General features: G+C 38.2%; 1 protein-coding gene and 2 non-coding genes across 4 annotated transcripts; 2 read left to right on the top strand and 1 right to left on the bottom strand.

The window, feature by feature from the left end:
- Window positions 1-29421: 29421 nt before the first annotated feature.
- On the top strand, window positions 29422-69029 carry GXYLT1 (glucoside xylosyltransferase 1). 2 transcript variants are annotated; one of them, XM_049783828.1, is made up of 9 exons: window positions 29422-29642; window positions 31321-31329; window positions 45591-45683; window positions 50839-51010; window positions 54117-54242; window positions 61708-61959; window positions 63903-64026; window positions 64299-64471; window positions 68277-69029. In XM_049783828.1, exons 1-9 carry the CDS (start codon window positions 29422-29424, stop codon window positions 68433-68435), a joined length of 1329 nt encoding a protein of 442 aa, XP_049639785.1. In that variant the 3' UTR covers window positions 68436-69029. The 2 variants fall into 2 exon arrangements, with proteins under 2 accessions (XP_049639785.1, XP_049639786.1); XM_049783829.1 differs by lacking the exon at window positions 45591-45683.
- A 38311-nt stretch (window positions 69030-107340) lies between these two features.
- On the bottom strand, window positions 107341-107444 carry LOC126023594 (U6 spliceosomal RNA). The gene has a single exon (XR_007500707.1). It is a non-coding gene; the product is annotated as a U6 spliceosomal RNA (small nuclear RNA).
- A 3687-nt stretch (window positions 107445-111131) lies between these two features.
- Window positions 111132-111238, top strand: LOC126023558 (U6 spliceosomal RNA). Its single transcript, XR_007500673.1, has one exon. It is a non-coding gene; the product is annotated as a U6 spliceosomal RNA (small nuclear RNA).
- The last annotated feature ends 32941 nt before the right edge of the window (window positions 111239-144179 follow it).

The raw sequence follows: 144179 nt of genomic DNA, 5'->3' as shown, positions 1-144179 counted from the left end.
ATTTGCATCTCACCAATGATTAATGATGTGGAGTATTTTTTCATGTTCGTTTTGGCCATCTGTATTTCTTCATTTAGGAAGTATCCATCTCTGATTACTCTTTGAATTTGTTTTATCTGCAATTACATTTGGTTTACTTAGTTTCTTTCTCTCTTTGTTAGTCTCACTAATATTTTATTGATCTTGTTTCTTTTTTCAAAGAATGGCCTTTTTTTTTTTTTTTTTTTGGTCATTCATACCCAGTGGTGCTCAGGTGTTACTCCTGACCCTGCTTGCTTTCAGCTTATTTAGTTCATCATTTTCCAATTTTTAAAGTTGTGCTAGTAAATTATTGAACAGGCCCTTTCTTCCTTCTTGATGAATGCTTGCAAAACTATGAATTCTCTTAACACAACTTCTGCTGTGTCCCCCAAATCTTGATAGTTTGTGTCCTCATTTTGTTTCAGGAATCTTTTTCATTTCCTCTGATTTCCTCTGTGACTCACTGGTTGGTTCAATAATGTGCTGCTTAATGTTCATTAGTTATTTCTGTTTCTATTTGTAATTCACTTCTATTTTCAGTTCATCCTGGTCTGAGAATATAGTTGATACAGTGTCTACCCTCTTGATTTTATGGAAGTATTTTTGTGGCCCAGCATATTTTCTTTTCTTTTCTTTTTTTTTTTTTTTTTTTGGTTTTTTGGCCACACCCGTTTGATGCTCAGGGGCTACTCCTGGCTAAGCGCTTAGAAATTGCCCCTGGTAAAGAGAAAAGAAAAAAGAAAAAGAAATTGCCCCTAGCTTGGGGGGATCGAACTGCGGTCCTTCCTTGGCTAGTGCTTGCAAGGCAGACACCTCTAGCACCACCTCGCCAGCCCCCCAGCATATTTTATATCTAGAAGAATGTTTCGTGTACACTGGAGAAGAAAGATTGGCTTTTTACCGTGAAAAACCTTTATGCTTAAAAAAAAAAGGCTATTTACTAAGCCTCTTCCATTTCTTCCTTCAATACCTTGTTGACTTTAAGTCTTGTTGTATCAAAAGGTTAAAGAGGGGCCAGAGAGATAGCATGGAGATAGGGTGTTTGCCTTGCATGCAGGATGGTGGTTTGAATCCCAGCATCCCATATGGTCCCCCAAGCCTGCCAGGAGTGATTTCTGAGCGTAGAGCCTGAGTGCTGCTGCTGGGTGTGACCCAAAAATCAAAAAACATAAAATAAAATAAAAAATAAGATGGTGAAAGAGTGCTATTAAAGTCTCCGTCTACTACTGTGTTGCTGTTGATGTCTTTAAGTCTATTAGCAGTTGTCTTTAGTATTTTGCTGGCCCTTCTTTGATTGAGTGTTTATATATTTAGGAGTGTGAGGTTCCGCCCCTCCATGTGTGTGTGTGTGTGTGTGTGTGTGTGTGTGTGTGTGTGTGTGTGTGTGTGTGTGTGTGTGTGTGTCATTAAGAACTGACTTTTTCTGTCTCAAACTTTTTGAACCTAAAGTTGTCTGATAGTATGGCCACCCCAGCCTTTTAAGGGATTTATTTGCATCAAGAATTATCTTCCAGAGGCCGGAGAGATAGCCCAGCAGTAGGGCTTTTACCTTGCATGTGGCTGACCCAGGATGGACCTGGATTTGATTCTGATGGTCCCCTGAGTGCTGCCAGGCATGGCCCAAAACACCCCCCCCCAAAAAAAAAAAGGAATTATTTTCCAACCTTTGACTTTGAGTCTGTTTGCTTTGCATATTTAGATGTTTCTTGCAGGTAAAAGAACATTGAATTCAATTTTACAATCCATTTTGCCACTCTGTATCTCAGTGTATTAAGTTTACTGACAGATTTTTGTCATGGGATTGTGCTTTCATTTTGTCAAAGTTTGATGTATTGTGGGTTCTGCCTTGCCTTAAAGTATCCCATTCAGGATTTTACTTTATTTACATTTTTTAAAATGTTACCATATTTTCTGGTGTATAAGACAACTTTTTAACTCATTAAAAAACTTCTTAAAAGTCGGAGGTCATCTTATACACTGGTATAGGGCATGCTTAAACTTACTCCAGCTTTAGGGATGAGTGATCCGCCCCCCCCCCCCTTACTTCTGCATCCCACCCAGCTGCCAAGCATTATCAGTCAGCCCTCTGCTAGCACACAGAGGAGTTGAGTTACCGAGCACTGCATCCCATCCAGCCGCCAGGTATCATCGCTGGTATGGCTTTCTGGTGCTCAGTCTTCGGCTTGTCCTGATTCATCTTTCAGAGCACACAGTGGAGCTGAGTTACTGAGCGCCACATCTCATCCAGCCACTGGGTATGTGGCTTTCTGCTGTTCAATCCTCTGTTCAGCTTTTATGGAACACAGGAGGTGCTTTGTCTCCCTCTAGCTGTCCTATTAATCACTGAACCCCAGCCAGCTGCTCTTGGAGGAGCTCCCTCTCCCTGCTCTCAATGTTTACATGTTTGATGACAACCTTATGTTTATGTGTCAGTTTTTTAGCTAAGTACATGCATGGCATAAGCATTTGAATTAAACTTCCACATTGAAGTAAAATCTTATGTTTTTTAATTTCCATTTGGTGTGCATTAAAAGAGAAGTAGTCTTATATAGCAAACATAGCCCTTTTCTTGGTTTTTGGGCCACACCCGGCAGCACTTATGGGTTACTCTTGGCTCTCTGCTCAGAAATCACTCCTGGTAGGCACACGGGACCATACGGGATGCTAGGATTTGAACCACCATTGGTCCTGGGTCAGTGCTTGCAAGGCAAACACCCTATCACTGTGCTATCTCTCAGGTTCCCCCAAACCCTATATTTTAACAGGATAAGTAGGGGTTTTCTTATACGTCCAGTCGTCTTCTATGCCAATAATTATGGTATTTATTTTTATTGATTGAGATTCTGTGGTTTGTAGTACTATTGATAGTTTTTTTAAATAAAATATTTAAGCACCACGATTACAAGCATGATCTTAGTTTGGTTTCAGTCATAAACAGAACACACACTCTTCACCAGTGCAACATTCCCACCACCAATGCTCTCCTCCCTCCTTCATGTTTTTTGTTGTTGTTTTGTTTTTGGGCTACACCCAGTGACACTCCTGGTTCTGCATTCAGAAATTGCCCCTGGCTCGAGGGACCATATGGAAACCAGTCCATCCTGGGACACCAGTGTGCAAGGAAAGCGCCCTATTGCTGTGCCATCACTCCAGCCCCCAGTTATTTTTTTAAACTTGCTTTTTGAGTCTGTCACTTTTTTTTTCTTTTTTTGGTTTTTCGGGCCACACCTGTTTGATGCTCAGGGGTTACTCCTGGCTAAGCGCTCAGAAATTGCCCCTGGCTTGGGGGGACCATATAGGGTGCCAGGGGATTGAACCGCGGTCCTTCCTTGGCTAGCACTTGCAAGGCAGACACCTTACCTCTAGCGCCACCTCACTAGCCCCTTTTGGTTTTTTTTTTGGGGGGGGCCACACTTGGTGGCGCTCAGGGGTTACTCCTGGCTATCTGCTCAGAAATAGCTCCTGGCAGGCTCGGGGGACCATATGGGATGCCGGGATTCGAACCAGCCACCTTAAGTCCTGGATCAGATGATTACAAGGCAAACACCGCTGTGCTATCTCTCTGGCCCCAAGTCTGTCACATTTCTGAGCTGCTGCTGTTAATGTAGCTGTGTATCCTTCCTTCAAACCTGACTGAGAGTCGTGCTGGGTGAAGTATCCTCATTTGGTGATTTGTTCACTAAATTCCACTGCTGCCTTTGTGCCTAAAGCATGACCTGTGAAAAATCTGCTATAAATCCTTTCTTTTACTAAATTACTTTATACACCATGGTTACAAGGTTGTTCATAACACAGTTGAGCTTTTATTTTTCACAGTTACAAAGTTGTTCATGATTGAGTTTGTCATTAAGAGTACAACACCCTTCACAAGTGCACATTTCTTACCACCAATGTCCCCAGTTTCCCTCCTGCCCACCTCCACCTCTTCCCTGTCAGCCTGTATGGCCAACATTTTTCTTTTTCTCATTTTGCAGTATTATTACTGAAAGGGTATCATGCATATATCTTATCTCCTTTCAGCATCCAGTTCTTGCCTAGAGTGATCATTTCAGTCTATCATTGCTATAGTGGTCCCCCTCTCTGCCCTAACTGTACTCCCCTGATATTTGTAGCAAGCTTCCTACAATGGATTGGTCCTCCTGGTTCTTGTCAAGATTATCTATAGGGGCCGGCGTGGTGGCGCTAGAGGTAAGGTGTCTGCCTTGCCAGCGCTAGCCTAGGATGGACGGTGGTTCGATCCCCCGGCGTCCTACATGGTCCCCCAAGCCAGGCGCGATTTCTGAGCACGTAGCCAGGAGTATCCCCTGAGTGTCACCGAGTGTGCCCCCCCAAAAAAACAAAAAAATGATTATCTGTATAATGTAATAATAATATCTGGATATTATTACTATTTTTATTCCAAAAATGAGTGTGATCATTCTATGTTTATCCTCCTCTGACTAATTTTGCTTATCATAATACTCTCAATATCCATGTTTAAGCAAATGTTTAACTTAATTTTTTGTAACAGCTGCATAGATTCCATTGTGTAGATGTACCACCGTTTATTCATCTACTTGTTTGTTCTCAGGCATTTGGGTTGTTTGAAGTTTCTGACTTGTGAGTAGTGCTGCAATGGACACGGAAACACAGAGGACTTTTCTGCATTTTGTTGTTGTGTTCCTAGGATATAGTCCTATGAGTGTTATTGCTGGATCATATAGAAGTTCTTTTTTATATTTTTTGAAGAATATCCATATTGTTTTCCAAAAAGGTTGGGCCAATCTACATTCTCACTAGAAGTGAATGAAATTCCCTTCCTCTCTGCATTCATGCCAGTATTAGTTCTTGTTCTTTGTGATATGTGTCAGTATCTTTGGTGTGAAATGGTATCTTATGGTTTTGTTTTACATCTCCTTGATGATTAATGATGTGGGACATTTTTGTTTGTTTTTGGGCCACCCCTGGCAGTGCTCAGGGGTTATTTCTGGCAGACTTGGAATACTATGTGACATGCCACGGTTCGAGCCCAGGTTGGCCATATGCAAGTCAAGCACCCTCCCCTCCATGTGCTTTTATTTTAGCCCCCATGATGTGAAGCACCCCATATGGCTCCTTGAGCCCATCAAGACTGAATTCTGAGCATAGAGCTAGGAGTAAGCCCTGATCACAGTAGGGGTGTGGCTCCCAAACCAAAAATATACAAACGAAAAGGAAGATTCTTGAAGGATAAAATAATGGAAGCAATTTGTTTTCTATACTTGGCTATGCTGGGGGCTTATTTCTGGCTCTGTGCTCAAGGACCACTGATGGTGTTCAGGAGACCATATGCAGGATCAGCTACTTGCAAGGCAAGCACTTTATCCTCTGTACTATAACTGTACCTCTGAGCTATTTTTTGGGGGGGGGGGTCACACCCATTGGTGCTCCAGTGTTACTCCTGGCTCTGCTCTCAGAAGTCACTCCTGGCAAGCTCAGGGGACCATATGGGATGCTGGGATTTGAACCAGGGTCCATCCTCTGTTAGCCACATGCAAGGCAAATGCCTTACCACTGTGCTATCACTCTGATCCATCTCAGAACATTTTTAAAAGCAACCATGTGATTTATGATAAGGCCAGAGAGATGATCTTTTGTTTAAAAGTTTTTGGTCCTTAATAAAGTAGAGAAAGTTTCAATGCCTGTTTCCAGTTCAGAATTTAACCTTTTCTTTTTTTGGGGGGGTGCACACTTGGCAGCCTCAGGGGTTACTCCTGGCTCTGCACTCAAAAATCATTCCTGGGAGGCTCAGGGGACCATACGGGATGCTGGGAATCAAACCTGGGTCAACTGTGTGCAATGCAAATTCCCTACCCTCACTTAAGAAGAATTTTTTTCAAATTTTATTAAAAACTGTAAAAGGGGGCCAGAGCGATAACACAGTGGTAGGGTGTTTGCTTTGCATGTGGCTGACCCAGTACGGACCCAAGTTCGATCCCCAGCATCTCATGATCCCCGAAACCTACCAAAAGCGATTTCTGAATGCAGGGCCAGGAGTAGTAGCCTCTGAGCACCGCCAGTTGTGGCCGAAAAACGACAAATGTAAAAGGAAAAACTACACGTACAGCAATGAAATATAATTTTATATCAGAGTTCATATTGAATAGTAATTAACCATTTTTCAATTTTCTACTAGCGACTTAAAAATTATGATGGTATCAGAATTGTGTGTGTATGCATGTAGTGTTAGGGTTCAAACCCAGGCACTTCACAATGTGAAGTACACTCACTTCCTGAAATTAACAGATTTTACATTTTCAGTTTTTGGAAATCCAGATCGAGTGGCTTCTCTCTCTCTCTCTCTCTCTCTGTGTGTGTGTGTGTGTGTGTTTCACTTTTTGGTTAAAGGCCATCTAGGTGGCATTTTCCCATCTGCAGATTGTTTGCCTCATGAAAACCATAGAAAGCATCATAACAGTTGGGGCTAGTGGTAACCTGCACATTTTTTCACATCTTTTTTTCATATCTTTCTTATTTCACAGGCTCTATCATGACAATCCCAGCTGCATGTATGTAAGATGGCTTCATATCTATCTTCTGTTCAATTCTCTCAATGATCTGAAAATTCTCTGAAATGATCTACCATCTTCTGGGGAGTTGTCTGCACATTGGTAAGGACGTAAGTCCCATAGAGTAGAGTACTTCAGCATTATTCCTATCCTATCCTGTTCCACAGTTCCTCTTGCTTCTAGGACAAGTATTTTACTTATCTCTCACACTCTCTTCCTTTTCCCCCCCTTTTTTAGAACTGTGGTTTGCACTATTGTTAATGAAGGGGTATCTTGTATATTACTTTATCCACTTTCAACACCCAGTTGTTGTTCAGTGATCAGTTCCAACTATCATGCTACAATGGACCAGTCACTATAACTGCATTCAACACTCTTTGTGGGAAGCTTCCTACCACAGACTGGTCCTCCTGACCCCCATCTCTATTGTCTCTTGATATTATTACCATATGATCGTTTATTTTTCTTAGATCTCACAAATGAAGGAAATAATTCTACATCTATCTCTTTCCAAGGTCTAACTCATTTCACTGAGCATACTGCTCTTATATTCATCCATGAGTTAGCAAACTTCATGACTTCATTTTTTCTAATAGCTGCATAATATTCCTTGGTGTAGATATACCACTGTAAATTTACTCATCTGTTCTCAGACAACTTGCATTGTGTCCTGTTTCTGGCTACTGTAAATAGTGCTGTGATGAACACAGGAATACAAAATGGTTTTCTGTATTATGTTTTTGGACTCCTACATAAATCTGTAGGAGAGAAATTGCTGAATCATAAGCTCATTTATAGTTTCTTTTTCGGGGATGGGGTCACATCGGCAGCACACAGGGGTTACTCCTTGCTTTGTGCTGACATTGCTCCTGGCAGGCTCAGGACCATATGGAATGCCAGGAATTGAACTGAGGTCTGTCCGAGGTTGGCTGCATACAAGGCAGATGCCCTACTGCTGTGCTATCACTCTGGCTCCAATTTATAGTTTTTTGAGGAATATCCATACTGTTTTCCAAAAAGACTGGTGGACTATTCTGCATTCGACTAACAGTGAATAAGAGTCTCTTTCTCCTCATATCAGTGCCAGCACTGGTTAAAATTGTTCTTGTAATATGTGCTAGTCTCTGTGATCTGAAATGCTACCTCATTATTTTGATTTACATCTTCCTGATAATTAGTAATGTGGAGCATTTTTTCATGTGCCTCTTGGCAATCTGTATATCCTTTTCAGGAAATGTCTGTTCATTTCTTCTCCCCAATTCTGGATGGGGATAGATATTTTTCCTTGCCAGGCTCTATCAGTACCTATATAACTTAGATATCAACCTCTTATCAGATGGGTATTGGGTACATAGTTTCTTCCAATCCATGGTCCAAAGGTGACAATTACCTTTTTTGGGGGGGAGTCACACTCAGTGATGCTAAAGGGTTACCCGTGGCTATGCACTCAGAAATCGCTCCTGGCTTGGGGGACCATGTGAGATGCCTTTGATCAAATCCAGGTTCATCCTGGATTAGCCATGTGCAAAGCAAACATGCTACCACTGCGCTATTGTGCTGGCCCTGACAATTACCTTTGAGGTGCAGAAGCTTCTCAGTTAAATGTAATCCCATTCATTTATCTCTGCTTCCACTTGCTTGGCCAGTGGTGTTTCGTCTTGAAGGTATCTTTAATATCAACATCATGGAGTGTTTTGCCTACACTTTCCTCTATGCATCTTAAGATTTCAGTTCTTGTATCAAAAGTTTTTGATCCATTTTTTTTGGTATTTTTTTGGGGCCACAACCTGGTGGCGCTCATTGGTTACTCTTGGCTATCTGCTCAGAAATAGCTCCTGGCATGCAGGGGGGACCATATGGGACACCGGGATTCGAACCAACCACCTTTGGTCCTGGATTGGTTGCTTGCAAGGTAAACGTCACTGAGCCATCTCTCAGGGCCCCCATTTTGCTTCAACCTTTGTGCATGGTGTTAAGCATATGAGTTCATTTTTTTTTTTTTTTGCATATAGTTGACTAGTTTTACCAACACCACTTGTTTAAGAGGCTTTCCTTGCTCGACTCTGTGTTTTTTTTTCCCTTTTATCAAAAATTAGTTGATTGTATGTTTGGAGGGGTCAGTGTAGAATACTCAAATTCATTTCATTAAGCTGAGGGTCTGCGTTTATTCCAAAAACTATACTGTTTTAGTCCTGCGTGGGATCTGAATTCAGGTTAAAACCAGGTTATGGGGTTATTTTTACCCTTATATGTACCAGTAAGCATCATATGGTATTATTACTTTTTGCATAGGCATAATAAAATGGGGAAATCTTAAATATATATGAAAAAGCTTATATCTAATACAGATAAGAACTCAAGAATTTTATAGTGCAGGGACACTTTTCACCCTGAACATTTGTCAAGGGAAATTGACTTAACCTCAGTTTATTGGACATTGACTGTTCAAACCCAAGCCTTGGATCCATCCTTGGAATCAGCACAGTTCTTTGCATCAGCAACAGGAATCAAACTTGCCCCAGGGGAAGCCTTAATACTGCTGTGGCACCAACTTGCTCCCATGTAGGTTCATGTGACACCCTGACGACAATGAGGAAACAGCAACAACTTGGCCTAAGAGCAGGTTTCTCTGCCTTGCCACCTAACAGCAAGATGAAATCTAAAGATGCTCCGTGAAACCCATTCAACATAGGATCTGTGCAAAAACCAAGATCTCTAACTGTTGTCTGTGACAACTGTGATGGTGACTACTGTGACTGAATAGGAATAGAACTTTTCCTGGGATCATGAAGAAAGATAGTCCTTGGAGTTAAATAATTAGTATGCCCAGAGCCTGTAGCTGACCTTATGTCAGTATGCTTCATGGGTAGAGACACCTTATTTTTTTAGGCCAAGGGTATTTCCTTTCTAATTTCTCCATTTGCTCGCCTGTGCAAAAACAAAACCTGCCATGCCCACACCCTCTTTCTTTTTAAGTGGTTGTTGTTTATTTTTGTCAAAAATTGCACATTGAATATAAAAGTGGAAATGGAGATAATTGCAGAGGACACAAACACAGTAAAACAAAAGGCAGGAGTTTTAGTATCTTGTAGAAGCTGTATTTACCTAACATAATCCCATAGCTAATTGACCAATTAATTGTACGATAACTGCAGGGATGAGACAGTTCTTCCCATTTCTATGTGTATATCTTTGTTATTTTTGGATTTTTAAAATCTAATATTTCTTTGACAGACCAATTAACACTTTGAGTTTCTGCATTTTGATTCTCCTATAATTTTTATTAAATAATTTGTTCTACATTATTATTTCAGAGCTATACATAATACATTATTTCAATAGACCATGTAAATGTAATTTCAGTGTGAGGTTCCAGACGGCAGAAACTTCAACCTCATTATTCACTTTGCATCCCCCAAAGTAGATGAATATATGATGCTCAGATAGCTTATGAAAAAACAAAAATAAAATTTGAAAAGCCATAAAATAAAAATAACAAGTGGATAATATAATTGCTTAAAGCACAAAGCTGTAGAACAAGTTTCCTGAACAGATTTTTATATATATACGTATATAATTTTTATTTTGACCATATTGTCTTACATGTCTTTCACAGTAATAGTTTAGGTACATATTAACATTGAATCAGGAGAATTACCATCACCAAATTTGTCCTCCCTCCACCCCCATTCCCATCCTGCATCCCATATCCCCTACTCTCATTCCCCCTGGCTGATAGAATAAGTGGTCCCCTGTGTATCTAGCTTACTACTTAGTGGTCATACATCTATTTGGTCCTGGTACCCTCACTTATTTCCCCCTCTATTTGAGAGGCAGAACTAGATAGTTCGAGTTATGTGATTTTGTTTGAAGAAAAGAAAAGCAATAAAATGGGCTAAAAATCAAATAAGCCGAAAATGGGCAGAGTCCTTCTAGAGGCTCTCAACCTCAGTTTGAGAGAGGAAAGGAAAAAAGAAATTGAAACACCACAACAATACAAAAAGAAATATCAAATAAAATGTCCAGTGAGCACTACAGCAATAAAGACAAGCACCACATAATAGTCGTGGTCCTGAAATAAAAATATGCCAGAGTGCAAAAAGAAAAAAAAAGATAAGATAAAATAAAATAAAATTAGAGACATCAACTTCAATATCTACACCAAAACAAAGAAGTCAAAAATAAATGAATAGGGGCTGGTGAGGTGGTGCTAGAGGTAAGGTGTCTGCCTTGCAAGTGCTAGCCAAGGAAGGACTGCGGTTCAATCCCCCGGCATCCCATATGGTCCCCCCAAGCTAGGGGCCATTTCTGAGCACTTAGCCAGGAGTAACCCCTGAGCATCAAATGAGTGTGGCCCAAAAAAAGACCCAAAAAATAGATAAATAAAAGATTATTCTGTCCTTTTTTTTTTTTTTCTGCATAGGCACAGTAAATATTGGGGATATTAGAGGGAATTCCCTTGGCCTAAGAGATACAGGGTTTCTCCACCCTTGAAGTATACTGTCATGGGATTAATTATAGACTTCTTGCATGTTCATTTACTCTCTCCTCAGTGCTTTTTGGTGTATGGAAGACTTCTGCTTCATCATGTGTGATAAAATCAGACCTCTGTGTCTAGAGATCTTGGTGTCTGCACAGGTCAAGGAATGGAGCTTATGATGAAGTCTTTGTTTGTGGTTCTAAAAGTTCTGTTCCTTCAGTGTCGTTTAAATCTGTCTTCTGTAGTCGGTGATCTTGGTCATTGCACTGATCCTAGGATGGAGCCTGGGATAGAGTCTTTCGTTATTTTTCTAGAAGACCTGTTCAGTTGCTATTGTCTCAGTCAGACCTCTGGAATTAGAGATCTCGTTTGTTGTACAGATTGTAGACCAAAACCTACGGTAGGGCTTTTTTATTGGTCCCAGGATACGTACTGTCCAGTCATGGTTGTAACAGCCAGTCATCTGTAGATAGCGATCTTGGCTTTTGCACAGATCAAAGGATGACAAGTCTTCTGATTTTGTCTTACTGTTGGCTGGTGAGGTAGAACAACCTGCTCTTAGATCAAGTTGTTCCCATTTCCACACCCTCTTTTCTATTTTATTTAGATCTGCTAGATAAATTTACATCTGCTATCTTTTTTCATAGAACATTGAGACATGAATCAGTTTGTTTTGCCTCATATTTCTACATTTTTCTACAAACTGAGAAAAGAAAAAATAAAGTGGATGAGGCCCAGGGGTCAAGTGGTCTCAGGTGCGTGGTTAGGAAAAAAAATGGTCAGAACTAAATATCCAAGCCAAAGTTAATGACAATAAAATCAAGAGACCCACAGTATAACAATCTAAACATAAATTGGACCTGTTATATTGATAGACTAGGGGGCTAAGTGTGGAGGTATGGAATGCATGCTGGGAACTTTGGTGGAAGGAAGTCAACATTGGTGATGGGTATGACCCTAATTCACTGTCACTATATGTCTAAAATACAACTATGAAGGGCTTATAATTCACAATGGTCTCAATAAAAATGAAAAAATTAAAAAAAAAAGTCTGGAGCAATAGCGCAGCAGTAGAAGCGTTTACCTTGCACATGGCTGACCCAGGATGGACCTCAATTTGATCCCCAGCGTTCCATATGGTCCCCCCACCCAAGCCAGAAGCTATTTCTGAGCACATAGCCAGGAATAACCCGAGTGTCACTGGGTGTGGCCCAAAAACCAACCCCTCCCCCCCCAAAAAACCCCCAACCCACTATGCTGTTTTAATGACTACTACTTTATAGTACAGTTTTTTTTTTTTTTTTTTGGTTTCTGGGCCACACCCGGTAACGCTCAGGGGTTACTCCTGGCTATGTGCTCAGAAGTTGCTCCTGGCTTGGGGGACCATATGGGACACCAGGGGATCGAACCGCGGTCCGTCCAAGGCTAGCGCAGGCAAGGCAGGCACCTTACCTTTAGCGCCACCGCCCGGCCCCTATAGTACAGTTTTAAGTTGGGAAAAGTGACTCCTCTTGTGTTGTCTTTCCAAGTGTTTTTTTCCCTAACATATTCATGGATGTTTATTATTCCAAATGAATTTCAAGAGTTTTTGATCCACTTCTTTGAAAAATGTCATGGGTATCCTTATAGGTATTTCATTAAATCTTTACAATGCTTTGGGATGTATGTGATTTTAAATATGTTAATACACCCAAATCCATGAGCAGGCTGTAAGTCTCTATTTCCTTGCGTCTTCTTTTATTTCTTGAAGCAGTGATTTCTTTCTTTTTTTTTTTTTTTTTTTTTTTTGGTTTTTGGGCCACACCCGGCGGTGCTCAGGGGTTACTCCTGGCTGTCTGCTCAGAAATAGCTACTGGCAGGCACGGGGGACCATATGGGACACCGGGATTCGAACCAACCACCTTTGGTCCTGGATCGGCTGCTTGCAAGGCAAATGCCGCTGTGCTATCTCTCCGGGCCCAGTGATTTCTTTTATTTTTTTAAATATGTATTAGATCCTTCACTTCTTTAGTTAAAGTGACTCCAAAGTATTTGTTTCTGTGGCACTAATGTAAATGGAATTGTTTTTTAATATCTATTTCATGTGTCATTATTTGTGTATAAGAATGTTATTGATTTTTGCATGTTAATTTTGTAGATTGCCACTTTGCTATATGAATATGCTGTTTTTATTAGCTTTTTGATATTGTCCTTAGGGTTTTCTAAGTATAGCATTATGTCATATGCAAACAGTCAGAGTTTGACTTCTTCCTTTCCTATTTGTATGCCCTTGGTATCTATTTTCTTGCCTAATTGCTATGACAAATACTTCAGCACTATCTTGAATAGGAGTTGAGAGAGGGGGCAGCCTTGTCTTGTGTCAGATAATAGAGGAAATGATTTTAGTTTATCTCCATTGAGTTTAATAGTTGCCATTGGTTTGTGGTAAATGGCCTTGACTATATTGAGAAAAGTTCCTACATTCCCATCATACTGAGATTTTTTTATCATGAATCAGTGTTAGACCTTGTCAAAGGCTTTTAAATTGACTTCTAAATAGGGATGAAGTATTTAAAAAATTGGAGTTATTGCACAGCAGGAAACATGACCACGGGTTCAGGAATTCTAAGCACCACTGCTGAAACTGCAGCTTTTACAGAGCACCGTTTTTGCCTGCCAGGCCTTCTAGAAGTATGAGACAGTTGGAAGAAGGTGCCTCCACTCATAAAAAAAAAAAATCTGGTGAAGTCAGCCCCAATACAGCATGCCTGGGATTTTGGTGAGATTTATATCTCTGCAGAGATCTATAGATGAATGGTGAAGCAGGGCCATCAGCAAAGTGGTGGTTGTGAATGATGAGTGCAGCTGCTGTGGCTTCAGCAGGATGGAGATTTGGTCCAACTCTCTATTTTTATTTGGTTCTCTTTTAGATGGCTGCTTTTGGGTCTCCAGATTATGGGTGAATGCTTCTAAAGCTCTAGGAGTTTCTCTGCATTGATGGGATCCCCTATATTGTTTAAGCTGTTTCTCTTGAAATCTGGTTCTGTTTGGTGTCCCTGTTTTCCACAGCATGTGAATTCTTTTGTTAGTACCTTATTTTTAAAGATCTGTGGGGCTCTGATTTGAATTTAGTTGCCTGAGATCTGACATCAATTTCTTAACATAGTATTCACTGTAAGGCTATAGTATTTAAAGATGTTGGTGAAGCACTTAACCTAAGTCGAAGTCATGATGACTTTAGGCATCTCTTGGTTACATCTCACCATTTTATAGGAGGCAGCACATTCTTAAATGCCCTCCAAATTTCTTGGGCCAGTCTACCTTTATGGTTTCCTTAATACATCAAGAATGTCCAGGTTTGGCTGAAGTATTGGTATGAAGGTTATGTCTGATGAGCCAGAAAGTGGTTTTAGACTTATCATTTGTAGTAGGAGGAAGTCTCTCCCAAAAGACTCCATAACTTTTCTTGAAGCTGAGAACAATTAAAGCCCAAGTCAAGTCATATGGCAAGTGTTCAGAGTGGAGGGTCCCCTGTAACCAAAAATTAGTAAGTTCTCATCCCTAATGGACTCTTTCATCTATGTTTACTTCTACATACCTTATGGTTCTGGTATCAAGGTCTTTAATCCATTTGTATTGGACCATAGGGGCTGGAGAAATAGCACAGCAGTAGGGCATTTGCCTTGCATGCAGCTGACCCAGGATGACCTTGGTTTGATCCCTGGCATCCCATATAGCATTTCTGAGTGCATAGCCAGGAGTAACCCCTGAGCATCACCAGGTGTGACCAAAACCCAATAAAAACTAAAACTAAAACAAACCAAAAAAGAAAACCCCAAAATCATTTGTATTTGACCTTTGTGCATGGTGTTAGAGATCCAAGTTTTCTTTTTTGCATGTGGCTGACCAGTTGTCTCAACACCACTTGTTGAAGAAGTTTTCCTTGATTCATTTTGCATTCCTTGCCCCTTTATCAAAGATTAATTGATTGTATGTCTGGGGGACATTCTCTGAATACTTGTTTATTTCATTAAACTGAGGATATGTCTTTATTCCAATACCATGTTGTTTTAATAACAATTGTTTTGTAGTACAATTTATTTTTTTTTTTTTGTGGTTTTTGGGTCACACCCGGCAGTGCTCAGGGGTTATTCCTGGCTCCAGGCTCAGAAATTGCTCCTGGCAGGCAAGGGGGACCATATGGGACGCCGGGATTCGAACCGATGACCTCCTGCATGAAAGGCAAACGCCTTACCTCCATGCTATCTCTCTGGCCCCTGTAGTACAATTTAAAGTTGGGAAAAGTGATGACTCTTTTTTTCTCTAAGGGTTGCTTTTGTTATTAATGGGTGTTTATTGTTTCAAATGAATTTCAGGAGTGTTTGATCCACTTTTTAAAAGGATGTCATGGGTATCCTTAGAGCAGTGTTTTCAACCTTTTTGTGGGCAAAAGCACAATTTTTTCATGAAAAGAAAATCACGAGGCACAAGATCATTAGAAAATGTTTACATATACACAATGGAATACTATGCAGCCATCAGGAAAGATGAAGTCATGAAATTTTCCTATACATGGATGTACATGGAATCTATTATGCTGAATGAAATAAGTCAGAGGGAGAGAGAGAGAGAGAGAGAGAGAGAGAGAGAGAGAGAGAGAGAGAGAGAGAGAGAGAGAGAGAGAGAGAGAGAGAGAGAAAGACGCAGAATAGTCTCACTCATCTATGGGTTTTAAGAAAAATGAAATAGATTTTTGGAATAATTCTCAGAGACAAAAGAGATGGGGGCTGAAAGGTACAGCTCATGATATGAAGCTCACCACAAACAGTGATGAGTGCAGTTAGAGAAATAACTACTTTGAGAACTATCCTAAGAATGTGAACGAATGAGGGAAGTAGAAATCTTGTCTCGAGTACTGGTGTGGGTGAGGTGTGGAGGAGGGAGATTTGGGACATTGGTGGTGGGAATGTTGCACTGGTGAAGGGGGGTGCTCTTTACATGACTGAAATCATACAACTACAATCATATTTGTAATCACAGTTTTTAAATAAAGATAATTTAAAAAAAGAAAATGTTAGAAAATTAATTCTGTGCCTATATTGACTATATATAAAGTAATTCTCTTGATTAGGAATTAAATAATCACAAAGAAATAAAATTTTCTTTTTTTTGGGGGGGGGTCACACCTGGTGGTGCTCAGGAGTTACTCCTGGCTGTCTGCTCAGAAATAGCTCCTGGCAGGCACAGGGGACCATATGGGACACCGGGATTTGAACCAACCACCTTTGGTCCTGGATCGGCTGCTTGCAAGGCAAATGCCGCTGTGCTATCTCTCCGGGCCCAGGAAATAATTTTATAATTACTTTATCATGAAATAATAAAGTATTTTACAATGTTATGAATGAAACTGGAATTTTTCCCATGGCACATCAGACAATATCTCATGGCACACTAGTGTGCTTTGGCATAGTGGTTGAAAAACACTGCCTTAGAGGAATTGCATTTAATCTGTATAATGCTTTGGGGGAGTATTGCCATTTTAATGATGTTAATCCTGCCAATTCTTGAGCAAGGTATGTGTCTCCATTTCACTATGTTCTATTTCTTTCTCTCTCACTCTCTCTCTCTCTCTTTTTTTTTTTTTGGTTTTTGGGCCACACCCAGTGGTGCTCAGGGGTTATTCCTGGCTGTCTGCTCAGAAATAGCTCCTGGCAGGCACGGGGGACCATATGGGACACCGGGATTTGAACCAACCACCTTTGATCCTGGATCGGCTGCTTGCAAGGCAAATGCCGCTGTGCTATCTCTCCTGGCCCTATGTTCTATTTCTTGAAGCAGTGTTTTGTAGTTTTCTTTGTTGAGGTCTTCCACTATTATTGTGTTTCTATTGATGTCTTCTTTCATATTTGCCAGTAATTGTTTTAAATATTTTGCTGGTCCCTCATTGGGTGTGTATATGTTTAGAGGAGTATTATTCCTTCCTCTTGTATATATTCCTTGATTATTACAAAATGTCCATCTTTGTCCTTTATAACTTTTTAAGTCTAAAGTTTGTGTCATCAGATATTAATATGGCTATTCCAGCATCTTTAAGGGTGTTGTTTGCTTGGATGATTGTCTCCAACCTTTGATTTTGAGTCTATTTGTTTTGAATATTGAGATGTGTTTCTTGTAGGCAGAAGAATGTTCAATTCAGCCTTTAATCCGTTTTGCCATTCTGCAGCTTTTAATTGGTGAATTTAGTCCATAGAGGTTGAGAGTGATCATTGTCATGTGATTTAGTGTCATCTTGTGTAGGAGTTTGGTGTGTCTTTTGGTCTGTCTTGTCTTAAAGTAGACATTTCAGTTTTTCTCTTAAGGCTGGTTTTGAAATCTTTAAAGTTTCTGAGCTGTTGTTTATCCGTGAAGCTATTTATACTTCCTACAATCCTGAAAGTGCGTCTGGCTAGGTGCAGTATTCTAGGCGAAGCATTCATTTCATTGAGTATTGTCACTACACTGCACCACTACCCTCTGACCTTAAATGCTTCATTGAGTTTCTGACCTTGAGTTTCATTCTTAGCAAGATTCCTGTTTACGTTTTTTTTTTTTTTAAATTGTGATTGGCTTGTTGAGGTTTTCTACTTCTTTGGGGGGGGTGGTGTTTGACACCTGATGGTGCTCAGGGGTTACTCCTGGCTCTGCATTCAGAAATCATTCCTGGCTGGCTTGGAGGACCATATACGATGCCAGGATTCAAACCACCATCAGTCCTGGGTCAGTTGCAAATGCCCTACTGCTGTGCTATCTTTGGGCCCCCTGGTTTCCTTCTACTTCCTTCAGCTTTGGGAAATTACATGTCTCTAATAATCTATTCATTTCTTCTAGGCCCTACAGCTTAAGAGCATAAAGTTGTACATAGTAACTTTTCATTGTATTTTGAATTTCTGAAGGACCATTGTATCTTCTCCCTTTTTATCTGATCCAATTTCTTTTCTTTTTTCCTTGTAAATATAGATAAAATTGATCTATTCTGTCTATATTTTGAAGAACTATCTTTAATTTCTACTATTCCCCTTGTCCTACTACTTTTTGTGTTTATATGTTCCTTCTCCATATATTTGGAATGTCTGTATAGGATTTTGATTTGGGCTTTTTCTTCTTTCTTAATGTAGCTTGAATTGCTATAAATTTTCCCCTCAGTAGAGCTTTTGCTATATCCCCTAGATTCTGATAGCTTGTATCTTCATTGTTAATAGTTTCAAGGATCTTTTTTTTTCCTTCCTTTATTTTTTTCTTTGATGTAATTTTTTTTTGTAATCTTATGATCAGCCACCAAGTGTTCAAAATGTTATCTATATTCTTTTTGTGGTTAGCTTCTAGTTTCATTGACAGCATGGTATTGGAAAGTACCTGTATGATTTTCATATTTGTAAATTTCATGTCAGTTTGAATTAAGCCCTATGGTCTATCATGGTGAACATTCCATGTGCAGTAGAGAAAGATGCATATTGATTTTGGGGGGATAAAAAAAACCCTTTATGGGGCCGGGTAGGTGGCGCTGGAGGTAAGGTGTCTGCCTTGCAAGCGCTAGCCAAGGAAGGACCTCGGTTCGATCCCCCGGCGTCCCATATGGTCCCCCCAAGCCAGGGGCGATTTCTGAGCACATAGCCAGGAGTAACCCCTGAGCGTCAAACGGGTGTGGCCCAAAAACCAAAAAAAAAAAAAAAACCCTTTATATGTACAACAATCTCAGTTCTTTTTGCTCCTCATTTAGTGCATTTATAATAATAGATGTTCCATCTAATATTTCTAATGATTAAAGTGGAGCTTTTAGTTAACAGGTGATTTATGAACTTTAATGACCCTCATTTATTGCATAAGTGTTATTCATAACTAGTATTCATTGATTCCTTAACCAGTAGGTAGGGTCCATCACTTCTCTAATTACTTTATGTTGAAGGCTGATCTGATATAAGTATAGCTGTCCAGCTTTTTGTTGGTGTTCCATTGGCTTGTATGACTGCTTTCCAACCTTGTTCCTCTGGACTTAGTTCATTTTATTTGTTTCTAGGTGCATTTATGGGTGTCTGGTGGCCAGAAAATGGATGCATTTTCTTTCTTAATCTCTTTGGCTACTCTTTGGCTTTTTAGGGCAAGTTTAGTCCATTGACATTGAGAGATTATTTTTTATAAGTGGTTGTTCTCATTTTTGCAAATGTTTTTGCAATCAAGTTTTGTTGTGGTGTATTTTTTTTTATAGGCAGCCTTTCAATAATTCTTGCAGTATTCGTTTATTTGTAACAGACATTGCCAGCTCTTGTTTGTCTGAAAACATTTTTGTTCCTCCTTCAAGAAATCACTCCTGGGGGCTGGCAAGGTGGCGCTAGAGGTAAGGTGTCTGCCTTGCAAGCGCTAGCCAAGGAAGGACCAAGGTTCGAACCCATGGCGTCTCATATGGTCCCCCCAAGCCAGGGGCAATTTCTGAGTGCTTAGCCAGGAGTAACCCCTGAGCATCAAATGGGTGTGGCCCAAAAACCAAAAAAAAAAAAAAAAAAAAAAAGAAAAGAAAATAAATCACTCCTGGCAGGCATGGGGGCCATATGGGATGTTGGGATTTGAACCACTGTCAGTCCTGAGTTGGCTGCTTGCAAGGCAAACATTCTGCCGCTGTGCTATCTCTCCGGCCCTAGAAAACTCCACTTCTTGGCATATACCATGAGGGCCCAGAAACAAAAAGGTGAAAAGACATTGCACCCCTATGTTCCTTGCAGCATTATCCACAACATCCAAGGTCTGGAAACAATCCAAGTGTCCCCAGAATAGATAGAATAAAGCAACTATGGTAGAAATACAGAATGAAATATAATGTGGTCATAAGAGTTAATATCATACAATTTGCTTAAGGGACCTGGAGATTATACTGAGAGAAGTTAAAGGGAAACAGCCCAACAAAGAATTAGCTCTCTCAGCTCTACCAATTCTAAGAGGTTGTAGATATTGAATTCTGTCCTCAATACCTTCATCATAACTAGGAGTAATTACATATTCATCCATATGGCTATTATATGAGTTATAAAAAAGCAAAACAATAGAATAACGGATGCCCAAAGACAGTGGAAACAACACGAGGAACATGAGGGAACTACTAGGAAATTGGTTGTGGCTTGCTACTATATTCATTAATGCCTTCATTTGTATGGACACTGATAGACTGGATTAGTTCTATTTAGAACTAGTTGAAATTTTCTTACAAAAATTGTTTTTTATTGCCATTACATGGAGTTTTATTTCCATTTTCATTTCATAGTGTTGATTTGAGGTCCTCTGGAGGCTGTAAGTTTTATTTGAGTTAGATGATTCTCCAGGACTTCTCTTTCTGTTACAGCTGATGAATTCCTCTGTTTTCCCATTGTTATTAATAAATTATGGATGCTGCAAGTTGAACTTCAGATTCCCAGTTATCTTATATTTGATCTAATTCATTATTTTTCAGTAACGGGTTATAATTTATAATGTGAATGTTAATATAACAATTTATGTACTCAGTGTAGGAGCAAGTAGGGCATTTGCTTTGCACATGGCTGACCCAAATTACATTCCCAGCATCCCTTTGGTCCTCCAAGTCTGCCAAGGAGCAATATCTGAGTGCAGAGGCATGAGTAACCCATGAGGTGTGGCCCCAATAACCAAAAAACCAATTTAGTTGCTTTTAAAATACTATATCAGTCATCATATGAGAGACATTCCAATTACTCCTATTATATAGCAGTGTTATTATGGAGGTATTGAGGACAGAAATCAGAGGCTAAAAGCTCTTAAGAGTTGATAGGGTTAAAGGGGCAGAGTTGTGTGGATACATCATTGTCCACGTGGTTTTAGGTATGAAAACAAGGCAGCAGGAGTTTCACTGGTCCACAGGATACAGGGAGAGGTCAAAACACATGAGTCAATAGGGTGGAAGGAGATTTGAAGCCTTTTATAACTCCTAGATGTGAAAGTGTGTCAGCATTGTGGGTCCATAAGGGAGTGTCCTGGGGTTGAGAGCTTGACAACAGGGTATTCCCTTGATCCACAAGCTTGAAAGAAGTATCTATTATCAAATTGTTTTAAATTCTCTTAAAAATGTAAAATTAGGAATATCAGTGCTTGTCACAGGTCAGGTTGAATGTTTCAAATCCCATTCCCCCTATCCAGGGAGGACAGGAGAAGCTAGTCCAGTAGTAATTCCCTGCAATGAATAATCCACACAGATATGGAGGTTTTAGTAGGTAAGAAAACTCACACTGCAAGCTGTTCACTCACAAGTCAGTTGCTCCACTACGTGAACCCACAAGCCCAGATGGCAGCTCACTCCTATTTTTTTTTTTTTTTTTTGGTTTTTGGGCCACACCCGGCGGTGCTCAGAATTAGCTCCTGGCAGGCACGGGGGACCATATGGGACACCGGGATTCGAACCAACCACCTTTGGTCCTGGATCGGCTGCTTGGATGCTTTGCTATCTCTCCGGCCCGGCAGCTCACTCCTAAACTCTCTTGCCTCCTATTTATTGAGATCCAACAAAGCCCCTCCCTGGGGGAGGGGAAAAAGCCAGATGAAAGGCAATGGGAAAACAAGACCAATGGAAAATGATTAAGACAGAAGTGGGAACTATTTCAAAGGCCTCTATTTACCTCACAAGTCCTGGAGAGATAGAACAGTGTGTAGGGCACTTACCTTGCACGTGGCCTACCAAGGTTTGATCCCAATACCACAAAAATATGAGAAGGGAGAAAGGGTTTCTCTTCAGGAGAGAACATGGGCTTTTCCAGAGGGGAGAGAGCCAAGAATACACATCTTGAGTTGAGATGTAGGCTCATTCCCAAGGTGGAGAATACACAAATATTTTGTCTTTTACAAAACTTGTTTTATAGGGTTCCCCCAAAACTAGTCCTTCCTGAGAAGGTAAGAGTATGTTGTGAGGGTGTGTGTTGTCAAGAGGGGATTTAGACTCGCATGGATTTTATATTAGACTATTTGGTTTCTCTTTGAATCTCCTTTTCTGAAGTGATTCATTTCTTGCATCACCAAAGGAGTGCTTGCTTACATGCCTTTGGGCTACTTTAGAGCTAGGAACAAAAGACTAAAAATCATATCTTGGTTTGTAGTGCTTCCCAAAAAGCTGAATGTGGGTGGATTGCAGATGTCAGGAATGCAAACCCACCTTCCAGCAACAGCTTTAGTTTTGGCACGAAGACTATATTTAATTTATGCTTAATGAATGTTTTCATTCTACCTACTCATTTTTTGGTTTGTTTTCAACCACACTTGGCGGTGCACAGGGTTTACTCCTGGCTCTGTGGTCAGGAGTTATTCCTAATGGTGTTTATGAGATGGCAAGAATTAAATCTTATTGGACCCAAGAGAGGCAAATGCCCTACCCTTGTACTATTGTTCAGTTCCTCTATTTAAATACCTTGATAGCATACTGATTTTCAGTTTTTTATCTGGTCAGGCAAAGAATGTAATCTTTATAGGGGAAGGAAGTATAGCTTGTTTATTATCGCACAGTCCAAAAGGCAGCACATTTATTTTAAAGAAGGGATTTCAAATGGCTATATTATTATATTTATCCACTTTCAAATGCAATTCAAACACTTTCAAAGCAGAATTTTTCTTAATGAGATACGTGCTTATAAACACACATTAAGCCTTTCCCCACCCATTTCAGTACTGTGGCTTTTTTTTTTAACTTTATTTATACACCAGGGTTGTTGGTTTTCTTTTTCAAGATACAGAGATGTTCATGATTAAATTTCAGTCATACAATGTACAACACCCTTCAGGAGTGCACATTTCTGCCACCACTGTCCCCAGTTTTCTTCCTGACCTCCCCCCCTTGCCTCCCTCAAGGTCAGAATTTTCCCCCCTCACTTCCTTTCTCCTCCCACTTTCCCTCATTTTTTCTCATGTTCTTTCCCCCCTTTTAGACACTGTGGTTTGCAATACTGTCACTGAAGAGGTACTGTGCCTATCACTTTATCTCCTTTCAGCACCCAGTTCTTGTCCAGTGTGATCATTTCCAACTATCGTCATAGTGGTCTCTTCTGCCCTGGCTGTACTCCTCTGATATTTATGGCAAGCTGCCTACCACGGACTGGTCCTCCTCATCTCTTTTGTCTCTGTATATTATTGTAATGCTAGCTTTATTTTAAATACCCCCAAAATGAATGCATTCATTCTATGTCTGTCTTGTCCCCCCTCACTCATTTCATTCAGCATAATACTCTCCCTATCCATCCACAAATAAACAAATTTCATGGCTTTATTTTTTTCCTGCATAGTATTCCATTATATAGATGTACCACTGTTTCTTTATTCATTCATATGTTCTTGAGCACTCAAGTTGTTTCCATATTCTAATTATTGTGAATAGTGCTGTAATGAACATAAGGTCACAGAGGGCTTTTGTACAATGTGACTTTGGGCTTCTAGGGTATATCACTAGTGGAGGTACTGCTGGGTCATATGGAACTTCAATTTCAATTTTTTATAAAGAAAATCCATATTGTTTTCCAAAAAGGCTGGACAGTCTACATTCCCATCAGCAGCGAACGAGAGTCTCATTTGCCTTTCATCTGCACTAGTACTGGGTGTATTTATTCTTTATGATGTGTACCAATCACTGTGGTGTGAGATGGTTCCTATTGTTGTTTTAATTTGCCTCTCCTTGATTATTAATGATATGGAACATTTTTTTTTCAAGTGTCTTTTGACCATCTCTATTCCTTTTTTTTTTTTTTTGGTTTTGGTTTTTAGACCACACTCGGTGACTCTCAGGGGCTACTCCTGGCTATGTACTCAGAAATCACTCCTGGCTTGGGGGGACCATATGGGACACCGGAGGATCAAACTTTTGGTCATTCCTAGGCTAGCACGGGCAAGGCAGACACCTTACCGTTGCGCCACCGCTCTGGCCCCCGATTTTTTTCCTTGAGAAAATGACTTCTTCTATTTTTGATGGGGTTAGATTTTTCTTGCTAATCTCTACCACTGCCTTGTATATCTTAGATATTAATCTGTTATCATGTGGGTATTGGGTGAATAGTTTATTCCATTCTGTGAGGAGTCTTTGTATCCTAGTCACCATTTCCTTTGAGGTGCAAAGCTACTTAGCTTAATGTAGTCCTATTTGTTTATCTTTGCTTTCAGTTGCTGACCAGTGGTGTCTCAACCTTGAAGGTGCTTTTAGCTTCAATGTCATGGAGGATTCAGCCTATGTATTCCTCTATGTACTTTATTGTTTCAGAACTGATATAAAATTTTTAATCAATATTGATTTGAATTTTATGCATAGTTTTAAAGAGGTCTAAGTTCACTCTTTTGCATGTTGCTTGCCAGTTATTCCAATACTGAAGAGGCTTTCCTTGATACAATTGGTATATCTTGCCTCTTTATTATAAATTCATTTATATGTCTGGCAAGAGGTCTGTCTCAGAAAACTCAAGAATATTCTACTGATCTGAGGGTCTGTCTTTATTCCAGTACTATGCTATTTTAGTGATTGCTGTTCTATTATACAATTTGAAGTTGGGGGATGCTACCCCCTAAGATTGTTCTAGCTATTCATGGTGGTTTATTGCTTTATATGAATTTCAGGAGTATATTCCTTTGGAAAATGTCCTAAGTTTCCTTATAAGTATTGCCTTAAGATGGTACAATGCGGGCCCGGAGAGATAGCACAGCGGCGTTTGCCTTGCAAGCAGCCGATCCAGGACCAAAGGTGGTTGGTTCAAATCTCGGTGTCCCATATGGTCCCCCGTGCCTGCCAGGAGCTATGTCTGAGCAGACAGCCAGGAGTAACCCCTGAGCAACGCCGGGTGTGGCCCAAAAAACCAAAAAAAAAAAAAAAAAAAAGATGGTACAATGCTTTGGGAAGTATTGCCATTCTATTTTATTAATTTTTGGATATTTTTGTTTGTTTTTGTTTTGGGGTCACACCCGGCAGTGCTCAGGAGTTACTTCTGGCTCTATGCTCAGAAATTGCTCCTGGCAGACTCAGGGGACCATATGGGATGCCGGGATTCAAACCACTGACCTTTTGTATGCAAGGCAAAAAACGCCTTACCTCCACGCTATCTCTCCGGCTTCTATTTTATTAATTTTTAAATTAATTATTTGGTTTTGGTCCATACCTGGTAATGCTCAGGGATTACTTCCCAGTGCAGTGCTGCACTCAGGAATAACTCCTGGCAGGTTTGGGGGAACCACATGCGATGCCGGGGATTGAACCTGCAATGGTACAGCCAAATAGCTTATCCACTTTGCTATTGCTCTGGCCTGGAAATACTGCCATTTAAATTATGCTAATCGTCCCAACACATTAGCAGTTTATGTGTTTCCATTTCCTTGTGTCTACTTTAATTTCTTGAAGCAGTGTTTTGTAGTTTTGTTAAATAGTTCTTTCACCTTATTAGTTAAGTTGACTTCAAGGAACTATTTTCTGAGGAACAATTGTAAATGAGATTTTTTTAATTCCTTATTCTTTTTTTTTCATTTGTTTGTGTATAGAAACATCATGGATTTTTGTGTATTAAATTTTCCACCAGGGGCCGGAGAGATAGCATGAAGGTGGGGCATTTGCCTTTCATGCAGAAGGTCATTGGTTTGAAGCCCGGTGTCCCATATGGTCCCCCGAGCCTGCCAGGGATGATTTCTGAGTGTGGAGCCAGGAGTAACCCCTGAGGGCTGCCAGGTGTGACCCAAAAACCAAAAAAAAAAAAATTTTTTTTTTCGCCATCCACTTTTCTATATTTTACTGTACGATTGGTTCTAGAAGCTTCTTGATAGTCATTAGGATTTTCTAAATATAGTTTCATGTATTCTGCAAACAGTGAGTATTTGACATTTTCCTTTCCTATCTGTATGTCTTTGAGAGAGCCTTAGGGTTTTCTAAATATAGTTTCATGTCATCTACAAACAGTAAGATCTTGACTTATTCCTTTCCTATCTGATGCCCTTGATGTCTTTCTCTTGCCTAATCACTAGGGCAAGAACTTCCAGCACTATGCTGAAAAGAGGTGAGAGAGGGAAGCCTTGTCTTGTACCAGATTTTAGAGGAAAGGCTTTTAGTTTATTTCCATTGAGAATAATATTTGCCATTGGCTTGTGGTAGACTATATTGAGAAAAATTCCTTCCATTCCCACCTTGATGAGTTTTTCTTTTTTTAATCAAGAATGGGTACTGGACCTTATCGAACACTATCTCTGCACCTACTGATATGTTCATATCATTCTTATTTTTCTTTTTGTTCTGTATGCCTTTGATATTTTTTTCTTGCCTAATTGCTATGGCAAGTACTTCCAGTACTATGCTGAATAGGAGTGGTGAGAAGGTGCAAGCTTGTCTTGTTCCAGTTCTTAGAGGAAAGGCTTTTAGGTTTATTTGTGTAATGTTTGCCATACTTGTGGTAAAAACTTGACTATAGTGAGGTATGGTCCTTCAAATCCCATCTTCTTGAGAGTTGTTGTCACAAATACATGCTGGACAGTGTTATATGTTTTCTCTGCATCTATTGCTATGATATGATTTTTATGTTGGTTATTTTCTTTTAATGATATGGTGTATCATATTGACTTACACATGTTAAATCATCTTTGCATCTCTGGTCATGGTCATGGTGTATAACTTTCTTGAAGAGCTACTGGATTCTATTTGCTGGTATTTTGCTGAGGATCTTTCCATCTGTGTTAAGGATACTGGCCTGTGGAAGTGAGGCTGATGAAGTCAGATCCCAATCAAGTAGAGGGCTTACAAATACAAAAACCACCCATGAGCCAATTCTAGCCAATTCATGTTAGCCAATTTTAACAATTCCTTTTAAATAGGAAGGGATATTTATAATGTATTCAGTCAATCAGGTTAGGAAGAAAACAGGAAAAATAGAAAATCAGGATAAGTGCTCGTTTAAAGGAAAAACATACTTTGTTTAAATTGTTAAAATGGTTAAATCAACAAATTTAAATTTGTTTGTATACTTTGTTTAAAGGGAAAACAGGATGTGGGCTCTATCTAAGAAGAAAGAGGATGTTTGTTCTGTCTAGGGAGAAAAACAGTATGTTTGTTCTGTTAGGCTTTATGAGTTTCTGCTTTATGCGTTTCTGTTTTATGTGTTTCTGTTTGCTAACCACTAAAATTTGAGATGGGCTAGATAAGACTGTCTTTTCCATATATACTATTGTTTTCTGCAATAGGCAGGATCCCAGAATCAGTAGTACCAGAGTTGCCAACAGCATGGGTACGTAGAACCATTATCCCTAGAGAAGAGCTTTTTGCAAAGTGATAAATGTGACTGTTATTTTGCATAGGCACAGTAAAAGCTGTGGAAATGAAAAGAAAAATCTTTTAACCTAGATAAGAGCAGGGTGGCCTTCCCCAGGAACCATTTGGTCATACATTCCAACTGCAGGCTTCCATAAGTTTGCCTAGCCCCAGAGGGTCCTTCTTTTCAGTCTAGGGGAAATAAAAGTCTCTTTTCTCTCTCTGTCATTGGCAGGCACTACACTAGTGTCCTCCCTTGCTGCTGGCTCTTACTGGCTTCCTCTCCCCTTTGCAGTAGAAATACTTGCTATAGTAGCCAGTGCCCAGGTTTGCATGCTCCAAGCTGTAGGCTGAGGTTTGGTGCTAGGTTCCTCCAGGACAGACACAGAGGTGTTGGGTAGGGCAAGGGGCAAAGGGGTGGGGCTTACTAGTCCACTCAGGCCCAGATCACTTTCACCACCCCCCAGCTCACTCACAAAGCTGAGTGCCCCTAGCAGTAGATCTGAGGGGCCAATGGGGTCCTCAGAGGGGGCTGAGGTCCTAGAGAAGGTGTTGGCATGGCGTGCAGTACCCTGCATACTTGGTGTCCAGTTGAAGAGCAGACTCTGCCCATCATAGTGGGCGAATCAGCCGGGTTCATGCACCTGTGGGAAACTGTGCTTTGCCTCCTCAGCTGGCAGCTCCAACAGTGCCAAGGTATCAGTGAAGAGCCTGGTGGGGATGGCTGAAGGCCATTTGGCCTCTTTGTGACTGTGGGCCCGGGCCTAGGGCTGGTGGATGAAGGGGGCTGGGCCTCCCTAGCATAGCTGCCACTGCTATGAACTCATAGCTAGGAGTAATGTCACTGGGTGTGGCCCATTACCCCCCCCCCCAAAAAAAAAAGATTTTAAGATCAGCTATGTCAAGATATTTCTTCACATCAGCATGCAGAACTGTTCCTTTTATTTTTGGGTGCACACACTTAAGATATCTATCCTAAATGTTTGTTATCACAACATTGAACTTGTGTTTATTCATGTATCTACTGTCCAATCTTACTTCTCAATCAGACAGATATACCCAATGTACACACATAGCATTGATCCTTGATATTCAGAAAAATGAACAAATGGAACAAATGAACAAAATGGAAGTTATTTATGGCAGTGGAAGTATGAAAAACTGTGAGGGAGTTCTTTTGGGTACTATTTGCATATACTGGGGCATGCAAATAGGAAGACAAAAAATCAGAACTTAGCCTGAGAAGCGCAGTCTTCTTTAAATACCTTGATATGCTTATTTGACATTATGAGGCAATTATATATGATATGTAAATATATTATGTATGACATATAATTTAATGTATGTAAATATATATTATATATTAATGGCTCTTGTACAGACAATATTAAAGAAACTGGGATGGGGGCCAAGCAGAGGAAGCAAGGCACTGAAAAGTCTCTTAACACAACAGGCATCTTGTGGCACTTTATGCACAATTTTCTTTGTTTTTTTTTTTTTTTTTTTTTTGGGGGGGGGGGTCCACACCTGGCAGCACTCAGGGGTTGCTCAGAAATCGCTCCTGGGATGCCGGGATTCGAACCACTGCCATTCTGCCTGCAAGGCAAACGCTTTACCTCCATGCTATCTCTCCGGCCCCTTTATACGCAATTTGATCATGACCCCCTTAACCGTCATTTTACCTTCCTTTAGTCACGAAGAAACATGCTCGAAGTATTCAGATTGCTCAAACATCCACCCACCAACGGCTTGGAAGAAAACCATACCATGAAGGCTCGAAGTCCCCAAGCCTCAGCTGCTCAGTTCAGAGCTGCAAAGCCCTGGGCCTGGGCGCTGCTGCTCCGTGAGCGGATACCACTCACCTGGGCATCACGAATGGCGGCGGGTTACGATCCACGTGCCCGGCGCCGGCGGGTGCGCAGTGCGCAGGCGCCGCGTGCCCTCGAGCCCCGCCCTCGGCGTTGGGGGCGTGGCTTGGCTCGGGAGGAGGCGGCGGGGAGGGAGGGGGAGCGGAAGTGGGAGGCGGGCCTCGTCGCGCTTGCGCTTGCGCGGTGGAGCCGGGACGCGCTCGCCCGGGCGGGCTGGGCTGGACGTCGCGTCGCGTCGCGTCGCGGCCGGTGGGACGCATCGGGGCGATGCGGCTGTACCTGCGCGTCGTGCTGCTGTGTGTGGCCTGCGGCTTCGGCTCGCTGCTCTACGCCTTCAGCCAGCTCGGCGTGGCCTCGGAGGAAGGAGGCGGCGGCGGCGGCGGGAAGCCGCAGGCCGCAGAGGCTTCCTGGCTGGTGGGCGGCCGGCGAGGCGCTGCGGGCGTGGGGGAGTCTGCGGGCCTCGCGGCGCCTCGGGGCCGGCCGGGCAGGTACGGGGCCCCCGCGGGGGGCTCGGGAGGGCCAAGGCGGGAAGGGCCTGGCGGGGGTGGGGGGCGGCTGGGGGGGTCTAAGCCGGCCGCGTCTCTGCCCCTCCCGCGTCCTCTGGCTTGGCTGCTGCTCTCTTCTCTTCCCTTGATGCTTGACATTCTACAGCCCAGCTCTGCTGCTTTTACCATCCCCACCACCCTGGGCTTTGGTGTATTTTCTTTTTCTTTTTTTTTTTTTTTTAAGGATTTATTGGATTATTTTTACTTGTTTTCTTATTTCATTTCATTACTTTTCTTTCTTTCTTTATTCCTTGAATCATTTTATGTATTCACTGCATCTTATTGTATTCTCTTTCCTTTATTATGGGTTTGATCTTCTTTGTGTCATTATCCTACTTATTCCTTTTAGCTTCTTCTTTTTTTTTTTTTTACCTATTTAATCTGATTCGTTATTTTTTTGTGTTTCGTATCTTATTTTTCCATTTTTTTATCTCATTCCGTGTATGGAATTCGTTTGCTTTTGGCACTCACTCCAGTGTTTCTGATAGTGTTAGAGCAATAGGTAAAATGCAGAGGTAACCCAAGTTCAGTAATCCGATTAGATAAATACACAGCGTATTTTCCAGTGAAATATTATTCTGGTATAAAAATGAATATTTGTTCATATAAATTCTTTGGTTAAGCGCCACGGTTGCAAACATGATTGTAGTTGGGTTTCAGTCATAAACAGAACACGCCCTTCACCAGTGTAACATTCCCACCACCAATGCCCACTATTTAATCTGTTATTTCATTATTTATTTGTTTTACTTATTAATTTTCTTATTGATTTATTTATTTAATTATTTAATTATTTTATATTATTTATTTGCTTTATTATTTTATTTTATATTTTTAGGCTAACATTTTTATATTCCACCTTTTCCTCCTCCCACTGAATCAATGTATTTTGTCATAAAACAATGCAGTACAATAAAGAAATGTAAGGACAAATTAGAGAAGAAAATATATACAAATGGAAATAGTATAAAATTTGTAAACAAAACTGAATATCATTGAGTATTCACTAATTTTTACAAATTACAGTTTTCACATGGAGATTCCTATCAGTGAGTCAAAAAAAGGATATTAGTTTAAGATTCTAATTGCCAATAAATATTATATTTTATTGTGTTATTTTATCTTATGTATTTTCTTTCCTGGTCCGTACCTTATTCTACCTTGCACTTTTGAAGCAGTTAGAAACTTTGAACTTCACTAATTCCATATCCCCTTGGCTTAATTAAGGATCGTTGGTAGTCAGAGGCACCCCCCCTTACCATTTTGTGTTCTTGCAAAATGCTAGTAAATAATAAAATAATTAATTGGTCATTAACTAATTAATCAAGGAATTTAATTCTCTTGTGTCATTGGAATTCAAGTAGAGTTGCTTAAAGTGTCAGACTGGCAACTCTATTGCTTCTCGAATAGAGTCTCTATGCTTTTCTTGTATTAAAGCTTACTATTTTATTATCATTATTATTAGTCGGGTAATTAAATGCCAACAGAGCAATTATGAGGAGGAGGCTGACTATTTCTCTTTGGAGAATAAGCTGTCTATTCTCGAAGAAGTTAAGAAATAGGAGCAGTATGGAACATGCTCATCACCTTTGCCAGTTAGGATTGTTTGAAGAAAGCAAAGTAGTGACAGGTGAAGTTACACAAGTTACTGCCAGAATTGGAATCCAGATGAGATGATTTAAATGAAAGGAAGGAAAAAAAGCAGTGCATTATGAATGCTTAACAAAATCTGAGTGTTTTCACTATCTTGAGAATTGGGCACACGGATTTGTAGGCACTCTTAAGACCATTGGGGAAATGCAGCTTTGATAAGGAAAAGGGGAGGGATGGGGGGAGTTGGGAATGTAGGTAAAATGTCAGCTGTTTAATAAATCCTTACATGAGTCATTGCCAAAATGTGAAATGAACATTTAAAAGGGGAACTGCATGGAAAAGCCACATTTTTTTTTTAACCTTATGATTTGGTTACAGTAGGAGAATTGCTCAGATTAGACCATAAAAGAACTAATTGGACCATAAAAGAACTAGTTTGTCCAGAACTCTCCTGAAAGAGCCAGGCTAATTAAAAACTCTATCGCCCATTATATTACTGTGATGAACTTAAAATTATGGAAGAGATTATTATTTTTGGAAGAGATTATTTTTATTCAATAGAATTAGAAAGAATTTTTTTTTAGAATTTTTTAATTAAATTGTAGAATTTTTTTCAGTTATATAGGGTAACATCACTTTTAGTGTTTTGTCTAAGATGTTTTTTTAATATATTTAAGCACCATGATAACAAACATGATTGTAGTTGGGTTTCAGTCATAAAAAGAACTCCCCCCTTCACCAAGATATTTTGCTTTTTGAGATTTTTTTTTTGTTTGTTTTTTTGGGCCACACTTGTTTGATGCTCAGGGATGACTCCTGGCTAAGTGCTCAGAAATTGCCCCTGGCTTGGGGGACCATATGGGATGCCGGGGCATCGAACCGCGGTCCTTCCTTGGCTAGCACTTGCAAGGCAGACACCTTACCTCTAGTGCCACCTCACCAGCCCCAGTTTTTTGAGAAGTTGTATTTTCTTGGTCAGCTAACTTTAGCAAAGCTACTTCCTTTGATTTACTTTAAACACATCTGTTTTTCAGTATATTGTAGTCATTTTAGAAGTGTTAAGATGGTATCTAAAGATGAGTCAGTTGGGCCAATTAAAAAGTTTGTGTATTACAAGTCTAACAGGTCTTGGCCTGAATGATAGCACAGGGGTAAGGCCAGGAGTAAGGCCTTTTTGCCTTACACTTGGCCAACATAAAAGGGACCCTGGTTCAAATCCTGCCATCCCATACAGTCCCCTGAGCTTGCCAGGAGCGACTTCTGAACGCAGAACCAGGAGTAAACCCTGAGCGCTGCTGGGTGTGACCCAAAAACAAAAAAACAAGCGGACAAACAACAACAAAAAAAATACAGGTCTTATGAGTAACATTTAACTTAATTAAATTTTATTTATCATCTAATTGTACTTCATTAATTTTCTCTTTTTTTTTTTTTTTTTGGTTTTTGGGCCACACCCGGTAACGCTCAGGGGTTACTCCTGGCTATGCGCTCAGAAGTCGCTCCTGGCTTGGGGGACCATATGGGACGCCGGGGGATCGAACCGCGGTCCGTCCAAGGCTAGCGCAAGCAAGGCAGGCACCTTACCTCTTGCGCCACCTCCCGGCCCCAATTTTCTCTTTTTTGAGTGTGGGTTTCCCTGGCCTATGTTGTCATTTTAGGCTGTGCTGTTAAACCATGACCACGTCTCTGCTTCAGTTATTTTTAGTAATCAGACTTTTTAGTTGTCAGTGACTAAAATCTATTCATAATGATTTTTAGTAAAGGACCATATAGATGTCTCAGTGGTGTGCTGAGTCCTTATATTGTACTCGAGCACCACATTACGACCCGCAATCCAAACATCATTTGGTTTTAGCCTTTAAGGCCCCTGTACGTCCCCAGCACGCTAGAATCCAAAGAGCCAAAGCTTTAGTATTGAGCTGTCATTTGCCCAAGTATTTGGTGGCCCCTGCTTCTCTTGAGTATTGCTTGGGAATCCCCCAATTCCTCCCCAACACACACAACACACACACAACACACACACACACACACGACTTGAACAAATTCTGAATGTTTTTAACACACACACACACACGCACGACTTGAACAAATTCTGAATGAAGAATGCCTGGGACTTTTCAAGGATATCAAGGATAGGGATTTCTCTTCCAGTGTGTGCAGGTTTTGTTCATAGAGTCTTTCTGTTGTGTTGCTTCCTCTGATCTCTCATAGAACATTCTTGGGAAAAGCTTTTGTGGACTTGGCATACTTTGCTTGTTTATCCTTAGACCAGTGTTTCTTGGAATTGGGCTTTGTTTTCCATGCTTCTATATCACTTACCCTTTTATAAGGAGGATACAATAAAAATGACGTTAACATCATTTAAAGAACATCTTTCTTTTTTCTTTTTGTTTTTTGGGCCACACCTGGCAACGCTCAGGGCTTACCCCTGGCTATCTGCTCAGAAATCGCTCCTGGCTGGCACGGGGGACCATATGGGAAGCCGGGATTTGATCCAACCACCTTACCTCCTGGGTCAGCTGCTTGCAAGGCAAATGTCACTGTGCTATCTCCCCGGCCCCTAAAGAACTTCTTTCAAGAAGAGAGTTGACTCAAAGGAAGGGAGAGCAAGTAGTCTTGCTGATTACCTACTAAGACTCTTAAGCTGTTCAGTATGAAAACAGTTCAGGATAGTGAGTTATTAGGCAGTAGTTTTTTTCTGTAGAAGGAACATACCATTATTTTAGCTAACTATTGTGATAAAATTGCCATACTTATTAATAGTGATTATCAGGTTTTGTCATGTTGTGACTCTATAGCAGTTCATAGAAGCAAATAATCAAGAAACAACTCAAGGGGCCAGAATGATAGTATAGTGGGTAAGGTGCTTGACTTGCACATGGCTGACCTAAATAGTCATAGGGACTCCTGGTCGCTCTTCATGAGTGATACCAAGAGTAAGCTCTGAGTGGCCCCATAACAAAAACAAACAAACAAACAAACATAAGAAACAATTCAACTAGTGGAGACACTTGTCTTTAGAGACAGTTGATTTTGTTCATATTATCTGTTAGATTCTTTTTTTCTTTTCTCATGTTCCCACTCCTCTTTTATCTTTCCTGCCACATCTGGCATTATTCAGGGGTTGTTCCTGGCTCAGTGCTCCATGTGGTGCTGGAGGAATTAAATCCAGGCCTTTAACCAAAACTGGTTGGAAGGATACTGTTGTTTTGATGTTTTAGAAGAACTTAAGGTGTATTGATGGTTTGGTAGTAAGACCTTTAAAGTTTGATGAATTCACCAGTGAACTCATTTGTACCTGGGCTTTTGTTAGTAAGGAGATTTTTTTTTTTTTTTTTTTTTTGTGGTTTTTGGGTCACACCCGGCAGTGCTCAGGGGTTATTCCTGGCTCCAGGCTCAGAAATTGCTCCTGGCAGGCACGGGGGACCATATGGGATGCTGGGATTTGAACCGATGACCTCCTGCATGAAAGGCAAACGTCTTACCTCCATGCTATCTCTCCAGCCCCAGGAGATTTTATTTTATTTTTATTTTTATAAAGAAAATGCATTACATAGTTGACTTTTTTTTTTTTTTTTTTTTTTTGGTTATTTTGGGGCCAAACCCAGTACGCTCAGGAGTCACTCCTGGCTATAGGCTCAGAAATTGTTCCTGGCTTAGGGGACCATATGGGACGCTGGGGGATTGAACCACGGTCCATTGTAGGCTAGCTCTGGCAAGGCAGACAGATGCCTTACCGCTCCGTGTTACTGCTTCGGCCCTAGTAAGGAGATTTTAAATTACTTTTTCTGTTTCCTAATTTAAGATTGGTATGTACAAGTTTTCTGCTTTCTTTTGATTCAATCTTGGGAATTAAGAATTTATTTTTTTTAATGTAGGTTCTCTATTTTAATGATATTATAGTTGCTCATTTGTGTTTCTAAAAATATCATTTTGTACAATCTTTTGTGTTTGTGATGTATTATTTTTATTTATCACCTTACATTCCTGAATTGATGTATTTTGAATTTTTTTTTGGGGGGGGGTCACACCCGGCAGTGCTCAAGGATTACTCCTGGCTTCATGCTCAGAAATTGCTCCTGGGAGGCTCAGGGAACCATATGGGATGCCGGGATTCGAACCACCGACCTTTTGCATGAAAGGCAAATGCCTTACCTCCATGCTATCTCCCCGGCCCTGTATTTTGAATTTTTCTTTTGCTTTCATTGTGGGTCTAGGTAAGGGTTTGATTTTCTTTTTTATTTCTAATTTTTAATTTGATTAAAGAACTGGTTTATAAAGTTATCTGCTGCGGACTAGCTCTTGAGGCCCGGTTGCGTTAGAGAACTTCTTTGTATTCTCTCGAGGAGAGTGGATTCATGGATGGCAAAACATGAAGAAATTAGAGGCCACGCAATATTTGTGGAGAAACAGCGCGCTCTAATTTAATGTCTGGGGCAGGTATACATGAGGCAAATTGCCAGTTAGATACTTTATAGCACACAGAAGCATTAACATTAGCCTTGTTTGATATATATATAACAATTCACCTTGCTAAGGGGATAAGCAGTAAGAGTCCTGAGTTATAAGGGAGGTTTTAGTTTTAAAATCCTGCCCAGCTAGTTTCAGATGCAAAATTTTGGGGTGTAGCAAGGAGCTAAATTTCTCTGTCAGGTTTTCTATTTCTGCAGGAAGTCTCTTTTTGTTTATAAGGACTAGTTGAAAGAGACTGGCTATATCTAAAGAAATGCAGCTTTTACATCTGGCAAAAAGTTTTGACAGCCCTGTGCTACATCCTGACCAAGCCTTTTCGATATAAATTCAGAGTTTACAGAGAGAAGAAAATTGTAAGTGTCTAATTTGGTGCTGGAATTCTCCAGGTAAAGAGAAATTTAATCCAGGCTATTTAATCCAGCAGAAGGAAGAATCAATTATAGGCCAATTATATGTGAAGGAAGCATAACGTCAGTACCATAACATGAATCTCAAAAATAATTTCTAAAGGAATAAATTAGTAATTCACACAGGGGAGGGCCGTCCCAGCAGGCATACTGGTGAAATTTGAAACCTCTATCATGCTAAGAATATGACATTCTGGGCGGGAGAGATAGCCTGGAGGTAGGGCATTGCCTTACATTCTGAAGGACGTCAATTCGAATCCAGGCATCCCATATGGTCCCCCGAGCCTGCCAGGGGAGATTTCTGACCACAGAGCCAGAAGTAACCCTTGAGCCCTGCTGGGTGTGGCCCAAAAACCAAAAAAAAAAAAAAAAAAATTATATGACATTCTAGCGGGCCTTCTGTCCGTCTTCCTCATAGAAATACAGAAATTCCTATCAGTGGTGCAACAATTATTGATAGTTGAGTTTTAGACATATAATATTTCAACAACAATTCTACGACTACTGTCATCTCTCATCACTAGTGCTCCCATCCTCCTTCATCCCTCATCCCCAGGCAACACTCCCATTTCCTCTCTGTCACCTGCCACATTGATGGTTTGGTGGTTTCAGCGTAAATCTCATCTTTTCAGTGTTATTGAGTCTGTGCTTTAGGGGGAAACCACTCTTCTACATCTCCAATATAACTAAATCCCAGACTACTTCCCTTTCTCATCTGTTTCCTACCTGCCTTGATTTTTTTTCTTCTCAGTCCTCTTTCCTAGGTCTGGGGTCAAGAGTGATCTAGATTTGACTATGTTTCTTTATCGTTATTCTATATCCAATAGATGAGTGTGATCATCCTGTGATAATCTTTTTTGGGGGGCTTACTTTAGTCAGCGGTATCTTCTAATTCCGACCAGGTTGCAGCAGATTGCATGATTTCATGATTTCTTGCCGCTGCATAGTATTCCATTGTGTATATAACCACATCTTCATAATCCACTCATCTGTTGTTGGACAGCTAAGTTGATTCCATATATAGTTACTGTACTAAGGGTACTACTGAATAATGTGTGCATATGTCCTTTTCAATGAATATTTTTAGGTCCCTGTAATAGATTTCTGCCATCAGTGGATGAAAGTTCCTTTCCACCACATCCTTCCTAACAGAGATTGAAGCTTCTATTTTTGACATGTGCCATTCTCCTTGTGAGAAATTTCATTGTTGTCTTGATTTGAATTTCCCTACTGATAAGTTTTTTCCTTGTGCCTCTTGGCAATCGAAGTCACCCTCTGAGAAGTGTCTCTTTATTTCCTCTCCTTAGTTTTTTTTTTTTTTTGTAGGGTTTTTGAAATTTTTTTTTGATCTTTTTAGTACTTTATATATCCTGGATGTCAAGTCTTTATCAGAAATGTCAATGAGAGTGAATATTCATCATGGGCAGATGCTGAACCATTTCAATTAGCAGTTCAACAGACTCTTAAAATAGACTAAAGTTGTGACAATTTTTAATTCTGTTTTATTTTTTTGTCTGTGTTGCCCTGTTCTTTCTTGTGACCATATTTGCTTACCCTTACCTAGACTCAATGACCTAAACTTTTATCCAGGGGACATGACCACTTTGGGCTTTTTGTTAGGGGGATGACAAGGCTCCTTTTTCTTACTGCTTTATTATCTGGTTGATCTATCCAGTGATGAGATTGGGATAGTATTGTCTCCTACTGATATTGTGGTTGCCTAAATATAAAATTAGTTTATTTTTGACCATACCCAGAGGCACTCAGGGGTACTTCTGGATCTACACTTAGAAACCACTCCTGGCAGGCTGGAAGGATCATATAGGATGTGGAGGATGGGTGCTTGTGGGTCTGCCACAGGCAAATTTAATATCCTATTTGCTGTGCCATTGCTCTGGCCCTCATAAATGTGCCTTTTTGGACTACTAGCCATTTATACACTTTGCTGTCCTTTCATTTGGTGCATTTATAATATGTGTGTCAAGTTCTCTTGGTCTTTTGAAACTTTAACCAGTTCGTAGTATTCCTCCATATCTCTTACTGTTTTTTTGAATGGTCTTTGGTTTAATACAAATATGGTGACTCCTGATTTTCTAGTGTGCTGTTTGATAGCTTGTGTGGTTTTATTCCATTTTTTCACTCTGAGTGTATGTTTGTAGTGTGACTTCAAGTCTGTTTTTTGTAAGCAGAAGAACGCTAAATTTTGTATTCTGATTCATTCCGTTTCTGTGCTTGTTGATAAGGCCAGTCAGCTCTTTGACATTGAGTGATATTGAGTCAATATAATAAAATGCTTAAAAATTATTTTTTGAATCATGGGATATATTGTTAAAAAGTTTTTAGTGGTTGAATTTCAGTCATACAATGTTCCAATATTCATTCCTTCATCAATGTTCATTTCCCACAACCAAATTCATATTTTCCCCCCAATTCCTCCCCCTGCATTCTAGGTATATGGCAGACACTTCTCCCTTTCTCATTCTTTCTGTCTCTCTGATCCTCCTTCCCTCCTCCCTTCCCTTTTTTCCTTTAAGGCAGTCTGATTTACAGTATTGTTACTGAAATAATATAATGCATTATCACTTTATCTTCTTTCAGTTGTTCAGAGTGATCATTTCCAATCATCTTGTCACAGATTCTTTGTCTCTACCTGCACTTTTGTCTTTGCTCATTTCTATGATCTTCGAGTATATAAATCTCATACTGTGTTTTTTTCTTTCTTTTTTTTGTTTTTTGGGTCACACCTGGCAGTGCTCAGAGGTTACTTCTGGCTCTGTGCTCAGAAATCGCTCCTGGCAGCAGGCTGGGGGATCATATAGGATGCTGGGATTCGAACCACCGACCTTCTGCATGAAAGGCAAACACCTTACCTCCATGCTATCTCTCCATCCCCTGTGTTATTTTTTTATATTCCACAAATTAGTGCTATAAATCTGTCTTATCTCTCCCCGACTCATTGCATGATACTCACTCATGACTCATCTGCATGGTACTCTTCATGTCTATTCATGTATAAGTAAATTGCAGGATTTCATTTTCCTAACAGTTGTGTAGATGTACCATTATTTCTTCTTTATTTTTTTGTTTTTGGGTCACACCCTGCTGCAAGCAGCTTCTGTCTTGCAGCACCTGTGCAATTTTGGTGAATCCACTTCAGGGAGAGTGGGTTGCCCTAACCAGTGTACAGAGAAATATGAAATAAATGAAAGCACACACAGAGAATGTGGGGTCAACATGTTTCTGGCACGAGTGCCACAAGTTTATTTCCCAAAAGAGGGGTTTTTTAGGGGTTAGCCAGTCACAGGTGAAGAATAATCACAATCACAAAGCAATGTACAACAGTAACAATACCTAAGCTATGGGTGTGCCTGCAAAAACTCCAAGTTCAAAGGAGGAGAAGGTCACAACCCAAGGCAACTCTTTGCAAGCTTACTTCAAATACAAAATCAGGATTAGGAGGAAGTAGGAAATATCTAGAAACTTGATCTTCCTGAGCTGGACTCTATTGTTTTAGGGGTCAAGTAAAGGAAAGAGCCAATAGCCCAGGGGTCTGCTCTCTGGCTTGCCCTTGATTACCAAAAACTGCAGCCACAAGGACATATTTGAAAAAGAGAAAAAACATTGTCTTTGCGTTTAGGGCTAAATATTATCCAGAAAAGGGGTTCTCTTAGTAATCTTTGGTGCTGGAATTCCTGAGCCAAATTATATGATAGTGGCCACAATTTTGTCTGAAATTTACAAAGGAGAGAAACCAAATAATGACCAAAAATGTAATGCCAAGCATCTCTTCGGAAATTCCTCAACCATCCACGCAGGGGAAAAAGGCGTCCACAGAGGGCCTTTTGAGGAACCCCGTGGGGGTAATTTCAGTTCTCCCCACCAGGAAAATCTGAGGATACATCTGGTGGGCTGAGTTCCCCTAAAAGTTTATGTATTCGTGGCAACACCTGGCAGCACTCAGGGGTTACTCCTGGCTCTGTGCTCAGAAATCGCTCCTGGCAGGCTCGGGGGACATATGGGATGCTGGGATTCGAACCACCGACTTTCTGCATGAAAACCTTACCTCCATGCTATCTCTCCGGCCCCTGTGTTGTTTTTTTTTATATCCCACAAATTAGTGCTATAAATCTGTCTTATCTCTCCCCGACTCATTGCATGATACTCATGACTCATCTACATGGTACTCTTCATGTCTATTCATGTATAAGTAAATTTCAACATTTTCTTTTTTTTTTTTTTTTCTGGCCGCACCCGTTTGATGCTCAGGGGTTACTCCTGGCTAAGCGCTCAGAAATTGCCCCTGGATTGGGGGAACCATATGGGATTCCGAGGGGATCGAACCGTGGTCCACAGTTGTTCTTCCTGCTTCAGGTTAACACTCCTTTTTCTCTGTTCACATTCTTGTTTGGGCATACTCAATTCTGTTCAGTTTTTTAGTGAGAATGCTTGCCCACGGCCAGTACCTCTGCAAGTCAACAGACTATTTTTCTCCTGGCTGTATTCTTATCTGGGCACACTTAGCTCATTTCAGTTCAAAATGGTGCTTTTTTATTCCAAAATGCTGCCCAGAGTTCACAGCTATGACTGCTGCAGGTCAGCAGTCTTTTATTTTTTTCTCCTAACCATGCTCTTGTACATCTTTGTGAATCTTGTTAGTGGCTTCATGGTTTTGCTTATTTTTCTAAAGAAATATCTCTTGAGTTCATTGATCATTTGTTTCTTGGATTTCAATTCCTCAATTTCTGCTCTCAGAAACTATTATTTTCAAACTATTTCTTTCTCTTGCTCCTTTTTTTTTTTTTGGGGGGGGTCACACCCAGCAGCGCTCAGGGGTTAGTTACTCTTGGCTCCACGCTCAGAAATCGCTCCTGGCAGGCTCAGGGGACCATATGGTATGCCGGGATTCGAACCACCATCCTTTTGCATGCAAGGTGCAAACGCCTTACCTCCATGCTATCTCTCCAGCCCCTCTTGCTCCTTTTGTTCATCATTTTCAGTTTCTTTTTTTTTTTTTTTTGGTTTTTGGGCCACACCCTGTGACGCTCAGGGGTTACTCCTGGCTATGCGCTCAGAAGTTGCTCCTGGCTTCTTGGGGGACCATATGGGACGCCGGGGGATCGAACCGCGGTCCGTCCTAGGCTAGCGCAGGCAAGGCAGGCACCTTACCTCCAGCGCCACCGCCCGGCCCCCATTTTCAGTTTCTTAAGTGCTGAAATCAAATTATTTATTTATGTAGTTCTTTTTTTGCTTCCTGATCTATGCTTGAAGAGCTATGAACTTTCCTCATCACTGCTTTCACTTTTGTCCCATAAGTTCTTGTCGCTCATATCCTCATTCTCATTTCTATAATTCTTGTGAGTTCCACTTTGACCCACTTGTTACTTAGTAACGAGCTTCTTTTTTTCTAGTTTGCATTTTTTATTTCTTTTTTAAAAAATTAAATAATTTATTTAATTGAACTACCATGAGATACACAGTTATAGAGTTGTTCATGACTGAGTTTTAGTTATACATTGTCCCACACCCATCCTCTTGCCTTTGTGGATATGCTTTTTTTTGCACCAATATGTAGTTTTTTTTGGGGGGGGTAGTGTCCCATGAATAGTAGAGGAGATTTGTATTAAATATTAATTATAAAGCCCTAGATGGTGGTGGATGGTGAAGTCTTTCTCAGCTGAAAAGAGCCAAGATTAACCACAAGACCTCGACTCCACACACCATCATCGAGGTCTTCTAGAGTCCAGAATTCAAGTCCAAGTCCGAGCGCCAATATGTTGTATTAAATATTAATTATAAAGTCCTAGATGGTGGTGGATGGTGGAGCCTTTCTCAGCCCAGCGCCTGTAGTCCCTACAGTGGGTCTGTAGGTATCTGGGTGATGGCGAAAAATGATCCACAGCAGTCAGATTTCAGGAGACATGCAGTTTTATTAATAAGGCCCTAACCGCCATGTGCATATCTTACATGACTTCTAAGATAACCAGCCTCTCTGCACCCAACCTCTCTCCTCCCTTCCTGCTGAGTCTTCTTCCTGCTGCTTCTCTCTCACCCCTCTCCAGGCCACTTTAATTAGCAACCACAGACCCCTTCCATCTGTGGGCTGGTCTGACCACCAGGGAAGAATAGCATTTGGCCTTGGGGAGGGGTAACAGAGAATGTGTTTTAGGCTTTGGGGTTGGGGATGAAAAGCTCTATTATCTACTATGTGCCTCTCTTACTTTTTCTTTCTGAGATTTAGATTAGTTGGTTCATTGAAGAGTCTGGTTGAGGTGTCCTACTGTTGTGCTGCTCTCATTGGTTTCCTTTAAGTCTATTAGCAGTTTTAAGTATTGTTCTGGTTCCTCAGTAGTGTATATATATTTAGTGTGGATTATTCATGTTGTACATGTCACGTGGTCATTAAGAAATAACCTTTGCTATCTTTTACAAGTTTTTTTTTGGGGGGGGGCCCCACACCCGGTGGAACTCGGGATACTCCTGGCTTTGCACCTAGAAATCACTCCTGGCACTCTGGGGACCATATGTGATACCTGGGATCGAACCTGGGTCTGTCAGGGTCGGCAGTGTGCAAGGCAAACAGCCTGCTGCTGTGCTCACTCTCTGGCCCCTTTTACAAGCTTTTTGAGCTTGAAGTCTATGTCATTGGATTTTAGTATGGCCGCCCTGGCTTCTTTGAGATGATTGTATGCTTGAAGAATTGTTTTCAAACATTTTATTTGAATCTAAGTTTGCTCTTATTGTTCATTTGTGTTTCTTGCTGTCAGCAGAATATTGGGTTTGATTTTCTAATATATCCTACTACTGTATCTCTCTCTCTCTCTCTTTCTCTCTCTCTCTCCCTCTCCTCTTTCTGTCTCCTCTTTCTCTCCTCTCTCTTGATTTTGCCTGGTGGCGCTCAGGGGTTATTCTTGGCTCTGTGCTCAGAAATTGCCCCAGGAAGGCTTGGGGGACCATATGGGTTGCTGGGATCGAACCCAGGTTGGCTGCATGCAAGGCAAATGCCCTACTGCTGTGCTATCTCTCCAGGCCCCACACTCAATGGTAATCTCTGTCTAGTAGCTTCTCATTTCATAGCCATGCCACTGCTGCCCATGTGGCAAATTGTGTGGCCCTTCTGCAAGCCCTGGTGCTCAAGTCTGTGTTTTGCAAGCTTGGCTGTGCAAATGGGCCTGCACCCTTATCCAAGGCTCCACGCCCTGCTGCTGGCCCATTTCAGGGAGCTAACTCCTGGCTCTGACAATCCAGTTCCCAGTCCCCATTGTCACTGCTGGCTGTATGGTAGGTGGTAGCCTGCTTCTCTCTGCCCTGCTGCTGTTGCTGTATGGCCAAATCACGGGGCACACCTGCCTTTCTTAGCAGTGCCTTTTTTTGCACTCCTTCAGTGCAAATGTCCCCATCCAGTAAGCTCAGTCATTGCCCTGTTCCACAGTTTGTAGTTGGGTTGCAGGAGCAAGCCAGGGCATCGCTCAGTGCCAGGCTCCTGTCCCCAGAACATTGCCATGTATTGACTTCAGCACTGCCACTGTTGTTTGAGACTGCCATCACTGCCATATCTCCCCACTCCCCTGAGCAATCTCTATATTCTAGATCTAGAGAGAAAATCTAGAAAATCTGCTAGATTTTCAGACTGGTGCTAGAACCAGGTACTTTTAACCAGCTACTGCTTTGTCTCTAGGAGTCCGGTTGCCCGTTGCTGCGCTCGGGGTTTGGGGGGATTTCATGCTCGGGATCGCTTGTAGACAGCATCTTTTAGTCTCCAGGCTCCTCCATGCTGTGGCTGTGCTCAGGAATTATTCCTGGCCCTGCACTCAGGCTCGGGGAGCTGACCACATGGAATGCCGGGAGATTGAACCCAGGTCTGCCGCTTGCAAGGCAAATGCCCTACCCATTGTACTATTGCTCCAGCTCTTGCTTTTTTTTTAAAGCCTCCAATCTTCAATCTTTGAAGAAAACCCACACTTGATTCCTAACTTAAATTTGTATGATATAATACAATTGAAGTGGTAGTGAAATTCTGCCATATTATTTCTCATTCTATTAAATTACCAATTACCTTGTTTTGAAGATTGGCTTAAAGATTCTAGCCTCTTTTATCATGCCCCTCTATGATTTGTTGCCTTGTATTTTCTCTACACGAAGAGTAACTCGTTGTTTCATTAAAATAGTTTCTTGTTGTTTTGTTTTCCTTTTTTTTTTTTTTTTTTTGGTTTGCTTGTTTTTGGCTCACACCAGGAGGCACTCAGGGGCTACTCCTGCCTCTGCACTCAGAAATCGAGGGCCTGGAGAGATAGCACAGCAGTGTTTGCCTTGCAAGCAGCCGATCCAGGATCAAAGGTGGTTGGTTCGAATCCCGGTGTCCCATATGGTCCCCTGTGCCTGCCAGGAGCTATTTCTGAGCCGACAGCCAGGAGTAACCCCTGAGCAACGCCGGGTGTGACCCAAAAACCAAAAAAAAAAAAAAGAAAAAAAGAAATCGAACCTGGCAGGCACAGGGGACCATATGGTTTGCCAGGATCCTAACCACCATCCATCCTGGGTCAGCAGCTTGCAAGGCAAATGCCCTACAGCTGTGCTATCTCTCCAGCCCCTAAAATGGGTTTTATTGTAGGGGAATAGGCTTCTTCTGTATAGGCAAAATTTCTTATTCCCATTTGGTTTGCATCATTTGAAGAGGGCACTTTAATGTGTCAAGAGATTTCTTGATTTGTGCATCTGTTTTTTTAGATTCGTTCCTAGGAGTCACACCTGACCCTTCTTAGGGATCACTTCTGGTGGTACTCACGGTATTTTTCATGATTCCCTGGGGATCATAAACTGGTGCCAGGGATTGAACAGGGCATCCATATGTAAGAAAATTGCCAAAATTCCTGAATTATTTTTCTGGTCCTTCCTAAAGATTTTAAACTTCAGTTTAAAACAATGGTACCTTTGGGAGAGGGGCAGAGAGATAGTAAAATGACTAAGTTAAGCATGTAGCCAGCCTGGATTCAATTCTTGGTACCCCATATGTCACTTGAGCCCACCAGGAGTGACTCCAGAGTGTCCTGAGCACCTCTGGGGTTGGCCCTAAAACCAACTCAGTACCATTATTTAGAATCAGGGTCTTGCTCAGTGATGGGGTGTTTGTTTTGCATATGTGAGACTCTGGGTTTGATTCTTGCACTCACGCACATGTATACACTCGCACGCGCACACACACACATCTCCCAGACCCCATTATTTTTATAGGTAACATAATTATAGCCCCCTAAGTAAGATAAAATTAGTTCTTTTCAGAAATCTTCAAGTGATCGCAGTTTGAATGTGCAAAGCTTCATTTGCATTTTTGTTGCTGTAAAATAGAAAAATAAATTATGTTCTTAAGTAAATTTCTTGTTCTGAACCAAAAAACTCATATAGGACTCTTTCTTACTGTTAGGTGTAAGGATTTCTCTCAGTGTTACTGGAATTCATATTGGATGCTGCCCTCTGATGTTTGTGGAATGAACTGCTTTTGGGAAGCGGCTTTTAGGTAGGCACTTAATATTTTATTGGTAGCTAGATCAGTGTAGGTAAGAGTAGATAGTAGATAATGTGTTTTTGACTATATTAGGATGCAGAAATGTTTCTTTTTTTTGCAGTTTGATATTATACAAATGGATAACTTATTTTCTACTTGGAATTACTATTTTTTCCTATGTTGTAGTAGTTACCACTAATTTTTAGTGTTGCATGTAATTTTTCAATGCTATTAAGATAAAAATATTAAAACCAGGAGAATTTTTAAAATAATATTTTTATTCAAGCACCATGATTACAAACATGATTGTAGTCACGAAAAGAATACCCCTCTTCACCAGTGCAACCTTCCCGCCACAATGCCCCTATCTCCATCCTCCCCCACCCCTGCCTGTATTTGAGACAGGCATTCCACTTCTCTCACTTATTAACATTGTCATGGTAGTTGTTAGTGCAGTTATTTCTCTAACTGCACTTACTACTTCATATTGTGGGCCGATCCTTACAGCTCTCATCTCTATTGTCTCTGGGCATTATTGCAATAATGTCTCTTATTCTTAAAACGTATAGATGAATGAAACCATTCTGTATCCTATCTCTCTCCCTCTAATTTCACTCAGCATAATAAAAACTAGGAGAATTTATGATATAACTTTTAAATTAAAGGTAATAATAGAGAGTTAAATACAAAAGACCGGTGTTTTCTAACATTACAGACATATATACACTTGTCTAGCTTAACATTTGATATACTGGAAAAAATGTGGTTGGGTAGTTAGAGAAACTGTCAAAAATTAATTTGGTTATTAATAGACTGAATGTTGGGGAGAGAATGATAAGGATCAGTATTCTGTCACAAGGCAAATGACATGACTTATTTTTTGAAGTTTAAAGTTACTGAATAATAAGGCTGGAGACAAACAGGATTTAAAGCACATCACCGGGATTGATCTTTGAACACAGAGTTAGAATAAGCTCTAAGCAACTCCCAATGTGGTCCAAAAAATAAAACAAAAAGATAAAGAGGAAGAAGTAAAATCACGAATGGCAAACGATTTTTTTCCTTCTCTGGATAATGACGACACTGGATTGATTAGACCTTTCAATAGGGTCTGTTCCTATTTATACTTTATTAAAACAAATGCTATCAGTAGGAAAGCAGAGTAGTTTTTTGAGATAGTAGCAGGGTTGTATAAGGTAGTAACTTGAACTGCCTTCCCAAAAAATAGTTTTTTTGAGTTGTCCGTTTTACCTGTATCTTTTATTTTTATTAATTTCAGGTTTTTTAAACTTTATTTATTGATTAGTTCATTGATTGATTGATTGATTTCTGGGCAACACCCAGCATCACTCTGGGGTCACTTCTACCTCTGCCCTCAGAAATTGCCCTTGCAGGCTGGGCATCTAACCAAATCACTCCTGGGTTGGCCGTATGCAAGGCAAATGCTCTACTGCTGTACTATCTCCCTAGCCTCTCAGTGTTAATTCTCCGTACTCCATTCCCCAGACAGTGTTAGCTTCTAAAACCAGAATCTGAGTTGCATCGATATTGTATCATCCTTCTTGATCCTTCTTGAGACTTTTAGTTTCTGACAATTTTCATGCTGATCAACTTGAGAATGTAGTTTAGAGTGAAAAGTACAGCTGTAATGATGGGAGGAACAGGTGAGTACATTAGATAGGATCATCCTAAAACCTCAAGAATGACTTCATGATTATTAGAAAATATCAGGAATTTGTATTTTTAATCTGCATTCTCAACACATTGTACATTCCATGAACCAATAAGATAGAAACAGTTGAAGTCAAATATTTTAATTCTTTTTAGTTGTTATGGAAAAGATTTAGGGGATTAAAAATGATGTCAGTTCAGTTAGGAAGTACTCAGACTTTAAGAAACAAACCTTATTTTGGGTGGAAAGGGGTTTCCAAGCTTTGCTCAGGAGGCCTAGGGACCCATTGGCAATTCTTCTCCAATGGAACCTTTGGTTCATTGCGAGCATCCAGGGATATATAGATGTTCAAGGCATTGTGGTGTTGGGACTACCCTGGGCCACACTGATGGTGTTGGGGGCTTCCAGACCACACTTGGAAGGTTGGGGACCTTCAGGGTCTCACCAAATGATGCTTGGGGGAAGTACTTAGTGCCAGGAATCAAACCTTGGTAAGGTGCATGCCAGCTATGCTCCTTAACTGTTGTACTATCTCCTATCCCTCCCCCAAGTGAACCTTTATTATAACAAATTTACTCTTCAGCTTGTTTATAATTTGGAGAATTTGAGCTTCGCATCTTTCTTTTTTTGTAAAAGTTTGCTAACGAATATATAGGTAAACATTTTGCTATTTATAGCTTTTTACTTCTGGAATTTGGGTAGACCTATAAATGTATACTATAATTTATATGAACTAGACCTTTAACCTCCTAGAGTACTATAGTACTCCAGAGTGTACCCTAGGGAATTAGGAAAGCTGGTATTTGCCCCCACTCTAATCCTGGAGCCTCTCTTGATAAGTCCTTTTAGTTTAACTTTTCTAACTCATTATTTTTCTAAATCTCTAGGGTATTTCTCTTGGATAGATGCACAGTGTTATGAACACTGCTTGCTACAGTCTGAATTAGAGATTAAAAAGTTATACTTTTTTGTTATATTCTTTACATGTAACAGTATATTGCTGTTTTCTTTCTAATGTTGCATAAAAGCTGTTAAACTTAGTTTATCATTTAGATTTTAGGATTTCTTTATTATGACTTTATTTCTACATGGAAACAAGGCAGAATACCATACTGTTGCCATTCTCATTCTCCATTTCATATTTTACTTCCTCATTTTATTGGTTAGGCCACAGTAGCAATCTATCTGCCAACCTAATAAAGCGTCTTAGAAGTTCTTCTCTACCACCCACTTTAGGCCTCACATTTTATCTGGCACCACTTAACCCTTTTTCTTTCCCATTAAGACTGTCTCGGCATTTTGAATTTTGAGAGAAAAGTCTCCCATATGTTATTGTAAATTTAGTATTCAGCATCTGTCTAGTTGCTATCTTGAACTGGAAACTTTCCCAATGTGAAATTATTTCCTTAATTGTTCTTTAATTAGAAACTCTTCGGAGGGTTTATTTTCTCCCAATTATTTTGTTATACAGTGTATATAACAAATTAAAAAGGAAAATCACCCACAATCTATCACAATAGCTGTCATTGGTTATGTGCATATGCATTTAAGAAAATGTTCCTGCATCTGTTGTATTGTCCAGTTGACTGCATTCAGAATTATGACAGATTTTTCACATCTGTCTTTTCTGTTTTTGAAACAGAAACCAAGTGCAAAATTTCTTTAATGGTTACTTTCAACTGTTTTTTTTCTTCAAGCATTCTTTTCTCACTTTTTTTTCCCACAAAATACTAATTTAATTCCATATGACAATGCAAAGTAAAAGCCTTTACACCTGCTATGAATGTAAGTACCTACCATCAAACTTAACAATTTTGTTAAGGATATCTTTTACATCTGATCTCTGAATTGTCTGGCCTCTGATCATTCTTCTTTTGCCCATTGGACATTAACAACTACGACTTTCAGCCTTTCTAGACTGCGCTATTTGATTTCTCTGCTCCTACATACTAATGCTGTTTTGGACTGTTCTTTAACTCCCCTACTCCTTGATATTTGCAGATTAATCTCCTTAATTGATATTTCCAATCTACAGGTTTATTATTTTTTTTGTGGGTCACACCCGGCAGCGCCCAGGGGTTACTCCTGGCTCTATGCTCAGAAATCACCCCTGGCAGGCTCGGGAGACCATATGGGATGCCGGGATTTGAACCACCATCCTTCCGCATGCAAGGCAAATGCTTTACCTCCATGCTATCTCTCTGGCCCCCAGTATTTCCCTTCTTAAGTCAAGAATAAAAGTACTTCCAATTGTATCTGAAGCTACTACCACTTTCCTTCATTCCAGTATACCTAAGGTTGGGGTGGGGGAGAAGTATCCCCCTCTTTGCGAAAGAGTGATCTAGAATGTGTGTGTGTGTGTGTGTGTGTGTGTAAATATCTGTCAAACTTAATTTAAATTCTGTTAAAATGTTCAGAGGCTTAATAATAAAGTACTTAAGTTTGACTTAAGTATTTGAATATATTTATATAGGTGTGGTTTTTTTTTTTTTTTTTTTTTTTTGGTGTTTGGGCCACACCCAGTGACGCTCAAGGGTTTACTCCTGGTTATGCGCTCAGAAATGGCTCCTGGCTTGGGGGCCAATATGGAACGCCCAGGGATCGAACTGCAATCTGTTTTAGGCTAGCTAGCTTGCACAAGGCAGACGCCTTGTGGCTTGTGCCACTGCTCTGGCCCCTATTTATATAGTTTTTTTCTGTTTGATATTATTTATAGTGAGTTTCTATTTTCTGATCTCCTACAGTTGACATGCTAGTCTAAAATTTCTATTAGAAAACAGTTTTAGGAGTCGTAGAGATAGCACATTGATGTTTGTCTTGCAAGCAGCCGACCCAGGACCTAAGGGGGTTGGTTCGAATCCCGGTGTCCCATATGGTCCCCTGTGCCTGCCAGGAGCTATTTCTGAGCAGATAGCCAGGAGTAACCCCTGAGCGCTGCTTGGTTTGGCCCAAAAACAAAAACAAAAAAGAAAAGAAAAAAGAAAAGAAAACAGTTTTAGGGTTTATTCTTGGCTCTGCATTCGGGAATTACTTCTAGTGGTCCTCGGGGAACCATACGGATGCTGAATATCTTTCCTAGCTCAGCTGAGTGCAAAGTGTCCTATTCACTGTCCTATCTGTCCAGCCCTACAGATAAAGCATTTTAAAATATAAGTATAGCTGGGGCCAGAGAGATAGCATGGAGATAGGGTGTTTGCCTTGCATATAGAAGATGATGGTTCGAATCCCGGCTTATCCCTTATGGCCCCAAGAGCCTGCCAGGAGCAATTTCTGAGCGTAGAGCCAGGAGTAGCCCCTGAGCACTGCCAGGTGTGACCCAAAACCAAAAAAAAAAAAAAAATGTAACTATAGCTATAGTAACTTTGAATGGCAAATTTAAGATAAATGATGAAGCATTTATTCTTGTTATTTTAAATGTCAGTAATGACATTAGCATGTAAGCATGTTACCCTTTACTGAAACTGTTAGAAAAATGCAGTTTTGTTTTATTATCAGGTACGGTTTGAAAATACAGCCTATTGAGAGAATTCACCTAGCTGTAGTAGCCTGTGGTGAAAGACTGGAAGAAACTCTAACCATGTTGAAGTCAGCTCTTATATTCAGCCTCAGGCCTCTGCAGTTCCATATTTTTGCTGAGGATCAGCTACATGATAGTTTCAAAAAAGTGGTGAGTACAAAACTTAAAGTCAGGACTGCATAGTTTAATATATCATATTTTATAGATCGCTATTTTGTTTTCTTACTGATTAAACATGTATGTTCTGGGGATGGAGAGATAGTACGGAAGGTATGGCACTTACCTTAGATGTGGCTGACCCAGTTGGATACCCAGCATTGCATATGGTTCGCCAACTACCAGCAGGCATTATTCCTGAGCACAGAGCTTTTATTTTATTCACTGTATTTCAGGTTATTTTGATTGAGAAGTTCTATATTTTAATTGTGTTTACCCATCCATGGTTTGGGACTATATCAATCAGTATGTACAAACGTTTTTCCTTTTGGGGAATCAGAGAGATATTACAGATGTAAGGTGCTTGACTTGCATGTGGTTTGATCCTTAGCACCTCTTGTGATCGGTCTCATGAGACCATCTTGGAGTGATCCTGGAGCAGAGAGCCTGGTGTAAGCCCTGAACACTGCTGGGAATAAATCAAAAGTAAAATTTTTGTTTGTTTGTTTGTTTTTGGGTCACACCTGGTGACGCTGAGGGTTACTCCTGGCTTTGTGCTCAGAAATTACTCCTGGGAGGCTTGGGGACCATACTGGATGCCAGGAATCAAACCATCATCTGTCCTGGGTCAGCCACATGTAAGACAAATGCTTACTGCTGTCCTATCTCTCTGGTCCCACAAAAGTAAAATTTTTTTCTTTATGGCGCAACAGAATTTGCCTGTTTGGTGGTGGGATTGACAATGTGGAAATATATGCGTAATATAAGGGAGCTCTTTATTTTGGCTTTCTTTTAACTGCACTCAATTAGGCTATAATGTCAGAAAACTAACAAGAGGCTTTAAAAAGATAGATGTTTATTTCTTTCACACATAAAAATAGGCAGTCTTGGCAGTATGTTGCATCTCCAACATAGCTCCTTTAATATAACGTTGCACCTCATGGCCAAACAAGGAAACTGAAGACAGGGCCCTATGTATTCCAATCAACAAAAGGGGGAGGAATAAAAAATATATTTCTGCACTCAGAAATCGCTCCTGGCAAGCTTGGGAGACTATATGGAATGCCGAGAATCAAACCCAGGTCCATCTTGGGATGACTGTGTGCAAGGCAAATGCACTATCGCTGTGCTATCTCTCCAGCCCAAGCGAAGCAAATAATTTTATTGAAGGAAGTTTACTTAGTGAAGAATGAGACGATAGATAAATATTGAAGAGAAGCACACAGGTTTCTCCGGAATAAAAAAAGGCAAAATGACTTTATACAAATACACAATTTTGTTATTGTATATTTTTGTAGGTTATATACAATTTCTGCAAATTGTCTGACCTGGAGTTACCTGTACATGAAAACATTCTGGGTATTGTATTCCTCTCATGACCTTTAGATTCTCCTGTAGCTTCTCCTTTTCTGAGGGAGTCTGTCCAGTTTCTGCATCAGGATGTTGCTTCAGTGTCTGTAGTGTTGACTATTATGGTTTTAATATACATACTTACTTTATCGCCACCAAAGTATCTAAGACACTCCTAGGACACACTAAGGCACTTAGTGTCACTTCTGATCTTCTTTTTCATGCTTTCTTCCCATCCAATACTTCATAATCTCATTTCTGCAAACAGGTGTCAAGGGTTTGTCATCATTTAATAATCAGTTCCCTTAGAAGGCATTACGGTTTTTTTGAAAATTGCTTGTGGTTGAGGATATAGCTAAAACTGAAGAGAACTTATTTGCAGCCTGGCACCACTACTGGTATGGTCTCAACAATTCTAACATCAATAATAAAATAAAGCAGAATAAAAGTAATTTGAATAGTTATAATTTAAAAAGAGAATAGGGCCAGGACTGTAGTTAATGGTAAAGTATATGCTTGTATGTATGAAATATAGGTTCAATTCCCACCACTGGAAAAAAAAAACACAAAACTTAAATATTTGAATTTCATAAACTATTCAGTCTTTTTTTTTTTTTTTTTTTTTTTTTTGGTTTTTGGTTTTTGGGTCACACCCAGCAACACTCAGGGCTTTCTCCTGCCAAGCTCGGGGGGCCATATAGGATGCCAGGATTCAAACTACCGTCCTTCTGCATGTGAGGCAAGTGCCTTACCTCCATACTATCTCTCCGGCCCCAACTATTCAGTCTTTCATGCCATAGATTGCTTCTGCCTTTTAAAAAATTAGCTCAGCTGTTCTATTGAAGCAATATGATAGAAAAGGCAGTAAACTGAATTTTCAGCAATTGAGTATCTTGAAATATATTTAGGATAGTAAAGATTAAATACATTATCAATTTTGGATCTATTTTGATTGATATAGTGATTTTGAAAATTGGTACAGGGACCAGGAGAGAGGGGGGGACGGGGAGGGAGGGGGGAGGGGAGTGGGAGTGGGGAGAAGAGGAGAGGGGAGAGGGGAGAGAGGAGAGAGGAGAGAAGAGAGAAGAGAGTTAGTTAGTTGTGTGTTTGTGTGCAGGTGGTATGACTTACACCTGGCTCTGTACTCAGGCTTTATTCCTTGTGGGGCTTGGTGGACCAAATGTGGAAGCAGGAATCTAAGTGGTGTTGACTGACAATTAATAGTGCATTAACCCCTGTACTCTTTTTTTGTTTGTTTTTGGGCCACACCCAGTGGCACTCAGGTTATTCCTGCCTGCACTTAGAAATAACTCCTGGTAGGCTTGGGGGACCCTATTGGATATCAGGGGTCAAACTTGGGTTGGCTGCATGCAAGGCAAATACTTGATCTGTTGTGCTTCATTCTGGCCTCGATACTATTTTTAAAATTGGTTTCATATTGATGTGACAATGTACATAAATATTTTCTATTTAAATGATGGTAATGAAATCAGTATTTAATCTTTCTGGAATTTTTCTAGTTTGTGTTTTATTCTTATAACTTGCACTGTATCTCAGGACTTAATGGTGAGTTTGAATGAAAGCAGATGGTAAAAAAGAATTTGCTGACTGTTTTTAGTTGTAATTATAGTCAACATTCATGCATACTTCCTTAATTTTTATCTTTTGTGCAGTATAATTATATTTATACAGAGGAAATTAAAATAAAGCAATTCTAAACTGAGTTCCTATTTCTTAAAATGTTTTTCAGCTTGACAGTTGGTCATTTCTACAAATATTTAATTATTCATTATACCCCATAACATTTCCAAGTGAGAATGCAGCAGAATGGAAAAAACTCTTTAAACCATGTGCTTCCCAGAGATTGTTCTTGCCGGTAAGTTTTATTTCTCAGTGTTTTTGTGTCCTTTTGTTTTGAACATTAAAAAATGATTTATCATAGAACACATAAAAGCTTTCATAAAAATTTGTTGAACTGAGAAAATAGAAGTAACTTTTCTTGAAATGCTGTAAAGATATCTAGGAGATGTAGTTTTGTTTCCAGACTACTACAATAAAGTATTACAGTACAGTGAATCATGCAAAGATTTTGGTTTCTCAGTGCTCATAACGTTATAATTATCCTGTAATACTGTTACTGTTAAACTGATTTTCAACCACCAGTCTGCAAACATACATGCCTTTCAATACATTGTGTTACTCCTGCATTACGGAGTGGGACAGCACTGTTCTGACGAGGAGTCTAAATGGTTATTTCTATAAACCTTGTGAGTTTTTATTTTGGTGGGGGCCTAGTAGGGTCATACATATTAATATTCTGGAGCTACACCTGGCTCTGGGCTTGGGCAACAGTAGGTTTGGGATACCTGGTTCAGGGATTCAAACCAGGGTCAGGTTGTAACCACTTGTTAGGAAAGCACCTTAATCTTTAATTACCTCTCTGGCCTTCTATATGTATTGTTTTGCCAGTAGATAGCTCACCTGTCCACTATATGTCCTTGTCATATCCCATGTACCTTTTTTTTTAAATATATTTTTTATTTAAACACCTTGATTACGTACATGATTGTGTTGTTTGGGTTACAGTCATGTAAAGAACACTACCCATCACCAGTGCAACATTCCCATCACCAATGTCCCAAGTCTCCCTCCTCCCCACCCAACCCCCGCCTGTACTCTAAACAGGCTTTCTATTTCCTTCATACATTCTCATTATTAGGATAGTTCGAAATGTAGTTATTTCTCTAACTAAACTCATCCCTGTTTGTGGTGAACTTCTGAGGTGAGCTGTAACTTCCATCCCTTCTCTCTTCTGTGTCTGAAAATTATTATTGCAAGAATGTCTTTCATTTTTCTTAAAACCCATAGATGAGTGAGACCATTCTGCGTTTTTCTCTCTCTCTCTCTGACTTATTTCACTCAGCATAATAGATTCCATGTAGTACCTTTTTTTAAATATCTTTATTTAAGCATCATGATTACAAACATGTTTGTAGTTGGGTTTCAGTCATAAAAAGAATACCCTTCACCAGTGCAATCCCATGTACCTTTAAATGTACAGGTTTTAAAATTCTCTGTGCATATTGTTTGCTAATAATTCATTTTTATATATTGGAAATTAAGTTATTGTTTTTTGTAAAATATGAAACACTACCAAATGAGGACAAAAATATGAAATAGAAAAAGTTTTTAAAAATGTAAAATTTGATTAAAGAACAATGATTTACAAAAGTAATTGATAGTTTAAGTTTTAGGCATATAATATTGCAACAACAGTCTCAATACTTGTGTTAACTACCGTCACCAATAAAACCATACTCCATCATTCTCTCCTGTAGCCCCCTGCCTGCTATGAAAGTTTTATAGTTGTTGCTTAGATCTCATATTTTCAGTGTTGTTGAGTCTGTATTTTGAACGTATCCTACTCTCCCACATCACCAATGTAACCTAAGTCCTGACTCTTGTTCCTCCTTTACTTCCCTTTCTCATCTTCTTACCAATCTTGGTTATTTTTTTTCTCTCAGTCCTTTTCCTCCCTAGGTTCTAGAGTCAAAGGTGGTTTAGTGATCACCACTTTACTACATTACGTTTCCTCATCCATTTATTCTGTATACCACAGGTGAGTGACATCATTCTGTGTTTGTCTGTCTTCTGGCTAAGTGCTATCTTCCAATTCCAATCAGGTTGCCACATATTGCATGATTGCATCTTTCCTTACAACTATATATTATTTCATTATATAAATATATACACACATATCTGTATATTCATACACACACAAACCACACCTTCATGTTTTACTTATCTTTCATTCGATGTTTATGTTGATTTTAAATATTTAGCTATTTACAATACATATGTCCTTACAGTGAATGTTTTTCTGTCCTGAGTATAGATACCCAAATTACTTGGTTATATGACAGCTCAATTCTGAGCTTTTGAGATCTTTCCATATAATTTTTATAGGCGTTTGACCAGTAAACATTCCCACTAAGTGAATGAGAGTTACTTTTTTCACCACATCCCTTTCATCACAGATTATTCCCAGTATTTTTTCAAGTCTTCACTTTATTACTAAGTGATATCAAATATTAATGGAATTGATTTACTTTTCAATATTACTGTGAAATCATGTCCTCGAAAAGGAATCCTGAATATATACACACTAAAAAGAACATAGAGTCATCTAATATCTTCATGAGCCTGAAGACTTCCTTAGTTCTCAACTTCAACCCTTCAACTTCATTTGAGCTACTTAATTCCTTGAGCCCCATTGTTCTTTCAGTTTTGTGGGTGTTAATAGTGGAATTTTAGATCCCCAGTTATTTGAAAAATAATATATTAAATTGTTTGTACCACATGGTGCTTAATAACACATCTGTGTATCAGGTTATATCCATGCCATAAAGAATTATTTGAGTATGCCAAAAGAAATGCCAACTAGTTAGTTTAGTTGTATTAACTGACTTTTGAGGCCATTTACTGTCTGGGAAGTTTTATGTCCCCCTGCCTCTAAATAAAACATTTACTTAATGCTTTTTATGTAATGTTTTATCATGGGTGCATGAGCATCCTCACAGTTTTGGGTTTTGAAGGAAGGTGCATGTCCGTTCTGGCCAAGTTCTAACCAAGGAGTGTGCTAGTATGGTACCATAGATAGAACTGGATTTCTCCGTGTGCCTGGGACATGGTAATTTTTTTTTTTAATAAGATTGTTCACTTTGGTTTACAGTACTGTTATAGGGAGGGTTGATCTATAAAAAATTTATCATCTATCTGCACCTCATCCTGTTCCCTGTAGATAGGGAACCATAGACATTGCTTCCTCATTATGCCTATGGACAGACTCATCAGATGGCATGTTTCCTACTCAAAGCCATTTCTCATATTCTGTGATTTCATTGTCTTTGGATATTCGTTATTTTACCCCTGTGTCACACAAAATGAGATACAAAATTAAAAAAGCAACAATAAAATTAAAACAAATTTGCTAAGACTCAAAAAGTTTTAAACTTTACAAGGAAAAACAAGTCAATTGAAAGTAGTTATATTAATAAATGAGTGCTTCAAATATAGAAGAGAAAAGGATAAAGAAATATTTTGATACTTAAGAATGTGACAAACCCAGGGCCGGGCGGTGGCGCTGGAGGTAAGGTGCCTGCCTTGCCTGCGCTAGCCTAGGACGGACCGCGGTTCCATCCCCCGGCGTCCCATATGGTCCCCCAAGAAGCCAGGAGCAACTTCTGAGCGCATAGCCAGGAGTAACCCCTGAGCGTCACAGGGTGTGGCCCAAAAACCAAAAAAAAAGAATGTGACAAACCCAAGACAGACTGGAATCTTTGTTAAGCTTCTTTGTTAAACTTCTATGTTTAGAAGTACTTCAAGTTTGTTTCTACTGTAACATTTTGCTGTATGGCTACTGCCAAGGTCCATGTGTGGAATATATTCTGAAATTCTAATTGATTGTTTGCAACCTTCCAAAAACATTGCATTTAAATATTATATCCATTCATTTAAATATTGTATTATATCAACCATTGGCTATTTTTGAAGAAAATACAAATAAAACAGACAAGTCAAAAAGAAAAAGATAATAAATGATTATCTCCTTTAGGCATAATATTTTGTTGCTCTTGAATATCTAAAATATGAAAGGAAAATAGTTCTCTTGGTGAGAGATTAGTGAAAATTTGCTTCTCATGCCTCACAAAAAGGGGTTTTATCACTTGAATAACACCACTCAAAGAAAGATCATGAATTAAGATGGCATTAATGTTAAAGAGGTGATTACAAATCAAGATAAGTTTGATGAGTCAACAGTATGACTAAACCATACTGTTCTTTTTTACAAGGTGAGTATAGTGAAGATGAAGGCTTTAGGGAAGAATTTCTTCGTTGCATTGGCAGATCTTAGACTGCGGTAGATGTCTTAGAGTATATACAGTGCTGTATACATGGTTCTGCCTCCATGACTGGAGATTACTCAGGTGCAAAAAAGAAAACTGTGTTATTCAGAATTTTGTTCACTCACTGGGGGCATCTAGTATCTAAGAAGCTGCCTACTAAACTCAACACAGATGATAGTGTAATGAAGATCATAAATGAAATTGTCAGGGCTGTGGACTCAGTCAGAGTATGGACTGACATCAGTATCTCAGATCTTCATGTAGAAGTGGGGTATTTATTTAGAGGAAGTTTTCTTTCATGCCTTTTAAAACTTGGGTAAAACGTTTCTGCAAGAGAACAACTGCCTTTGTTGGGTGAGGAATGGATATCTACGCTTGTGTATATCGCAGATTTATTTAACTTTCTGAATGAACTTAGGGAATTTTCACATATTTCTACTCTGCCAAATAAATATCTGTATTAAGAACGAATCTGACTTTTTGGACAGAGAGTGAGAGATTAAAGGGCTGGAGCATATACTTTACATACTGGAGACCAAGGTTTGGTTCCTGACATGGTGCCTGAGGAACAGAGGAGTCACCCTGGAACATAGAAGTGGGATATCCCAAGACCACTACCAGTGTGTCTCCAAAACCAAAAATAAGAAAAAGGAAACTGGCTCTTTGGGGTAGTTTCATAAAAAAAAAGAAAAAATACAGAAATATATTACTTTTCTAAGAATTTTTGTTTGCTGTTGATATCAGTCTCTGATGGCCATATTCAGATAAGTCAATATTTTATTTGCTCAAAACTTCAATCATTTACCCTGAAAGTGAAATGTGAAGTTCTGTAAGTGTAACTTCTGGATTCATAATTCCTTCATGTAAGAGCACTCAATTCTCATGAAGAAGAAAACCTGATTGAATTGTGTTGAGTCATTCTGGTACCCAAACATAAACCACAAGCACTGCTTCAGTTTTGGCTATTCTTAAATGATATTTTAATTGTTGAGTACCTATTTGTGTGTATAAAGGCTTTATCTGCCCTATGGTAATAAAAATTAAAGAAACCAAGTGGATATCCATATAACTCTTTGTAGTTCTGAGAGAAATGGATGTTTATGTAGTCCTAAAACATTACTGAAACTTTATTAGATACAGCAAAACAGTAGCCAGATTTTGTTGTTACTCGAATAAGATAGTACTTTCTCAAGAGTTCAATACTTTAGCAGTTTTGTTTACTGCTCAGTTTAGTTTAAATAACTAAAATATCTTATAATACAAGTATAAATTAAATATAATAGTTGATAATAAATACATAAAATACTATTATAAATGATAGTTTTTAACTTAGTTAAATGTGGTATGGAGTTAGAATTTGATGTTGAGAAAATACCCATAAATTTGATGTATGATTAGCGCAAGTCTTTTGGATTATTCCTGGTTATTCTCCATGGCCTTCCCACTTTGGTTTATGATGGCTATTTCTTTTTGTTTGTTTGTTTGTTTTGTTTTGGGGCCATAATCAGAGATGCTCAGGATCACTCCTGGCTATGCGCACAGAAATTGCTCCTGGCTTGGGGAACCATATGGAATGCCAGAGGATCGAACTGTAGTTCCTCCTAGGCTAGCATGGGAAGTCAGATGCCTTACCATTTGCACCACCACTCTGGCCCCTGAAGGCTACTTCTTCATGGTTGTTGGGGACATGCGGGGCCAGGACCTCATAAATATCAAGCAAGAGATCTACTACTGAATTATATTTTCAGCCTTCAAAAAGTTCTAATTTGGGCCCGGAGAGATAGCACATTGATGTTTGCCTTGCAAGCAGCCAACCCAGGACCAAAGGTGGTTGGTTCGAATCCCGGTGTCCCATATGTTCCCCTGTGCCTGCCAGGAGCTACTTCTGAGCAGACAGCCAGGAATAACCCCTGAGCAACGCCGGGTGTGACCCAAAAATAAAAAAAAAAAGAAATTAATAAAAAAATTATAATTTGATTAAAAAAAAGCATTATCTGCAAAATGCTATAAAGTGCGAACTACATTCCATTTTGCACATACTTTGCAGTACATTATATGCAAAGTGCAATAGAGGCCTCTAGGCCATCTTTATGGAGTAAGAAGAGATTTTGATATCTTTTCATTGGAGCCAGGTCTGCTGCCAGCAGAAAAGCATGGGCAATAACAGTTTTTATTTGTGAATTACATATTAAATAGCCACTTTAAAATAAGTCAGTTTTTATAACTTATATTTAACAGACATTTAATTCAAAGCATGTGAGTTTTTTAGGGGGCCATACCCAACAATGCTCAGGGGTTACTCCTGACTCTACACTCAGAAATCACTTCTAATAGGCTTAGGACCATATCAGATGTGGGGATTGAACCCAGGCTCATCCTGGGTTGTCCGCATGTAAGGCGTTTGCCTTACAACACTGTGCTATCGCTCCAACCCCAAATTTAGAATTTTTTGCAATATCTTCCTAATCTGTTAATGAGATAGTAAATTGTAAACATATGATATTGCAGAATCTTGATATTAAAAATATTTACCCTCTCTTCCCCATGAAAAGATATGCCCTTTCTTATTAGTCTTGGGAACAAGTGAACTTTCTCTATTCAGGCACTGTATTATATAACAGTCAGTTTTATTTTGCCAGCCTGGTATTAAAACACTTGAATATGTTTATGTGGAATGAGGATTCTGAATGGGAGGAGATGGGGGATTGTAGCTGGACAGTAAGGTGATGGTATGTCTAATTGCAAAGGGAAATAACTTTGGAAAGGATCAAGCCATTAATCATGAGTTTTAGAATGTACTGGGGCAGGGTAATTAAAATTGCAGGAGTCAAATTTGAATATTTGTAGTAGGCAGAAATAAAAAAGTAACACCATGTAATTTCCTATAAAGGGTTAAATGTCGCAGAGTTAACATCTCTTAGAAAGGAACATAGCTTTTTTTTGTCCAAGAAAGGCCTTGTAAGTGTATATTTGAAAAAGGCTTTCATACTTATTTTTGTGGATAGCACAGAAGAAGCATGGACTCTATAGGTAGATGACTTGGGTTAGCTATACCATTTACTTGTCCAGAACAAAAGGATGTAAAAGAACCAGCCATTATTGTTATGAACTGATGGAAAAGTTGAAAAGATACTAATTTATATTGGTTAATTTCTGTGCTTATCTCAAGAAATTAAAAATCGAAATAATCGATGAAAATAATGCTTTTTATTTCAGTTGATTGTTTTGGGCTTCTTTTCTTAATAGTTAATATAAAAACTAGAATCTATATACATCGTTGTAAAAATAGACCATTTAGAAAAAATTATTTTTGAAGATATGTAGATTATAAATTAGCTTCTTATCTCTTATCTTTATTTTTATAATTAAATTTTCTTATAGTTTATATTAAATATATTGGATTGTAGTTGAAGGTGTAAATCTCTCTCCTCATAGTTAATCCTGAAAGAAGTTGATTCACTATTGTATGTGGACACTGATATCCTTTTTTTACGACCTGTTGATGATATTTGGTCTTTACTAAAGAAGTTTAATTCTACACAAATTGCTGCAATGGCCCCAGAACACGAAGAGCCTCGAATAGGATGGTATAATCGCTTTGCCAGGCATCCATACTATGGTAAAACTGGAGTAAACTCTGGAGTTATGTTGATGAATATGACTAGAATGAGGAAAAAATATTTTAAGGTAAGACTGATAAATGTAATTAGTTGAAATGTTTATTTCAATGTTAAATGTTAAATGTTCAGATTCTTTCCACATATCTTGTATAATAGAAGCATGGTGTTTTTTTAAATATTTTTTTTTAATTTAAAGAAAATGCATCACATGGTTGATGTAACTGATCATAATACATTTGATATTTAGAATAACTTTAAGAGTTGCAGTAGCCTGAATGTCTTGAACATCTTTGGCTCCAGAGTATAGTGAAGAGAAGGAAAGAAACTGAGTGGTGGAGGAGAAATACAAATATGAAAAGATGGGGGCCAGGGATCATGCGGTCTCAAGTGAATTGGTGAAGATTAAAAAAGGACAGAATTAAATATCCAAGCCAAAGACAAGAACAATAAAATCAAGAGACCCAAACTAACAATCTAAACTTAAAATGAGCCCGTTATATTGGCAGGCTGGAGAGTAGGGGGGTGGTATGGGATGCACTTGGGGAATGTTGGAAGAATTTTGACACTGGTGGTAGGATTGGCCCTGATTTATTGTATGTCTGAAACCCAACCACAAAAGAGTTTGTAATCACAATGTTTTCAATAAAATAAAACTTTAAAAATGAATACAAATGTATTATGGCACTTTGCAGAGTATAGCTATAAAATATAGACATAACTGATGAATTTCTAAATCTTTCCTCTAAAATTATCAAGCATGGCATGTATTTTTTTTACTTAATGTTAAATGATCTAACTATAATGCTGATTTTGTTTGTTTGTTTGTTTGTTTTTGGGCCACACCCAGTGACTCATTACTCCTGGCTATGTGCTCAGAAATCACTCCTGGCTTGGAGGCCCATATGGAATGCCGGAGGATTGAACAGCGATCCGTCCTAGGCTATGTGGGCAAGGCAGATGCCTTACTGCTTGCACCACTGCTCCAGTCCCTGTAATGCTATTTTTATTTATTTATTTATTTATTGGTTTTTGGGTCACACCTGGCAGCACTCAGGGGTTACTCCTGGCTCTGTACTCAGAAATCACCCTTGGCAGCATGGGGGATCATATGGGATGCCGGGATTCGAACCACCATCCATCTGCATGCAAGGCAAATGCCCTATCTCCATGCTATCTCTCCGGTCCTGTCATGCTATTTTTTGCTTTTTAGTTTTTGGTTTTTGGATCACATCTGGCAGCACTTAGGGGTTACTCCTGGCTCTGCGCTAAGAAATAGCTCCTGGCAGGCTCGGGGGGACCATATGGGATGCCGGGAATTGAACCACCAACCTTCTGCATGAAAGGCAAACACCTTACCTCCATGCTATCTCTCCGGCCCCATGTAATGCTAATTTTTTTTGTCTTTGAGGCCACATCCACTTGATACTCAGGAGTTACTCCTGGCTAAGCGCTCAGAAATCGTCCCTGGCTTGGGGCGACCATATGGGACGCCGGGAGATCGAACCACGGTCGTTCCTTGGCTAGCGCTTGATATGCAGGCACCTTACTTCTAGCGCCACCTCGCCGGCCCTGGAATGCTAATTTTTAAGGATTTTTTAGACTCATCAGTCTAATGATGAGTGATCATGACAACAGTAATAACTAATACTGAGTATATCATGTGCTAAATACCTTTTCAAATACTTTTAGTTATTTAGTTTTCTACTAATAGGCATAATCCTCAGCAACTCTTACTTAGACTCAAATACTATTTGTACACATTTTAGATGACAGTAAAATTGCATTTGAAGGTGATGTCACAGTGATAGTACTTAGTAAGTATACAGAAATCTTCATTCCTAATAGTGTGATGTAGTTAAAAGTTTTACTTGTTACTTGGTTTTGTAACATAGATAGTTTACCTTTCTCTGTATTGAGTTTTGAGATTGGTATGTGAAGAATGAAGTAATAATTTTACGCTCACATTTCTAGTATGGAAGCTAAATTTATTCAAAACATATTTACCCACAGAATGATATGATGACTGTACGACTGAAATGGGGAGATATACTTATGCCTTTGCTTAGAAAATACAAACTCAATATCACGTGGGGTGATCAAGATCTGTTGAATATCATATTTTCTCATAATCCAGGTAAAGATTTATGTATTTTATTTTTTATTATGTTCACTTTTAAAAGAAAATTCATATATGATATTGAATAAAAATATAAAGTATTTGATTTTTATTTGATTACTGCTTTTTATTTTAAGAGTAAAACTTAAAAAGTTTAATTGGAAGAAATTTTTGCAAAATGGGAAACAGAAGTTACCAAAAATATCCTGTTCTTTCTAGCTTTTAACTCAAAATTTTTCTAAAAGTTAATTTTGTAGAACTTGTATTTCATTGATTTTCTGTCTTTACAGAGAGCCTTTATGTTTTTTCATGCCAATGGAATTATCGACCCGATCATTGCATATATGGAAGTAATTGCCTAGAAGCAGAACAAGAAGGAATTTTTATCCTTCATGGAAACAGAGGTGTTTACCATGATGATAAACAGCCAGCATTTAGAGCTATTTATGAGGCACTGAGAAATGTAAGCACTTTTTTGGGGGGGTTGGGAGAGGTTGCTACATCTAGCACTCTTAGGAATTGCTCCTGGTTCTGCCCTTGGGGGGTCACTCCTGTGGGCAACTACCTTATTCACTATATACTACCTTAGTTTTTCATATCTTTCCTGGTCCTGAAATTAGAGCTATGGCTTCTATTAGTGGACTCTTGGTACAGGACATATTTATTGCTACAAGGGGGAATTTGCATCTGAGCTGTTTATATGAGTGACCTGGGAAAAGAAACACACACTGAATTACTTGCTCATTTTCACTTTCATTCCTGTTTCCTAATACTATATTTCAGGAACATCTGTTTTCATCTCACCTCTAAGTGGTGATGCAGGAAAACCTGCCCTGAAAACAACCTGTTGCTATTTCCAAGTCCTCAGGGTATCATATGTACCCAGTCTGGAGCAAGTTGGTTCCAGGATAGCATTAGGGAAACCTGCCCTGAAAACATTTGGTTGCTATTTCCAAGTCCTCAGGGCGAACAAGTTCGACACAAAGAACCAAAATTTTAAACTGTGAGAGTCAGAGAGCTGCACCACACAGTGACCTGCCAAAACAGACAAACACTCGCACAAAAGCATATAATTTTTAACAATAATCTATTAAACACATAGTGCATTTTGCCATTTTGAGTGAGGGTCAAAATCCTGCAGTGATGGTGAGGGTGTGCTGCGTCCTCTACACTTAGAACTAACGGCAAGATGTGACACAACATGTGACACACGGGTCATCCCCCCCCTCGCTGGCCCGTGCAGTTGTTTCCGAGGGATGGGAGACGGGATGACGCAGCCTGGGGCGGGACTACGCGCTCAAGAGATCTCTCCTCAGAGGTCCCTCCTCAGAAGCAGCTAACAAAATCCAAACTTGGCAAAGAGCCACAGTATACAAAATAATAATAAGAGGCAAAGAGCCATATTCATTTTGGCCGGGAGCCGCATGCGGTTCGAGAGCCGTGTGTTCGCCACCCCTGCCTCAGGGTATCTCATATACCCAGTCTGGAGCAAGTCAGTGCCAGGATAGCGTTAGGGCCTTCCCTGGTAGAAGTTGGTTTTCTGGTGCTAGTGAAAAAAACTGTGTTGGTTCCAAAGATAGTATTCAAGGTTTCCTGGTGGATGGCCAATGTCCAATCAACTGAAGTTGATGTCTAGTGACTGTGGCAGATGTTCAGGGTGAAAGGGACCACTGAAGTATAAAACTTATATGAGTTTATATCCGTATTAGATAAGAACTTTTTATACATAAAGTTTCCCCATTTTAATGTGTACATGCCAAAAGGAACAATGCCATAGGATACTACTGATGTTTATGGGAATAAAATTAACAAGCTAAATAATCCTGTAGCCTGGTTTTAACATGAACTCAGAACCCAAGAGAAACTTGTCTACTAGAATATTCTACTAAACAAATCCAAAAAGGGATGGGAGAAATAACATCTGCGTAAGAAAATGCACAATAAGAATTATACCTATTAAGGAAAGACATCTACGGAAATATATGAAGAAATAAAAATATCCCCTTTAAGTCTTTGAAATAGTCTGGGGAACGGGGATAAATCCAGAGCACAGCTTCAGCCTGAGAAGCTGAATATTGTGGATTCAGTTCACAGCAGTCATGGATCAGAAAATGTTCTTGAGCTGAGGGTTTCTCAAAAGCCAAATTCAGTAGTGAGCAATCTTGTAGATTCAGTTCACAGCAGTAATGGATCAGAAAATGTTCTTGTTTGTTTGTTTGTTTTTGGGTTTTTGAGTTACACCCGCCAGCACTTAGGGGTTACTCCTGGCTCTATGCTCAGAAATCACTCCCAGCAGGCTCGGGGACCTTATGGGATGCCAGGATTTGAACCACCAATCTTCTGCATGCAAGGCAAACACCTTGCCTCCATGCTATCTCTCCGGTCCCAGAAAATGTTCTTGAGCTGAGGGTTTCTCAGAAGCCAAATTCAGTAGTGAGCTAGAGTCCACAGCAGGGAGTTGGGAGAAAATGGGCTGCCGAGAGCAAATCAGTAGCAGTGGCAGTGGCAGCTTCTTCCCTGGTCGAGGCAAGGCGGGTTGCTTTTGGAGCTAGTTGGAGTGAGGGGAACTTTCTAGTGCCTGAGGAGTTAAGTACTGAGGGTATATAAAGGGTTTACATAGGGATAAATAACTGATCAGGATGAGAGAGTTAAAGGATAGAAAAGGATTTGTGAAATGGCAAGCAGGGGAAGGGAAAAAGGAAGTTTCTATATAACAGTGAAAGACTATATACAACGTAGACATTATGTACATTAGACAGACATAGGTGTAGGAAACACATAGACAGTGAAGATTGATCCATAGGTTACAGTTGAAAAACTGACCCAGGTGGAACGGGTCAGAATGCTCAAAAATATAAAGCCAGCAAGTCAGATGGAAAGTTTTTCATTTCCTATGCAAATCATTGGTAAATGCAAACTTTACTAAAAAAAGGCTTCCTGGATTACATTGTGCATGGAGCATTCTTAAAACAATCATAATTTTCAAGTCTAGAATACCTAGCGTATGGTAATGAGCACTGTAAGAGGAGTCTAACAGGTCTTGTGTATCCAGGGTTTTTTTTTGAAAGCAAACTGAGATGGGCATTATGATATAATAGTAAACTGACTTGAATTGAAAATAAATTTCAATAACAGAAATGAGCACTGTAGCAAGAGTCAGTGGCATGCAGTTGCCTGTTTCAATGCTATCTGTGAACATAAACTTTAGATTTTATTAGGCATAATCAAGTGGAAAATGAATAGATGAGAATATTCATCAAGAATCCTAATAATGAGCACAGTATTTTAAGTCTAATATTATATAGCTGTGAAACTAGGGCAACCAACTTATATCTCCAAGAACACTGATAAAAAAAGATGAAAGAGTTATTATAGACGTTAATATTAAGACACTAAAACATTCTTTTGTTTTAGTGAACACTGTAGTGGGACTCTTACCTTCCAGATGCATTCTGCATCTGTTTCTGTGGATAAAAGCATAAAAACATTATTACAGACACCTATAAAAAGCAGTTGATTGGACACTTGCTCAATTTAAACAACTATATCCATTGCTGCAGGTCTCTTTGAAGTGTAGAGGAGAATATATAAGCTGCTGTGTTTCTCTGTTCCACTCATTTTTTTTCTCTTCTTGCTATATATTCTGGGGTCAATGGTGTTTGAGACTGCTAGTTTGTTTTAAGGCTCTCTTACAATCCCTTCTATTGTATGGAGTTGTTAGGCAACTCATCTTCCAGCTCACTGATTCTGTCCTCAGCTGCTTTTACTCTGCTGGTGACCTTCTAGTGAGTTTTTCATTTCATCAAGTTTTTCAACCCTGTTATTTCAGTTTGAAGTTTTTTCATTTCTACTTTCATGATTCTATCTCTGCACTACATATGGTATCCCCATGCCTCAAGAGGAGTGATCCTCAGACAGAAAGCTAGAAGTAAACTCAAGAGCAGGTTCAGGTGTGACTCCAAAACGAATATGAGTAAAATAGTTTTTAAAATGTTATTTGTGGGACTGTAGTGATAGGATAGGTGAGATGGCACTTGTCTTGACTGGTTAAACAATAGTAATTCCTGTGTACAAAGCCATCATTAAAACTTGAACACTGCAAGGTGTGGCCTCAAAACACTCACGAAACAAATATTTGTTGAATATATAGTTACTTATACCTACTGTGAAACTTTATTGGAGATTGTTGATATAAAATGACTGAAAAAGTTGTTTGGAATTAGTAAGTTTATCTGTATGTATCACTGTGTTTTGCTTTCTTTCTCTAGTGCTCTTTGGAAGATGACAACGTCAGTTCTTTATTACAACCTTTAGAATTGGAACTACAAAAGACAGTGCATACATACTGTGGAAAAATTTACAAAATATTTCTCAAGCAGTTTACAAAAAGCATAAAAGAACATTACAGACCACCGAAGGAAAGGTGATTCGTGGTGCCTGCTAAATCAAGTGAAATTAAAGCAAATTTTCAGGATGTGTGTGAAGAAACATTCTTGACAGACATGTTTAGGAAGAAATTTTTCATTTTCAATTTTTTTCCCTAAAAATGTTAAATGAGCCATATTCATTCAATGATGAATCTTAGTTTTTGACCTCCTCCCCCAAAGGACATTTTATTATCCCTGTTATTTTATGTTACTTGATATCTTTTTAGCATTGAAAATGTTATTGAATGGTTGTAGCTTACAGACATTGGTTGACTTTCAGTCTCAAATGTGTAAGCACATTAGAATAGTGGAAACAGTAGATGTCAAAAGTGTACCTCACATACAGCTGAAATCCTCATTCTATGAATACAGCAATAATGTCAGCACTAACCTCACTTTAAATGCGTGAGAAAAGTTTACAGGAGCAGAAAAGTTTCTGTTTCTAAACGAAATGTGATGTATTTGGTATAACCATAGACAATCTATATGTGCCTTTATATATTTCATCTCTGTTCATGTCGGTTTTTTGTGACAATCGTGTTAAAGTTATTTTTTTAGGTAAGTAAGCTGCATGTTTAACATTGCAAAATATATAAGAAAGAGGAAAACTGAAAAGTTAGGGGTTCTAGTTTCTTTGTGGGTGTTTTTGAAATTTATGTTTTTTTTTTGTGTATGTTATATGCCATTCCATATTGTTAGATATTTTGCCATCTTTTTTTCACGTTAAGTGAAAAATTTTAGCTTTACTGGGCGTTCTGGAAGCAAAAAATATGCTGATAATAAAGTGAAAGCTTAATCTATATGATGAAAATTTGATGGGTCAAAACACATAAGTTATATATTGTTCCTGTAATAGCAATTTTAGTTACAGGGGAGCAGGAAAAACACACATTTAAATTTTAAGTTTTCTACCTCAAAATAAAGTTTGATATTTTTGAAGACTAAATACTTTATAAGGATACTTGCCTTATATGTAAGTTAGACAGCAATCATGAATGATTTAGGTTAAGATAGTTACATCTGACCATAGAAAGTTAATAATGAATGCATATTTTTCTATTTGGAGCATCACTTCACACATTTAATCAATATTGAGTATAAGAAAGATATTGGTTTTTTGGGGGACGGGGTTGGTCCATCTCTGTTGGTGCCCCGTTACTCCTGGCTCTGGGCTCAGAAATCGCTCCTGGCAGGCTTGTGGGACCATATGGGATACCTGGGATTGAACCCAGGACTGTCCCAGGTCAGCTGCGTGCAAGGCAAATGTCCTACTGCTGTGCCATCACTCTGGCCCTGATATTGGTTCTTTTAATGTTCTTAATAACTAATAGAATTAATACTTTGAATATGTTCTGTTCCAGGACACAGAAGATTTACAGCATCTCATTTTATTGGGTAGTTAATGTATCTTCTTTTTTTGTTTGATTTTTGGGCCACACTCATTGACTCAGGGTTTATACTCATGGCTATGCTCAGAAATTGCTCCTGGCTCAGGGGACCACATGGAATGCTGGGGATTGAACCCAGGTCTGTCCTGAGTCAGCTGCCTGCATGACAAATGCCCTACCACTGTGTTATCACTCTGGCCCTCTTCTGTTTTTGATACGTTAATACTAAATAAAAAAGGAATAATCGTGAAGAAAAATATTTCATATAAAAATTTGTGTTAAGAAGATACATTGCTTGCAAAGACATGAAATATATAGAAAGATGATTTTTGTAGATGTCTCCCATCTTTTGCAGTTCAATCAGGACAAAGAGGAAGGTGTAAAAAAGGCTCAATAGATGTTACTCTCCAGAGCCAAGCACTCTTAGGTGACCTTGAAGATTATTATGTACTTCCTTGGCCGAATGCCTTGACACATTTGTAAAGAATTGTTGGAATTGAGCTTGCATAGAGGGAGCTTAGAGTTCTATAGTTTTGAAGTTAGGAGGGTTTATTTTATAAGATCATTTCTCACCTGAGATCTGTTTTATAAGGGAGTTTCATGAGAATAGATTCCTGGGTTCTACCCATTGGAGACTAGTATACAATGTTTGGGAAAGGATTTGTAAAATTAACGAAGAGATCTAGAAATTATACAAAAGTTGATAAAACAGTACAGTGGTTTTTGTAATCTAGATTATTTATTAACATTGTACCTTAATCATTTACCTCTTTCCTATCTGAAATATCTTTTTTTTTTTTTTTTTTTTTTTTGGTTTATGGGCCACACCCAGTAACGCTCAGGGGTTACTCCTGGCTATGCGCTCAGAAGTTGCTCCTGGCTTGGGGGACCATATGGGACACCGGGGGATCGAAACGTGGTCCGTCTAAGGCTAGCGCAGGCAAGGCAGGCACCTTACCTTTAGGCCACCGCCTGGCCCCCTATCTGAAATATCTTGAGGTGAACCACAGACATTATGATTTCATTGCTTTTGAACATTCTTTTCATTATATCACCTAATACCAAGTTATTAAGGAAATCACTATGATTATCTTCAATATCAGAATTAGGGTACAGAATAATTCATATGAATTGTTATAAGTGTCTCAGGGGTCAACTAGTTTAAACATTACTGGATATTTTTTGCCACGTGAGTCTCGAGTTAGCATACCACAATTTTGGAAGGTTATAAAAAGGATTTTGAAATACTCTAATAATGGGGCTATTTATAAGCTGTGAAATTTTTATTGTAAATTCCTTACATTTAATTTCTTTAGAATTTCAAGCTCATCTTTTTTAATGTAGCTAATTAGTAGTATGAAGTCATAGTTTAGTTGGTACACTAGCAACATGTATTTTGGTACATGTGTATTTTTTTTTAACATGGTCTCAAACTTCGCATTGTGAAAGATTAGTTGGAAGGACTCATTTTAGATTATTCCTACCTAACCTAATTTGATTTTTGGCCTTATATAGGGTAGGACAAAAATTCTTTTAGGGACTGCTTTTATTTTTTTTAATAATTTTTATTGTGACTTCTAATGTGAATTACAAATCTTTCACAGTAATATTTTAGGTACATAATGACATTGAATCAGGGGCATTCCCACCACCAGTGTTGTCCTCCCTCCACCCCTGTTCCTAGCATGCATCCCATATAGGGACTGCTTTTTACTTAAACTTTAGGATACTGTAAAAGAGTAGTAATAAGGGACCAGTGCGGTATCATAGGTGGTAAGATGTTTGCCATGCACAGGCTCACCTAGGATGGACCGCAGTTCAATCCCTCAGTGTCCCATATGGTCCCCCAAGTCAGGAGCGATTTCTGAGCACACAGCCAGGAATAACCCCTGAGCGTCACTGGGTGTGGTGTGGCCCCTCCAAAAAAGAGTTGTAATGATGCTAAAATTTTTTTGAATATAATAAATCTTGATAAGTTAAACTTTCTTAAAATTTCTCAATAAATGCAGTTACATTTTAGGATAATTTATAGAATATTACATTTAAATAAAGAACATTGCATTTTATTTCCTTTGTAAATTAAATTTTTTTTAAAGCACTGTTTTTACGAAGTGAAAGTTGAGTTTTAGAAACACAACATCTCAACACCAGTCTTACCATTAGTGTCAACATCTCCACCAATGTTTCAGAGTCCATCCCTCTCCTTGCAGACTATCTTAGCGGACACCTTTTTAATTTTGGTTGCTAAAATTTGGGTCTTATGATTCCAGGGTTGTTGACTTTAAGGTATGAATATTAAGTTCTGTCCTTTCTGAGGATCATCTGTGTACCTGAATCCCTTTATCTCTGTCCGTTATTTCATATCTGTCTTTCTTCTTTCCTTCTTACTATACCCCGAAACCAAAAGTTTTCTAGGCAAACCCCATTTACATCATTGCATGAAACTATTTCTGTGCAGTGGATCTTAGATAAAATATTTACCATTGTAAATGTTTTTTTATGAAACAGTATTTGTGCAGTTTATATGTGCACTATTAATGTTTGCATATATGCGTTAGGACAATTCCTAATGTTAGAACCTTCTCTGGGCTATCGTATTACCAAAATAGGATGGCTTAAACTATAATCAGGGCTGTTCTTTTTATTTATTTATTTTTTGGTTTTGGGCTATCCCTGGTGGTGCTCAGGGTTTACTCCTGTTTTGTGCTTAGAAATTACTCCTGGCAGGCTCTGGACCATATAGGATTCCAGGGAACAAACCTGGGCCGGCTGCAAAAGGTAAAAGCTTTACCTATTGTACTATCACTTTGTCTCCTGTTTTATTTTTAATGAATTGACCATCTTTAAAAATCTTGGGTACTGGGGCCGGAGAGATAGCACAGTGGCGTTTGCCTTGCAAGCAGCCGATCCAGGACCTAAGGTGATTGGTTCGAATCCCGGTGTCCCATATGGTCCCCTGTGCCTGCCAGGAGCGACTTCTGAGCATAGAGCCAGGAGTAACCCCTGAGCACCACTGGGTGTGGCCCCAAAACAAAACAAAACAAAAAAATCTTGGGTACCAGAGAGATAGTACAGTGGATAAGGCAGGAACTTCTCTTACAGCTGGCCTAAATTTGGCCCCCCAAGCACTACCAGATGTGTCTCCCCAAACAAACACTTGGAAGAACTTTAGAAAGCATATTGTCATTACATCTTAAGTAAATGCATACTTTTTTCCCTGTTAGGAGTATCTGTGAATATTGTCTGAAACAATATTGCATTACTCTTTTAATCTTGCCTTTAGTCAAGTGTTACTGTGGTCACAAAAAAACAAAAACAAAAACAAAAACAAAAGAAACAGGTTGGACTACATACACAGCTTTGTTTTAACTGCCAGTCAACAAGTGTAAAATGGCTGAAAACTACTGTTCTGCCACCTAGACTCTAAGAGCCATTTTATGGACAATTATGCAAAACATTGCAAATCTGCTGATTGAAAAAGAATGAAGAACTCAGAACAAGATAATTTTTATTTTTTGACTAAGGATATTATTTTATCTTCTCTGTGCCTTAGAATTATAGGCAATCTACATGCTTTCCAACTTCACAAGAAGATATGACTCAGAAAAGATAATGAATTTGAAAGCACTCTGTGTAGCTTTTTGCTGTTGTCCAAACCAGCATTATTGTTGAAATTGTAGTTTGCCTTGTTTCTTGTACATATTCAGTTCTCTTTGGCTGAATGTTTTCTCACATGTATTAGGACATGTATTATTACCTCCAATATAAATTTAATTGTGTAAGGAAGAGGTGCTTCTCTTGGGCAGGAATGTACCCAGAAATTGGACCCAGGCTTCCTACATGTAAAGCAGATGCTTTACCACTGATCTATATCCCTGGTCAGTAGGAATGAGTTTTTAAGAGAGAAAAGGCAGAGAAGGATATTAATGAATGATATAAAGAATGAAGAGAGAGGAAGTGAGTAAGATGAGGGGAAAGAATGAGAAAAGCAAATGGCAGAAAAAGATGGAATGAGTGAGAAAATCATGAAATGGAGACGGAGAGAAATGGTATGGAAGTAGCCACTTGATTGTCTTCTACCTGTGCTGGCCTTTCTCTAGTTGGTTGAGTCTGAGAGTCTACAGAAGGAAAAGTGTTGTGTTTCATGGCAGAAGGAATAAGGTTGCCCTTTGAAAAATTTATGATGCTAGTCATTCTGAGAAACTTAAAAAAAAATCCATATCACAGTTTATAAGATAAGAACTGGAAATATGAGGAAAGTTATCTTCCATTTTAGCATCATCCTTTTAACTACTTCAGATTTTGATTAAGCAAGATTTACCACATAGATTCACAAAACAAATTAGGGTGAGGGGAGGCTTTCACATTACCTGTTAAAGGGCTCTGAGATTGTTATAGCAATTTTCCCACATGATGTTGGTAGTATACCAGATTTTAAACTCCACTCTTCTGGTTTTTTTTGACAGTTTTAAAGTGTACTTACCTTCCTTGATTCTCAGTAGACATATTGTCAGTGAACTATTATGAATTGATTTAAGAGAGAAAAAAAGGAGGAAACGGCTTCAAAGATAATGCTCACTGTCTTCTAAATTTAATGTTTATATTGTAAGTAGTAAATATCTTAATAGAAAACACTACTGAAGTGTTTTTAGAAAAAAGACCACTAACCATTATTTTAGATGTCTTTTTATTCCATAGAGTAGGAATTTAAGAATTGCAGTCTGCCAAGTATAGGGTCAGATTAATCCATTTGTTAAATATAATTTCAGGTATTTTAAGTTTTCCATAGTACATTTTAATATTCAATAAATCTAAATAGATCAATGATTATAGCATCAATAGTATAGCATTTATTTTATTATTATTATTAATTTTTTTTTTTTTGGTTTTGGGGCTCTCAGACTTCTGGCTCTGTGCTCAGAAATCACTCTTGGCAGGCTCAGGGGACCATATGGGATGCTGGATTGAACCTGGGTTTGTCCTGGGTCATCTGCATGCAAGGCAAGTGCCCTACCACTGTGCTATCGCCCTGGCCCACAATTTACCTTTCTATACATTGCCATAATGACCTTTTTTTTCCTTTTGCCTAATATCTAGCAAAACTAAGTTCTGATATTTGTTTCCTTTCCTCCCTATGTCCCTATGTCCTTTAAATTACATGGTATGTGTACTGCTATGAACCAAAACTTTGACCTTTTGGTATCTGTTATTTAATAACTCATTTGATATAAAATGAGATTTAAAAAATGAAGTTATGTAACTTAAGACTTAAGAGGTGACAAGAATGTTTTTAAAGTTAAAGCTGTGCTAATTTAATTGATTGTAAATTGTAGTATGAAAAGAACATGATTAGAATATTGGACTGGGGAATTCAAAAGCATTTCATTGTAAAGTTGAGCTTAAATTTAGATGAAAGTAGATACTTTTCTTTCACTCTGTAAATAATTCCAAATGTCTAACTAATTGGATGCTTTAGAATTTTTTAGAAACTCAATCATCAAGCAAAAAACCCTGTTTTGCTTTTAAAAATTTGTGTCATATGTTGTAAACACTAATTTTTAAGCTCTGTGACCTAACATTTTAATACCATACTTATAAACTGATGTGGACCAAAAAAAATGGGGGAGGCGGAGCAGTGGTGCAAGTGGTAGGGCATTTGCCTTTTATATGTTAACCTAGGACAGACTGCTGTTCCCCCCCCACCCCCCGCGCGTCCGTTATGGTCCCCCAAACCAGGAGTGATTTCTGAGCGCACAGCCAGAAAAACTCCTGAGTGTCACTGGGTGTGGCCCCTAAAAAAAAACAACAAAAAACCTGATGTGGAGTCATTATATATTTAGTTTGACTTTAAAGCATACGCACATACTTATCATAGCAATATTTTGTAAACGTTGTGAATGTAGCAATGTACTTTTTAATTTAGAATCTGTGGGGGCTACTAGACTTTATAGTGTATGTGGCAGACCTGGGTTTGATCCTTAGCACTCCAATAGTTATCTCCAAGCACTACCAGCTGAGGCCCAAAAACATACAAACCAATAAAGAAGATAGACTACAATAGTAAATACCTTTCTTTAACTTTTGTATAAAGTCTTGTCAGAATATACTGGAATGTACGAGAAGAATTCAGAACTTGTAACTATGGAATGTAATCCAAAATATGGTGAAAAACACCTGCATGTCATCAGTATTTGAAAATAGGCCCATGGACTCAGATGGTGGATCTTTGAAGGAAATGCTGGTTTGCATCTGTTCTTGAAATCAGAAACTGGAAAAACTGGCAATTACTTGTGTTTCATAAAAATTTTGCATAGTATTTTGCATAGAAATGGTTTAAAAGTTGTAGGAAAGTACCTTGGTATGTAACATATCAGGAATGCTACCCTTAAACAGCTTTTTAACTTTAAAATACTAAAGTTTTATGATATGGTTATCTTTGAGTATTTTTTGTATTTTGACATTTATTAAAAATTGTTGATATATTTTATAGATTCAGATATTAACTGAGAATAGTGGAAATTTGTTTTATTCTGTTTTGAGACATTAAATGTATCTTTTTCTCTAGACAGTGTTATTGTTGCTAAATAAATGTTTAGTTCTTAAAATGATGTGTCTGAATTTTAATAATTAGAAATATATTTGGAGATTAGGATCAACTTGGGCAGAGCCCATGCCCTGGGGTGTGGCTTCTTGAGCGTGAACCTGAGGGTTCAGAATCAAGAACATTTTGTTCTGAACCATGAGGGACCTACTCAGCCTGAATAAATTGGAATCATGGCATGTGCTCTCCAAGCCCCATTTCCCCCCCCCCCCATAGGTTTGAGGCCTTGCCCAATAATGTAACTTCCTGAGTATCTGAAGGTTTGGGGCTGACCTGTTGCATAGGGACCCTATATACCCATAAACGGAACTCATGGCATGCCCACCTATAAGGTAAACTAGGCTTCTTTTGGCTTCCCTAGTGGGTACGGGCCACACCATAATCTCCCTCCTTTGTGAAACTTCTCTAGAGACTTTCCTGGCAGTGGGGAAGATTCTGACAGTGACAGCAAATAATTTTTTTAATTATTTTATTTTATTTATTATTATTATTATTCTTTTTGGCCACACCCGGCGGTGCTCAGGGGTTACTCCTGGCTATCTGCTCAGAAATAGCTCCTGGCAGGCACGGAGGACCATATGGGACACCGGGATTCGAAACAACAACCTTTGGTCCTGGATCGGCTGCTTGCATGGCAAACACTGCTGTGCTATCTCTCCGGGCCCCGACAGCAAATAATTTAACTCCAGACTACAAAAGGAACCATGGTTAAAGCAGCCAGGACCCCACCCTGTGTTATGGGCAAAGACTACCATGAAAGCCCAGTCAGTACTAACTCCCTATATAATGTCTCTCTTTTCTTCAGAAAAGAAAATAAGCTTAAACAATGGATTTGACTGCTAATAGAAAAGGAGATATGAGAGCAGAAACGAGAAAATTACAAGTAGAATGATAGAACTGAACAACTAGGCAAAATGAAAAAATCCCTGGGAAGGACTCGCTGGCAGAATAACAGTTTATGAGGTCACTATCAGTGAGTTAAAAGATGAAGTGCGGGGCCGGGCGGTGGCGCTAAAGGTAAGGTGCCTGCCTTGCCTGCGCTAGCCTTGGATGGACCGCGGTTCGATCCCCTGGTGTCCCATATGGTCCCCCAAGCCAGGAGCAACTTCTGAGCACATAGCCAGGAGTAACCCCTGAGCATTACCGGGTGTGGCCCAAAAATCAAAAAAAAAAAAAAAAGATGAAGTGCATAACACCTCCAGACAGAAGACAGTTGGTAGGAGAGATCCTTAAACTAAGCAAAAGGGAACTTGGGGATAGATTTGAGAGCAGTATCAAACTTTGAGATCCCAGAGATCCAAGAATAATCTTTCTTATGAAGAAGCAATATTCAAAGACATCATTGCTGAGAAGCTCCTAGAGCTGGAGAATCCATGCATCCACATCCTAGATGCCTAAGCTTACCAACTAAAAGGAGAAACATACCCCAAGGCATTCTAATCAGAAAGATGAAAACCATAGGTAAAATACTGAAAAGCAGTAACATCAAAAAGGAAATTGCAGAGGAGAATCTTGAAGATATACCAAAGGCAGCTCTAGTGGGGGGGAATATTCTTCACGAGAGGAAAGTGGGTGATCATGAGTGGCTGGGCAGAATAATATTGAAGAAAACCAGACCACACGAAAATGTGGGATCAACACGTTTTCTGGCAGGCATCTGACATTCTTTAAGCAGAGTTTTATAAGGGGTAAAAGTCACTCAGGTATTGAGAAGAATGTTTACAATTACAAACTAGAATTTAACAGTAAACAATACATTAAGCTATGGGTGTGAGCCGTAAGAATTGTGAGTTACAAAGGAAAAGGTCAACTCAAGGCAACTCTTAGCAAAGTAACTTCAGATGCAAAATAAGGGATTATTAAGTAAAGTAGAAAAAATCTAGGAACACAATCTTCACTGGGATGGGTTCTATTATTTTAGAAGTCGAGTGAAAGAAAGCTAAATCCACTAAGGTAGTTCTCGTTTTCTGTGAAGAGTTAATAGCCCAGGATCTACATTCTGGCTACGCCCTTGATTACCAGAAACGGAGGCTGCAAGGACATATATGAAAAAGAAAAAAAAATACTGTTTTTGATTCTGGTGCTAAATATTATCCAGAAAAGGGACTTTAATCAAGGCTAATCTGCTCAAAATATCAGCAGAAGAGAGAATAGATTTTAAGGCTGAATAGTATGAAGGGAATATAATGTCAGTACCATAACACTAATCTCAGAAATATCTCTTCGGGAATTCCTCAACAGTCCATGCAGGGGCAGAGACATCCACAGCAGGCCTTTTGAGGAACCCTGCGGGGTTTTTCTCAGTTCACACCTGGGAAATCCTGGGATACACCTGGTGGGCCTCCTGTGTTCCCCTTAAATGGAGATAATTATGCATGGCATGGCAGGCTATAGTGACAAAACTCAATGAAATGAACGCTTCGCTAAGAGTACTTCACACAGCAGGCTTACCTTTAGGTTTGAAGGAAGCATATATAACATCACAGATCAACAACAGCTCAGAAGCTTTACAGACTCAGAATGAGCCATACGAAAACTGAAAGGTCTACTTTAAGGCAAAGCAGACCAACAAACACCAAACTAAAAATAAAGGAAACTTAAAAAAACCAACTTAGAAATGAAAAGGGGGAGGTTACTATATATACTACAGAAATTCAGAAGGTAATTAGATTTTACTTTGAGAAGCTTTCAAAACGAGATCCTGGACAAAATGGATAAATTCTTGGTTTCCTATTACCTCTTCAGGTTGAACAAAGATGGTTTGAAATATCTGAACAAAGCTATCACTATGGAGGAAATTGAATAGTAACCAAATTTTCTTGAAAACAAAAGTCCAGGCCCAGATGGATTCACTAGTGAATTCTTTCAAACCATTCACAAGGATGTACTGCCAATACTTTTCAGGCTCTTCCAGGAAATTGAAGAAACTAAACACTTCCAAATAGTTTTTTTTTGGGGGGGGGAGCTGTGATTTTCAATCTTTTTTTTTATTAATTTTTCATTTTTAATTATGAGAACAAAGTTGCAAAGAAAGAGGACAAGGTAAAGTTACAGTGGAAGGACAATCACCCATAAACAGAATTCTCAGTAGTCCCATGGCTGATATCTTAACTTTGAACTTTCAGCCAAAGAACATTAAGAAAAATAAAACAGAACTCATGTACAATTACTTTGTCCTTCAAGTCCCCAGATTGTAGTACATAATATTTCTTAGCAGCTCACAAAGAAACCTAAAGACATAAAACTTATGTAACTCCTTGAACATTGAAGGCAAAGTACTTTTTTACATTTCCATGCACATGCATATTAGTTTAAATTAACCTCAAAAGTTTAAGTGGGTTGTTTTTCTTAAGGATTAGAGTCAAAGGAGCACAGTAAAAATGGTGTTAGAGTGGCAATTATTGTTTGCATAGGCCCACCAAAATATGAGGGACATGGAAAGGAAAAGCCTTGGCCTAAATACAAGGAGACCCTACCCCTGAAGTTTCCTGGCCTAAGACCAACTCTAGGCTCCAGGCAAACTAGTTTGTCCAATCCAGGTCATTGTCTGTAGTGCCAATACACTTTTATTTTTCACACAGTCTCTGTTGTTGGGATCATGTTTCTGTATTAAAGATCCTGGAATCTGCATATCCTACATTGCAGTCAGGATGGTGCAGAGTGTACTCTCGTTTCACCTTACAATTAAAGGGCAATGCAGAGAACCCTGTCCTGTAAGCAGGTCGTTTTTGTTGTCAAGTCTTCTTAGTGGTTTTTTTTTTTGGTTTTTGGGTCACACCCAGCAGTGTTCAGGGGTTACTCCTGGCTGTCCGCTCAGAAATAGCTCCTGGCAGGCACGGGGGACCATATGGGACACCGGGATTTGAACCAACCACCTTAGGTTCTGGATCGGCTGCTTCCAAGGTAAGCACCGCTGTGCTATCTCTCCAGACCTGAGTCTTCTTAGTGTTAAGGGAAGTCTTTGAGCAGGTTGATGTCAGAGCAGTGGTAGGGTCTTCCCTGGTAGAGGATTGCTTCCAGGTGTTGTTATAAAAAACCTTGGATGTTTCCAAGATAGCTTCCCTGGTTCAGAGGTGAATGGAGGATGCCCATTCTTCTGAGGCCTGTACCAGGTCGTTATATCAATGTTCAGGGTGTAAGGTCCCATTGCACTACAAGATTTGTGTGTTCCAGTCTCTATTAGATAAGAACTTATTTGGATGTATAGTATTTTCCCATTTTTTTTTTTTTTTTTGGTTTTTGGGCCACACCCGGCGTTGCTCAGGGGTACTCCTGGCTGTCTGCTCAGAAATAGCTCCTGGCAGGCACGGGGGGACCATATGGGACACCGGGATTCGAACCAACCACCTTTGGTCCTGGATCGGCTGCTTGCAAGGCAAACGCCGCTGTGCTATCTCCCCGGGCCCTAGTATTTTCCCATTTTAATGTGCCTATGCAAACAAGGAACGGTGCCACGTGGCTTTTTGGGCGCATATGGGGGCCATAAGAATAAGTCCAACAATCCCCACGACATGGTTCAATCATAAGCATTAAACTGAGGGACTTCCACCAAAATTCCTTATTGAACAGCTCACAAAGAGAAGACAAGATAAAAAGTGGGTAGAATTGTCTCAGTAAAACAATATTTAGAAAGAGTTACAGCTGTTAAAGAAAATAGAAATAAAATATTCAAGACATATGTGTCCATTTTAAGTCTTTTGAAATAAGGGTTGTTAAATCCAATGCATGACTTTGGTCTGTGATTAGGACTGTAGTACTGAAGTTAAAAAAGGTAAATGTGGGGTACTGATGGTTGGGGGTGAGAGAGTTAAGGAGTAATAATGAGCTTTGTAGGGGTGTGCGAGAGGGCAGAATCTGTTGGGGCAGGAGGTCGGTCTTGGTGCCTAACAAATTAAAGAACTGAGAGTAAAGAGGGTTAATTAAGGAGAAGATAACGAATCCCGATTGGGAGAAGAGGGAGTAGAAGGGGCTCTGGTATGGGGGAGGGGCAATATATCAGAGGGGCTATATACATTGTATAGATGAATTGTTTATGGATTAGGCTTGGCAGTCAGAGAGGACCACTGTATAGAAAGTCACATCTACATATACACTGATTTTAGAGACCTATTTGAATATTATCCTCCAAATCTAGGGAATTCCTTTTTTTTCCCTAGAAACAGTCGAGAATTAAGAATATTTTTGGGTGTTGTTAAAAAGTATATATGAAAATGAATACAAGTAAGAAAAGAACTGAATAGGGTCCAGTATGCATAGGGGAGGAATTTCTCTCCCCCACCCTCCCCCCAGGGCTGATTTACCAGGCGTGGCCCTGAAGACCCGTCTGGCATGGGGGGATCTCAGTCCCCTGGACTAAGTGGTCAGCCAAGGGGGCCTATGGCTAGCTGTCCTGCCCAGAGCCCCAACATACCAGCTGAAGAGAAACAGAAGAACTGGCATGTGGAGTCTTCTGGGTGCAGCCCCTGCCTCTGTAGTTTGTGTATGCATAGGGGAGGAATTTCTCTCCCCCACCCTCCCCCCAGGGCCCAATTTACCAGGCGTGGCCCTGAAGACCAGTCTGGCCTGGGGGGATCTCAGTCCCCTGGACTAAGTGGTCAGCCCAGGGGTCCTATGGCTAGTTGTCCTGTCCAGAGCCCCTAACATACCAATCGAAGACACCCAGAAGTCCTGGCATGTTGAGTCTTCTAAGCCCAGCCCCTGCCTCTGTCGTTTGTGTATGCATAGGGGAGGGATTTCTTTCCCTCACCCACATTTGCACACACCCAGTTTAATGAATATGTATTAATTACAAAGGAATGTAAGAACTTAGTTTTATTCATTTTTTTTGGTTTTTTATTTTGGCCACACCCATTTGATGCTCAGGGGTTACTCCTGGCTAAGCACTCAGAAATTGTCCCTGGCTTGGGGGGACCATATGGGTCACCAGGGGATCGAACCGTGGTCCTTCCTTGGCTAGCACTTGCAAGGCAGACACTTGACCTCTAATGCCACCTCGCCGGCCCCGAATTAGGTTATCTTTATAATTCCTTTAAAATTTTTTTATTTAAAGCATTGTGATTCACAAAGTTATTCATAGTTGAACTTTAGCCATACAATGTTTTATGGGACATTGGGGGATCAAACCGCAGTCCATCCTAGGCTAGCATGGGCAAGGCAGGCACCTTGCCACTTGCGCCACTGCTCTGGCCCAAAATATGCTGTAAATCTTAAGGATGTTCTTTGTAATATGATCTTTGTAAGATCAAAAAATTCCCCCTTTGATCTTGCTACCTTCAGTATTCTACCCCTATCTTTGTTATTCATCATTATGATTAGGATGTGTCTTGAGGTTCTTTTCTTTGGATCTCTTTTAGCTGGTACTCTACTGGTACTCTACATGCATGCAGGATTTGGTAGCATGTACTCTTAGCTCTGGGAGTTTCTATGCAATGATGTTCCTGACTGTTGAATCTTCATGGAATATTTTTATGGGTCTTTGGAATCCTAATTATGCTTATGTTATTTCTATTGGGTTCATCCCAGACTTCTATTTTCATCTGCTTATGCCCTTTGGAATTTTTTTTTTCATCATCTGATCATTTGTTTTAAGGTTCTTTTCCAACCTCTTTAGTTTTATGGAGTTTTTATGCACCTGATCATCCAGTTTATTCATTCTGTCCTCAGCAGCTGTTACTCTGCTGGTGAGGTTTTATTTTGTCTACCAAGTTTTTAGTCCTGTCACTTCAGTTTGAAGTTTTCTCATTTCTACTTTCATATCCTCTTGATTCTTATTTGTGTTTCATTCAGTTTGCTACATGGTTTATTTTGAGTTCTTTGAACATCCTTCTTATTTCCCCTCTAAAGTCTTTATCAGGTAATTGTTGGGTCTGCAGAGCTACTATTGTCATTCCCTAAGCATGGTGATGTCCTGCATTTTTTCCCCATTGTGTCCTTTGCAGAGTGGTGTTTTCTATGTGTTGTGCTAGGGTTCATTGGCAAGAGTATATGCCCATGGCCTTGGAGCAGGTGGCTATCAAAGCACAGATCTTGCTAGGTCACTTCAGGGCTTCAGGCCTGGTGCTAGTTTCTGCTACCTTTGGGGGTCAGAGATAGCTCACCAAGCCACTGGACGGCCCCCAGCTGATACAGTTTTTAGTGAATTGAAGGAGTCACCACACCACTGGTCTGCCCTCCTGCTAATTTTCTTCAGGGCATGGGGCCAGACACCAGTCAGTGCTACTTCTGAGGGACTGGGGAAGCTCACTAAGCCATTGGTCAGTTCTCCTGCTGTTTCCTTTCACTGCTGCTGGCCAGTCACCAATTGCTGCAGTCTCTGGGGCCTGGGCACCTCATTATGCTACTGCTAGTCAGCCCTCCTTTGGTCTAGAATTTATTTTTAAAAGGAATGCAAAGTAAAGCATTGTAATTGAGGGCTAATGTTTTATTAAAACTATTTTATGATTATTTAGAGTACATAAATTAAAATATTATAATCTAGAGTTAAAAATTTAAAATTTACTTTGATCTCAGACAAACACAATAGTAAACCTATGTGACAATATATAAAGGCCATGTTATACTTTTATCTTAGAGACAATTGCTTTAACAAATGTAGTCACACAGATGGTAACCAGAATTATTGTCTTGTCCTGCATATCTGATGTTGTGCACTTGAAACAAACAGAAATGTATTCACAGTTCAATTGGAAGGAAGCTTTTTGGTTCAGAGATTTCTTAGCTTCAACTACTTTTTCAGGTGGACAGCAGATGGCACTGCACTTCCTCTTTTGTCTACCTTTGGTGATATACACTGAAACCCTAATTTGGCAGAATCGAAATCCAAATTAAGAAGAGCAGTCAAAGCTATATTTTTAATGTCGTAATTTACCTCACTTCTTACAGATTGGTGCACTGGAGAACAGACATTTGTTATCCTTGATTAAGGAGGCTGCCTGTGGTGAATTAATAATGCCCCTCACAAACTGTTTGCCATGTGAAAGGATCCAATTCTTGCAGTGGTTCAACAAACACCCCCCCCCCCCCAACACACACACAAAAAGACTTGCTCTTTTCTCATAATCAATTTATATTTAGTACGGATCTGTTGGTGCTCTAAAGTGAACTGAATCGAGAAGATGTGACTTGTCACTTTGAGAAAGTGGCCCAAAGACGTTTCATATAATATAAATCACTGTGTAGATTGATTCTGAGTAACCAATTTCATTTTGCTGTGTTTCTCCTGCATGGTTTCCTTCAGGAAAACTGTTCTTTCTGTAGTCATTTCATTTGTGTCTATTTTCTTCATCTGGATTTTTGTTAAAATTGCACATGTTAATAAATGAAACATATTAACATTTTAATATGTTAGCATATGAAAATAGCTATAAACAGACAGTTTCTTAAATACTATAATATAAATTTCTGTAAAAATCATAGTTCAATAGGATAATAATAATAATGTGATTTTTAGCTAGATGAGACGTTAGAGATTATTGATCTAAGTGGTTAAATAGTATGGTGGCAATGTGCTGCAGTTTTCTCAAAGTAATGTAGGTACAGGGAAAAAACTCTGACCTAGGTACTCTGGGTAGTGCAAAACTCCAATTTATATGTAGAGTATTTAAAAACATATTCATAGTATTAATGTTAAAGTTAATTTGATATTTTGGCTGTGGTTGAATTTTAATCACTTATACTCACAAATATGAAATTTATCTCAACTTTTGATTTCTTTGCTTCTATTCATTTTTTTCTCATGCCCATAAAACTGTTTGTTACTTTAAAATGTTTACTTTTTTTTTTTGCACTTTTGGTTCATATTTAAAGAAACTTGGAGCTACTCCCAAGTAGCTTGGAGCTATTTCTGTGGTTGGGTATTGCTTTTAGCAGTGTGAGACTAGAACCAGGGTTGACTATTATGCAAGGCAAGGATGGTTTGATTAAATTTTTAATTAAAAGTATTTTTTCTTTTGATATTTTGCCCACACCAAATTTATAGAAGTTCCTGATGGCAGTGTTTAGCAGGAATATGTGGTGAATCTGATTAAACCTAGGACCATTCAAAACAAAAGCTTTACCACTGAACTATATCACAACCTCTGAATCTGGGCAAGCTGTGTGCAAGGGAAGCATCCTATACAGGTCTCTTGTCTTAGTTAAACTATGAGCTTTGGCAGAACTGACACTTCCTATCACTCACTCTTGTCTTATTCCCTGTGTCTTGTGAAACTCCTGACCCTTTTTAAGAATTGAAGAATAATGATTTAAGAAAAATAAAAAATATTTTAAATTAAAGAACTGTATTTAAAAATTATTGCACAGTCTAAAATTTATGCAATTACATAGTTGAGTTTAGGCATATTCTAACATCAGTCTTACCACCAGTGCCATCTTTTTTCATGAGTGTGCCTGTATTTCATCTTTCTACATCCTATTTCCACCCTTGTCACTGCTCCACTGCCATAACTGCCACTTTGACAGTCACATGACAAAATTTGGTGGATACAGCTTAGATCTCATGTTTTCAATGTTGTTGAATCTGTATCACTCTTCCTTTCTTTAGTTTTAATAAAGGATATCGTGATCTTTGAAAGGCAGAGAACCTAGAAGAAAATCAAGCTAATCTGTATACCTAAATGAACAGATAACAGAATTCTCTGACAAGCAGTCGTAGGCAAGTGAAAAGAAGCATATTTAATTAAAATTATTAGCTATAGTGAATAAGAAATCCATAAGAAAGTATTCTCGATTGTTAATGGTGGATGCTAATTTTATATTTTCTAATTGCAGCTTTTAAGTGAATAATAGTCATATAAATGCATTTTAATATTAATTGATTTAATAAAATAATTTAATAATTTATTTAATAAACATGTATTTTTTTTTGGTTTTTGGGCCACACCCTGTGACGCTCAGGGGTTACTCCTGGCTATGAGCTCAGAAGTTGCTCCTGGCTTCTTGGGGGACCATATGGGACGCCGGGGGAGCCGGGGGATCGAACTGCGGTCCGTCCTAGGCTAGCGCAGGCAAGGCAGGCACCTTACCCCTAGCGCCACCGCCCGGCCCCTAAACATGTATTTTGATTTGTGTTGATGTTTTTTTTAGTATCATTAAACGCCTTGATTACAAATTTGATTTTAGTTGGGTTTCAGCCATATAAAGAACACCCACCTTCACCGGTTCAACATTTTCATCACCAATGTTCCAAATCTCTCTCCTCCCCACCTGTTTTTTAGACAGGCTTTCTACTTCCCTCGTTCACTCACATTGTTATGATAGTTGTCAGTGTAGTTCTTTCTCTAACTGCACTCACCACTCTGTGGTGAGCTTCATTTCGTGAGCTGGACCTTCCAGCCCTCCTTTCTTTTGTCTCTGAGAATTACTGTAAACATGTCTTTTATTTTTCTTAAAACCCATAGAAGAGTGAGACTATTCTGTGTCTCTCTCCCTCTGACTGATTTCACTCAGAATAATAGACTCCATGTACATCCATGTATAAGAAAATTTCATGACTTCATCTCTCCTGATGACTGCATAATATTGCATTGTGTATATGTACCACAGTTTCTTTAGCCATTCATCTGTTGAAGGGCATCTTGGTTGTTTCCAGAGTCTGGCTATGTAAATAGTGCTGCAATAAATATAGGTGTGAAGAGGAGATTTTGGAATTGTATTTTTGTGTTCCTAGGTTATAACCCTAGGAGTGGTATAACTGGATTATATGGGAGTTCAATTTCAAGTGTTTTTTTTTTTAATTTTGTTTTTGTTTTTGTTTTTTTGTTTTTCGGGCCACACCCGTTTGATGCTCAGGGGTTACTCCTGGCTAAGCGCTCAGAAATTGCCCCTGGCTTGGGGGTCCATATGGGATGCCGGGGGATCGAACCGCAGTCCTTCTTCGGCTATCACTTGCAAGACACCTTACCTCTAGCGCTACCTCGCTGGCCCCAATTTCAAGTGTTTTGAGGAATCTCCATATCATTTTCCATAAAGGTTGCACAAGACAACATTCCCACCAACAGTGAATAAGAGTACCTTTCTCTCCACATCCCCGCCAACACTGCTTGTTCTCATTCTTTGTGATGTGAGCCAATCTCTGTGGTTTGAGATGGTATCTCATAGTTGTTGATTTGCATCTCCCGATGATTAGTGATGTGGAGCATTTTTTATGTGACTTTAGGTCATTTACATTTCTTCTTTGACAAAGTGTCTGTTCATTTCTTCTCTCCATTTTTGATGGGATTAGATGATAAACATATATTTTTGATGCAGTAAGCCATAATTCACACAACAACCTTGTGATATATTTTTCAAATAACTAAATAGAGCCGCCTGAGATATAAAATTCATCCAGAAATCAGAACTAGATTCTACTTTATGTGGTCTGACTCAAAGTAAATGATTTTAACCACATCACAACACTATCTTTCTGCAATAACTATCATATAATTTATACAGAAAATATTCATTTATTAAATTTAGTTCGAGGAACTCTGATTTATAATGCTTTTAAAGTAAGAGCTATATTATTATTAATACTTTAATAATAGTAAGATTATAATAGTAAATATTATAGTAAAATATTCCCACACGACACTCTACCAGCAAATATGTTTTATTGAACATTAAAATATTGATTAATTTATTGCAATATGTTAATTAAAATATATTGAAATATGTCTTATTTCAACAGATTTAAATTTTTTGATATTATTTTAAAGTACTTACTTGTAATAAATGCATTCGCTTTCCCATTTATTTGTAGCATATATAATTATATCAATGGTATATTTATAGTTGGTCATATGGCTGAATCTTTATTGCACACATAATTTGTGCTCTGGCCCTACAAAGCTTATTATTATACAACAATGTCCAATTGATAATATTTATAGTACATACTTAGTTATAGCTTAATGACACCCAATTTATAATCATTATAGAAACCTGTGTAAGAGTTCACTACCATGATGATTTCTAGTGATGAATCAAACATTTTAGTTAAAATATAAGTGTACTCAAAAAGCAGCACAAACTGTAGTTAGAAATCATAATAATGATTTTAATGAAAGCTATGGCTAATTTAGAGCCCAATTAAAACCAGAAATCCAATTATTGCTGATAACATAATTGCAAAAAAAAGTTGAATGCATGTGTGTCAGTAATTAAGGAGGAAGCTTTAATAACAGAATCCAATTGAATCATTACAAGGAAGGGACAAAGAATCAGAAACTGCTTTTGTTTCTCCCTGTGGTGGGTCCGAGCAAGCAATATCCCAGTTATTAAATGCTTGCAACTAGTTCAGAATCTTAATATATATGCAATATTTATGAATATAATAAACTTGATATCTGAGTCCACAGCCTATAAACATCAAATATATAGATAACACTGAAAAATTAAGTAGCAGGAAGTATTACTTGTTAAACTCTGAGATCCTATAGAAAGCAATGAGCAGTATGGAGTATCTTTATAGTTAAAATTCAGATTTTTGAGCTTGATGCTAATTTTACCACACTGATTTCTTTTTGGCTTTAAAGATGGGGGTTAGGAGCCAAGGGAGTCTCAGGTACATTGGTGAGGTTAAGAAAGGACAGAATAAAATATTCAAGCCACAGAGTTAGCAGCAAACAAGTCATAAGACCCAAACTTGAACAACCAACATTTAAAGCAGGTCTGGTATGATGATAGGCAGGGGCAGGGGGTGTTTGCATGGAATTGACTTTGGGAATATTGATGTTTGCTAAAATTCAAGGTAGTTCTGAAGTTTCTGATAAGGGATAGCACTTTGAAAACAGCAAAGTTAGGTTCAACAATGTTAGTAGTGTGGGAGGTTTGAGGCTTATTTTATAAATGGATTTAATTGGAAGATGATGAGGTTAGTCAGACTCAGTATAGGCACTGAAACCAAGATCACCCAGAATACACTACTGGAAAGCGATGCTAGGTTCCTGCACCACATAGTCATGCTCAGTCATGTATGAAAATGTCCCAGAGGAGCCTGATATTGACTGAAAAAAGGAAGTGACCTAATAAAGGGGGGCTGGGAATTTTCACATCATACTTTTAGCATTTGGGCCATGAGTATTTAACTAAAGATGTTTCTGAACAGAGCATCTTTCTGTCATTCATAGATATATTTTTGTTTGTGTATGAAAAAAGTAGGAGACCCTTGACCATAAAACTTGTATGACGCGCCACAGTGGCCAGAAAGAAGATAGGGTGCTAAACTGAGAGATTAGATTGGGAATGATTGAACCAAAAATAGTTATATTCCTTATCATAGATGCAAAGAAGTGGAATAACTGGAATCTCTATTTTCTTGAGGAGTCTCCAATATGTTTCCCAGAGAAAATGTACTAACAACATTCTCAGCAACAGTGGATGGAAGTTTCTTTTTTAAATTTTAATTTTACCAAAACCATTATGACATGCAAAGTTCTTCAGAATTGGGGTTCAGAAATACAATGAATCAGTGCTCATTCTACTACCAGTATAGATGTTTCTCCACCAGTGTTCCCCAGGTATAGACCAAACCAGCTCTGCCAGCCAGCCTGCCAGTATAACAGGCACATTTTAAATTTAGATTGATAGAGTTTGGGTCTCTTGATTCCATTGTTGTTGCTTTTGGCATGAATATTTAGTTCTGTTCTTTTTTTTTTTTAACACTACCAGTACACCTGAGACCGCTTGGCCCCTGGACCCCATTCTTTCATATTTGTATTTTTCCTCTTCCACTCAATTTTTTTCCCTTCTTTGGAGCCAACAGTGTTGGAGACAACTACCATTTAGATCATTGTGTTTCTTCATGCAGTTATTCTAAATACCACATATCAGTGATATCTGTATTTATCCTTCTTTATTACTTTATTCAACATAATATCTTACAGTTCCATCCATGTTGCTGCAAATTTTATGATTGCATCATTACTTATAGCTATCTAGTACTCCATTGTATATGCATGACATCTTCATGATCCACTTGTTTGTTGTTGGACATCTAGGTTGATTCCAAGTCTTAGCTATTTTACTGAGTGCAGCATATAATGAACAGCAATGTACATACATCCTTTTGGATGTGATATTTTTCTGTCCTGGAGATAGTCAAAAGAGGTATTGCTGGGTCATATGGCAGCTCAACTTTGAATTTACTGAGAATCCACCATACTGTTTTCTATAAGTGTTGGACCAGGTAGCATTCCCACCAGCAATGGATGAGAGTTCCTTTCTCATCACACCCCCACCAACTGAGATTGTTCTCATTATTTTTGATATGTGCCCTCCTCACTGGTGTAAGATAATATTTCATTGTTGTCTTGATTTGAATTTTCCTAATGATAAGTGATGATTAACATTTTTTTTCATGTGTCTGTTGTCCATCTGTTGGTTATACATTGTGACCAAGTGGGTTTCATACCAGAGATGCAAGGATGGTCCAAATCCTTCACAAGCAACCCTTCACTTTCCAGGAACGCCCCACTTCCTGGTGACCCAGGATTGCAGACAAAAAAGACCCACATCCACAACTGCTTTCCTGTCATTCCTGTCATTTCCTGACATCCTCTCCCACGGGAAAGAAATCCAATCTCCCCCAGCTCAGTGTTGGGCCTCCTGGGAGTCTCTGCCTAACAGTGGGCTGATCAGATTATCTTTATTGGCCCTACCATCATGGCTAACTCTCTGGGGAAGAGAGCAGATGTCCCCTTTCACCCAAGTCCTGCATTGCTAAGTCGGGCAATGTCCAGCTGTTCCAGGCTCCCATTTGTCTTGAGTTTCTCAGTGCTATAGCCATACTACCAGGGGACAAAAGGGTGTTCTATTCTTGATCTCAGGAGGAAACTAGGAGTCAGGAATCCAGGAAATGCTACTGAGAATTGTTTCTTCCTCACCTCCACCCCCACCTCTCTCTTTACCCTGAGCCCAGGAAGTAGGTTTTGCTGCCTTTCTTTGAAGAATGTGATCCAGCCTTCACTTCTTTCAGAAAAGCTTTTCCAATTTCTGAAAACCTGCCAAATTCTAATATCAATCCCATTAAAGTATAGGCTTTTGGGTTTAGTAGTGTGTTACAGAAGGATAGTCACATGGCTGCATCGGAAACTCAGACCCACAACAGAGCCAGGAGAGCTCTGGACCAAAGAAGAATATTAAGAATGTGTAACAGGTCACTTCCTACTCTGGCACAATTTCATGTCATATCCCAGATTTGGGATGACGAACCACTTTTGCTAATATTTAATGGAGACAGGAAGTTAAGTTACCTAAGAGTGAACACCCAAACCTCGGGTAGTTAACGGGGTCAGCGTGTTTAAAAAGAACCCAGGCTGCTTTATATGCTAATTGTCTATGTTCTTATTAATTTACTTAAAAGTAATTTTTGTAAATGGTATAGATACAGTTCCAATTTCACTTTTTTTGGTAGTTAGTTAGTTGAAGAGTCTTTCCTTGTTCCACATTTTGGATCCTGTCCCTGTGCCATAGAATATTTTTAAATCCATGGACTTATTTCTGGGTTCTTAAGTCTCTTTCATTTTTCTGATAGTCTATTTTAATACAATCTAACACTCTTTTGCTTCTTTTAGTTTTATCACTTAAAATAAATCAAGAAATGCTATATTTTCCATTTTCTTCCCTCAGAATAGTATTCTTATTTTGTACATTTTATGATTTATACGAGCTTTAGTACAATTTTTGCAAAAAGCTTGAAGAATATTAGGACTTTGATGGGAATATCATTAATTCTGCATAATGTTTTGGTTGATTATTTTCACAATATCAATTCTTCCTGTCTATGAAAATGGAATATTTTTATTTTTCTAGTATCTCTTATATCTCTTTTAATAGTTGCTTAGAGTTTTCAATGGCTTTTACATCTTTTGTTTTATTTCATGCATTTGATATATTTTAGTAACACTTTTATTTTATTTTTGGTTTTTGGGCCACACACATCTGCTCCCAGGTTTACTCTTGCCTCTGTATTAATGAATTGTTTCTGAAAATAATTGGAGGACCATGTGTGGTGGTTGGAATGGGAATGAGGTCAATCATGTGCATAGCTTGTGCCTTAAACTCCTGTATTATATCTTCAGGCCTAGACAATATTTTAAGTGGTGCTGTATTTTGAAAATTTTTCTCTGAAGTTATTGGCATATAGAAATACAACATGTTTTTGTGATTAGTTTTACTTTTTAACATTTATTTTAATAAAGCACCATGCATTTACAAAGTTATTAACAATACAGTTGTTTCGGGTATACAATATTTCAACACCAATCACATTACCTTTCCTCTACTGATGTCCTAAGTTTCTCTCTCCCTCCAAAGCCTTTCCCCTTAGCATGCACATAACAAATTTACTTTATATTGCTTGCTTCTACAAAATTAAAAGTAAATGGAATTATCAGAAAATAACTCAATAAAAGTCAAGTTGTGATGATTGATTGCTTATATTATTTTAACATATGTAAAGAAATCAAAATAATTTAATACAATACAATGTGATGCATACTCTCATTTATTTAAATAAGCTTTCAACTATGGCATCAAAATTAGAATTATATTGAATACAACTGCAAAATTTAGGAAGGGTGAATAAAATGAAGAAAATTTAAAGAAAAACTATAGCTTATAAAAGTATTTTTTATAAAAGTATGTTTTAACCTAAGGAAATATTAGCTTTAATTAGTAATTATTATATTACAGTTACTGCTTAGAGTCTATATTAATAAGAAAAGAATTATAATAAAATATTTAAAAATTATTTACATAAAAATATTTACCTCTATTAGCCTATTCATGTAAAATAAGATTGGATACTCAATATAAATGAAATATTAGTTCATTAGTAGAATTATAAAATCCCTTAGCAAGGTAGGAGTAAATATAACTTGCTTAAGCTAATATAGAACAACCATATGCATTATTAGGGAGTGCTATAATCAATGCCACATACTGGGAAGTTTTGCCTGTTTTTTAAAGAACCACTTTTAAAGCTTCTTGTAAAATTGGTTTTAAGGCTATGAATTCCCTAAGCTGTTTGTTGTATGTGAAGCTCTGTATTGCTCATTCAAATCTAACGGGTAATCTAATTAGATAGATTATTCTTGGTTAGGTGTTAAATTTGTTGAGATTTTATTCTCCAATCTCTTCTGAATCACAGTCTCATTTGACAATCTACTATGAATATAGTATGGGATTTCTTTTGTATGTAAGCTCCATTTTGAATCTTGAGGAATTTAATATTGCTCCTATCTTTGGAATTTTCCTGGTTAAGTCTATTTTCACTGGGCCCGGAGAGATAGCACAGCGGTGTTTGCCTTGCAAGCATCGATCCAGGACCAAAGGTGGTTGGTTCGAATCCCGGTGTCCCATATGGTCCCCCGTTGCCTGCCAGGAGCTATTTCTGAGCAGACAGCCAGGAGTAACCCCTGAGCATCACCCGGTGTGGCCCAAAAACAAAACAAAACAAAACAAAAAAGTCTATTTTCACTGTGATACTTCAAGCCTCAACTCTGGAAAATTTTTATATATAATTTCTTTAAGTATTTTCATCAAGTTTGTCTTCTGGTTCTTCAGGTACTCTGCTGATTCTTATATTATTACTCTTGAATTCATCCCATAGTTCCCTAGTATGCAGTTCATTTCTTTTCAGACTATTTTTCACTCTCTGTTGTTTTCTAGATATGGATCTTAGCCCCTTGATGCCGTGTGTGTTGATTAGTCTCCTACTTGCTGCATTGCTTTATTTTAAAAAATCTTTTAGTGGAGTATATAGGTTCTTCCATACATAATATAATGTCTTTTTCCTAATTTAATCACTGTGATTTATTTTTCTTCATTATTTACTATGGTGAGGACTGCTTTTTTTTTTTTTTTTGCGAGGAGTCACACTCAGAGGTGCTCAGGGGTTACTCCTGGAACTGTGCCCAGAAGTCACTCCTGGCTTGGGGGGACCATGTGGAATGCTGGGATTAGAACCAGCATTTTTTTTTTTTTTGGTTTTTGGGCCACACCCTGCGGTGCTCAGGGGTCACTCCTGGCTGTCTGCTCAGAAATAGCTCCTGGCAGGCACGGGGAACCATATGGGACACCGGGATTCGAACCAACCACCTTTGGTCCTGGATCGGCTGCTTGCAAGGCAAACGCCGCTGTGCTATCTCTTCGGGCCCCGAACCAGCATTTTTTTTACCTATGGAATATGATGTTGACAGTGAGATTGTTGTAGATGACATTGAAGAATGTTTCTTCTATCCTTATTTTGTTGAGGCCTTCTTCCCCAAAATGGATGTTGTATTTTGACACAAGCTTTCTCTGCATTTGATGAAATTAGCATATAAATTCTATCTTTATTTTCGTTGATATTGTATATTATATTAATTGATTTGCATATGTTTGAGCAATCTTGCCTCTCTGGAATGAATCCTCCTTGATCATAATGAGATCACTTTCATATAGTGTGGAATGTATTGTTCAATAAGAACTTTTTAAGGATCTTTTCATAGATATTCATCAGGAATAATGATCTGTAATAATTTTTAGTGATGTTCATGTCTGCTTTCAGTATTAGGGCAATGTCCTTACTTGAAGTTAAGAAGGAGATATATATATCTATATATCTATATATATATATATCTTCATTATTTAAAAGGTCTTGAATAGTATGGCCTGTGAATCTTTGATGGTTTGGTAGAACTCGGTAATGAACACCTTTGAACTTATGCTATGAATTTGTCAGGTAGAGCTGAGACTTGTGAACTTACATAGGCATTGCTATGACGGTGACCAATCATCCTGCTGGATGGAACTAAGGCTGGGTTCTTGCTGGGAAATGCTTATCTCTTCATTGACTAATCCCAGCCTGGCCATGCTTGGTTGTATTACATTTTTGGGAAGTTATAATTTTGAGATGAGATTTAGTCAGCAGGAATTTTCTTGAAGTGTTAAAATGTGGGGGTGTAGAACTGGATAACTAATGAGCATCATTAATATTATTTCTAAACAATAGAAAGACAACAATTTCTTTACCTATTATTATTATTAATTATTATTTTTAGCCATATTGGTGTGCAGGATATAGTAGTTCTATGCTCCTATATGATTTATGGTGGGACTCTTGGGACCATCCAGGATGCCAGAGATGGAGACTGGGTCAGCCAGGTGCAAGACAAGCACCCTATCTGTTAAATTAGCCTTCCATTCCATAGTCTCTTTCCCTATTAATAAATTTAGCTAATACTTGTCAATATGTTTATCTTATTATGTTTATCTTATTAGATAGCCATATCTTGGTTTCATCATTACTTTGTATGGTTTTTGTTTTATTTTTTTGTTTGTTTGTTTTGGGCCACACTCGGTGACGCTCAGGGGCTACTCCTACTATGTGCTCAGAAATTACTCCTGGCTTGGGGGACCATATGGGATGCCAGGGAATCGAACTGTGGTCCACTCTAGCTAGCATGGACAAGGAAGACACCTTACCGCTTATGCTATGGCTCCGGCCCACATTTTGTATGTTTTTTATGAGTTCTATTTTACTTAATATAAATCTTTATTTCAACATAAATAATTATTATTTTCTTTTTTTCAACTAATTTGAGTTTTATTTTTTTCTTGTTTCCTTGGTTGTAAAGTTAGACTGCTTATTTTGTCTTTTTTGTATCCTTATGAAAGACTGGTACGCTAATCCATTCTAAGACTAATTTATGAAATCATGTATTCTGATAGTATTCTATCTTGTTAGCTTTAAGAATTAAATTTTTTTATCTGTGATGTAAAAAGTGTTTTTAGTCTCCAGATACTTCTGTCTTTTTTTTTTTTTTTTGGTTTTTGGGCCACACCCGGTGACGCTCAGGGGTTACTCCTGGCTATGCGCTCAGAAGTTGCTCCTGGCTTGGGGGACCATATGGGACGCAGGGGGATCGAACCGCGGTCCGTCCTAGGCTAGCGCAGGCAAGGCAGGCACCTTACCTCCAGCGCCACCGCCCGGCCCCACTTCTGTCTTTTTAAAGGAAGTTTGTTTTTAAACTTTATTGTTATTATTTTTAAACTATTATTATTTATAGTTATTGATTTCTAGTTTTTTAACATGGTGATCTAAAAGGATAGTTGAAATATTTCTTTTAGACTTTTTAAAAATATCTCTTTATTTAAGCACTGTGGTTACAAAATTGTTTGAGTTACAATCATAGACTGTACACCATCCTTCACCAGGGTACTTTTTCCACTACCAAAGTTCCTAGTTCCCCTCCCATTCTGTCCATTCTTTGGGGCAGCATTTTGCTTCTCTCTCTTTTTCCCTCTCACTCTCTCTCTCTTTTGCCTTTTTTGACACTGTTTGTTGCTAGTTGGGCATTTAATATTGTTATTTTTGTTTATTGATCTTAGTTGGCTTCTATACTATTTTCCCATAAACTTTGGAAGCACCTATGGGGATGTCAGTATTGAGAATTTGGAAGTGTCACATGGCCAAGTCACCCAGAAGTCCCAGGATCTATAGAATCAAGATCATAAATTTTCTGGGTCATTGTCCCCACTCTGAGAAGTGCCCACCCTCACTCTGAGAAGACTCCAGAGTTTTCAATTCCAAAATCAGTGTAACTGGAATTTTCATTGGTTTGGTAGATTTGTAGAGAAAAGTTATAAGGCAATGAAGTTGGGCCTTTGACATGGTGGTGGCAATGGGATGAGAATGAAGCTGCTAAAGCTTCAGCAAGGCAGGAACTAGTACAACCATTTCCCAACAGTGTCTCAGAGTTCACAGTCATAAAACCACTGTATCTGTGAATTTTAGCAATTTAGCTTGCATCTATTATGAGGTTATTCTGATAAGCTTACATTATATCTGCTGTGTGATATATGGTTGTAGCTTCCAAAGCTTCTGGAAGTATGGAAAGTTTGGGGGCCTGCTTGCCCCAACTCTGGGAAAATTCCAGAGTTTTCACTCCCCAAAACTAGTGCTTCTAAAATTTTCATTGGTTTGGTGTTCCTGTAGAGATTAATTTTGAAGCAGTGAAGTTGGGCCTTTGACATGATGGTGGCTTTGGGATGTGTTTGTGGCTGCTAGGTGTTTACATGATTTTGTTGGCTAGTTTCATGTTGCAATACAAAGTTGACAGAAAACATCGTGCTAGAATACATATTAACTATCTGGCCAATTCCTGATATGTTAGACCAGTTCAATCTTCAATATAGACTAAATAGATAAAGATAACCCATAAAGATCTTGTAAAGAGAAAGGTACTTGATATTAATTAGTAAATTAGTGGCTAAACAGTATTAGGAAAAATCCAACAAGTTTTAGAAAGCCCAGACATTCTTTGGTAAATTTTTTAGTCAAAATAAAGAGCTAAAAATCAGACTTTATTCTTAATCAAGTATTAGAACCATTTAAAATATTTTCTAAAAATAGGATTCCATCTCTTTTGAGCCATATTACATTACCATGGCTGTAAAGCAGTATGTGGAAATGTCAAGTGGTTTAAAGGAATGGATTTTACACTTGCCATTTTCAAGAGCAGTGGATTTACACTTCAAAAAGCCAGACATGACTTCATAATTAAATTGAACTTGATCTTTATTTTTTTTAAGTGATAGGTTCTGAAGCTAAGGATACACTAAGAGCTTGACTGAATTTTTAAAGGTTGACTCATCTTGAATTTAAATCTTCAAAATGAATAATGAATGACTTATGCAAGTGAAATGCAGGTAAAAGTAAGTAGTTTGAGTTCTAGTTCAAGCTGTTGATGGGGTTCACAATGTTAATTTTTTTTTTTCCGGCCACACCTGGTGATGCTCAGGGGCTACTCCTGGCTGTGCACACAGAAATCACTCCTAGCTTGGGGGATCATATGGGATACTGAGTGATCGAACCAGAGTCCATCTTAGGCTGGTGTGTGCAAGGCAGATGCCTTACCACTTGTGCCACTGCTCTGGCCCCAATTTTTTAATTTTTAATTTTTAAGAAATGTACTAAATAACATACTATTTATGGCATATGAATACACTTAAATGGTGTGAATATTAGACTAATACTAAGGAAATAATATACTAAGATTTAGGGATTTTCCCCATAAGATCTTAAAGGTAAAAAAAAAACCCCAAAAACCTAGAGGCTGCCATTATTTGAAAACAAGCCAAAGAAGCTCAAGAAGCCAAAGAAGGTCCAGAAAAGTAGAGGCTGGACCAGAGAAGTGCTTTGTGTTTGTTCTGCCCCTCAACTCTTAGCACCATTTATGGTTCCTTGAGCATACCAGAAATTATCCCTAAGAACAGAACAAGGAATAATTACTACATACATCCAGGTGTTACCCTCACATCTTCCTAATAGTTTTTGCTGTCAGGATCTCAACCAATTCAACACAATTATATTCATTAATATATAATTCTGCAAAGAATGTTCCTTTAAAAAACGGAGTGTATATAAACTCTAATGTTTCAGGAAACACTGGTTTTATTTGTGAAGAGTGTGTGTGTGTGTGTAGTTTGGGGCGCACATCTGGATGTGCTTGGAGCTTAACCCTGGCTATTTTGTGATGTCAAGGATCAAACCATGGTAGGTTGCATGCAAGGCAAGTTCCTTAGCTCAGTGCTATATGTCCTCTAAATTTTTACTATTTTTAATGATTCAACTTAATGAAACATGTTTTTCTCTTACTCATTAAAAGAATCAAATCACAAAAAAGGAAGGCATCAAATTATAGCAAATTGTAGGCCCTGGATTAAAAACTTATAATGTATCATTACATATTATTAGTGTATCATCTTGGAGTCAGGAGGAATGACAAGGTGAATTAGAGATCACATAAATATATTTGCTGAGGACATTTGGACACTTTGATTTTTGGAGAATATTATAGACATTAAAACTACTATAAATACATGATTCATTCTTAATAATCCAATTTGTAAAGAAACAATTGAGTTTGCAATGGAGGCTAGAATGAGTGAGAAGGGACTGAGAAATATTGGTGAAAGTATGCTGACACCTGTAGTGGATGTGTAGTTGGTATATAATATGACTGAAACTCTATTAATTTTGTAAGTTACATGCCTAACAAACATAATAATATTTCTATTATATTAATATTTATTATCAATATGTTAACATTAATATAATCGATAACATATTACACTATATTATATACAATAATATATTTATATGTAATTATATATAATATAATATGTAATAATGTTAATATAATAAATATAAGGATAAAAAATGTCAGGAGGACATTTGTGGCAAAATTTGTGCCAGTGTGGAGGGTTCTCATATATTCAGAATTGAATTGCCACATGACCCAGCAATCCCACTTTCGGTTACCTGTCACAGTTAGCCTGAAACTAATGCAAAGGGATTGTGGAGTCCTTCAGGAAAAGTGGGTGCAGGAATTGGCAATGGAACAAAGACCAGACACTCAGAAGTGAGCTTGAATCTTGTCCCTTTATTAAGGGTCACAACAGGATACTTATACTAAATTTTTTTGGCAAGTCACCATCATTGGTCTTTAAACTATTCATTCTCATACTGCATCAGACAAAGGCATAGGTTAAGCTGTATGTAAAAAGATAATCTTATCTCTAAAGACTTCAAGGCCCAGTTCTTAGCCTACACATTCTTCTGCTATTTATCAGAGGCCATGGTGATGCGAATGATGGGAATGTTGCACTGGTGAAGGGGGATGTTCTTTATATGACTGAAACCTAACTACAATCATGTCAAGGAGCTTAAATAAAGATTTAAAAAAATAATGAGACTGTAGAAGTTAATGGACTAAAGCACAAAGTTTACAGTCTAAGTCTGATCCCTGATACTACATGTATCCACCCCTCAAAACTTCCAATATGGCACTGGTGGCTCATAGAACTGCCAAGTTTCATATTTGATCTTTCTAGCTTTTTTGTCAATTAAAGTCAGGAGTGGCACCAAGATATGCTAATCATTGCTTTGTAGGATACCACTCACTGAAATTAGATAAGAAAGACAATTACATGAATATGTAAAATTTAACACACACACTCATTGTAACAAAAGTTATTTCATTAACCTCAGGCCAAAGACAAATTAAATCAGAAAAAACATATTCAAATGAAACAGTAAAATTATTATTAAACTTGATGTTGTAGATTGAACTATTGGGTTCCCACATGCAAGTACATGCATGGTACCACTGAACCATATTTCTGGCCCTGAAAAGAAACAATTTAATTATATCTACTTAATGATTTTAATGAATAGTTGGTCATTCAGGAATCATTTGCTATCATTTATCTGTTATGTGAATTTTCCTAGAAAGCACAAGCAAAGTAATAGTGTCAACAGAATAATATAATATTAATTTTCTTTAAAATATTGGGAAGGGCTGGAGTGATATTTTATACAATGAGTAGGGTGTTTATCTTGTTCATGACTGACCTGAGTTCAATTCCTGGCATCCCTTATGGTTCTCCAAGGATCACGAGGAGTTATTCCTGAGTGCAGAGTTAGGAATAAACCCTGAACATTTCTGGTTGTGCTTCCCTGAAAAGAGAGATTGGGGCTGAAAAGGCAAAGAGAAAATATAACTCTTATATATCATAATACCTTTAACCCTCAAAACACACATGAACACATAATTACATGCTTTGCACATTCAGAGAAATTTTTCTAATAAGTAATTATGAAAATGATTCTGAAAGTATATCCTTGCATACAGAATTAGAAAAAATATTTTGGTCCTAAATGTATTGTTTAAGGAGCCGGAGTGATAGCACAGTGGTAGGGCATTTGTCTTGCACGTGGCAGACCCAAGATGGACAGCGGTTCGATCCCCTAGCATCCCATTTGGTTCCTAAACCAGGAGCACTTTCTGATTGCATAGCCAGGCAATGCATCACCAAGTCTGAGCGTCACCAGGTGTGGCCCAAACCGCCCCCCAAAATATTGTTTAAATATTCCCTGAGGGAGAGTAGAAGAGTAAAGTGCTTTCTTGGCATTCTGTAGTCCCCTATTATTTGACAGAAATGGTCCATGAATTCAATAGTAAATACTGGGCCATTTTGTCTCAACTTGCTGCCTCCCTACAACATTATATTGCATTTTTCATCAGACAGTTGTAATGGTTAAAAATACTTATTGTTGGATTCCTGTACAATAAATCAAATCGGAATTACTGTGACTTGGGCTTTGAAATACGTATTTTAACAAATATAATGGGCAGTGTTACTTTCCATTAAATTTGAGAGGCACTATTATTCATCAGTGTACCAATAAGTACACTAATTTTACTATTACCTTATAATGGGAAGCAAGAAGAACTTCTGGTGACACATTGTGTCACAGAGAATAGCTAAGAGGCAGCAAAAAAGATATTTGGAACTTTTATTTGAAAATATCACCTGTCTTCAAGTTGAAATTGACACAGAAAAGAAAAAATCATCTCAGGGATGATCATCATATTTAAAAATTTCAATAGACAGAGGGGTTAACATGATATATGATCACATTAAAACTCAAAAGGGTCTTGACAGGCTGTGAAATTGAAATGAAATTAAGACATTGGAATGTAATAGGTATAACTGTAAAACCTATATTTAGATTGACATAAAAATTCACTGCACAAGATTAAGATGGGAGAAGGCAACTTGTTAGGAATTCATAAGTGGGGCTCCAAGAGATCTTATGAACTATAGCCAAGATGATAGCAGCTGCAGTGAAGAGACTGAACAAACCCAAGACAACATGAACTGGAATAGGAGAGAGAGGCCCAGTGTGATTAAGCTATCTTTGGTTTCCCAATGTCTCACAAATGTGATCCTTCCAGGTGTTCCAGGATGAAATATTGAGAGCAGAGCATTGGATTCAAGAATTTAACCAAGCATGACCTCTATACAAGGGTAATATGCAGTTTCATGAAATGTTTCATATTTTTGAATAAAATACATATTTAAGAGGAAAGCATTCAACCAGATATTGCCTCCAGAGTGAGTGTCTCATAATTAGGTGAAATGAATAATAATTGAGATTTAACTTAGAAAAGTTTTTCAAAAGTTTAAGTAATTTACACGAAGAGTCAGTCAAAGAATAGAGGAGTCTGTGTGATCTTCTGGAAAGTAAACACTTGTATATGGAATAGAAGATGAGTAGAGCTTAACAGAGTATACTGGTCAAGAGAGTGAAAACTGAAAAGATTTGATTTAATAGATACAAAGTCAGTACAGCTAAATAGTAGATTCTGAATATTAATCAGAAATTAAAAAGTGAATGGTATATACATTTACAGTTAAGAAATACTAGAAATACTAGAAATTTGATGGTGAAAGTATTAGTATTACCCCAATATTTTTTGTTTTGCTTCTTATAATTTTCTTGTATACAGTATTTTACTTATTTGTTCTAACTCCTCAGTGTCAGGAAAGAGTCTGTCTATATTAGTCTATATTTTAGTCCTCGTAAGTTAAATAATAACTAATATCCTAGTCTTCATACTATTTTAACCAATTTAGCTAATGTAAGTTTTATATTAATTACAAATTCTGTATCCCACATTGCTGGGATCAGATTGCTAATTATTAATTTTTTTGGTGCTATTATTTCTCCACCTTCTATTTTCACAGCAAAGAAACTATTTACTATTACAATAATACAAGCTTGAGAGATAGCACAGCAGTAAGGCTTTCGCATTGCATGCAACCAATACAGGACAGAACCCGGTTCAAACACGGCATCCCATATGGTCCCCTGAACCTGCCAGGAGGAACTTCTGAACACAGAGCCAGAAGTAACCCCTGAGCACTACCTGGTGTGACCTTTAAAAAAAAAGGGTGTAATGCCTGGGCATACCTAAACTTTTAGGGGGGCTCAGCCCACCAGATGTATCCTCAGATTTTCCTGGTGGGGAGAACTAAATTAACTAAATTAACACGTCCAGCTGTGGACGCCTTTTCCCCCTGCGTGGATGGTTGAGGAATTTCCAAAGAGACGCCTGGCATTACATTTTCAGTCAGTATTTGACTATCTCTCCTTTGTAAATATCAGGCAAAATTATGGCCTCTGTCAAATAATTTGGCTCAGAAATTCCAGCACCAAAGATTATTTGAGAATCCCTGTTTTGGATAATAGCCAGCCCTAAAAGCAAAGACAATACTTTTTCTGTCTTTTTCAAATATGTCCTTGCAGCTGCATTTTCTGAATTGGGAAAGAACTGATGAGTTTTTAGAAAAGGCACCAGATTAAATAGAAATTTAATTTTATGGCTAGAGCAGTTCTGTGGGTATTTTATGGGGTCATAACATCTAAGTTTGCTCATTTACATCTTTTGGGTCAGTGTAAACTCTGTTTTACTTCAAAAATATCTTTGGACATTGAGTCCAAAGCAGTTCAATATCTAAAAAAGAACTGGCAGGTTTGACTGCAGAAATTTTGAAAACTGAACAGAATCAGCAGGGTTCAGGCATTCTCTCTGGCAAGTGATAAAAATTACTTTTAAATCTTATTTAATTTTATTAAATACTGTAGATACGGAGTTAAAAAGTTGCTGATGATTGAATTTCATGACAAAGGATTCTCAGGAAAAGAAGCCTTTAGGGTTCTAATATATATTAGGATATATATAAGATACCTTATATATAAGATATATATATAAGATATCTTAAGTATTAAGTTCAGAGTATAGGTATGGCAATCAAATAGTAATATTTTATACATAATATATAATAAATAAGATATATAAACTCTTTATCTATCTATCTATCTATCTATCTATCTATCTATCTATCTATCTATCTATCTATCTATCTATCTATCTATCATCTATCATCTATCTATCTAATGCTCAGTAAGTTGAAGCATTTCTAAATGATACTGTTTTCCTCAAACATGGTACCAGAAGGCAGTTTGAAAACCACAAAAATCAAATTGGACACTATTTACTCATTAACCATGTAGACAGTGGGGTGGGAAGGAGGGAGATTTGGGGCACTGGTGATGGGAATGCTGCACTGATTAAGGGGGGTGTTCTTTATATGGCTGAAACCCAACTACAATCATGTCTGTAATCAAGGTGCTTAAATAAAGATATTTAAAAAAACATTAACCATATAACAGGTTAGACATATTAATCACTTTAAATTCATTATGCCATTTACTGCCCACAACAAATCTAAGAAGTACTCTCAATCTTTCCATTCCTTTTATGGGAAACAGGTTTTCAAGTTTGAAATTATTTTCCCCAAAGACAAAACCCAAAAGTAACAGGAAAGAAACTCACAGAGGTTTCTTTTGATTGCCATGCCTATACTCTGAATCCCAGATTAGAGAGACTTTAATATATTTTCCTCATATTGGCGAAAAAAAATTATCCCAGAGAGGCTAATAAATTACATATATAAGATCTTTGCTATTAAAAAAAAAAGGTATTTGTCAGGGCTGGGAAAGCACAAGTAAACTTAAAGCCCAGTGCTACATACATTTTCTCTACCCCCTAACAGTTCAATGTGGGCTTTGTGTCCCCTTCCCCCTCCCACCAAGTACCTGCCCCACAAGCATTTCTGGTAATGTCGTAGTGTCCTTGTCCAAATATCCCACCTTTACAGACTCTGTTGAGCTTCATCCCTATATGAAAAAGTTTTCTTTGTCCTGTGCTATCTATTTAGGGGATAATTTTTTTACTTTAAACAAACCACAATTGATCCCATTATGATATGGACAGAAATATTTAAGAACAATGAAATTGGGAGCTATAACACAAATAATATCACTGTAAATTTGTTTAAGGCAAATCTTTAGATTAGACTATAGCAGCTTCCCTGTTATAGCTTATACATGAACAATATTATAGTTTATAAATGGACAATATTTGAGAAAAACAGTGTCTTAATAAAAATGTGAAATTACATATTTTTGCGTATGTAATTTCCTCTTCATTCCTGTCACTTGATTATAAGAAGGGAAGATTTTTTTTTTACCAGATTTGTATAACTAACTATTTTTAATAGGATATAGACTGAACAGATTTTAGAAGAATTAGTGGAATTACACTGTGCTCTATGTAGTGATTTATTTTTGAGTTCAAATTTCTATGAGTTCAAATTTATTGGTAAATTTATTTTCTGTTTAAATTTATGTAGTTTAAATAATTGGAGATTATTTTAAAATTGTTAAATCGTTCAACATTGAAATAAATGAATTTTCATCGCATCTTTTTTTTTTTTTTTTATCCTGGATGTGTCAGGGAGCTAAACGATTCTCAAGATATCTGAAAACTTTACTGGAGTCTTGAACAATTAGGGTTCGATTCAAGGGACAATGGATGTAGTACTGCTCTACCCTGTAGTATTGGGGTTTAGTCAGGCTATCTTGGCATAATGAGAGCTCCAGGGCCATAGCAGGTAGTCCTTGACTAATTGATTTTATGATATACAATTTTAAATGTGATTGTTTTTTAATGTCCCTTCTCTCTCATTTTTTGTATAAAGAAAGGCCATAGATTTTTTGCCCATTAATTTTGTAGCCTGTTATTTTACCATATAAATATATTGTTTCTAGAACCCTTTTTGGTATTTTTATTAATTTCTAAATATAGTATTATTTATCTGCAAACAATGAAAGTTTGATTTTTCCATTTCTAAGTGGATGCCCTTGATATCTTTTTCTTGCCTAATTGTGTTGGCTGGTACTCACAATACTCTCTAGAATAGAAGTGGCAAGAGGGGGCAACCTGTATCATACCAGAGTAGAAGAATGGCTTTTAGTTTTTCACAATTGAATATAATGTTTACCATGGCCTTGTGGCAAATGGCTTTGAGTATATTGAGAAAAATTTCCTTCAATTTCCATTTTGTTGAGATTATATTTTATGAATGGATGCTAGATTTTGCCAAATATATTCTCTGCATCAATTGATATGATCATGTGATTTTTATTTTTTCTTTTATTGATATGGTTTATTATGTTAAGCCATCCTTACATCTCTGGAATGAATCCTATTTGCTCATGAAGATGAGCAAAGGTTATCATGAAGATAATCTTCTTTATGGACTGTTGGATTTTATTTGCTAATACTTTGTTGAGGATTTTTGCATTTGTGTTTATCAGGGATGAACTCTTCTTTTCTTTTTTTTTTGTTGTTGTTTATATGCTTTTGGTATTGGGGACGTATATGAAGTGTACTTCATGCAGATATAGGAAGTATATGGTAGTTTTTTGTTTCCTCAATTTCCTGTAGGAGCCAGAAAAGAATGGGCTTAGATTCTACTTAAGGCTTTGAATTCCATTTGTGCCAGAGATTTTGTTTTTGGGGAAGCCTTTTATTTACCATTTTAATTTTCTCAATTGGTTGGTTCACATACTCCAGATCATCTTGGTTCCACTTTGGGAGATTATAGGGGTCTGTGGGGGGAGGCCAAACCCCTTGCTGGTGTTCTGCCAGTCCAAAAGTAAATCCCAGAAGAAAGATTAAACCTCATTCTTCCGTCCTCCTCCTGGAGGAGACCCCGGCAACAAATCCGCCACAAAAAATTCACTTTAGACAAAGAAATTAGGGGACCAAAGATTTGGCAAAGAGAGTTTCTTGACAGTCTGACGACAGCTCAATCAGCCATCCGACCCAGCCGTCAGCTCTGGCAAAAAAAGCCTCAATAGCCTCCCCCACAAGTTCTTTTATTTCTCACTCAATCGCCCCCACCTGGAAGATCCAGGTGGGACGACAAGCACAGAACTAATAACATAGAATAATTCTAAGAATACTCTACAGGGGTCCAAGAATTTATCCATTTCTTCCAAGTTCTCTTGATTTATGGCATAAGAATTCTCAAAGTAAACCATGATTACCCCTTGTATTTCTATAATATCTGTAGTAACATTTCCCTTTTCATTTCTGATTTTGTATTACAGTTCTCTCTCCCATTTTTTGTGAGTCTTGCTAATGCTTTATCGATCATTTTTGTTTATTTATTTATTTATTTATTTATTTAAAATATGGAATGCTTCACGAATTTGCATGTCATCCTTGAGCAGGGGCCATGCTAATCTCTGTATCATTCCAATTTTAGTATATGTGCTGCTGAAGCGAGCACCGATCTTGTTTATTTTAAAAAAAAATCCCTTGCTTTCATTGATCTTTTGGATTGTTTTGTTTTTTGGTTTCCAGTTCATTAATTTATTTTCTAAGTTCTGATTTCTATAATATATATTATATATAAAAATATATATAAAATATCTATAAGATAGCAGAAATTTCTTTAAGTTCTACCTCTTGCCAGCCTAATTGGACTCATTTTGCTTATCATTTTTTTTTATTAAGCTGTGCTATTAAAGTTATTTATGTAGGCCTTTTCTTCCTTTCAGATGAATCCTTGCAAAACTTTAAATTTTCCCATAAACACTACTTTTTCTGTATTCCACAAATTTTGATCATTCTTGTATTCATTCTCATTTGTTACCAGGAATCTTTAATTTCCTTCCTGACTTTGCCTCTGACCCACTAGTTGTTGAGTAGTGAGCTGTTTAATTTCCAGATTTAAAATTCTTTCTTTGTGTCTGTTTGTAATTCACTTCTATTTTCAGCGCATCATGGTTGGAGAAGATAACTGATACATTGTCTTTCCTAATGATTTTATGGGTGTATGTTTTATGGCCCAACATATGGGTCTTGGATAATGTCCCCTTTGTATTGTAGACAAATGTGTATTAAGCTTTGTGAGAATGAAAAGCCCTATATATGTGTACTAAGCCACTTTCCCCCATTTATTCATTTAAAGTCAGCATATCCTTGTTAAGTTTTAGTTTGGATGATCTATCAAGAGGTTACAGGGTGATGCTGAAGTCTCCTGTTAGTATTGTGTTGCAATTGATTCCTTTTCTTAAGTCTATCTGCAATTGTTTTAAGTGTTTTTCTGGCCCCTCATTGGATTCATATATGTTTATGTGATTTATTCCTGATATACATATCATTTGATCATTAAGAAAATTTCTTTTGTAACCTTTTTGATCCTGAAGTCTGTGTAATCAGATATTAGCATGGGAGTTGTTTGCTTAAAGGATTGTCTTCCAACCTTTGGGTTTGAGTCAGTGTTTGTTCTGAACATTTCAATATGTTTATTGCAGTCAGCAAAATATTGGATTCAATTTTCTGTTCCATTTTGCCACCCTCTGTCTCATAACTGGTGCATTTAGTCCATTGACATTGAGAAAACTATTTTCATGGGATTTTGTGTCTTTTTTTGTAGAAGTTTGGTGTGTTTGTGATCTTGTCTGTTTCAAGGCCATACTTTTCTTTGCATTCAGGAATCTTAGTTCAAAATGCAGGTTGTGTGGGCTGGAGATATAGAACAACAAGTTGCACATGGCTTACCCAGATTCTTCCCCAGTATCCCACATGATCCCCTGAGGATTCCAGGAGTAATTTCTGAGCACAGAGTCAGGAGTAACCCAAGAGTGCCACTTCACACTTTGGTGTGGTCCAAACAAAAAAAGCAAACCAAACCCTTGAAATGTGGCCTGGGCCTAATGAAAACATATCCCCAAGCAAAGTGGCTCCTTGCTCTCACTCCTGTCTTGCTAGTGGCCTGTAGTCTCACAGCTGTGCTACAGCTGCCCCTGTGGTCATATTGGGGGCCTTCAGTGCTAATTTCCATATCTCAGTCTCCCAGTGCTAATTTCCATATTTCCTGAGCTCAGCTGTGCAAATGGGTTTGTAAAGTGCTCCACAGCTATGAGTATCACTGTAGGACCAAGTCAGGATGCTATTCTCTGACAGTCTATTGCGAGAGGCAACACTATTCCCAGCATCTCACAGCTACGCTACCACAGTCTTGTGGCCAAATTGTGGGGCTCTCTTGCTTTGCTTAGCCTTACCCCTGTTGTACTTCCTCGGCACTAATGTCCACGTCTTGTGAGTTTGGACACGCAGATGGGTACATACAGTATGTTCATGCTGCACCATGAACACCATGAAGGCCACTCTCCACAGTTGGCTTTGCCATGGGACCAAGCCAGGGCACCCCTAACTGCCAGACTCCTGTCTCCGGAAATACCATTGATGCTGGGCTTGAGGTTTTGGGAATGTCACACTTGGGGTCATGCAGAGAAGATGCTCTTAGCTTATCCCAGTTCCTCCTCACTGCTGCTGCTACAGCTACTGCTGCTGCCATCTCTCTGCCAATCCTCGCACCTCCCCATTGAGATTGCCAGTTTTCAGATGTGTGGCTGCTGTCCACATAATATTTTACATCTTGTTTTACATTTCTTTCAAGAACAGAGTGAGTCTGTGGAACTGACCCAATGCAGCTGTGGCATTTGTCCAGGACATAATATTATTTTTAAAGTGATCTAATTTATCCAATTTCTCTTTCAGGTTGACAACTCTGAAACTAAATAAACCATTGCTTGGGTCCCATTAATAGTAAGTTACCATGAGATTTTACTGATACATAGGCAAGGTCTGTGTCCTTTTGTTAGCATGGAAAATTGCAGAATATAGACTTTCATCCATAAACCCTTAAAGACATATGGTAGTAAAATCTTTAGAAGGGAAATGGCTGATATCATTGCCCGTGCTCTGTAGAGTAAGTAGACTTTCAGTAGAGCATGACAAGCTACCTTGTGGGGCTATTGAGATGTAAGGTCTGCAAAGTGCAGGGGGCTCATTACAGATTTTATCAGCCCTATATTTCCAAGGCTGGAATGGACAAGCCTGGATGGTTAAGGTGGGCAGAGAAGTAAGCAGTAGGTTTCTTTCTTGAGACTACTCCTCTGTCTTTCCCATTTCATATAAGCCACCAAGGGAATGCTATTCCTTTGCTGGTAGATGTCAAGTCTTCCACTGGCAACATAGGTATTGCCTGTTTCTTAGAATGAAAATTGCCTCTCATATTGACAACACAAACTCTAAAAATTAAGAATGTAGAAACGGGGCTGGTGAGGTGGCGCTAGAGGTAAGATGTCTGCCTTGCAAGCGCTAGCCAAGGAAGGACTGCGGTTTGATCCCCTGGTGTCCCATATGGTCCCCCCAAGCCAGGGGCAATTTCTGAGCTCTTAGCCAGGAGTAACCCCTGAGCATCAAAACGGGTGTGCCCCCCCCCAAAAAAAAGAATGTAGAAACAATCAGACAAAAACCCATAGACTGGGTTTAAAAAAATTGAATACATTATTGTAATAATGCCCAGAGACAATAGAGATGAGGGCTGAAGGGACTGCTCTCAATGTGAAGCTCACCACATAGAGTGGAGAGTTTAGTCAGAGAGATGACTACACTATCATGACAATCTTAATGAGTGAGAGAAGTAGAATGCTTGTCTCAAATACAGGCAGGGCTTGGGAAGGAGGGAGCGGAGGCATTGATGGTAGAAATGTTGCATTGGTTAAGGGGAGGGTGTTCTGTTTATGACTGAAACTCAACTACAATCATGCTTGTAATCATGGGTGCATAAATAAAAATTTTATAAATAAAAACTCATAGAGGGGGCCGGAGAGATAGCATGGAGGTAAGGCATTTGCCTTTCATGCAGAAGGACGGTGGTTCAAATCCCGGCATTCCACATGGTTCCCCAAGTCTGCCAGGAGCGATTTCTGAGCCTAGAACCAGGAGTAACTCCTGAGCGCTGCCAGGTGTGACCCCAAAACTAAAACTAAAACAAAAACATAAACAAAACAAAACAAACAAACAAACTCATAGAGCACAGTTTGGCAAGACAACCCATCCTTAGACGGACCCACTTTGAATATTGGCATGATTCCTTTCTTTACAAAAAATTTTACTTCTGGTGCTCGCTTCGGCAGCACATATACTAAAATTGGAACAATACAGAGAAGATTAGCATGGCCCCTGCGCAAAAATGACATGCAAATTCATGAAGCATTCCATATTAAAAATTTTTTTTTACTTCTGTCATTCTGTCCTATCTTGGATCTCACTAATGAATTATTTTCTTTTCTTTTTTTTTTTTTTTTTTGGTTTTTGGGCCACACCCGGTAACGCTCAGGGGTTACTCCTGGCTATGCGCTCAGAAGTCGCTCCTGGCTTGGGGGACCATATGGGACGCCGGGGGATCGAACCGCGGTCCGTCCGAGGCTAGCGCAGGCAAGGCAGGCACCTTACCGTTAGCGCCACCGCCCGGCCCCATGAATTATTTTCTTTAGATGGTAGTTGGGGGTGGGGGCACCTGGTGATGTTCAGTGGTTACTCACTGCTCTGCACTCAAGATTACTTCTGGTAGTACTCTGGGGACCATATGAGATGCCAGGTATCCAACCCACATTGGCCACATGCAAAGCAAAAACTCCTCTCTATACCTATACTCTGTACTCTATGGGGCTCCAGTCCTACAAATGAATATACTTAACAACTACAACACTGTCACTTTCTTTATATAATATCAGGCCATGTCCACCACTAAAGAGCAAATGGCCCTCAATCAACTTTTGTCTATTAAACCACATTCCAGCAAGTGGGTTCTTTACATGAACCCCTTTTGGCAATGTGGTAACATGTTTCCCGTCTGGCACCAATTTATCTAGTTCCAATTAAAGGGGTGATATTTCAATTAGTTTCGTTGTTCCCTTATTTTCATTAACAATTCTTTCATTCAGAGAAATTTACCTACATAATAAATATCTAGTTGCAGAACATCACATTTTGTAATATAGTTCTTACAATTATAAGGTAAAACATAGTTATATAATGGCTCCTACAAGAAAAATTTTTATATTGTTATTTGCAATCATTAAGCTGTGGAGAAAATTTATTATACAAAACTTACTCTATTTTGAGTGGTATTTTGGTGCTTGAATATGGTAATCTACCATGTATGCGTTCAACATTAATATGAAAAGGATCCAGCATTTTGTAAAAAAGGACAGATGTTTCTTCCCAGAAGCTTGAATATAGGATAATAATAAGGGTCAGTTTAAATGTGTGATCAATTTTGTCTCTTTGCAGGAAATTAACATATTGCACTTGGATGTTTTATTGAAAACAATTCTAATAGGGAGATGTTATTTGCTCATATTTTAATGGTTTTGGGGTCAACATTTCTCCTGAACAGATATCTACTGCCATATATTCAAATGTAGAATCGCTAGCTTTGTCATTGTGAATGATTTAAACCAATGAAAGTACCCTCCATTTGTTTGTTCAATAGTCAATTGAAATGGAAATGTTGACTGAGTGCATGTCCCTTGAAAGTCTCTTCCTATCTAATACCAATTAAGAATATGAAATGAACACTAGCTCGGCTTGCTTGAAATAATAAATTTCTCAATTGGAAGCTTTGCCAATTTTGATAAGGAAATTAATAGAATTAACAGCTTATCTGCTGAACCAGGACATTCATATTGTAAAAATTATGAAAAGAATAACAGAATGAAAAAGAAGAAAGAGAAACAGAGAAACAAAGAAATTCATTTTTATGTTTGAGATTGCTTTTCTTTCCAGTGGTAGGGATACAGTTTGAATGGTTTCTTGAGGACCCCCTAGAGTGATAAGGCTTTGTTCAAAGCAATGCAAATGCACTATCATTTCCTTTCTATGTCTTATATTTTATGCATAATTGAAGTTGAACAAATTTAACATTGAATCAGACATTAAATGAGGCCATAGATAGCAAAATCCAGAATTTTCCCACTACAGACTTTTTAAAAACCTAAGCAGCCTAAAATAAAAAATCTTGTGAAATTAAGTTGATTTTTTGAAAGAGAATTTACTATCTTCCATATTTTTGTTGCAAGACTATTCTAGCATTTTTATCCAAGCAAAAATAATTGCAATAAAGCTACTATTTTAAAAAACATAGTGCAAAGATAAGAGCTGTTATAGGACCCTTAGTAGCCTTCCCCTGGTTCTTTTGTGTGTGTGTGTGTGTGTGTGTAGATATATGAAAATCTTTAATTATTTTAGCAACATTTACAATGATTGATAATGAATCAATTACCTTATATGTGCTAAATATTGTTCTTACAGTCTACATTTGGGATTAACCTCTCTTCAGACAAGAATCAAAGAAACAAAAGTCAGTCTAAGAAACTCTAAGACATGTAGAAAATACTTAGATTGGGGCATGAGCATTAATACAGCAAACAAGGCATTTGCTTTGCACATTGGCTGGTTCAAATTAAATCCCTGGCACCACCTATAGTCCCCAAATCCACCCATGTGTGATTCCTGGGTGTACAGACAAAAATAAGTCCTGATCACAGCTTGATATGGCCCCCAAACTTTTTTTTTAAATACAAAAGATATCTCAAGCAAAGTAAGATATTTGCATTCAACTGACTGAGGTTCAATTCCTGGCCTGGCATATGGTTCCTGGAGCACAGAGCCTAAAGTATACACTGTTGGGTGGCCCAATTATAAAAAAATATTTAAAAAACTAAATAAATTATGAAAATTAAATCACTTGATCATGTAACAAGAATTGAATTTATAAAAAATATGTGCCCTTTATAGTAATGAGAAAATATGACAGTTTCATACCTTATTTTTGTCATATTTTCCTCTACAACTGAAAGATTCTAAACTACTTTTATTCTACACTTTTCAGGGCAAACATTTATAGCTGCCGCTGACCCACTTTGCCATCTATTCTATTCTTTCCCGGGTGCCCTTTTGAATTCCCTTTGTGTTCTAAGACCTTAACTATTTTACCCAAATAAGTATTCCCAATTTTTTTTTTGTTAGAGAAATGATTTCCCATCCCTATTTCATAGATGATGCTTGAGGATGCCTGAGAAATTAAATATTAGACCTAGAGTTTAGAGGATTGAAAATATAAATGTTGTCTGACTTAATAAAGTTAGTAAATGTTCAGGCTGGAATTTGAATTCAGAACTATAATATTTGAAATTCTCTAATCATGAAGCAATTCTTCCACTAAGCCTACTCTTCTCTAATAAGTATAACATTATTCCACTAGACAGTGTGAGAAGAATTAACAGCCTTAGTTCCTTAATACTTGACTGTAAAATATACTTTAAATTAAAACATGCCAGTTCCTTGATTTGGTTGTTTGGTACTTAAAATTTCAAAGAAAACCACTATTAAAATGGAATCACTATGTTGTCCCATGAAACATAGTTTTGACAATATGGTACCTCCCTCCTTAATCTTTAGGGTCTTTTTCTTACATTTCTGGGAGGAAAATGCCGGAGATCATTTTCCTTGTAGAGTTCCTCCATGGTCTATAACTGGAAAATGTGATTCAGTAGTAGGCACAATGATTTAGACATTTGTTTGGGCTTTTAATCTTTCCTATCTACATGCATGGCATGACCAAAATATAAAACGGTGAAATATGTACCCTATAAATCTGCTTGTTCTCTCACTCCTAGTAAATATTTCAGAAAGAACTTGACACTTGTAATCAGAACTGGACTTACATGCTTCTTCCTGTTGACTTAGCAATCCTGCACCCCCTTCTTTTTCATTTTAAATGACATGAGCATAATTGAGAGCAGAAACACATGGAATGGAGCAGTGTAGCTGCTAGGAAAATGTATATTCTACTGATGTGAGATGAATTTCCACTTCAGTTCTAGAGTGCATGTTATTTTTTAAAAACAAATAACCATTTTAAAATTTAAGTAACAACCTGATAATAGCATATAAGTTTCATGAGCGCTCTATACAAATAAATATACACTGTACTAACTCCAAAGAAATGTTACTGTCAAGAAGGCAAGCCTGTGATGCAGTGGTAGAAGTGGATAGAAACCCGGGAACACCTGTAGAAGTTGACATTAGTGGTGGAACTGGTGCTGCAAAGTTGTATGCTTAAAACTCAAATATAAATATAATAAACAGCAGTGCACTAATAATAATAATAACAATAATAATAAAACTTACACAGAAGGAAAATAAAATTTGTCCAGGAATAAGAGTGCATATTATTAGGGGAAGAAAAAACCCAAGAAAGCAGTTAGAGAATATAGTAGCAAAAAGACACATATACAGGGGCCAGAGAGATAGCATGGAGGGAGGGCGTTTGCCTTGCATGTAGAAGGACAGTGGTTCAAATCCCAGCATCCCATATGGTCCCCTGATCCTGCCAGGAGCGATTTCTGAGTATAGAGTCAGGAGTAACCCCTGAGCACTGCCGGGTGTGACCTCAAAACAAACAAACAAACAAACAAAAAACAAACAAAAACAAAAGGCAGATATACAATAATGACAGGGAAACATTAATTGAAAATAGAGTTCCAATAGTCTTTAGTACTATCATAGACAAATGGAGCTTGCCAATACTTTGTGACCTTGGGCCTAAAGAAAGCTTATGTAGGACCTTGTTCAAAAGAAAAGAGGAAAGTATAATAGTTATGCTATATTTTCTGGGCTGGGTTGAGGTATGCAATGTATGAAAGTAAGAATAATGGTCTTGTTTGGGGAAAACAAAAATGGTAATTCCAGGGCCAGAATGCTAGTACAGTAGGTAGGGCATTTGCCTTGTGGCCAACTCAAGTTCAATCCCTGGCATACCATGTGGTCCCCCAAACACCACTAGGAGTAATTCCTGAGTGAAGAGTCAAGGAAAAAAAACCCCTGAAAACTACAGGGTGAGGCCCCCCAAAAAAGGGAAGGAATAAAAAGAAAAAATTACTTTTAATTATTATATATTTGTATATATAAAATACAATATGTCATGGACTGTGATATTGTACACTCCGTGTTCTTTCACAAAGTGATTTTATTTTATATATGAAGAAGCATTCTCTAATGTAAATTTTATCACAGGAATGTAACAAATGTGATCAATTTAATATTTCACACTTTATTGCCAAGGATTCCAGACCTTAAAAGCCCCTCAAAACATGTGAAGCATTTGGAGCCTCTCACTTGTGCTACATACTTTACTGAGACATTTGGATCATTTTCACTAATGATTCCCTGCATTGAAAACATCAGGATTAGGGAGGGACTTCAGAGCATAAAAACCGGCTAACCTTTGCAAAAGCTGGCTCCCTGTGTGTGACACCAGGCGGGGAAAATCCGCGAAAGTACACCGGCCCAGTGGGGCTCAGCTGTGAAAGACTGTGAGTGTGACCTGTCTATGTCTGTCTACTGTCCTCTTGCGTGAAACTCTTGCGAGTGGGGCAAAAAGAGGCTCAGAGGAGCACGGCCGCTCCGCTTCGCTACGCGGCCGTGCACTCTTTCTAAGGAAAGAACTCCATTGCAACAAGAAGGAAAAATCACACTAAGAACGGCGCTATATCACAGAAGAAAACATCAGGATTGCCTTGTTGCATGTAGATGGCACTATGTTTTGAACTCATGACTGAAATTGCTGGATGAGTGCTTTAAGCTACTGAGTCCTATTATGGTTCCTAAATTTTAGAATTTTAGCATGACTATTATTAGTGGCTTAGAGCGATAAAGGCATAATACTAGAGATGTGTGAAATGAAAAACTTTATATTAACTAATTCATCTATATGAATTATGAAGTAAAATTACATACATTCAGAAGGGTGGACCAAAATGGCAGAATAGGTAAATTTCATGTTCATTCTTTCTATAATTACAGTAAATTAACACAAGAACTTGGGTTAATCCACAAAACTGACCCAACATTATAACAAAAATGGCTTCCACAGCATGTACAAAGGAACCTCATATTTGAAGATAAAATGCAACTGTTAGGGAAGAAACGTTTCTAAAGAACAAGAACATGCAATAAGAAGGTTTCTAAAATGTGGAACTTTACCCCAAGAAACAAGGTTGTTATGATGAACACCTGGCATGCAAATCTTATTCTCACAATACAGGAAATGGCAGGCAAAAATACATGGATGTACATGGAATCTATTATACTGAATAAAATAAGTGAGAGAGAGAGAGAGAGAGAGAGAGAGAGAGAGAGAGAGAGAGATGCAGAATGGTCTCACTCATCTATGGGTTTTAAGAAAAATGAAAGACATTTCTCAACAATTTTCAGAGACAAAAGAGAGGAAGGCTGGACGTTACAGCTGACCTCATGAACCTCACCACAAAGAATGATGAGTTTAGTTAGAGAAATAACTACATTGCGACCTATCCTAACAATGAGAATATATGAGGGAAATAGAAAGCCTGTCTAGAGTACAGGTAGGGGCGAGGGGGGGAGGAGGGATATTTGGGTCTTTGGTGGTGGGAATGTTGCACTGGTGATGGGGGGGTGTCCTCTTATATGACTGAAACCCAACCACAATCATGTTTGTAACCAAGGTGTTTAAATAAAAAATTATTAAAAAAAAGAAACAAGGTTGTTATGATGAACACCTGGCATACAAATCTTACGCTCACAATACTGGAAATGGCAGGCAAAAATAAAGAGAATAAAAATAGGAGCCAGAATCATCTGTAGTAGCCTTTTATGAATTCACTGATGGAAGCAATATTGGACCTCATAGAAGGATTTGTATGAATGGATACTCAGAGCAAGTTCCTGTAGTGAGCTTTCCCACTCAACTCTAGCAAGTAACTGACTTTGCTGGTGTCTGAGACATGTAGCATGATTGAGTATGCATAATAGATAACTGAAACAAATCTGACCCAGTCCAAATCTACTTGTGATCAAGTCATACAAATTTAGATTAAAAAAACATTTAACAGACTTCATAAAACTGAAACAATTGCCATAAAATTTGCTACTTCATAAAGGGAACTGGGGTGTATCGTGATGAATCCATTTTGCCAGAAAAAGAATGACAGATATGCAATGATTTTTCTCATATGTATGATGTAAGAAGACATAGTAGCTAGGGTTGGAGAGATATTTTGAGGGTAGGTTTCTTACCTTGTATGCAACCAGCCCTGGGATCAGTCACTAAAATCCTAGAAATGATACTGTGAGCCCTGCCGGGAGTGATCCTTGGATACAGAGCTAGAAACAAGCCCTGAGCACCACTGGGTGAGAACCTCGAACCCCTATTAGGATAAAAAAAGATAGTCACAAAATGAACACACTCTGGAACAAAGACAACAGAACTTGAGAACTGGCTTTTAAACTGAATCTGATTGGGAGAGATGAGGGATAGTGTGATGTGTAAATGATAAATTGTAGTTTTAATTCAGTTAAAATGATTTCCATAAGTACCATGTTTTCTTTGAACTAGTAAACTTGTTTGCATTAAGGACATTTTTCATTTGAGAAAGTGATTTTACTTGCAGTTTGTGAAATCACTATCCTCCTGGTTTCAGGAAACTTCCTTTTCTTATTGTAAATCGCCTCACACCTTCTGACCATCATCTTGTTTTATGGAAACATGTTGTAACTTCCACCCTTTTATGGAACTGCCAGCTTCCTGATAAGATAAGGAGTCATAAAATTCTCTAGAAATATGGCCAGAGACTAGCTCAATCGAAGTGGAAAGCTCTGTGGGGCCCCAATTTGGGAGGTGTGGAGTTGGCGATGCGAGATGACAGCACACACTGCTGAAGCTAGCTCTGTTTATGCTTGGCCTACCACATTTATTTATATGTATTACTACAATCTTGAATCTAATCTAATACAGATAAATGCTTTCTCCATTCCTCTGAAATTCATGGTGCAACTGAGTTCCATGCTTTAGAAAATGCATATCAATTTAGCCACAGACAACATTAGATACTGGATACAAAGAAAAAGAAAACATAGTTGTGAGTAAGAGGGATAGACAGAAGCTGTATGTCAAAAATAAAGATCTGACCATCCAATCTCACCATAAGTCTATTCCTATAGTCCAGCATGAGCCAGCCATAAAAGAGGATGGCTTATTTATTTATTTATTTATTTATTTATTTATTTATTTATTTATTTATTTATTTATGTTTTAGCCCACACTCAGTGATGCTCAAGGGTTACTCCTGGCTCTGTGCTCAGAAATCACTCCTGGCTTGGAGGGCCATATGGGACGCCAGGGATCTAACCATGTTCAGTCCTGGGTCAGCCACATGCAAGGTGAATGCCCTACAACAGCATGCAAGGAAAATGCCCTACTGCTGCTCTATCTCTCTGGCCCCAAGAGGTTATTCCCTTTAAATAAGACCCTAATGATGATTGACTGGCTGAGTCTATAGATTTCCTCCCCACCCCCAAGATTGGGGGTAGAGAGCTGGCTGAGAGTTTGAAGATACAATTAAAGGAGCAAGTAGATTGAACTGTTTCCACCACTGACTATGGCTTTTCTCCCTGAATTGGACAGATCCCTGGCTAATTTAGGCTGTATCCTTTTACTTTACCTGGCCCTCAACCTTACCCTGGTCCCAAACCCATCTCTCTTTCCCTTTTTATCTTTATCCTGGACTAGGGGTTTTTTGTAGGTCCCTGGGCTTCTCTAATAAACAAGACTGAGATATGTGTCAGAGTCTTGCCTTAAAGGTCCCGAGGATACCAGCAGTATGGGCCCATCTATGGCAGCTTGGCTCTGATAATAAAGAGCAAATCAATACACCACACTCCCTTTCCATTTATCTAAATACTCCAAAGTTCCTCCTCATGTGCTCCTGTTCCTCATGGACCCTTTCTCAAGAAAGATCAGAATGCATTTTTTCAAAAGGTATTGGGCCGTATTAGGAATCCATTGACTCATCCCATTAAACTTTTCCTCCAACTATTCTTTATGTTCGTTTGTTTGTTTTGTTTTGGGGCCACACCTAATGATGCTCAGGGTTTACTCCTGGCTATGCGCTCAGAAATCGCTCCTGGCTTGGGGGACCATATGGGATGCTGGGGATCTAACCCAGGTTCATCCTGGGTCAGCCACATGCAAAGTGAACGTCCTACCACTGCGCTATTTTGTCGGCCTCTCCTCCAACTATTCTCTCTCTCTCTCTCTCTCTCTCTCTCTCTCTCTCTCTCTCTCTCTCTCTTTTAAATAAAATCTTTATTTAAGCACCATAATTACAAGCATGATTGTAGTTGGGTTTCAGTCATAATCAGAACAATCCCCTTCACCAGTGCAACATTCCCACCACCAATGCAAACTCCAACTATTCTTATTTGAGGGACAGAAATAAACATTTAGCTTTTATAATATTTAATACTAAGATTAAAACTAACACTATACATTTACATAAACAGAATCAGAATATTTTCCTTATCACTTGCAATACAACTATGCTTACAAATTCTTTAGGATTCCTAATATCAAGCATATTTAGAGGTTATAATACCATTTAATTTTTACTTTCCAGCAAGCCCGTACAAGACAACAGCAAGACATGACACTTCCATTAGTATACATAAAAAGCATGTAACCAAACAACAGAAAGAATTGGAATTAAAACGTGATTTTTCCCCCTCATGAATGACAAAAGTATATTGTGACCATGCCAAGCAGTTGATGAGAGTTCTCACACAGAGCCAATGCTTCCAAATCCTTAATTTTTATGGCACTGCCAACTGGCTCTTGAAACCGCTGATTTTTTTTTTTTTGCCAATGTCTTCAGTTGCTTTGCATTCTACTTGTGTAAAAAAACTTCATTGTATTCCTGTCATAAGATACCAGTGTATTTTATTAAGCAAACTCTGGTTACAATAGGAAGGGAAGAAAGAATGAACCATGGTGGAGAAGGAAAGTGAGCATTATAGTGGAGGTTAGACTTTGTACTCATAAAGCTCTACAAAAATAAAATTACAAATAAAAAAGTTATTAAGGTTTTTCAAATTAGATGCTACTCTTATGAACAGCCTTGGAATAATACTAGAAATAAATACACAGAAAGCCAGAAAATTTCAAACTTCTGGAGAATAAACAACATGTTATTGTTGTTGGGTCAGTGACAAACTATTAATGAATCAATGTAAAAATAAAGGTATAAATGGCTAAAGAAACTGTGGTACATATACACATGGACTATTATGCAGCTGTCAGGAGAGCTGAAGTCATGAAATTTTTCTATACATGGATGTACATGGAGTCTATTATGCTGAGTGAAATAAGTTAGAGAGAAAGAGAAAGACGGAGAATGGTCTCACTCATCTATGGGTTTTAAGAAAAATGAAAGACATTTATCAACCATTTTCAGAGACAAAAGAGAGGAAGGCTGGACGGTACAGCTGACCTCATGAATCTCACCACAAAGAGTGATGAGTTTAGTTAGAGAAATAATTACATTGTGACCTATCCTAACAATGAGAATATATGAGGGAAATAGAAAGCCTGCTAGAGTACAGGTAGGGGTGGGGAGGGGAAGAGGGATATTTGGGTCATCGGTGGTGGGAATGCTACACTGGTGATGGGAGGGTGTCATCTTATATTGACTGAAACCCAACCACAATCATGTTTGTAGCCAAGGTGTTTAAATAAAAAATATTAAAAAAAATAAAGAAAAACATCTTATAAAAGAAAAATAAAAAATAAAAAATATAAAGGTTAAATATTTTTCTGGCAATAATTGAGAGTGAAGATATGAATTATCACATTATATTGAATATAGCACTAGAAGTACTGAGAAACTTGTAACAATAAAGCTGTGCCATAATTAAGATAGAAAAACTCCTAGCTGAGCATAAAAGCCGGCTATCCTTTGCAAAAGCTGGCTCCCTGTGTGTGACACCAGGCGGGGAAAATCCGCGAAAGTACACCGGCCCAGTGGGGCTCAGCTGTGAAAGACTGTGAGTGTGACCTGTCTATGTCTGTCTACTTTCCTCTTGCGTGAAACTCTTGCGAGTGGGGCAAAAAGAGCCTCCAGAAACCTCGCTCGCCCAGACGCCATTTTCAGGGAGGGACTTCAGAGCATAAAAACCGGCTATCCTTTGCAAAAGCTGGCTCCCTGTGTGTGACACCAGGCGGGGAAAATCCGCGAAAGTACACCGGCCCAGTGGGGCTCAGCTGTGAAAGACTGTGAGTGTGACCTGTCTATGTCTGTCTACTGTCCTCTTGCGTGAAACTCTTGCGAGTGGGGCAAAAAGAGGCTCAGAGGAGCACGGCCGCTCCGCTTCGCTACGCGGCCGTGCACTCTTTCTAAGGAAAGAACTCCATTGCAACAAGAAGGAAAAATCACACTAAGAACGGCGCTATATCACAGAAGCAAACATTTCTCTCTGGACTGTCTTCTCTGTTACATGCTCGGGCCTAAGATTTGACCCAGTGTGAGGCTTCATCCACGGAGGACTCCCCTCCCTTAGAGGCAAGTCAGCCCATCCAGAAAGGGAGGAGCCAGAGGAGTGTGCTGCCTACATCATATAGACAATGAATACCACTACAACACGTAGAAAAACCCACAATACAAATGTGACAATGGGGAAACAGCGCAGGCCAGCATCAGACATAGAGAATGAAGATGACAATTCTGAGGACCAGATAATGACTGAACAACTAATCAACCTCTCAGATAAGGACTTTAGACTAGCAATATGGAAGGTGCTCAACAGACTCCAAGAAACCATGGATCGAGTTGAACAGAACACTAATAAGAACCAAGAAAATATGAAGGCAGAAATGACAAAACTCCAAACTGAAATAACATGTCAACTAACAGGCCTGAAAAACTCAGTAAACGAAGTGAATGACAAAATGGATAAGCTCTGGGACAGGGTATCAGAAGCTGAGAATAGACTTGGTGCTGTGGAAGATGAGATACATAACAATTCCATACAGCAGGAGAGATTGGACAAAAAACTTAAAGCAAATGAGCAGACAATGGAAAAATTAGTCAAAGAATGGGAACAGACGAAAATAGAAGTCTATGATAAGATCAACAGAAACAACTTAAGAATCATTGGAGTCCCAGAGACCCAGGAAGAAAATTTCCAGGAAGAATCAATGGTCAAGAACATCATTAAAGAGAAACTTCCAGAGCTAAAGAATATATGTGATCAAATCCTGCATGCCCGAAGAGTACCAACCAAAAGAGACCCCAGAAAAACCACCCCAAGACACATCCTAGTCACAATGACAAATCCCACAGATAGAGACAGAATTCTGAAAACAGCAAGATCAAAAGGGGAAATCATGTTCAAGCAAGCTTCCCTGAGATTTACAGCAGACCTGTCACCAGAAACGCTCAATGCCAGAAAGCAGTGGTGGGATATTGTGACAAGACTGAATGAAATGAATGCTTCACCCAGAATACTATACCCAGCAAAACTCACTTTCCGGTTTGATGGAAGAATACATGGTTTCACAGACAAAAAACAGCTCAGAAACTTCACAGACACAAAACCAGTCTTAAGAGAAAAACTGAAAGACCTAATCTAAGACAAGACTACCCAAAAGACACACCAAATTTTGAAATAAAGATGGCGTTAAATCCCAGGACAATTCTTTCTCTCAACGTCAATGGACTAAATGCACCAGTTAAGAGACACAGAGTGGCTAAATGGATCAAAAAACTCAATCCAACCTTCTGCTGCCTACAAGAAACGCACCTGAATAGTCAGAACAAACATAGACTCAAAATAAAAGGCTGGAGAAAAGTTATCCAAGCAAACAACACCCATAAAAAAGCTGGAGTGGCCATACTAATATCAGATAATGCAAACTTTATACTCAGGAAGGTTGTAAGGGACAAAGACGGACATTTTATATTAATCAAGGGGTACGTAGAGCAGGAAGAATTCACTCTCCTAAACATATATGCACCGAATGAGGGGCCAGCAAAATATTTAATACAACTGCTGACAAATCTGAAAAATAATATCAACAACAACACAATAATTGTGGGGGACCTAAACACGGCTTTGTCAACACTGGACAGGTCAACCAGACTGAAACCCAACAAGAATATACTAGACCTGAGGAGAGAAATGGAAGAAAGAGGCCTAGTGGATATATATAGGACACTCCATCCCCAGAAACCTGGATACACATTCTTCTCCAATGTACATGGGACATTCTCCAGGATAGACTACATGCTGGCACATAAAACATACCTCCATAAGATCAAGAGGATAGAAATTTTGCAGACTACCTTCGCTGACCACAAGGCTCTGAAATTATTTGTGAACTCCAAAGGGACTCAGAAGAAACACTTTAACACCTGGAAGTTAAACAGCCTCATGCTCAATAACCAGTGGGTCCGAGATGAAATCAAGGAGGAAATAAAAAGGTTCCTGGAAACAAATGACAATAAAGACACAAACTCTCAGAACTTATGGGACACAGCAAAAGCAGTACTGAGAGGAAAATTTATAGCTTTGCAAGCACACATCAGGAAGGAAGAAGGAGCTTACCTGAGTAGCTTAATGACACAGCTAATAGAACTAGAAAATGCTCAACAAAAGGACCCAAGAACAGGAAGACAGAAGGAAATAACAAAGCTGAGAGCAGAAATCAACGAAGTGGAAACTCAAAAAACAATCCGAAAGATCAACGAAAGCAGAAGTTGGTTCTTTGAAAAAATAAACAAGATTGATAGACCACTGGCAAACCTAACAAAGAAAGAGAGAGAGAGAAACTTGATAACTCGTATCAGGAATGAAAAAGGAGAGATCACTACTGATATGACAGAGATTCAAAGGGTAATCAGAAACTACTTTGAAAAACTCTACGCCACTAAAAATGAGAACCTGGAAGAAATGGATAAATTCTTGGACTCTTATAATCTTCCACGGTTGAAGGAAGAGGATGTAGCATATCTAAACACCCCCATCACCATTGATGAAATTAAAACAGTAATCAAATGTCTGCCGAAAAACAAAAGCCCAGGTCCAGATGGATTCACTAATGAATTCTATCAAACTTTCCAAGAGGAACTACTGCCAATCTTGGCAAGACTCTTTCATGAAATTGAACAAACAGAAACACTTCCAAATAGCTTTTATGAAGCCAACATCACCTTGATACCTAAACCAGACAGAGACGCTACCAAAAAAGAAAATTACAGACCAATATCACTGATGAATGCAGATGCAAAGATCCTCAACAAAATCCTGGCAAATAGGATTCAATGCCTCATTAAGAAGATCATCCACTACGATCAAGTAGGTTTCATCCCAGGAATGCAAGGCTGGTTTAACATCCGTAAATCTATCAACATAATACACAACATCAATAACAAGAAAAATAAAAACCACATGATCATATCAATAGATGCAGAGAAAGCATTTGATAAGGTCCAACACCCATTCTTGATCAAAACTCTCAGCAAGATGGGAATGGAGGGAACCTTTCTCAATATAGTGAAGGCCATCTACCACAAGCCAGTGGCAAATATTATCCTCAATGGAGAAAAACTGAAAGCCTTCCCTCTAAATTCTGGCACAAGACAAGGCTGTCCTCTCTCACCACTCCTATTCAACATAGCACTGGAAGTACTTGCTATAGCGATTAGGCAAGAAAAGGATATCAAGGGAATCCAGATAGGAAAGGAAGAAGTCAAGCTCTCACTGTTTGCAGATGACATGATACTCTACTTAGAAAACCCTAAAGACTCTATCAAAAAGCTTCTAGAAACAATAGACTCATATAGCAAGGTGGCAGGCTACAAAATTAACACACAAAAATCAATGGCCTTTCTATACACCAACAGTAATAAAGAAGAAATGGACATTAAGAAAACAACCCCATTCACAATAGTACCACAAAAACTCAAATATCTTGGAATCAACTTGACTAAATATGTGAAGGACCTATACAAAGAAAACTATAAAACTCTGCTCCAAGAAATAAGAGAGGACACACGGAAATGGAAACACATACCCTGCTCATGGATTGGCAGGATTAACATCATCAAAATGTCAATACTCCCCAAGGCATTATACAGATTTAATGCCATCCCTCTAAAGATACCCATGACATTCTTCAAAGAAGTGGATCAGACACTTTTGAAATTCATTTGGAACAATAAACACCCTCGAATAGCTAAAGCAATCATTGGGAAAAAGAATATGGGAGGAATTACTTTTCCCAACTTTAAACTGTACTACAAAGCAACAGTTATCAAAACAGCATGGTATTGGAATAAGGATAGGTCCTCAGATCAGTGGAATAGGCTTGAATACTCAGAAAATGTTCCCCAGAGATACAACCATCTAATTTTTGATAAAGGAGCAGGAAATCCTAAATGGAGCAGGGAAAGCCTCTTCAACAAGTGGTGTTGGCACAATTGGATAGCCACTTGCAAAAAATTAAACTTAGACCCCCAGCTAACATCATGTACAAAGGTAAAATCCAAATGGATTAAAGACCTCGATATCAGCCCCAAAACCATAAGATATATAGAACAGCACATAGGCAAAACACTACAGGACATTACAGGCATCTTCAAGGAGGAAACTGCACTCTCCAAGCAAGTGAAAGCAGAGATTAACAGATGGGAATATATTAAGCTGAGAAGCTTCTGCACCTCAAAGGAAATAGTGCCCAGGATACAAGAGCCACCCACTGAGTGGGAGAAACTATTCACCCAATACCCATCAGATAAGGGGCTAATCTCCAAAATATACAAGGCACTGACAGAACTTTACAAGAAAAAAACATCTAACCCCATCAAAAAATGGGGAGAAGAAATGAACAGACACTTTGACAAAGAAGAAATACGCATGGCCAAAAGACACATGAAAAAATGTTCCACATCACTAATCATCAGGGAGATGCAAATCAAAACAACGATGAGATACCACCTCACACCCCAGAGAATGGCACACATCACAAAGAATGAGAATAAACAGTGTTGGCGGGGATGTGGAGAGAAAGGAACTCTTATCCACTGCTGGTGGGAATGCTGTCTAGTTCAACCTTTATGGAAAGCGATATGGAGATTCCTCCAAAAACTGGAAATCGAGCTCCCATACGATCCAGCTATACCACTCCTAGGAATATACCCTAGGAACACAAAAATACAATACAAAAACCCCTTCCTTACACCTATATTCATTGCAGCTCTATTTACCATAGCAAGACTCTGGAAACAACCAAGATGCCCTTCAACAGACGAATGGCTAAAGAAACTGTGGTACATATACACAATGGAATATTATGCAGCTGTCAGGAGAGATGAAGTCATGAAATTTTCCTATACATGGATGTACATGGAATCTATTATGCTGAGTGAAATAAGTCAGAGAGAGAGAGAAAAACGCAGAATGGTCTCACTCATCTATGGGTTTTAAGAAAAATGAAAGACACCCTTGTAATAATAATTTTCAGACACAAAAGAGAAAAGAGCTGGAAGTTCCAGCTCACCTCAGGAAGCTCACCACAAAGAGTGATGAGTTTAGTTAGAGAAATAACTACATTTTGAACTGTCCTAATATTGAGAATGTATGAGGGAAATGTAGAGCCTGTTTAGGGTACAGGCGGGGGTTGGGTGGGGAGGAGGGTGATTTGGGACTTGGGTGATGGGAATGTTGCACTGGTGATGGGTGGTGTTCCTTTTATGACTGAAACCCAAACACAATCATGTATGTAATCAAGGTGTTTAAATAAAAAAAAAGAAAAAAAAAAAAAAAAAAAAAAAAAAAAAGAAAAACTCCTAGCTAAGATCACAAAGGATAAAGGAGAGGAAATCCTAATATGAGAAATAGAAGGGGAAATTATAACATATCTCAAAATATATAGAATTGTAAGATACTAAATTAAATAAATTTATGCCACCAAATGAAAAAAATCTAGACAAAATGTATGGAGTTTTAGAATCACAGAATCTTGTAAGACTGAAATTTAAAATGTAAACAGGTTAACTAAAAGCACAAAAAATTGAAGCATTAAGCCTTCCCAAATAAAAGGCCAGATCCATCAGGTTTTAAAATGAGCTGTAGCAAATGTTTAAATATGATGATATATTGTAACTTATAAATAATATTTTGGATATTTAACATTTTAAATATAATTTCAGGCTCTTCAAAAAATGGAAAACAAAGAAATTCTTTAAGACACCTATTATGAAATCTACATTGATAGCAAAAGACGAGGCATCATACAAGAAAATTACTGTGCAATATTTCTGATCCAAATGTCATAAACATATGTCAAAGAATTAATACAATACTTAAAAATAACATTTTAAAAGAATATTTTAATTTCTAGTATGATTTATATTAGAGGTGAAAGAAAGGATGATTCAAAATATGCAAATACATGTTATACATCACAATGACAAAATACAAAGATAACACAATCTATTGATTGATGTGAAAAGCCTTTCAAGAAAATTTGTAACCGAAATTTTTGTTTAAAATGTTGGTTGTATATGTTCAAGAACAGATGGGTTGATAAAAATAATGGTGGTATGTCTAGATAATGGAACATTACACAGCTGTTAGGAAAAATAAAGTCTTCAGTTTGGTTATACATAGATGGATATGGAGAGTAGTATGCTGAGCAAAATGAGTCAGAGAAAGAGGGATAAGCATAGAATGATCACACTTACATATAGGATGTAAAAAAGGTATTATGGAAATAATATCCAGAGACAATATTGGTGAGGGCCAGGAGGACCAACCATGATATGATGCTTGTCACAAAGATTAGGGGAGTGCAGTTAAAGTAAAGAAGGAACACTATGACAATGATAGTTGGAAATGATCAATCTGGACTGATTGCTGAAAGGAAATAATGTGATATTCATGACACCCCTTAAGTAACAATATTACAAATAGCAGTAACTAAAAGAAAAAAATGGAAGAGGGAGAGAGAGGGAGAGGGAGGGAATGTCTGTTCCAGAGGCAGGCTGGGTGGTCGGTGAGGGGAAACTGAGGACATTGGTGGCAAGAAATGTGCATTTGTGAAGGGTGTTGTGCATTGTATGACTGAAATTCAATCATGACCAACTTTGCAATTGTAAAAAAAGAACCAAATGTTTATGAACAATCTTGTAATGATGGTGTTTAAAGTAAAATTTAAAATCTTTTTTTAAAGGAACATACCCCAACATAGTAAAAACCATATACAAGAAGTTTACAACAAATATACTAATTTTCAAAAAACTATTTGTGATTATCCATAGTAAATGGCTAATAATGTTCACCCACATTACTATCACATAGTATTCGAAATCAAAGAAATTAGGCAAAAAGAAAATAAAAGAGATTCAAGTTCAAAATCAGGAAGATTATTTGCACATGATAATATACATATATATATGTATAAAACTATATACATATATATGTATAAAACTCCACTAAAAGGAAAAGAAATAACAGAGTAATACAGTAAAGTGACAGGCTATAAGACAAATATGTAAATATCTATGGAATTTCTTTGCATATAAAATTGCATGCAAATAATAAACTAGAAGACAAATAACAAGCAAAGCATTTCAAAAATGAACAAAGTGAATAATAAAAGCTGAAAATTGTTTAAAAATTAAAGGAGGGGCTAGAGTGATTGCACTGCAGGTAGGGAATTTTGCCTTACATGCAGCAGGTCCAGGTTTAATCCTCAGCATTCTATGTGGTCCCCTGAACCTAACAGGAGTAATTTCTGAACACTGAACATAGAGCCAGGAGTAACCCTGGAGCTGTGAGCCCTTCCAGGAGTGATCCCTAAGGTCAGAGTCAGAAGTAGGACCTGAGAAAGGCCAGGGATGTCATCTCCTAACCCCCCCAAACCCTAGACCCCAAATTAGTTAACTAAATCAAAACAGTGCTATTGACCTTAGTGGTATATTCAATCATTTTTCTCTATTGGCAAACAAAAGTAAAATATACAAATGAAATTGAGTTAAATTAAGAAGTGAAAGAACATATTAAAAAAGGCATACTGAATAAAAGAAAGTAATCATGCACTGTTATATAATAAAGTACTGATTAAAAACCAAGATATACAAGGTGCTCACAAAATTTAATAAGGGATAAGTAAACAAAACTATCAAAATAAGGGGAAAAACAGGGCAGCAGAGATAGCACAGAGGTTAAGGCAATGGCCTTGCATGCAACTCTAGTATAGATAATTGTTCAAATCCTATAGTAACATATATTTTTATCCAGCACCAGCAGGTATAGCCCATGACTAATAAAACTAGGCAGTGATCCCTGAATATAGAGTCAGGTATACTGTCTGAGGATGCCATCACAAAATAATAAAAATTAGTGAACAGATACTTGGCTAAAGAAGACTTGCATATGGCCAACAAGCTCATGAAAAAATTCTTATTATTATTTATGTAAAGAAAAATGAAAATCAAAATGAGAATAAGAAGACAAACATCACTGAGAATGATCTACATAGAAAATGAAACAACAATTTTTGAAGCAGTGTACATAAACAAAATATGGCTAATGACTGGACTGTAAAGTGGTTCATTATTTATGGAAAAGAATACAGGGAACTTTCAAGAAATTGAACTGAGAACTGTCACATGATCATGCAATTCCACTTATCAATAGCTGATTCAGAAAGATACATAGACAGTTATATTCTTTCTAGTTATTTTTGGTATAGCTAAGATCTGGAAATAACCCAATACTCTAGGATAAATAAGAATAATTAATATGTAATAGAATAAATAAGAATGATTGTATTTGGAAGAGTGAATCTCTGCTTTTTGTGATAAGATGGATAAACTGAAGTGGCTTATGCTAAGTTAAAAAGTCAGAAATAGAAAAGCATATAAATTATTCATATTATTATCTCACTATCTCATCAGGTCATCTATATGCAATGATTGTTATAAAGGAACAATGCAAGGCCAATGTCCAATGAACACAATGCCTTATAATCAGACCAAAGAGATGAGGTTAACAAATAGTAAAGAAGTGGGCCCAGTGAATTATAGTGGATATTTTGATACTCTCTTATTACATAGTATCTCTAAAATATATAAATATGATACTCTTTTTTGGTTGTTTTTTTTTTGTTTGTTTTTTTGGGCCACACCCATTTAATGCTCAGGGGTTACTCCTGGCTAAGTGCTCAGAAATCGCCCCTGGCTTGGGGGGACCATATGGGATGCGGGGGGATCAAACCATGGTCTGTTCCTTGGCTAGCGCTTGCAAGGCAGACACCTTACCTCTAGCGCCACCTCACCGGCCCCTGAATATGGATACTCTTATAATACATTTTGTTCCAGTAAAAATATTTTTAATGATTTTATAAACTACACATCATCAAGAAAGATTCAGTTGGGCCAGAGCGATAACAGCAGGTAAGTCATTTGCCTTGCACATGGCTGTCCCTTGTTTAATCTCAGGCATCCCATGTGGCTCCACAAGCCTGCAAAGAACAACTTCTTTTTTAAATTTAAATTTTAAAATTTTAAATTTAAAGCACCTTGATTACAAAATTGTTTGTTTTTCGATTTAAGTCATACAATGTACACCATTCTTCACCAGTGTGTCATTTCTGTCACCATTACGGATGTCTCTGGGCTCCTTTCTACTCTCCCACCCCAACCCTGCTTGCTCTAGGGCAGGGGTCCTCAAACACCACTGCTCTAGGGCAAGCAAATTTCTTCTCTCATTATTTTCTTCTTCTTCTTCTTCTTCTTCTTCTTCTTCTTCTTCTTCTTCTTCTTCTTCTTCTTCTTCTTCTTCTTCTTCTTCTCTTCTTCTTCTTCTTCTTCTTCTTCTTCTTCTTCTTCTTCTTCTTCTCCTCCTCCTCCTCCTCCTTCATCACCTCCTCCTCCTCCTCTCTTCCATTTTTGACACTGTGGTTTGCAGTATTGTTAACAGAGAAATGTCCGCCTGTTAGTCTCTTCCATTTCAGCACCAAAAATCATATGACTGTATTGATCAATGCAGAGAAAATATTTGACAAAGTTCAACACCCATTCATGATAAAAAAAAAACTCTCAACATGATAGGAATTGAAGGAACTTTCCCTCAATATTATTAAAGCCATTTATCGCAAACCCTTTTCAAACATTATACTCAATATTTCAATTGGGAAAAACTAAAAGCCTTTCTACTAAGATCTGGCAAAATACAAGATTGCCCTTCTCACCACTTCTATTCAATATAGTATTGGAAGTAAGAGGACACAAGGAAATGGAGATATATACCATGCTTATGACTTGATTAAAAATAAATATTATTTTATGATAAAATCATTAAAAATACTTCCTAAAACATTTTTACAAATTTAATGCAATCCTATATAAAATTCCCGTGACATTTTTCAAAGGAGTGGATGAAATGCTTCTGAAATTTATATGGAGAAGTAAATGTCCACAAATAGCTAGAACAATCCTTGAAATAAAGATGGAAGAAATCACTTTCCTCAACACTAAACTGTAGTACTTTTAGAAGTCATTAAAACATCATGGTACTGGAATAGACAAATCCTAAGCTCAATGGATTAGTTCTGAATATCCAGCGATGGACCTATATATTTATGAACAATTAATTTTTGGTAAAGGAGAAAGAAATACAATGTGGAGCAAGGAGATACTAGGGCCAGAGTGATAGCACAGTGGTATTTAGCACAGATAGCATTTGCCTTGCAGTGGCCTACCCAGGACAGACCTGCATCCCATATGGTCCCCCGAGCCTGCCAGGAGAAATTTCTGAGCACCGAGCCAGGAGTAACACCTGGGAAGCATCGGTTGTGGCCCAAAAACAAAAATGTGAGCAAGTAGAGCCTCTTCAAGGAAAACTACATGCAAAAAAATGAATGCAGACCTCTCCTTAACATCATGCACAAGGTCAAATTAAAATAGGTTAAAGACCTTGATATCAGACCTGAAATCACAAGCTACCTAGAGGAAAACATAGGTAGAATATTCGATGACATTGAAACTAAAGACATATTCAAGGACAAAACACCACTTGCCAAGCAAGTGAAAGCAAAAATAAACAAATGGGCCTACATTAAACTGAGAATCTTCTGCAGTTCAAAGGAAATAATGACTAAGATGCAAAGGTCATCCATGGAATGGGAGAAGCTATTCAACCAATAGCTATCAGATGAAGGATTAATATCAAAGATATATAAGACACTGATGGAACTTTGCAAGAACAAATTATATAAACCTATCAAAAAATGGAGAGAAGAAATGAACAGACATTTCCTCAAAGAAGAAATACAGATGGCCAAAGTCACATGAAAAAATGCTCATCATCACTAATAATTAGGGATATGCAAATACAAACAACAATGAGATATAATCTTACATCACAGAGACTAGCACACATCACACCCACACAAACACACACACACAAACAAACAAACAAACAAAATAACAACAAGAACAACCAGTACTGGTGTGGATTTGGGGAGAAATGGACTCTCTTTCATTGCTGGTGGGAATGCAGACTGGTCCAACCTTTCTGGAAAACAATATGTATATTCCTCAAAAAGCTAGAATGAGCTTTCATATGATCCATCAATACAATTCCTAGGGATATACCTCAGGAACAACAACATACAATAAAATACAGTACAAAGATGCCCCTTGCATTTCTATGTTAGTTGTAGCACTATTTAAAGTAGCAAGATTCTGGAAACAACCCAGGTGCCCAACAACACATGAGTGGCTAAAAAAAACTGTGATATATATACATATATATATGCAATAGAATACTATGCAACTGTTAGAAAAATGAAGTCATGAAATTTTCCTATACATGAATGGGCATGGATATATATGCTGTGTAATGAGCCAGAGAGAAAGGAATAGACATTGAATAATCTTACTCATATGTGGGATATTAAAAAAAACATAGTATAGTAAAAATGTCTAAAATCAATAAAATTAAGGGTCAAGAGGTCCAGCCTATATTAAGTAGCTCACTACAAAGAGCAGTGACCAGTTATAGTAGAGAAGTGTCTACTAGGACAATGATATTTGGAACCATTTGCTCTGGACAAGAACTCGGTGTTGAAGTGGGGAGAAAGTGACATGCAAGGCACCCCTCAGTTGATAATAGTGTAGACCAAAATGTTAAAATAGAAAGAGACAAAATGAGAGAGATGAAACAAATTTCTTACCCTTGAATCACTTGGGATTTAGGTGAGAAATGGGAGAAAAATGGGGATATAGATGGTGGGAAGTATGTACTAGTGAAGGTTGGCGTGTATTGTATGACTGAAACCCATTAAACTAAAATTCAATGAAATATTTTGTAACCACGGTGCTTAACTAAAGCAATTAATAAAAAAATGAAATTGTTTCGTAGGCTTTTATGTGAATTTATTTATATCATGGTAATTAGCAGTAAGTGAAATTAAGTGTGTGCCAGGTGACTATTCTTTTCAAAATATTTTTATATTTAATGTTTCAAAGGATATAGGGTAGTGCAAATTCATAAATAACATTTTGAATTAAGTTAATGAGTTTAGCGTGAAGTTTAAATAATTTATCAATAAGGGAACTGTCATTCACTTATATCAAATTGAAACAATTAAATACCATCTACTTATTTCACAAGAAAACCCTTTTTTTTAGTTATGCTAACTTTGAAATTCTGTGAGCCTCATTTTTAAGACTCTGATTCATTAATTTTTATTGGTATTACCTGATAAAATTGTAATTGGCTTTTTAAAGTTGCATTCAGGTGGAACATTTAAATTATTAGAAGTTTCTTACAAGGCACAAGTTTAGATAGATTATTTATAGATCTATGAAACTTGTTAATGCTCTGTTCCTGAAAAGAGGCAACTACAAGTATGCTGTAGAAAAGATTAACCTTCACATTTTTTCTTAGTTTAAACAATTACTGGCAATTACTATATATTTGGAAGCACTACAACTCTTATTTATTAGCAATATTTATAAATTTTTCTCATATTTTGAATTTGAAAAATGTAAGGATATATTATACTTAATGATAGCATAGAATTGATATTAATATTCTGGATAAGATTAGTATTTTTTAATGTTTGGGATGTCATACCTAGTGGTACTTAGGCCTTACTCCTGCATCTGTGTTCTGGAGTCATATTTTGTGCTGTTCGTGCTCAGTGGGGATCATGCTAAGTGTTAAGGAAAAAATTTGGGCAGGTAACATGAAAGGCAAAGGCTTTATCTATTTCTTTGACTCTTTTAGCTTATAATTGCTATTTTATTGTAATTGAGGCAACATGATTCACAATAGTATTAACATGTATGACTTTGGTGTACAGAAGTACAAAACCACCACTAATAATTAAGTGTACAAAACTCTCCATCACAGTCTTCAAGTCCCTTCTAGTTAGCTCCAATCCTCCAATCCTCTCACTCCATTTGGTAATCTCAGTTCTGCTGTCAGTCTCTTAAATTTTTGTTTTCATTGAACTGTCAGTTCTCTTTATTTCATTTGTACCATATATGAACAATATATCATCCTATATGTGTCTTTCTTTCTTTCTTTCTTTTTTTTTTTTTTTTTTTGGTTTTCGGGCCACCCCCGGTGGTGCTCAGGGGTTACTCCTGGCAGGACAGGGGACCATATGGGACGCCGGAATTGACCAACCACCTTTGGTCCTGGATCGGCTGCTTGCAAGGCAAACACCGCTGTGCTATCTCTTCGGGCCCTATTCTGCCAAGTTTTAATCTAAGGCACAACTATTTTTTTTTTCTCAGCAGTGTCTGGCAGGACTGCACCCATTTTTCAGCGGGGGAGGCTGATGCTACACCACAGAAGTCCTGCTGGCATTCAGCCATCATGCCTGTAGGCTGGAGCTAAGACACCTCGGAACTTTTTGTTTCAGTATTTTAGGGCTATAGCTAGCAGTGCTCAATGCTAATCCTAGCTGTGTGTTCAAGGAACCATACATGGTGCCAAGGATTGAAAATAGATCAACTAAGTGCAAGACACGTGCCATACTTGTCTTGTGCTATTGCTCCGGTCCCCTAGGAACCAATTCAAAAGAGGTAGAAAACTTATTTAATGAAAAGCATAAATAACTCCCCAAAGAAGTTAAGTACCAAGAAATGGAAACATTTCATGTTCGTAATTGAATAATCAGTTTTAAAATGATCATCCCACTCAAAACATTACATAGATTTAATGCAAAATATACATCAAAATCTCATCTTATTCACTAAGACCTTGAAAAATATAAGTGTTATTTCTTTATGGATTAATAATATCCCCCAAATAGCTAAAATAATTCTAAAAAATGGGAAGAATTCTATTCTGGGATTTTTAACTATTCTGGGATTTTTAACTTACACAATAAAACTATAATAACGGTAATAAAGTAAGACAAATGGAATGGAATTGAGAGCCTAGAATTGTATGGACGATTCATTTATAATAAGAAAATAAGATGAATTAAATAAAGCAAAAAGGGCCTCTTCAATAAATAGCATTGAGATAGCTACAGTATAGCTACTTGCAAAGAAAATAAATATTACCCCTTCAATATCACACACATTTTTTAGTTCAAAATGGATCAAAGAGCTCGATATCATACCATAAAAACATTGAATCCATAAAACATTGAGGTCATAAACATAGTGTTCCATGACATTTATTGATTTCAGAGGCATTTTCATAATTGCTTTTGTTATTGGCAAAGAAAACAGAAGTAAAAGTAAACAAATGCATTATACCTAGCCAACATGTTTTTACAGCATGAAAGACCCTATTAAAATAAGAAGACACTATTGAATGGAAGAAAATATTTTTACATTATATATTTGACAAAATGAAAATATTCAATAATAAGCAAATTAAAACACCAATAACTATCAAAATAGGCAGGGGAATGAACAGATGTTTTCCCAAAGAACACATACAAATGGTTACAGGTATATGAAAACTGTTCATCATCATTTATTATTAGGAGATGCAAATCAAAATGACAATGCTATATCAACATTCATAGCAGAGATCATGTCCTAAATCAATCTTGTAACAACTTGGGCTGTTGGATGTGCAATGAAAGAAGAGTCCCCAGTCCTTTGGCTGTGAATGTTGTCTTGTTCAGTATTCTTTGTTGGTGAGAATTTTGGCTTGTTTGGGTCTCTAGAAGACAGTATTACTAGGCACTATCCCCAAGAATAAAGATAATTTGAAAAGATATTTGCACATCAATATTCATTGCAGTGCGATTTACTCTAGAAACAACTAGTCCTAGAAACCACCCAATTACCTAATAGCAGAACAGTGAATAAAGAGGTTGTGATCTTTAGGTCTGGTCGGAGTAAGCAAGCAAGTCACTTGTCTAGCAAACTTTTGACCTAGTTTTCATCCATAGCATCACATATTGTCTCCTGGCACAGCTATGTAATTTCTGGATACAGAGTCAGAAGTAAGCTCTGAGCACAGCTTATGAAACAACTGACTCACCCATCAGCACACAATTATGGGGCTAGAGAGATAAGTAAAATGGGTAGGGCACTTGTCTTGCAGATGGCAGAGCCAGATTTGATCCTTGAAGTCCATATGGCACCTCTGGCTCCTCAGGAGCGAACCCTGAGGAGTGATTCCTGAGCACAGCCAGGTGTGGCTCAAGCTCCAAGTAAATATAATAAAATTAAAATTAATAAAACAGGCAATTACAGAGTTTATTTTTGGTTATTCTAGATTACTCTGTGGGTTTGAAGTCATGAGACAGGGAAACTAATTAGGAGATAAGTGCTAATATTGACAGAGTTAAAGTGGAATCAGCTGAATGGCAAGTGAGGAAGAGACTGATTAAACTACTTGGGAGATAAAATCAAAAGAACTTAGAAACTGTGAGAGTTGGATGAAGGGATTTAAAAATGTTTACGTTAACAGGATTTTTTGTTGGTTTTAGGTTATCACTGGTGGTCCTCAGGGGCTACTCCCAGTGTGGAGTCATTCTTGGAATGCGAAAGAGACAATCTTGGGCTCTAACATATATCTAACACAGGCAGCATGTGATTAGTCCTTTGAGGTATCTCTCTAGTGCAAGTAAAAAAATTTTAAAAATAGAGTTAGTTTACTATTTGAGTGAGATAGAATTTAAAGGTCAAAGATTATTTTTGGAATAAAATAATGATTCTGTATTGACAGGGTGAAGTTTAAGTATCTTTTTCCTGGTTAAAAAATCATTAGAAAGTTTAATTTTCAGGGCTGAAGCACAGAGGGAGGGCAATTGCCTTGCACGCAGCTGACTCAAGATGGACCTGGGTTTGATCCTCGGCTCCCATATGGTCCTCCAAGCCAGGAGTGATTTCTGAACGCATAATCAGGAGTAACCCCTGAGTGTCACTGGGTGTGGCCAAAACCCGCCACCCCCAAAAAAGAAAGTTTAATTTTCAAGTATATTGAATAAAATGTTGTGTACTATAAATAAGTATTGGCTATGATTGAAATTCACATGATATCTTTAATTATATCTTTGATTCATGCAATATCTTTATTCTTTTTTTTAATAATTTTTTATTTTGAATTATGAGAACAAAAGATGCAAAGAAAGAGGATAAGGTAAAGTTACAGTGGAAGGACAATCACCCATAACATAATTATCAGAAGTCCCCTTGCTGATATCTTAACTTTGAACTTTCACCAAAGAAAGTTAAGATAAATAAAACAGAATCCATGTGCAATTACTTTGTCCCTCAAGTCCCCAGATTGTAGCACATTATAATATTTCTTAACAGCACACAAGGCAATCTAAAGCCATCAAACTTACGTAACTCTTTAAACATTAGAGGCATAGTATTTTAGTATTTTTTACATTTCCATGTACATGCATATTAGCTTAAGTTAACCTCAAATTTTAAGTGGGTGCGTTTTAAGGATTAGAGTCAAAGGAGCACAGTAAAAACGTTGTTAGAGTGGCAATTGTTGTTTGCATAGGCCCACCAAAATATGAGAGGCATGGAAAGGAATAACCTTGGCCTAAATACAAAGAGATCCTACCCCTGAAGTTTCCTGGCATAAGACCAGCTCTAGGCCTCAGGAAAGTTATCGTCCGCTCCAAGACATTGTCCGTAGCGCCAACACACTTATCACACAGTCTCTGTTGTTGGTCTCATGTTTCTGTATTAAAGATTCTGGAATCTGCATGTCCTACATTAAAGTCATGATGTGGAGTGCCTTCTCGTTTCACCTCACCATGAAAGGGCAATGCAGGAAGCCCTGTCCTGTAAGCAGGTTGTTGTTGTTAAGTCTTCTCAGTGTTAAGGGAAGTCTCTTTTGAGCAGGACGATGTCTGAGCAGTGGTAGGGTCTTCCGTGGTAGAGGATTGCTTCCAGGTGATGTTATAGACAAACCTCACCATTAAGGGGCAATACAGCAAGCCCTGTCCAGTAAGCAGGTCATTGTTCTTGTTGTCTTCTCAGTGTTAAGGGGTGTCTCTTTTTAGAGTAGATCGATGTCAGAGCAGCTGTAGGGTCGTCCCTGGTACAGGAATGCCTCCGGGTGATGTTATATACAACCTTGATGTTTTGTAAATGTCTTCTGTAGATCAAGGGGTAAATGGAGAATGCCCATTCTTCTGAGGCCTGTGCCAGGTCTTTATGTCAATGTTCAGGGTGTAAGGTCTCATTGCACTACAAGATTTGTGTGTTCCCATTTCTATTAGATAAGAACTTATTGGTATGTATAGTATTTTCCCATGTTAGTGTGCCTACGCAAACAAGATATAAAGCCACGTGGTGCTATCAGATATATGGGGGCATAAGAACATTTCCAACAAGACCCATGACTTGGTTCAAACATAAGTATTAAACTGAGGGATTCTTTCACACCAAATTCCATATTGAGCAGTTCACAAAGAGAAGATAAAAAATATGGGGGGGGGGATCATCACTGTATAAGAAAGTATTTAGCAAAAGTTATAGCCGTCAAAGAAAACACCCATAAAATGTTGAACAGATATGTGTCCTTTTTATGCCTTTTAAAATAGTTGGGTGGGTGTTAACTCTAGGGCACCACTTTGGTCTGTGACTTAGGACTCAACAGTACTTAAGTTAGAAAGGGTAAATAAGGAGTAATGATGATAGGAGTTAAAGAAGTTAAAGAGAAATATGAACTTATGAAGGGTTATGCAAAAGGGCAGAGTACAAAATGGACATTCTGCATACATAAAAACATAATTCAATGATAGTGAGTACTATTAATGTTTCTTGTGAGAGTACTATTAATGTTTCTTGTGAGAGTACTATTAATGTTTCTTGTGAGAGTACGATTAATGTTTCTTGTGAGAGTACTATTAATGTTTCTTGTGCGCGCGGCCGCGCGATTTTGAAAATGTAGACTGGACAGAGATTACCAGTGCCAGCCAAACCTCCTCCTGCTAGACTCCCGGCTCCCAGGAAGGAGAGATCCTTCAAGAAGCTGGGAGACCAGAAGTTCAGAGCCCCACCCAGACCCTCCCTAAGGAGCCGCATGGATAGTGGGGGAAGGCCTAGGGTACCTTCAAGCTCCACCAAGGGACCCAACTCACCGGCTTGCCCAGGCGTGTGGCCCGGGGAAGCCCTGGAGATCTGGAGCAAGGCGGCAGAGGGGTGCTGGGGTTACCCAAGACCCGCACCCCCCCTAGGCCTGGCCAAGCAGGCCTCCGGCATGGCGGGGGCCTGCCAAACCTCCTCCTGCTAGACTCCCCAATATCTTTATTCTTAAGATTGCCATAATTAAGTGGGAGTAATTGAGAAGAGCAGTGACCCCCAAATCTGACATTAATAAATAATTGGCTCTTGGAGGGTAATCATCTATAAGTCTAAAAGAAAATAAAAACTTCTTTATTATTCCATAAGAGATAATAAAAGTTGCTTAGCCTTGTTTACTCTTTCAAGAAATATTTGTTAAATACCCCTGGATATATTTCCTTTCCCACTAATTACTTGGTGATTTGTGTCAGATGCCCAGATGGTTATATTGTTGAAAACGCACATGTTTAACTCCTTGCTGGGAAGAATTTGCTCTAAATAAGGTCGAAGAGCCCAGAACTCAGGACACTGAACACGAATTCAGTAAAGCTGTTGAGACAATTATCCAGATGGGAACTGAGAAAGAGTGACAAATAGCATGCCTAGGGGATGCTACATGATGATCACTGGGGTTATGCTGTGTAGCTTTTGTTGCTGAACTAAGAAACTGTCTGGTAAATACTACGGATAGCACAGTTGCTTCTTAAGCTATGAGAGTTGCTGGTTCCCTCCCTTAAATCTGTTTTCATAATCTGTTCAGTCTGTCTGCACTTGGGACAGGTGAAGTAACTATATGATTCTCTGTGGAAAGAAAAGAAAGGTAATATCCTATTTTTGGAAAATAGAGAAGTTTTAAATTCCTCATTATTTTAGAAGTAATAAATTATTGTTAAATGCTGGGTAAAAGACATTTAAATATTTGATTATCAATTTAATCCATTAAATACGTTCATGGGTTCTATCTAAGGCTGATTAAGTTTAGAAATAGAACCTTAGAGGTTCAGAAAAAAATGTAGGCCTCAGATATAGGACATAAATTTTAAAAAAAGAAACCTCAAAACTTGGGGCCGGAAAGATAGCACAGCAGTAAGGCATTTGCCTTGCATGCAGTAGGATGGTGGTTCGAATCCCGGCATCCCATATGGTCCCCCGAGCCTGCCGGGGGGTGATTTCTGAGCACAGAGCCAGGAGTAGCCCGTGAGCACTGCCGGATGTGACCCCCCAAAAATAAAAAAAAAACTCAAAACAATTTAGAAAATTAGAGCAAATTTTTAGACAATTTAATATATTTTAAAGAAATCTTAAGACAAAGATGTTCTTTTTTTTCAAAGAGCAAGTGAACAGTTGTTGATTCTAATTATAAGCACTGTTCCATTTTTTGTTCTTGGCATAGTTTTTGGATCTCTTTTAAAAGTTTATTGAGCAGGTGGCCATATGTAAGTTGTTTTCAAAATACATTTATTTGATCCTCAAACAGTTGTGAGCTTAATAATTTATCTCTTCAAGTGTGCTAATTGAAGCTTAGAGAGGCTGGATACAGTGTATTTTTACTGTAAAATCATTAAAAGGCAGCATGACAAACTGAACCTAGAGAGTAAGCTTCAGTCTTGATCTCTACAACTTTGTTATATAGCTGTATGTATTTTGGGGGGTTGGTCATATCCAGTGATATTCAGGACTTACTCCTAGCTTGAACTCAGATATCATTCCTGGCAGCGCACAAGAGATCATATGGAATACCAGGGACTGAATTTAAGTTGGCCATGTGTAAGGCAAGTATCCTACCTGCTGTGCTATTGCTCTAGCCCCACAGAGCTGTACTTGAAGCTTCACACTTATGTTGTAACATCTCTACATATATTTTGGTATTGCAAGTTTCCATGAAATTTTGCATCTTAATAAAAAAATGGGAATAATATGAGACAGAGTGAGCAGAATTCACTGGTTATTTCAAATATCACGGCCAGGTACATAGTGTAAGGAAGAGAAAGTGGATTATGTCTTATTTGTTTCCTTGTTCCCCATCATTAAATATCCACGTTGAAGTGTGCACAGCAATTCTGCACAATACTATAAACTTAAACACTGTAATATCTATATTGCCTCAACTATAATAAAATAATATTGTTTTGGAGAGTTAACATGTCCTAATCAAGGAGAGCTTTTAAATTTTTTATTTTTAAGAAGGCAACCAAACAATAATATAATAACTGTACTAAGTAACTTGATTTAGACATTGATTTTACAATGCCGACAAATATCAAGTCATCATCATATTGGGCAATTAAAATATATTTCAATCATATTTGTCAATTAGAGCACATTTAATCTGGAAAAATAAAATGAACCTTCAAAAAAGAGAAAGACGAGAGAAGGGAGTGGTGTGAATGCAAATAACTGATTTCTGTTAAGAGATGATGTAGCATCTGGGGTGGCCTAAATAATTATCAAGAAGATAGGCAAAGCTTCTTAAAGTAAAATTTGTTAAGGCCCATTTATTAGCTGTTTTTTAATTTTTTAATTACTTTATTTACAAGGTTGTTCATAATACAATTGTGTTTATTTTGCAGTTAAAAAGTAGTTCATGATTGAGCTTCAGTTATATAATGTACAATCCTTCACCAGTGTCCTCAGTTTCCCTCTTGCCATCCCTCTTGTCCTCTCCCTGCCTGCCTCTGTGGCAGACATTGCCCCCCCCCCCTTTTCCTTTTAGACACTGTGGTTTGCAATATTGTTATTGAAAGGGTAGCATGCCTATCCTGTAAGCACCCAATTTATGTTCAAAGTGACCATTTCTAATGATCACTGTCATAGTGGTTCCTTCTTGGACCTAACTGCATTTTCCTGCTATTTGTGGCAAATTTCCCACCATGGGCTTGTTCTTCTGGCCCTCATATCTATTATTTCTGGATATTTACCATACTATCATTTGTATTTATGCTTTTTTGTCTTTAAGTCAAATTGGAGAAGCTAGAACTGACAAACTGGATCAAGTTAGAAAATAGTTTTATTTGACAGAGATATTATACTATTAATTCAATTTCATCACCTATTTTCCTTGTTACAGGGAAATATTATAGGTTAATGACACTGGGTTATTTCTCAGAGGTAATTATCTTTGACATTTATATTATCTTGTTAAATTTTCCAGCATTGTTAATAAACAATAAGTGATAATGGAATATCACCTGCCTTCATTTCCTGATAAAGGTATATCATAAAACCTCAAATAAAACTGAGCTAAATATATATAATTGTACATTTACTTTACTATAAAACCCAAGTGTAAAATCTCCCAATTGCTAACTGGACAGTTAAGAAAGTCTTTCCAGGGGCCGGAGAGATAGCATGGAGGTAAGGCGTTTGCCTTTCATGCAGGAGGTCATCAGTTCGAATCCCGGCGTCCCATATGGTCCCCTGTGCCTGCCAGGAGCAATTTCTGAGCGTGAAGCCAGGAATAACCCCTGAGCACTGCCGGGTGTGACCCAAAAACCAAAAAAAAAAAAAAAAAAGAAAGTCTTTCCATTAGCATTTTTAAGACATACATTAATTTCATGACATATAGGGTTAACATTTTTGCATAATGTCATATTACAATATGAGAAGTACCGAATTAAAAAATATTTAACTGAAGTGAGTCATGTTGCATCCTGATTAAATGTTTTATTGCCTTGATAATTCTTTGGAGATTCATGATGTGTTCTTTAACC

The sequence above is a fragment of the Suncus etruscus genome, chromosome 11, assembly GCF_024139225.1.
Source record: "Suncus etruscus isolate mSunEtr1 chromosome 11, mSunEtr1.pri.cur, whole genome shotgun sequence".
Lineage (NCBI taxonomy): Eukaryota > Metazoa > Chordata > Mammalia > Eulipotyphla > Soricidae > Suncus > Suncus etruscus.
The sequence above is the reverse complement of the archived record's forward strand: the minus strand, read 5'-3'. Positions and strand labels throughout refer to the sequence as shown.

What these genes read in the sequence shown, in the direction of transcription:
- GXYLT1 (XM_049783828.1), top strand. Translation starts at nt 29,422, where the DNA reads ATGCGGCTGTACCTGCGCGTCGTGCTGCTGTGTGTGGCCTGCGGCTTC. An exon ending in TTTTGGGAAGCGGCTTTTAG is followed by an intron (nt 45,684 to 50,838) that starts GTAGGCACTTAA and finishes TTTTATTATCAG; the next exon opens with GTACGGTTTGAAAATACAGC. An exon ending in CCCAGAGATTGTTCTTGCCG is followed by an intron (nt 54,243 to 61,707) that starts GTAAGTTTTATT and finishes CTCTCCTCATAG; the next exon opens with TTAATCCTGAAAGAAGTTGA.